This window comes from Odontesthes bonariensis, chromosome 19, assembly GCF_027942865.1.
Source record: "Odontesthes bonariensis isolate fOdoBon6 chromosome 19, fOdoBon6.hap1, whole genome shotgun sequence".
Lineage (NCBI taxonomy): Eukaryota > Metazoa > Chordata > Actinopteri > Atheriniformes > Atherinopsidae > Odontesthes > Odontesthes bonariensis.
This window is the reverse complement of record NC_134524.1, coordinates 20580966-20720788: the sequence shown is the minus strand read 5'-3', so window position 1 is coordinate 20720788 and position 139823 is coordinate 20580966. Positions and strand designations below refer to the sequence as shown.

Genomic DNA, 139823 nt, shown 5'->3' with positions numbered 1-139823 from the left:
ACTATATTGCCAAAAGTATTCGCTCATCTGCCTTTACGTATGAAATGAAGTGACATCCCGTTCGTAATCCAGAGGGTTTAATATGACGTCGGCCACCCTTTTCAGCTATAACAGCTTCAACTCTTCTGGGCAAGCTTTCCAAAATATTTAGGAGTGTGTTCATGGGAATCTTTGACCATTCTTACAGAAGCGCATTTGTGAGGTCAGATACCGACGTTGGACGAAACGGCCCGGCTCTCAGTCTCTGCTCTAATTCATCCCAAAGGTGTTCTATCGGATTGAGGTCAGTCTTTAGGGACCTTGCTTTGTGCACTGGTGCACAGTCATCTTGGAACAGGAAGGGGCCGTCCCCAAACTGTTTTTCCACAAATTTGGGAGCACGAAATTTAAAAAAAATCTCTTGGTATGCTGAAGCATTCAGAGTTCCTTTCACTGGAAATAAGGGGGAAAGCCCAGCTCCTGAAAAACAACCCCACACCATGATCCCCCCTCCACCAAACTTTACACTTGGCACAATGCATTCAGACAAGTAATTGTTCTCCTGGCAACCGCTAAACCCAGACCCAGACCCATCAGATTGCCAGATGGAGAAGCGTGATTCGTCACTCCAGAGAACGCGTCTCCACTGCTCTAGAGTTCAATGATGGCGTGCTTTACACCACTGCATCCGATGCTTTGCATTGCACTTGGTGATGTATGGGTGTGATGCAGCTGCTCGGCCATGGAAACTCATTCCATGAAGCTCTCTACGCACTGTTCTTGAGATAATAGCCGCTTTCGGACTGTAGGAACCTTTGGCAGTTCTAAAAACCTTTTAATCCGCGGGGCCGTTTTCTCCCGTGTTCGGACATACAGAAACTCAGGGCTATCTCCCTTAGTTCTTATAACCAGTTAGCTCCTTCTCCGAGGTCGGGTCTTTTCATGGTTCTATAGAACGCATCTGACGGAGGTGTGCGGTGGTCGGTAGCTACGCCCCATGTCATGCTATCAAGGCTGAAATGTTTCATCATACCACACAGACAGAAGCGGCGGGTGTTTAATAAGTTAAACTAACACGTTGTCTCCTTTGTCTGCAGCGCTCTGCTCTCCTTTCTTCCTTCATGAAATGAAAAAGTATCGTCTCCTGACTCTCTCTGTGAGCTCTTCCAGCCTGATGTGCTCGTCCATGATTAATATCACCATCATGCAGACCATGAACACGGTGGCCTCCCCGCTCTCCATATTAGCTTCTTTGTGGTGTTTTTTTTTACTTTTACCGGTTTTGTTTTGTTTTGTTTTGTTTTGAATGTGACGCTAAACGGCTAACGTAACACGTCACTGATGCAGACGCGCGCGGCGCAAAGTCCCGACTTGGTCCCAACTCATGTGCGAATGCAGACTGAAACAGTTCCGCTGGGGAAGGATAGTTATCAGAACGAAATTCGAGTAGGACAGTTCTGATAACTGCGTTCTTATAACTACTCTGTCCGAAAGCGGCTAATCTGAAGGAAACATGAAGTTTGGAGGTCTGTAGCAATTGAAGTTGGCGCACTGCGCCTCAGCTTCCGCTGACCCCGCTGTCATTTAACATGGCCTAACACTTTGTGGCTGAGTTGCTGTTATTTACAATCGCTTCCACTTTGTTATAACCACTGACAGTTGACTGTGGAATTTTTAGTAGTGAGGAAATTTCACGACTGGACTTGTTGCACAGGTGGCATCCTATCACGGTACCACGCTGGAATTCACTGCGACCCAATCTTTCAAAAATGTTAGTGGAAGCAATCTGCATGCCGAGGTGCTTGGATTTCTACACCTGTGGCCAAGGAAATGATTAGAACACCTGAATTTAAATATGTGGATGGGTGAGTGAATACTTTTGGCAATATACTGCATATGGACTAATCTTCCAACCAGTAAAGGTCAAATTTGAATCTCATGGAGCTTTTAATTTGTGCTGCTCAAACTGCAAAACAATGGCAAGTAAATCTAGGCTTTAACACTTTATATCAAATTAAAATGATCATTTTTATTTGGTCTACTGCTGTTCACAAAGTTATTTTCCTCTTCTTTTCTTCAAATAAAAAAACATTTACCTTCCACGTCAAATCCTTTCATATGAAAGAATTAACACTGTAGCGATATGTGATCAAATATAACAATTTATCAGAAGTTCTTACTGTCTAAATGAATCTTAATTAACCTCGTATTAACCTCGTATTTAACCTTCGAATGAAGGAAAAACACAAAATCTTATGATTCTGGGATGTTAAATTAATATTTCAATTAATGATATTAATAACAGTCTCATATCTCGCTACTTTCGTGAATTCTCGTTTGGTTAGACAGACATTACGTAAAGAAAGCATACGACACAACCTGTGATTATACATGTATATAGATATATGAACTATTTATTAAAACGATGACCAAAGACATGAACCTTAAGACAAACGTTGAATATGGGTGATTATATACAACACTTAGTGAATTGAAAATAAAATATGGGGAATGGAGAGATACTGGATTTTTTCAAATAGTTTAGGTTGGCTGACTATTTGAAGCTAAAGACTGACATCTTGGATTAACTTATCATTCTAATGCTGAAAGTCTCGAGACACCCCTTTTTGTAACCATCTGTGTGATGAAAGAGCTTACTTTAATGAAGTCCTTTTTAGTCAGCTCGGAACACAGCAGGTGGTAGCAACGCAGGGTCTGAGGGGATTTCTCTCGGTTCCGCTCTCAGGGCCTTCCTGGTTGTGGTTGACTTCAGCGGACTTTTGCAGTTGTCGCTTCTTTTCACAGGGGAACGGAAACGCGCTGGTATCGAGGACCTCATCGAGTCTCAAAATTCAGATGAATATCTGTAAAGTTGTTTCATATGAATAGCGAACCACACAATGTTAATTTTCTGTGTTAACAATGGAGTATAGAAAAGATATAGAACAGACATCGTTCACCAGTTGAATATAACTTGTCCAGTTTACTGACTCCGTGTGGATTTAACTATTCAACACTACAGACCACTAGGGGGCAATGTGGTTCCATAGGCGGGTTGGTCACTTTTCAACAAGATCATTTCTTCGTCACACTTTAAGCCAGAATCGTGCAAATAGTCTCTATATGCATCTTGTGACTTCGCTGGGAACCTGAACGAACTTGTACAAAGTTATCAAACACATTTTATACAGTTTTAAGATTTGGCTGAAAGTGAATCTAGGTGAAAGTCATTTCAGTTTTATTTAGGCATCTGGTTCTCTTATCTGGGGGGAATGAGGGTAAAATGTCAACTTCGATATATGGGTCCAGATAAGATGGGGAATGGGTTAGTCTCCAAATTTCACCAAGAAGGGTTCTTTGTTCAGTTGAAGCTGTCAATGCATTCTCTCAACTTTTTTGGCAAATGTCTGTTGCTAATTCCACTCCCCAGAGCTTTCATAGGTCGAAGGTTGTCGTAAATTAGGCGATTTCTGTCCCTGTCCTTTGTGTAGACTTTCCAGATCTGGTCCTTACCCAGAAAAACATTCCCCACAGGAATGCTTGTATCTTCCAAAGGTTGAAGGCCTCTTAATCCCACACTGGAGCATGCTACAACACTTAAGATTCACCCATGAAATAGGAATCTATGTAACGCATGTCCAACAAAAGACTGGAAAATTAAGTGGTACTAAAACTCCCAACATTTTATGACTAATAACGTAAATTGGCAATAGTCACTGTGATTAGTCACAACTGTAGAGTTAATAAGAGTCAGACCGTCTTAGCCTATACCGCCACCCGCTGATTTTTTTTTATGTACCATAGAGCAGACAGATTTTTTAGGAGGCAGCCTCCATGGCTTTTGTTTTTTTAAGAAAAAGGCAATAGTACTCCATTTGTTTCAGAAGAGCTTTAAAGGATAAGACCGGTTTTTTTTTACATTGGGCCCTTGATTTCAAATTATAACATGATGTTCTACTCACCCCTGCTTGTTGTTGGTCATTTGGAGCTGTTCCGAAGATATTCGAGAGGCGTCTGGCTTAAAAAAATCCGGGTTATTAATTTTGAATTTTAGCCGTATGAATAAATAGGCAGCAGGTCTGTGGGCTGTCTGTGGCAGTAGCACGACGAGGACGTCAGTAACACCCACTTTACGACAAAAAAAATCAAAATTACAATAACCCGGATTTTTTTAAGTAAGCGACGCACCTCCACGTTATCAGTGCTAGTGTAGAGTAATTAATAAATTATAAACAGCATAGTTTGTGCCTGTATAAACTTGCCCATAGGAAACCGTTTCATGGCCGAATATCTCAAGAGAGCAGCCAGACGCCTCTCGAATATCTTCGGAACAGCTCCAAATGACCAACAACAAGCAGGGGTGAGTAGAACATCATGTTATAATGTGAAATCAAGGGCCCAATGTCAAAAAACCGGTCTTATCCTTTAAGCATTATCCAACAAATAAATGTTCTCTATTGTGTATTAGTCTGAATGACCGCTGCCCAAATGTTAAATAATTCAGTGATCTTGCACGCTTTGGATAAGGTCATTTTCAACCAACTATAAACTGAACTTAACAACTAAAAATAACTATAAATCATTTGATATGCATCATTTGATCAAGAAAGTTTTTTCAGTGTATTTTTCAAAAGCCTTTTCCAGAGGGAATTGGGATTTTTCGCTGTTTAAACTTCTTTTAAAACCTGTTTTGGTTGTTTTCTGCAAGGATTGCACATTAAACGTACATACAAAAAGTCCCCAGTCACTTTCACTCTTTACTCCACGTAAATAGTGAGAGGGCTTTGCAGTCTTGTGACTACATAGGCAGAGTGAAATGCCTGGCAGGCTGCAAAGTCAGGATAACACTTTGTCCACTTTGGGAAAAAAGAAATTCAAATTGGAATAAATATGAAATAAGCATGCAATTCTCTGCATGTGTTCAAACGCTGCATCCTTACCGTCGTTCATTACTTTATAACTTGCCAAATCCAAAAGATTAATCAAAACAAAACACCTCTCAGACCTGGATTATCAGGATAATCCTCTTGGAACGCCTTTGCCTTAGTTTCCTCCTTTTTTGTTGAAAAGCTAGAGTTATCATAAGATTATTTCACTTGGAGGACAATAGGGGAGGAGGGAGGAATAGGTTAAGTTGATACAAGGGTGGACTCTGACTACGAGGCAAATGACTTCTACCAGTCAGATACAGTCATTCAATCAGCCTGACAGTTATGTTTTCATTTGAACGGGGTACAAATGCTCAAACTCTCCAATTTTTGAACATGTTGGCACCTGGAGCTAAGTGCCTTTGAGTGTTTTTGGCACCTGCCTTGAAAATCTCATTCATTCATATGAACTGCTGTACAGAAAGTTCCATCATAATTGCTATCCCCAATATGGCTGCGTGGCACACCCCGTGAATAAAACATTTCTGCATGTGTGTGTGTGTGTGGCTTTTACAGAAGCAGAGAGCAGCCTTGCCTGCAAACATTTTGATATCTGACACATTTAGCTTTTGGACAAAAGAAACAGAAATACATGCGAGCGAAAGCAGTTTTATTGGGTATTCAGCAGTATGAGTTCACAGTTACACTTTGCTGTTCTTACAAAAAGATGGAAGTTCAGAGCAGGTACAGAGCACCTGAGTCCATTTGAGGCCTGTTGAACTACATCGACTACTACAATATATTTGACAATATCCTGTATGAAGCAGAACAAATGGAATTGCTTTATTTGGATACAGTGTAATTGTTGAAAGTAATAGTTTCCCTATAAAAGAATCATAAAGCAGTCTGTTTTTTTGCATGGCTGCAAAGAAGCTTTTGCTATAATAAAAAAAATCTCTCTCACAGTGGTTAATACATCGATCGTACATCCAGCCTTAATGTAATAACTGGAATTTTCCCTGTTGTGCAGAGAACATGTTCATTTAACTGTGTTCATCAAACTAAATGCTGTTGGAACGTGTTAAGATATGTGAAAAAGAGAGATTAATGTTGCCAAAGTACAAAACCATTGGAGTATAACTGGAATTGAATTGAATTTTTGCAAGCAAAAAGGCATCACTTAGCCAAGCCTGAGAGAGGACTTAAATGTAAAGGCACATCTTCAACTCAAACTTTGCAGCGTTGACCATGGCCTGGTTTTTGGTTGGTACATCCTTGATAATGAACAGGAAAACATTGGTTTGCAACTTTGTCACAAGCTACAATCACAAATCTTATTCTTTTTGCTATACGTTTAACTTTGCAACGCCTGGTGTCAACTGTGACATCAAACACCAACATGCTTGAGGTACTGGTGCACAAGTTGAGATACTGGCGAATGCCTGAGCCATTACATATCTGCACAACAAGATTCCGATCCGAACTCCTGATGAAGGACTGATGAGGTCTGTCACAGAGTCTCCTGCTCCTAATGTACCTGTAGACGGAGAGATAAATGTCCAGTGTCATTACAAATGAAACAATTATTTAGAAAAGTAAAACAAAGACTTAAAAGAATTCATCCAAAGAGATCCTAATTATTTTCCTGTTCAGTTGAGAACTTTGGAGTTTAACTCACCATTCCCATTTACGCTTTGAATGAGGGTTGAAGGACGCCTGAAGGACGTGTCTGTGAACAAAGACGTTGTAAGCATTGTTGTTACGGTTCGGCTGACATGGAAGAGTATTGGTGGCTCCTACCCCATCCGGGATCAGAACAAGGGCAAGAGTGAACATGACAGTGATCGGGATAACCATGTTCATCTTGTCTGGAGTGAGAAGAAATATAATGTTGGTCAAAAACTCACAAACAATCAGCGAGGTAACAGTGAATAGGTTATTCTCACCTGCTCAGATCAGTCTGTCTCTGGAAGATCAACGCTGGCGTTTGTCTGGAGGAGATGAATATCAGCTGAAGGTGAAGTCTCTGACACAGCCTGGAAATACTGCGTCCTTTATAAAGCTCTGCGTTTGAAAGAAAAACTCAACCTATCACATCAACTCAGATATGACAGCCAATCAAACCACTGTAAACTTCCCTCTCACCATACATGTTCAAGATCATTATCAAGACAGTGGTGCAATAGGCAAGTGTTTGTTAAGAAACATTTCTTAATGTGATTAAGAAATTAAATAGTTTGTTAATATGATTAAGAAATGTCAGCTTCAATGGAGGTCAAGTTGAGGTCTGGAAGACCTAAAATGTCCGAGAACTGTGTGCGGGATTGCATGAAAGGCAAATCCAAACCTATGATTGACTGTGAAAGGTCTTCAGGGATGTCTAACTGACTCTGGAGAGGTGGTTCACAGTTTTCTTTGCAGTCACCCCTGCAGAAATATCATGCATGGAGGTCTCCTCTGAAGGAAAGTTTTCCTGCATCTTCAGCGTAGAATTCAGCCTCCCAAGGTTTCAAAGTAACATCTTAACATCCATCCATCCATTTTCTATACCCGTTAAATCCAATTCAGGGTTGCAGGGTCCTAATTTTATTGGGTATTCAGCAGTATGAATTAACAGTTACACTTTGCTGTTTTTTTTACAAAACGATGGAGGCCTTAGAGCATATACAGAGCACCTGAGTCCATTTGAGGACTGTTGAACTACAACTGCATTATCTGGGTGTGTTATTTCAGTTTTGGGAAACTCTTTTTTGGTTGGAGTAACGTGTTTAAATCCATTTTTAAACATTGGGTTTGGTTGGAGTAATGTGTTTAAATCCATTTTTAAACATTGGGTTTGGTTGGAGTAATGTGTTTAAATCCATTTTTAAACATTGGGTTTGGTTGGAGTAATGTGTTTAAATCCATTTTTAAACATCGGGTTTGGTTGGAGTAATGTGTTTAAATCCATTTTTAAACATCGGGTTTGGTTGGAGTAATGTGTTTAAATCCATTTTTAAACATCGGGTTTGGTTGGAGTAATGTGTTTAAATCCATTTTTAAACATCGGGTTTGGTTGGAGTAATGTGTTTAAATCCATTTTTAAACATCGGGTTTGGTTGGAGTAATGTGTTTAAATCCATTTTTAAACATCGGGTTTGGTTGGAGTAATGTGTTTTAATCCATTTTTAAACATTGGGTTTGGTCGGACTGACGAATATAAAGCATAACGCATATAAAAAAGGAAATATGGTGGTTTGTCCATCACAGACACACAGACACCAACAGCTCACACTCACTCCTACAGTCAATTTAGAATCACCAGCTAACCTCACATGCATGTTTCAGGACTGTTGAAATAAGCATACTCAAGCACACATACCCCACGTATGCACAGTGAAAAAAACATGCATACTCCACACAGAAAGGTCTGAACGGAAATTTAAACCAGGAACCTTCATGCTGTGAAGAGACAATGCTAACAATCACACACTCTCCAGGGTTATGCAATGTATTTGACAATGTCCTGTATAAAGCAGAACAAATGGAAATTCTGTATTTGGATACAGTGTAATGAAAGTAAAGTTGATGAAAGTAATACTTCCCCTATAAAAGAATCATTAAGCATTCTGTTTTTTCATGGCTGCAAAGAAGCTTTTGCTGTAATAAAAAAATCTCTCTCACAGTGGTTAATACATCGATCATACATCCAGGTTAATATCATAACTGGAGTTTTCCCTGTCATGTAGAGCACATGTTCATTTAATTGTGTTCATCAAACTAAATGCTGTTGGAATGTGTTGAGATATGGGAAGAAGAGAGATTAATGTCGCCAAAGTAGAAAAACTTTATTTATATGTGGAATCGAATAAAATGTCTTTTTATTGTTTTTCTTTAGAACATGCAAGGGGAAGGGGAGTGGGGGGAAACAAATAAAAAACAAAAAAAATGAAAACGAACATGTTGGATCACCATGTTTCTACAGTTTGATCAATTTTCGATGTCAATGTGATTGTCCTTGTCCTGTCGTTTTTATGTATTCAGACAATTTCTCCCACTTCCGGCAGTATTGATCTTCTTGAGTCCTTATTTTGTAAGTCAGATGTTCCATAATATGTATTTCGTCCATAACTTTCAACCAATCTTCCTGGGATGGTGGGTCTGTCTTGTACCATTTTCTTGTAATTTCCTTTTTACAGGCTACTAACATAATTTTCAATATGTATCTATCATCTTTCAACACAACATTTTCCGTAATAACACCAAGATATAATAATGTACAAGACTTGCATACAACATAACCCAAAATTCTGCACATAACCAAATGAAGATCTTCCCAGAATTTTGTGATTTTAGGACAGAGCCAGAACACATGTGAGTGGTTCACATTTACACCTCCACAGCTTCTCCAACATGGCTGTGATAATGAAGTATGTTTATTCCTAATTTTGGGTGTTATAAAAAATCTAATAAAATTTTTCCAACAATGTAGTCTCCAAACACGTGATGATGTTGTTGACTGCTGTGTTTTCCAAATATGTGACCATTCATCATCAGATATGTTCACACCTAGCTCTGTCTGCCACTTCTGTTTTACATATGTCGTTGTATTCCCCCTTGCCTCCATTATATGCCCATAAATTGTAGAGATTATTCTGAATTTCTTTGCATTATAGGCTTCAGTTATGGTTTTGATTATTGAATTTGTGTCCAAGATTACACTGTTTTTTATTTCTTTATTGAAAAAGTTCCTCATCTGCAAGTATCTAAAATGATCTTGGTTACTTAAATCATATTTTTGTTTAATCTCCTGGAAGCTCATGAAATTCCCATTTTTAATTGTTGTACATATCGCTGTTAATCCATTAGGAATCCATTGTTTAAATCTTTGATCAAGAGAACCAGGGATAAAACCCTTGTCATAAGCTATCCACCGAAGCAGTCTGAGCTTTTTCTCTAATTTATATTTTCGTACCAGATTAAACCACAATTTTAACGTAAACTGGAATAGAATTTTTTTCGGAAAAAAGGAATGATTAAGCTAATTCAAGTCATCTGACAGACTTGAATTTCAAGCCAATGGACCGCAGCTCTCATAGCTGATTGGTTGTTGATTGGTACTTTTTTCACAATGAACAGGACGACATTGGTTCGCAACATTGTCACAAGCCACGATCACATATTTTGTACCCGACATTACATTTCTGACAATGCAATCCAATTCAATTCAATTCAATTCATTTTTATTTATATAGCGCCAAATACAACAAATTTCATCTCAAGGCACTTAAATAATAGTCCAATTCAAGCCAATTGGAATTCAATTCATTGTAATCAAAATTATTTATAAAATAATCCAATTCATTCATATAAAGCCAATTCAAAAACAATTTCCTAGCTAAGGAAACCAACAGATTGCACCGAAACTTGTCTTCAGTCCAATCTCCCGTCTTGAGCGTGCCTGAGGCGACTGTGGAAAGGAACGACTCCCTTTGAACAGGAAGAAACCTCTGGCAGAACCAGACTCAGGAAGGGTGGCCATCCGCCTCGAAAAGCTGGGGATTGAGAAGACAGAAAAGAGGGGAAAAAACCACTGTAACACCATTCAAAGGATACCTGTTGGAACAGGGAAACACCAGTTAATGACCACAATAATGTCACATGTACATGTACATAATATCATTTGAGAATCAATCCCTTGTCAGGCCCACGGGACTCTGCCACGTATACCGGCCTTGTGACAGACTAACTGTCACGCCCATGGGATTTTCCCCATGTTTTATGTTTTATCATGTTTTAGGTTATGTTTTGGTTTTCAGTTCATGTCTTGATTTTGACTTCTTGTTTTTAGTCTTGCCATTGTTTTTTCCCCTCACTTCCCATGCTTGTTCATTAGCTTAACTCACTTCACCTGTGTTTTCCCCATCAGCTGCACTCATTCACTAATCACTCCCACTTCCCTATTTAGTTTCCACTCCATATACCTAAGCTTTTTCCTTTCATATGCTTCTGCTACTAATTCCTCCCAAGGAACAGTCAGCTCTATGAAATAGACTCTCATTTTGCTCCTAGACCACAAGACTATATCAGGCCTTAGATTTGTAGAGGCTATCTCCTGGGGAAAAACAAGTTTTCCTCCTAAATCTACCTGCATCTCCCAATCACAACATCCTCTAAGCTGCCTTGCCTCCTTATTGTCTTATTAACTTTCTATCCCTCTTAAACAAACTGAATTTCCACTCTCTTCGCCTTAGACCCTCCTAGGTTTACCAGCTAAGCTTCTTAATATTTGGTCATGTCGCCACGTATACCGGCCTCGTGACAGACTAACTGTCATGCCCATGGGAATTTCCCCATGTTTTTAGCTTTATGTTTTATCATGTTTTAGTTATGTTTTGGTTCTTGGGTTCATGTTTTGCCATTTTCTTTTCCCCTCACTTCACATACCAGCTCATTAGTTTCACTCACTTCACCTGTGTTTTCCCCATCAGCTGCACTCATTCACAATCACCCAGTTCCCTATTTAGTTTCCAGGCTCCCCTGTTTCTTCGTCAGATCTTTACCTCTTTACCCTGATTACCCGATTTTCACCCCTCATGCCACGACGTCACGATAAGCTAAGTGTTTTTCATGTATCATGCCACGTCTTTTGTTTAACTTTGTTTTTGTGAAATAAACCCAGTTTGCTTTTTTACATCTCTGAGTCCGCATCCGCGTCCTACCCACCACCCCAACCTGACACTAACCTTACAACCTGACAAAATATGCCTTAGAGTTGCAGTACCTGAACATAACGGGTCTCCATTTACCCGGAGTTTTAGGTTCTGGGGAGTTGGCAATACATCATATGTTGCCCCTATCAAAAATCTAATACTCCTTTCCTCCATACTCCACAGCTCTTTCCAACTAAGCTTTTTCTTCCCAATACAACCACCGTCCCTGCTTAGCCTGAATCGCGGCCTTTCTGCCCCTTAACATTTCCTCCTGTCAACAACTAGCTTTCTCTTCTCTGGGGACCTGCTCTACTCCACACCGGTTTTCCTGGGCCAAGCCCCAAGCCTCCTCGGCCTATTTGAACATTACCCACAATTATACATATCAGAGATTGGAATCGAGTTATCAACTGAAGTGATGTGATGCTGCAGTGCTGTGGTCTGTGTGATATTCTGATGCTTCTGTCACTTTCTCTGTGGGTGATTATTGTACATGCACAGACGTTGTCTTTAACTTACTGGACATTCAGCACATGCAGCTGCAGCAGCAAGAGTCTTTACATATTTAGCTAAATTTTTGTTAAATTTTGACTTTAGACAGCCAGCGCTGTCTAAACTTCTTTTAACACTTGTTTTGCTTTTTGTGATTGTTTGTTTCTGCTTTATTTCTGCAAGGATTGCACATTAAATGTACATATAAAAAGTCCCGGGTCACTTTGACTCTTTACTCCACATAAACAGTGCGAAGGCTTTCCAGCCTTGCTACAACATAGTCAGAGTGAAATGCCTGGCAGGCTTCAAAGTCAGGATAACACTTTGTCCACTTTGGGAAAAAGAAATTTCAAATGGGAATAAATATGAAATACACTCAATTCTCTGAATTTGTTCAAACTTTGCATCTTTACTGTCGTCCTTTACTTTATAACTTGTCAAATCCAAAAGATTAAACAAACCAAAACACCTCTCAGACCTGTGTTATCAGAATAATCCTCTTGGAACGCCTTTTATCTTTAGTTTCCTCCTTTTTTGTTGAAAAGCTAGAGTTATCGTAAGATTATTTCACTTGGAGGTTAACAGGGGGAGGAATAGGTTACGTTGATATAAGGGTGGCCTCTGGTGGACTACGAGGCAAATGACTTCTACCAGTCAGATACATTCATTCAATCAGCCTGACAGCTCTGTTTTCATTTCATTTCATTCATTCATATGAACTGCTGTACAGAAAGTTCCCTCATAATTACCAACCCCAATATGGCTGCGTGGCACACTGTGAATAAAACATTTCTGCATGTGTGTGTGTGGCTTTTACAGAAGCAGAGAGCAGCCTTGCCTGCAAACATTTTGATATGTGACACGTTTAGCTTTTGGACAAAAGGAACAGAAATACATGCGAGCGAAAGCAGTTTTATTGGGTATTCAGCAGTATGAGTTCACAGTTACACTTTGCTGTTCTTACAAAAAGATGGAAGTTCAGAGCAGGTACAGAGCACCTGAGTCCATTTGAGGCCTGTTGAACTACATCGACTACTACAATGTATTTGACAATATCCTGTATGAAGGAGAACAAATGGAAATTCTATATTTGGATACATTGTAATTGTTGAAAGTAATAGTTTCCCTATAAAAGCATTCTGTTCTTTTCATGGCTGCAAAGAAGCTTTTGCTATAATAAAAAAAATCTCTCTCACAGTGGTTAATACATCGATCGTACATCCAGCCTTAATGTAATAACTGGAATTTTCCCTGTCGTGCAGAGAACATGTTCATTTAACTGTGTTCATCAAACTAAATGCTGTTGGAACGTGTTTAGATATGTGAAGAAGTGAGATTAATGTTGCCAAAGTACAAAACCACTGGAGTATATCTGGAATTGAATTTATTTTTTGCAAGCAAAAAGTCATCACTTAGCTAAGCCTGAGAGAGGACTTAAATGTAAAGACACATGTTCACCTCAAACTTTGCAGCGTTTACCACGGCCTGGTGGTTGGCTGACACTTCCTTGATAATGAACAGGACGACATCGGTTTGCAACTTTGTCACAAGCCACAGTCACGTATTTTTTTGTAATTAATACTTTTGTAACTCTGCAAAACCTGGTGTCAACTGTGACATCATACACCAACATGCTTGAGGTACTGGTGCACAAGTTGAGATTCTGGCGAATGCCTGAGCCATTACAGATCCGCACAACACGATTCTGATCCGAACTCTTGATGAAGGACTGATTAGGTCTGCCACAGAGTCTCATGCTCCTAATGTAACTGTAGACAGAGAGATAAATGCCCAGTGTCATTACAAATGAAACAATTATTTAGAAAAGTAAAACAAAGACTTAAAAGAATTAATCCAAAGAGATAATGGCTACAAAAAAAATGTGCATGAATGTTTACTACAAAGTAATCAGAATTATTCTCTTTCAAATATAATCTGTGTCAATATGAAGCTGTATACAGCTAATATACTGTACAATAATATAGACAACAGGATATATCATCAGGTGCAGAGGTTTTAGTGGAAATTATATGATTAATTACAAACTGGATCCTATTGATTTTCCTGTGGTCTTCAGTGGAGAACTTTGGAGTTTAACTCACCTTTCCCATTCACTGTTTGATGCAGTGTTGAAGGACGCCTGAAGGATGTGTTTGTGAACAAAGTCGTTGTAAGCATTGTTGTTAGGGTTATACTGACATGGTTGAGGATTGATGGCTCCTATCCCTTCCGGGATCAGAACAAGGGCAGTAGTGAACATGACAGTGATCAGGATAACCATGTTCATCTTGTCTAGAGTAGGAAGAAATATATGTAGGTCACAAACTCACAAACAATCAGCGAGGTTACAGTTCGACTGGGCCGTTTAGTTTGACCACCCTCCATGTCCCATTATACATGTCAGAGAGTGGAATGGAGTGATAAACCATTAAAATATTAGAGCTTCCGTTGCTCATTAAATAGATAAAACACAGATTCCACCTTGTGATCAAACTGTTCATTTTTGTTAGCTGTGAATAGGTTATTCTCACCTGCTCAGATCAGTCTGTCTCTGGAAGATCAACGCTGGCGTTTGTCTGGAGGAGATGAATATCAGCTGAAGGTGAAGTCTCTGACAGCCTGGTAATACTACGTCCTTTATAAAGCTCTGCATTTTAAAGAAAAACTCAACCTATCACCTCAACCCAGAGCAAACAGCCAATCAAACCACTGTAAAGTCCCTACATGGACCATACATGTTCAAGATCATTATCAAGACAGTGGCGCAATAGGCAAGTGTTTGACAAAAAATTCTTTATATGATTAAGAAATCAAACTGTTTGTCATTATGATTAAGAAATGTCAGCTTCAATGGAGGTCAAGTTGAGGTCTGGAAGACCTAAAATGTCCGAGAACTGTGTGCGGGATTGCATGAAAGGCAAATCCAAACCTATGATTGACTGTGAAAGGTCTTCAGGGATGTCTAACTGACTCTGGAAAGGTGGTTCACAGTTTTCTTTGCAGTCACCCCTGCAGAAATATCATGCATGGAGGTCTCCTCTGAAGGAAAGTTTTCCTGCATCTTCAGCGTAGAATTCAGCCTCCCAAGGTTTCAAAGTAACATCTTAACATCCATCCATCCATTTTCTATACCCGCTTAATCCAGTTCAGGTTTGCTGAGTCTTACCCCAGCTGTCATTGGGCGGGAGGTAGTGGACACCCTGGACAGCTTGGCAGTCCATCACAGGGCCACACAGACACACTCACTCGCTTAGAGTCACCAATTAACCTAACATGCATGTTTTTGGGTGGTGGGAGGAAGGCGGAGTACCCACACATGAGGACAACAGGCAAACTTCACACAGAAAGTTGCTCACCACCACACCACCTCGCCGACCCAACATCTTAAAACAAATCTTTAAAATTTTGCAAACACGTCTGTGGATTAAGAAAGCTTGGATGGACGTTTTTGGCCGCAATGAAGAAGGCTATGTTTCCAGAAAGAAGTGATGCAGAATTTCAGGAGAAGAGCAGCTTTCAAACCGAGAATGCGGATTGATCGTGATTGGAGCTTGTGTTGCATCCAGTGGCGTAGAGAGCATTTCACTGTTAGAGGGATGAATCAAACACCGCCGAAATATGGGAGCAAATTTCAAACAATCAGTCAGGAAAAAAAGATGGAAACTCGTTCTTTAGATTCAAATGTACATTTCAAAGAAATGCAGGGTTTTAGCCATTCATAGCCTTTCATAGGGGTGTCCAAACTTTCTTCAAGGTTTGCTTCAAATGTAACACTTTCAATGATCAGTTGCAGAACCAAACACAATAAAAACTTTTCTTCACACCATTACAGGTATAATGTTAACAGTATATTTGTAGGAATGTCATAAACTGAAGTATATCCTGTTCCTCATCACATATTTGATAAACAGGAACACCTTCAAAATCAACACTGTGTCTCTCTGCATAATCAAAACTGCTTCATCAGTTCCTCTTCATGTGCGCTGTTGAGAAAGAAGAGAGAGAGATGTCAAGTTACAGTAAGAAGGCAGAACTACAGGAATGTGTGGAAATTCAGACCTCAAGAGATCTCAGCTGTAAGATAACTTTAAACAAGGTCTCACACTTGAGGTGAGGATGACTGCCCTTGAGTCCCCGGTCAGTTCCTGGTGGATGTGGTTCTTCACCCAGAGCCTCATTGTCTACATTCCCTCTGTGGTGGTTGTTTGGATCATACTGAAGGTTGAATGGGGCTGCACGGTGGTGTGGTGGTTAGCACCAGTGTTCGAACTATGCCGAGATTTTCGGGGGGTCCCATTTTTTTTCTCGGGGGGGGGGGGATCATACGCGGACAGCACAGCTTTAAATGCCAATTACGCACACAGGCTCCACACCTCCACACACGCATCGCGTCTGCAATCATAACATCATAACATGCATGTTAGGTTAATTGATGACTCTAAATCTTTCACAGGAGTGAGTGTGAGCGTGCATGGTTGTGTGTCTCGTTGGTCTCTGTGTGGCCCTGTGATTGACTGCCGACCTGTCCAGGGTGTACCCTGCCCCTGGCCCAATGACAGCTGGGATAGGCTGCAGTCCCCCCACGACTCTGAATTGGATTAAGCGGGTGTAGAAAATGGATGAATGGATGGTTGAAGAAAAAATAGACACAGCTGGACTGATGTTCATAAAGCTGCTCATCTGCATCATGTTTTAAGATGATGCAGCATCAGAAAAGCAAAAATGTTCTATTACAACGCCTGCTGCATTTACCTTGTCAATGGGATGTTTTGTTCGACAGTAACTGTTGGGCTTAAAGCTCAGTAACAGTTGAGAAAACAAACAGATGTTTGTTATTTATGATATTTTAATTCAGATTGTGTCACGGGTTCTTATCTCTGGCGCAAGCTGTCTGCTGACCTAAGGTCTGACACAACCATGTCAAGATCAAACTTAAAACTTCTCTTTTCTCAAAAGGCATTGGTTAATCACTGAGCGTGTCTTGGTTGGTACTCCATGTGTACTAATTTCGACATGTGCTGCTACTGGTTTGTGCTTTTGGGGTTGAGTTACTATGCAGTACTTTTGATGTACACTCGGGATATGATTAAGTAAATGAGATTCTATATATCTTCTGTTGACAGTGTTGCTTGTTTAACTTTTGTTTTCATAATTATTTTTTCTTTTACTGTAAAGTTCACTGAGTTTATATGCAATGAAATGTGCTATATAATAAAATGCCATATTTTGAGATTGTAAAACAAAAGCTACACCACTGCTGGGACCAACTCTGAGGTGAATCTTTTGTTCCACGCCACCCCACGTTGAAAGCAACTTAAAATTCCATGGAGCTACAAATGTGTTGTGCAAGTAATTTTTTCTGAAAAATCTTCAAACTTTGCATCACATCCCAGCAAATGAATTGGACTTTGTGGATATTAGATGTGTTTTTATTTAATCCCAGCTGAGTTTAACTGTTGGATGAACAGATTTTTTTTTACCTAATCTCTTTTTTTTTCTGGACTCAGAGTTACAGGCATCAGCTAAGCCAAAGTCCACAGTGCCAGTGTTCTCATCATAGTTTGTAGCACCATTGTTTTTCGAAAGGAGAGATTAAATAAAGAGGGGGGCTGAAGAGGGAGGAAAGGAGACAACTTAAAAAGATAGACAACAATAGCCAAAAAGTGGGTAACCAACTGCTGCATCTGTGGAGAGAAAAGAACGGCGGCCATACATGGGATCGTAAAGATCACCTGCAGAAAACATAAATGGGAAGAAACACACAACAAACAAACAGCAACAATATCACCAGCAGCAAGTATATGAGAAGGAAAATCAATTTAGTTAAAGGGATAGTTTGCCTCTTTTGACATGAAGCTGTATGACATCCCATATTAGCAATATCATTTATGAACATAGACTTACCCCCTGCTGCGTCCTGTTGCTATTTCTCTCTCCCTTCATATCACTACGGGCTGTGTAAACAGTGCAGACCGAAGTGCAGACCGGGCAGTCCCCTGCTTCCGAGCAGTAAACACCGTAACAGGTGCAGCTATCGTTCGGTGGCTAAATGCATTGATATGAAGGGAGGCAAAAATAGCGCCAAGCAATGTGAGGTCTGACTTTTTCTGGAGGGACGATTTCGTGATGCAAATGTATTACTCTTTTGAACGCATATTGTTTTGAGAAGCAAGACGCTGTATTTTCGGGACCGTAGCAAACTAGCCGGACTACCTCTCTTCTCTTCCTGCTTCTGAAGAGTGCAGACGTGTCTCTGCTTCCTCCTGCTGCTTATTGCTTTATTTGCTTTTAAATCATTTTATTTCTTTCCACAAATCTTGGATATAATTTTATTATTTTTCTTTTAAGTGAACCAAGACTTTTTTAATCATTTTTATCAAAAAGTCATCTGGAAACTGTCGTGTGGAAATTCCGTTGCAGCTTCCTGCTTTTGGAGGAGCTCAGCTAACTGAAGCTAATTAGCAGCAAGATGCCTCCCTTTTCCACTGACGATTACCACAAGCTACTCCAGAAGATAGCAATACTGGAAACAAAAATGTATCGGCTTGAAGTGAATGTGGAGATAAATGGACAATATGGGAATGAAACTACTCTGCCAGTATCCCAAAACACTGAAAGGGAGCAGGCTAACAGGAAGCTAACTGGCACCACCGAGACACGGCAGGAGCCTGGTGTAAATGGAAAATATTCAACCAGTCCTCCCTGGAACTCCCTTGGTGCTAAGCCAAAACACTACAAATCGCCTCCCTCAGATGTGGGAAGACGGTTATCAGGCAGAACCCAACACCTGGAGACCCACAATGACTCCGAGTGGCCTGCACTATCACACAGGAATGTCTCTACCCCGATACCAAAGAAAAAGCAACAATGGACCGAGACCACCACCAAAACCAGGAGTAATTTGCCACAAGACACAGGAATTCTGCTAGAGAACAGATTTGTTCCACTTTCTCAAAATCCTGGCTCTCCAAAAGAACGCTCATCTCCCAAGACCGGAGAAAGGTATGAGGCTAAATTATATGCTAAAAGGCCACAGAAGGAGCTAACCACTGGGCCTCAAACTCTGATAGTGGGTGACGGAGCTGTGAATGAGATAAAATGTTTTTGCAGCAACAAAAAGACCAAAATACTCTGTTTTAGTAACGACATGGTGTCTGATATCTCAAAAAAGATCCTGGACATTGTTGCTGAGCATCCGACACTGAAATCTCTCATCATACACACAGGAGCCCTTGATGTTGTGAAGCAACAATCGGAGGTATTAAAACAAGACTTTATGGACCTGGTAAACAAAGTTCGATGCACAAGTACAGAGGTGTTTTTCAGTGGACATCTACCAACAGTTTGGAAAGGAGATGAGAGATTCAGCAGACTGATGATGCTAAATAGATGGCTCAAAGACATGTGTGCTGCTCATTCAATGAATTTTATTGACAATTTCAACATCTTTTGGGGACGCAGGCACCTCTTTAAGGCAGATGGATTTCACCTTAACAAGTCAGGAGTACAGTTGCTAAGCTCCAACATTTTTTACTCTCTGCGTCACACACCAGCAGCCCCTATCAAGGACAAGACAGGACAAAACGATCCAAAACGACAGATAGGACAATGCTCTGGTGAGGGCGCTAAGACAAGGACTGACCATGGAGGACAGCAGATCCAGAAAGAACCTGCAACGTCATCATCCTCACCCCAAGATAAGGAGTCTTCACCAGCCCCAACAGCCCAACAAGTGGAGTCTTCACCAGCCCCGGCAGTCCAACAGGCGGAGTCTCCCCCAGCCCCAGTGGGAAACCCCCAGCCTTCGCCCCTCCGGACCCCACCCAGCCCCCAGCACTCTCCACTCAGTCTGGACTCCTCACTTCTGGATTTCCCGGACAGGATGAAGAGCTTTCTCAATATTGGAATACAATTGACACCACGCCAAAATCCCATATTCTTCCCCCCTAACATCCCACCTCATCCAGCCCCTCCCATTCCACCACGTCCATCACGTTGGAAACAACCCTCAAACAGAAGTGACCAAGCCCCCCCACCTCCTCTGAATCATCATATCTGTGAGTCTGACTGATATGTGCCGGGTCCAGGCTGTAATACTGATATCAAGAATGCTCTTCCCCAGATAAAGTCAGGGCCCTATGGAGTTCAGACAGCCTTTTCAATCCCTGTGATGACAGGTAACAGAAAAGTGGTCAAACTGGTGAGAAATAAAAAAGGTTCAGTTAAATCTACTAATCTATTGAATATAGTGTGTCAACCCCGAAACACACCAGTATCACCTGTTGTCTCCACGAGATTAGCCCTACTCAATATCAGATCACTAGCCAACAAATCCCTCTTAGTAAATGACATGATCATGACCTATAATCTAGACTTTTTATTTCTTTGTGAAACATGGCTCACTGAATGTAGCTGTGATACCATTCTCAATGAGGCCGCACCAACAAATTTCAGTTTTATCAATAAGTGTCGAAGTGGTAAGAAGGGCGGGGGAGTTGCCGCCATTTTTAAATCAGTCTTTCAGTGCAAAGAAATTTTACTTGGTGATTTTTGCTCGTTTGAGTATCTCTGTTTTTTAGTAAAGGGAGATCCAAAAGTTATCTTCCTAATCATTTATAGACCACCAAGATACCCAGGAACTTTCTTTAATGAGTTTGCTGAACTGCTGTCAGTTATCTGCACTGACTATAACCTTTTCATCATAACTGGGGATTTTAACATTCACATTGACAATAACATGGACACTAATGCCAAAGAACTCTGCTCTCTACTTGACACTTTTGGCCTCCTTCAACATGTGAATGGACCCACACATACTCGAGGCCACACACTGGATCTGGTTATCTCTAAAGGTGTTGACATTTCTTCCGTTGATATCAAGGACTTGGCGCTCTCTGATCATTTCTGTGTGTTCTCTGACTTACAGTTAACTCCAAACATTCAGTTAACCCGTGTGTCTGTTAGAAAAAGGTACATAAATGAGAATACCAGTGCTAAGTTTATGGAAGTTATAGCTACGTCATCAACTGCGAGTGCAGAGACAGTTGATGAACTCTTAGATAACTTTAACTTGAAAATCTCAAATGTCATGGATACTGTTGCACCTGTTAAAAATAAGATGATCTTGAGCAGAAAGCGAACACCATGGAGGAACACTATGATGATAAGGCTAAATATCAACATAAATCAGCAAAATAATAAAATGACGCAAACCTTAAAACCACCTAGGAATCAATTAACTATGATGTCAGAATTCAATACAGTTGACCAAAAAACCATAGAAGAAACAGTCCAGCATCTTAAACCATCGACATCCTGTCTTGACACAATGCCATCTGACTTCTTTAAAACTATTGTAAGCTCTGTCCAAACAGATTTGCAGCAAATAATAAACTGCTCACTTCAATCAGGCACGTTTCCTAAACCCTTAAAAGTAGCTGCCATCAAGCCACTCCTAAAAAAGACAACATTGGATGCTTCCATTTTAACCAACTACAGACCCATCTCAAATCTTCCTTTTATAGCCAAGATTGTTGAGAAAGTGGTTTTTAATCAACTCAGTAACTTCTTGAACTCCAGTGGACTCCTTGACAAATTTCAGTCAAGCTTCCGACCTCGCCACAGTACAGAAACGGCTCTTATTAAAGTGTTAAATGACATAAGGTTGAACACTGACTCAGGCAAGGTGTCAGTTCTGGTATTGTTGGATCTCAGTGCTGCATTTGACACTGTGGATCACAGTATACTGCTGAACAGGTTGGAAACCTGGGCAGGACTCAGCGGGACAGTCCTAGAATGGTTCAGGTCCTACTTGGAGGAGCGGAGTTATTTTGTGACTATTGGAAGTAATCAATCTGATCGAGTGGCTATGACGTGGAGTTCCTCAGGGGTCAGTTCTTGGACCCCTTCTGTTCACTCTATACATGCTGCCTCTGGGTCAAATTCAAGAACTCTAAAGTCAACTACCACAGCTATGCAGATGACACACAGATATGTCTCGCACTGTCTCCAGATGACTGCAGTCCTATAGAGTCATTGTGCGACTGCTTAGAGCAAGTCAAAAGGTGAATGAACCTAAATTTCCTTCAGTTAAATCAAGAAAAAACTGAGGTCATTGTGTTTGGCAACAAAGAGAAGAGGTGTGCTGTCAGTAAACATCTCGAGTCACTGTCTCTAGAAATTAAACACCAAGTCCGGAACCTCGGCGTGCTGATAGACTCAGACCTGACCTTCAACAATCATATCAAAACAGTCACCAAATCAGCCTTTTATCAACTTAAGAACATATCCAGATTTCATGTCCCAAACAGATCAGGAGAAGCTGATTCATGCTTTCATCTCCAACAGACTTGACTACTGTAACGGTCTTCTGACTGGACTCCCCCAAAAGAGTCTCAAACAGCTGCAGCTCATTCAGAACGCTGCAGCCCGAGTTTTAACCAGAACAAAGAGATCACATCACATCACCCCAGTTCTCAAGTCTTTACATTGGCTCCCGGTCAGATACAGAATAGATTTTAAAGTGCTGCTACTTGTCTACAAATCACAGAATGGTTTAGGTCCAGAATACATGAATGACATGCTAGCAGAGTATAAACCCAGCAGAGCTCTGAGATCTACTGACTCAGGTCAGATAGTGGAGCCCAGAGTTCAAACTAGACACGGTGAAGCAGCTTTTAGCTGTTATGCTGCACACAACTGGAACAAACTACCAGCAGAACTGAAATCAGACCCAACTGTAAGCACTTTTAAATCCAGGTTAAAAACATTTCTCTTTCGGTGTGCTTATGGTTGAGTTTATATTTTTCTTTTTCCCCTCTTCTTTGATTGCTTTAATTTTTATTCTATTTTTTTTTCTCTTTAAATTGCTTGTTTTTATGCTGCTTTATACTGTTCTTTTAAATGCCTTGTCTTTATGTAAGCACATTGAGTTGCCTGTGGTATGAAATGCGCTACATAAATAAAGATGCCTTGCCTTGCCTTGCCTTACCTTCGTCAACGCCAAAACGAGGCTGGAACTCGGCTCACAGGACGCAGCGGGGGGTAAGTCAGTGTTCATAAATGATATTGCTAATATGGGATGTCATACAGCTTCATGTCAGAAGAGGCGAACTATCCCTTTAATGATTATTATTAAAGGTACAAATCACATTGTAAGAGTGGGGTGAGCATGTGAGTGAGTGAATGAATGCTTGTGCATATGTGTGTGTCAATTATATGCCATAGGCTCCAAATGAATTTTGTATACTGATGGGGGCAGGGGGCCACAACCAGACCAACTCCAGAGATCAGCATTAAACAGGAAAGGATCCCGGGCCCGGCAACCAGTAAACCCCATGAGGTAAGGAAGAGAGAAACCAGACAGCCCATCACAAGATAGCCATGCTCAGGGCGGTCGGTGGCGTAGTGGGTTAAGCAGCCGCCCCATGTACAGAGGCTATAGTCCTCACTGCAGCAGGCCCCGGTTCGAGTCCTGCACCGATCGGCCCTTTGCTGCATGTCTTTTCTCTCTCCAACTGTCCTATCATTAAAGGTACAAAAATACTAAAAAAAAAAAGAAAGCCAAGCGGACAGCAGAGGAAGGCCCCAGGTGGAGCCCCCACAGCCATGTAGTGAAGGAGTCAGGGAACCAGGGGCGGCAGGCCATGGCCCTGCTGGGCGCTGTCCACCTCGCCAAGTGTGGGACTAAAAGGCCCACATGCCCAGGAATGGATGAACAGACTGACATAGGTCAGTCATAATTAACAGGTGGTGAGTAGACAACATAAAAGCAGGTCGAGGGATCTCACTTATCAAAAATTTGGAGAGTGACACCCAAAGAAGATGAAGTTCTCCATGGCTTATTTTGCTTTTTGGTGTCTTAAGTTGTTCTACGGTTGTAGTTGTAACTGGGCTGTTTAGTTTGATCACAGTCCTTGTCCCATTATACATGTCAGAGAGTGGAATCAAGTTATCAACTGAAGTGATGTGATGCTGCAGTGCTGTGGTCTGTGTGATATTCTGATGCTTCTATCACTTTCTCTGTGGGTGATTGTTATACATGCAGAGATGTTTGTCTTTAAGTTACTGGACATTCAACACACGCAGCTGCAGCAGCAAGAGTCTTTCCAGATTTTGCCAAATTTTTGTTCAACTTTGACTAGGGCTGGGCGAGTTAACTCGTTATTATCGCGTTAACTTGTTAATTATATAACGCTGATAAATATTTTATCGGGCATTAATGCAGGTTTTATTATTGTAAAAGTCTGTTGCTCACAGGCTTTTATTTTGTAAAAGTCTGTTGCTGTCTGCTGCGGAACCGGAAAAGAAAGTAATTGGCGGATCCACCAAACATAGAGAAGGGTACAGAACTTTTACTCGGACATTTTCATTTTAAAGTTCTTCCAGACGACAGAGTCGACAGAACCAAAGTCATCTTTAAACGCTGCCAATATGCCGCCCATTGATTGGATGCGAGACTCCGGTTCTTTTCACAGATGTTTATTAACGCCACATCAACACCGTAGAACTAAATGTTCAAGTAAACAAAGTAAAAGACAACATTAGTTACAGTAAAAAGAACATAAGAGCATAAGAGCACGTATTTCAAAATAAATATAAAAAAACTCCTGCATTTACAGCCAAGTTGAATTGTCTTCTCACCGTACTAGTTCCAGTCTAAAATATCACTTAAAGGCAAAACACACAACTGATAGCAGCAAGTCATTCAAGGAAACAGACAGTGAAGCGAGGCTTCTACATAAAAACTACATAAAGATGCTGATGCTAAAAGTGTGTTTGCACAACAAATGTTATGGCACTTTCATTCATATGGCGGCACATTTAAAATAAAACTAAATGCTAAAAGCTATACACTACCTTTGAATTAATTTTTGGATTTTTCGTACAAACGCGATTAATCATGATTTATCAGGGAAATCATGTGATTAATTACATTAAACATTTTAATCGTTGCCCAGCGCTGTCTAAACCTCTAGTGTGAAAAGAGGTTTAGACAGCGCTGGCTGTCTAAACCTCTTTTCACACTTGTTTTGTTTTTTTGTAATTGTTTATTTCTGATTTTTTTTCTTCTGCAAGGATTACACATTAAACGTACATACAAAAAGTCCCGGGTCACTTTGACTCTTTACTCCACATAAACACTGCGAAGGCTTTCCAGCCTTGTTCGTTTGGCCAGAGTGGCAGGCTGGCAGGCTGAAAAGTCAGGATAACACTTTGTCCACTTTGGGGAAAAAAGAAATTCAAATTGGAACAAATATGAAATAAACATGCAATTCTCTGAATGTGTTCAAACGCAGCGTCCTTACCGTCGTTCATTACTTTATAACTTGTCAAATCCAAAAGATTAAACAAAACAAAACACCTCTCAGACCTGTGTTATCAGAATAACCCTCTTGGAACGCCTTGTATTTTTAGTTTCCTCCTTTTTTGTTGAAACAAAGATAATGTTATCATAAGATTATTTCACTTGGAGGTTAACAGGGGGAGGAAAAGGTTAAGTTGATACAAGGGTGGCCTCTGGTGGACTACGAGGCAAATGACTTCTACCAGTCAGATACATTCATTCAATCAGCCTGACAGTTCTGTTTTCATTTGAACGGGGTACAAATGCTCAAAATCTCTCATGTTTGAACATGTTGGCACCTGGAGCAAAGTGCCTTTGAGCAGTGTTTAAATTGGCTTTTGTAAAGTGGGGGAGCCCTTCACTCACAGTGGTCAATGTCGCGAAACACTTCTACTATGTGAATACACTGCTACTAAAGCACCGTTAATTCACATTATGTGTTCTTTATTAGTTATTTATCTCATATGCACATATCACAACAATAACATAACTTTAAAGGTGCACCGTGTAATATTTTTAGCAGTTTCTTTCCAGAATTCATGCTGCACTTTCACAATTTTTACCTTTTTCACAAATACTTACCACCATCAGATTCTAAGTATTTATTATGACTGGGAAAATTGCACTTTTCATACATGAAAAAATTAATCTCCGCGGTGTCTACCATTTTGAAATTCTAGAAATAGACATTTTTAGCAGCTGGGCCTGCACTTACTCCTTTGCTGCTCCTGACAGTGGTACTGTTAAATGCATACAATATGATGGTTACCAATTCTAAACACAGGTTTTAGGAATTTATAATCCAATGTATTAAATATGGCTGTTTTTTTGTTTGTTTTTTTTGCCAAAATGACCTCAACATAAACACTGAAAAAGTCCCTGTGTCCGCTTCATTGTCAGAGTTACAGCGTCTGAACAGAAAAATCAAGTTAAATACCAATGTATGTGGGGGTGGTCCACTATGCACTGGCTGACAAACTTGAATGTAGTTAAAATCAACATGAGCTACAGTACAGAATGAAAAAGAATTGAGCTTCCTAAAGACATTGTGGCACTGATATGAATCCATCTGATGCAAAGCAAAGCAAAAAAAACAAAAAAGTATTTCAAAAGCCTGCCCTACCAACACTGCCATTTACCCCTTTACCAGGTGTGCTGAAGTAGGCTACCACTCATCCTTTCCATTAGAATAACTAATTTGTAACGAATAACGAAGTTTAGCGACCTCATAACTTTGGCCAAACTCATAGGATTGGGACTCGAGCACGCTATCCAGGCTGGTGGTTTTGTCACTAGCAAGAGAGAAGTTTGCTAGTTTCCGTACGCAAAGCTACGTTGCAGCAGGCATTCGTTCAATCAGTTAGCCAACCTTTTTTTTTTTTAAACATTCTGATGTGATATTTAACTAGCACGAAGATAGAACACAGTACGGAGCCCTTAAAATGACATATGAGAGTAAAATAAAACCCAAGGTTTTCTCGTGCGCACGCAAAACTTTCTCGTTCGCACCTGAAACTTTCTCGTGCGCACCTGAAACTTTCTCGTTTGCACCTGAAACTTTCTCGTGCGCACCTGAAACTTTCTCGTGCGCACCTGAAACTTTTCTGGTGGGAACGTGAAACTTTCTCGTGCGCACCCGAAACTTTCTGGTGGGAACGTGAAACTTAAAGAATTAGGCCCAGGATACTTAAGGCCCATTTATGCCCTACGGAACCGGACGAAATTCGTCTGTCCGGTCCATACGTTGCTCCCGGAGCTTCTGGTTATGCCTCCGTCCGTATTGCGCACGTCCGTAAGAAATCTTCTAGAGGGCGGTATATATTGAGTTATTGTCGGCCGCGGGTTTGAGAAACATGGCGTCAATTGAGGAAGTTGCAGTTCTCTATCTATTATGGCAGCACACAAAGAAACCGCGTCAAAGTCGGCGCACAAGAAGAAATCTAAATTAAATCTCCTACTCTTCGTTCTTCTTCTTCCTCCATAACTTCCGGAGCCAACACACTCCTGACTCTCTACTGCCCCCACGACTTCCTCTGGTATTGCTCCGTTTCGCCCGGAGCTCACCGGATTGCTAAGCTCTTGACCTGCGGACAAACTGACGGATGAAACGACCCCCGGAACCGGGTGAAAGCGTCCGTTTCCGTAGTTACCGTAGGGCATAAATGGGCCTTAACTCCAATCATCCCGACACAGCCCCTCATATTGACACGCCCAGGTCTAATTTACCCCCAGAGACGCCGGGCTGCCTGGGAAGCCTGGCTGCTTCATAACATGATTTCCTCAGTGAACGGTGGCGATTTCAGAACAAATCACTTCATTAAGCTACAGGACAACATGTTGTAGTTCTGAAAGTAAATGCAGTATTGGGCATATCTTGTGTTTTGTGAATAACTGTTTTATCGTCAATTTAACATTGTAGCAATTTCGCCAGAGAATGGGAGAGGCTGTCCGGCTTCCCGTGTTGTCTCTGAATAGCCGCGGCTATAATTCTCTGCCCGTCCTGCTGCCTAACCTACACTGTTTTACAATAAAGTGAAAGTTTCTCGTGCGCATGAGAAACTTTCCAGTGCCCACGCAAAACTTTTCTGGTGGGCACGAGAAACCCTTGGGTTTTATTTTACTCTGCCATGTCATTTTAAGGGCTCGGTAGCACAGACAGCTACCAACTGCAAACTCGTTTCACTCAGAATGACACGACTTGATGAGAAAATCTCGGACGCGCATGTTGCACTGCCTGCCTGGCTGGATTGAATAATGCTAACTGTGATGTCATAGCTTTGCGCATGTGCACAATGCTGTGATTCACCTAAACTTGCTTTTATTTTCAGCGTAATTATTGACAAACCTTCCTGACAATTGTAATATTTTTTAGAAGACTTGAAAAATTAATTTAATCACATTAAAAAAAAAAAAATAATAATATTGTAACGACCAAGGTAAAAGCAAACGGACTGGCTTGTTTCCTCCTCTCCCTGTCAATCACTGGACCGCAGGTCATGTCACTCAGGTGTGGGCTGGTGATTGGGGGAGAGGAGTGGGCGTGGGCCAGTCTGTGTGCAGGTTAGGTGCTCTCCTGGGGTTGGTTGCGGAGCAGGACTTAGAGTCACCAGGGCCGTATTACCAACCAGGCGAGTGGGGCTGGCGCCCCGGGGCCCATGGATCCAGGGGGCCCAGGGGGGGCCCAACAACAATCCAGATACCGTTGTCGATGCTGATTGCGATAGAGCCCTCTATTCTAGGATCTTCTTTAGTTGTACTTCTTTAGTCTATAAGGGTTAACTGAAATGGGCTGGGGGGAGTGACAGCAGTCAGAGGGCCCTCGGCCACAGGACATAGGAACCAGAGGGTCCCTGGGCCATGTCGTACAGCAACCAGAGGGCCCCTAGGCCACGGAGGACGGCAATCAGAGGGCCCCTGGGCCACGGGGGATGGCAAAGGGCCCCTGAACCACGGGATATGGCAACCAGAGGGCCCCTGGGCCACGGGGGACGGCAATCAGAGGGCCCCTGGGCTACAGGATATGGCAACCAGATGGTCCCTGGGCCATGCAGTACGAAAACCAGAGGGCCCCTGGGCCACAGAATATGGCAACCAGAGGGCCCCTGAGCCATGATGTATGGCAACCAGAGGGCCCCTGGGGCATGGGGGACGACAACCAGAGGATCCCTGGGCCATGAGGAACGGCAGCCATTGTAAGAGAAAAACCAATATGGATTTTCCAGTGGACTCAGTCCTGCTAAAAATCACAGAAAGTCGCAATTGGCTCTCTGAAAAGTCGCTTAAAGTCACCAGATGACATCATGACATTACGTATGATGTCACAGCACCATGCACGCAATGCCAATCTCTAGAAAACGTGTGGGGACGGTTATGTCTGTAGTAGAAGAAGACAGTGCTAGCGGATTTTTACAGATCAGAGCTAATCTGCAGCACTGATTCACCGTTAGAAATGCTTCTGACAGCGGCGCAAAACTACAGTTATGTTGAGAACAATGATTTTTGTCACTTTAAAGACGGGCAGCCAGATTCACCAAAAGGTTGCGAAAGTTGCTAAATGTTTTTTTGTCGCTAGGGACGCCCACAAGTGCGGACGTTTTTCCTTTCCAAAACCAAAAAGAATCATAGCGGGAGCAATTTGGCTGAGTGTGTTGTTGCAATGGTGGAGAACCTGGGCCTAGACATAAGTAACTGTCGTGGCCAGTCTTACGACAATGCAAGTAATATGTCAGGAAAGTACAATGGAGTTCAAGCTCATCTGAAACGCATAAACCTATTGATTTGTTATGTCCCCTGTGCTGCGCATTCATTGAATTTAGTTGGTGTCAATGCTGTTGACAGTAGCCCAGAAGCTGGGCGTTTCTTTGACTTCCTGCAATCTTTGTACACATTTTGTGCCTCTTCAACACACAGGTGGGGAAAGGTTTTCAGAAATACAAATGTGAAACTCACACTGAAGTCCTTGTCAGGCACTCGCTGGAGTGCAAGAGCTGAATCAACAAATGCTCTGTGGAAATATTATGCACAACTGAGAGATTCACTGAACAATATTTCCAAAGATCCACAGGAGAAACGTGACACTAGAAGTGAGGCCTCTGCACTTTGTGGCAAGCTGGACTCCCTAGAGATAGCTGTCATGGCATACTTTTGGGATACAATACTGCAGCGGTTCCAAGCCACAAGCCTGCAGTTACAGAAGCCTAACATCAACATAAATACGGCAACACAGCTTCTCAGTTCTCTTCGTGATTTTGTGGCAATTTTGCCCATTTTGAAAGATCAGCCTTAAGTGTTACTGATTCAGTCTCCCAAGACTACAGACATGATCTCCAGCGCACAAAGAAGCGCAAACATATGGCTGATGAAAGTGCAGAGCCAGATGTTAAATTAGGTGGAAAAGAAAAGTTTCGAATTGAAAAGTTCAATGTTCTAATTGACAAGCTTGTGTCCTGTCTTGACCATCGGTTAACTGCATACACACACTTGACCAATCTTTTTCATGTTCTTTTCATGCCTGATAATATGTCAATCAGTGAGCTCACTTCAAGGGCCGAAGCACTTGCTGCAGCATATCCCACTGATCTAACCACGAGCCTGGCAGATGAACTTGTTCAATTCAAATCATTCATTCCAAAAGAACAAAGATGCCCAAATACAATGCTAAAGACCGTGGTAAATTTGGATTTGCAGTCCACTTTTCCAAGTCTTTACATTGCACTTCGACTGTTCTTGACTCTGCCAATTACGAACTGTGAAGGGGAACGGTCATTCTCCAGAATGGCTCGAATAAAAAATGAGCTCAGGATGAAAATGACCCAAAATCGTCTGAACTCCCTCTCACTTCTTGCAATTGAATCACAGTTTGTGCAACAGCTGAACTTTGAGTTGGTAGATGATTTTGCATGAAGGAAGAGCAGAAAGAGACTTTTGTAGGGGAGTGTGTGTCGGGGGGGGGTTGGGTTGGGTTGGTATGGGCTCGGAGCGGGAGGGGGGGCCCTTGCAATCTCCTTGCCCCGGGGCCCAGACCCACCTTAATCCGGGCCTGAGAGTCACCCGTGTTCTGTGATTGTACTGCGAGCCGGTCTCAGAGCCTCCGTGGAGTCATTACAATATCACATACAATATGAACACTGGAGCAGGCGGAGCAGAGCTCCGTTTGCCGGTCCGTCTGAAGTGAGGAGACGGAGCTGCGCTCCGGAGCGCTCCGTCCCAATTTAAACCCTGCCTTTGAGTGTTTTAGGCCCCTGCCTTGAAAATCTCATTCATTCATATGAACTGCTGTACAAAAAGTTCCATCATAATTGCCATCCCCGATATGGCTGCGTGGCACACCGTGAATAAAACATTTCTGCATGTGTGTGTGTGGCTTTTACAGAAGCAGAGAGCAGCCTTGCCTGCAAACATTTTGATATGTGACACGTTTAGCTTTTGGACAAAAGAAACAAAAATACATGCGAGCGAAAGCAGTTTTATTGGGTATTCAGCAGTATGACTACACAGTTACACTTTGCTGTTCTTACAAAAAGATGGAAGTTCAGAGCAGGTAGCACCTGAGCCCATTTGAGGCCTGTTGAACTACATCGACTACTACAATGTATTTGACAATATCCTGTATGAAGCAGAACAAATGGAAATGTTTTATTTGGATACAGTGTAATTGATTAAAGTAATAGTTCCCCTATAAAAGAATCATAAAGCATTGTTATTTTCCATGGCTGCAAAGCTTTTGCTGTAATAAAACAATCTCTCACAGTGGTTAATACATCAATCGTACATCCAGCCTTAATGTAATAACTGATATTTTGTCGTTCAGAGCACATGTTCATTTAACTGTGTTCATCAAACTAAATGCTGTTGGAATGTGTTGAGATATGTGAAGAAGTGAGTGTATTGTCGTCAAAGTAGAAAAGCTTTATTTATATGTGGAATTTAATTTTTTAGGCAAAAAAGAAGCTTGTCAGACGACTTGAATTTCAAGCCAATGGACGGCAGATCTCATTGCTGGTTGGTGGTTGGTTGGTACTTTTTTCATAATGAACAGGACGACATTGGTTCGCAACAATGTCACAAGCCACATACACATATTTTGTACCCGACACTACATTACTGACAGTGCAATCCTGTTTTTTAACTGTGACATCATACACCAGCATGCTTGAGGTACTGAAGCACAAGTTTCCAGACCAGCGCTTTCCTGACCCATTACAGATCTGCTCAACACGGTTCTGATCCGAACTCCTGATGAAGGACTGAAAAGGTCTGTCACAGAGACCCTTGTTCCTAATGTACCTGCAGATTGAGATCAATGTCCAGAGTTATTGGAAATGAAATATTTGTTTATAAAACATTTGTGTTTTTCCAAAGAAATATTGGCTGTAAAAAATGTGCATGAATGTTTACTAAATGTTTACTACAAAGTAAACTGTCAGAATTATTCTCTTTCAAATGTAATCTGTGCCAATATGAAGCTGTATACAGCTAATATACTGCACAATAATATAGACAGTAGGATATATCATCGGGTGAGGAAGTTCTAGTGAAATCATCATAATAATCATAAAAAAGAGATCCCATTTATTTTCCTGTGATCTGCACTTGGGAACTTTAGAGTTTAACTCACGTTTGCCATTCACTCTTTGATGCAATGTTGAAGGACCCCTGAAGGATGTGTTTGTGAACAAAGTTGTCGTAAGCATTGTTGCCACGTTTGGTCGTACATGGAATATTGCCGTAGGCTCCTACCCCTTCCGGGATCAGAACAAGGGCAGTAGTGAACATGACAGTGATCAGGATAGCCATGTTCATCTTGTCTGGAGTGAGAAGAAATATATGTAGGTCACAAAATAGCAATCAGCAAGGCAACATACACAGTTGAGCTACGGTTTCAGTTGTAACTGGGCTGTTTAGTTTGAACATCTTCCTTGTCCCATTATACATGTCAGAGAGTTGAATGGAGTCATAAACCATTAAAATATTAGAGCTTCTGTTGCTCATTAAATAGATAAAACACAGATTCCACCTTGTGATCAAACTGTTCATTTTTGTTAGCTGTGAATAGGTTATTCTCACCTGCTCAGATCAGTCTGTCTTTGGAAGATCAACGCTGGCGTTTGTCTGGAGGAGATGAATATCAGCTGAAGGTGAAGTCTCTGACACAGCCTGGAAATACTGCGTCCTTTATAAAGCTCTGCGTGTGAAAGAGAATCTCAACCTATCACCTCAACTCAGAGATGACAGCCAATCAAACCACTGTAAACTTCCCTCTCACCATACATGTTCAAGATCATTATCAAGACAGTGGCGCAATAGGCAAGTGTTTGACAAAAAATTCTTTATATGATTAAGAAATCAAACTGTTTGTCATTATGATTAAGAAATGTCAGCTTCAATGGAGGTCAAGTTGAGGTCTGGAAGACCTAAAATGTCCGAGAACTGTGTGCGGGATTGCATGAAAGGCAAATCCAAACCTATGATTGACTGTGAAAGGTCTTCAGGGATGTCTAACTGACTCTGGAAAGGTGGTTCACAGTTTTCTTTGCAGTCACCCCTGCAGAAATATCATGCATGGAGGTCTCCTCTGAAGGAAAGTTTTCCTGCATCTTCAGCGTAGAATTCAGCCTCCCAAAGTTTCAAAGTAACATCTTAACATCCATCCATCCATTTTCTATACCCGCTTAATCCAGTTCAGGTTTGCTGAGTCCTACCCCAGCTGTCATTGGGCGAGAGGTAGTGGACACCCTGGACAGCTTGGCAGTCCATCACAGGGCCACACAGACACACTCACTCGCTTAGAGTCACCAATTAACCTAACATGCATGTTTTTGGGTGGTGGGAGGAAGGCGGAGTACCCACACATGAGGACAACAGGCAAACTTCACACAGAAAGTTGCTCACCACCACACCACCTCGCCGACCCAACATCTTAAAACAAATCTTTAAAATTTTGCAAACACGTCTGTGGATTAAGAAAGCTTGGATGGACGTTTTTGGCCGCAATGAAGAAGGCTATGTTTCCAGAAAGAAGTGATGCAGAATTTCAGGAGAAGAGCAGCTTTCAAACCGAGAATGCGGATTGATCGTGATTGGAGCTTGTGTTGCATCCAGTGGCGTAGAGAGCATTTCACTGTTAGAGGGATGAATCAAACACCGCAGAAATATGGGAGCAAATTTCAAACAATCAGTCAGGAAAAAAAGATGGAAACTCGTTCTTTAGATTCAAATGTACATTTCAAAGAAATGCAGGGTTTTAGCCATTCATAGCCTTTGATAGGGGTGTCCAAACTTTCTTCAAGGTTTGCTTCAAATGTAACACTTTCAATGATCAGTTGCAGAACCAAACACAATAAAAACTTTTCTTCACACCATTACAGGTATAATGTTAACAGTATATTTGCAGGAATGTCAAAAACGGCAGTATATCCAGTTCCTCATCACATCTTTGATAAACAGGAACACCTTCAAAATCAACACTGTGTCTCTCTGCATAATCAAAACTGCTTCATCAGTTCCTCTTCATGTGCGCTGTTGAGAAAGAAGAGAGAGAGATGTCAAGTTAAAGTGTCACACCGCGGTGAGGTCAAGCGGGTTTTTAGTCTCGTCTCCATGTCATGTCTCGTCATTTCCTGTTTTATTTTGAAAGATTAACTCTCCTCTCGTTTCAGGTCACTTGCCCTTCCTCTGGTGTTCCAGTCTGATTGTCGCATGAATGATTCCACCTGTTCCCTGTTAACCCTGTGTGTATAAGAGTCTGCGTCTCCCCTTGTCTTGTGCCAGTGTGTCGTATCTGTTGTTCCAAACGTGCTTCACTCTCGCCTTTGATAAACCATAGTCCATGTACCAAGCCTTTGTTCTGATCAATTCCTCGCTATGAGAGTTTTTGTTTTTTGATAACTTTAATAAGATAGCCTTGTTTAAGCATAGTTTTATAGCGTTCTTGCTTTTTCCTCCAAGTGGAGTGATCTTTTGTTTGGATAAGATTTCATATTATAGTGCCTCCTATTTTACAGGAGAGGTTTTTTGTTTTCCTCCGCAGCCGGAGTGACTTTAAGTTAAATATCAAGTTTGATAATCTTTTTGTTTTCCTCCTTAGTGGAGTGATTATTGTTTTGATAAATTTTCATAGATATTCTTCTCTCATTTTAGGAGACGTATATATATTACAGTATTGATAACTTATTTAGTCTGTTTCGTTCTCTCTTGGAGAGTTATTGGAAACACCTGCTCCTCCAAATAAAGCTTGTGGATTAAACATCACCTGCTCCTGCGTCCTGCATTCCCTGGGTGTGACAGTAAGAAAGCAGAACTACAGGAATGTGTGGATATTCAGACCTCAAGAGATTTCAGCTGTAAGATAACTTTAAACTAGGTGAGACTTGAGATGAGGACGACTGCGCTCGAGTCCCCGGTCAGTTCCTGGTGGATGTGGTTCTTCACCCAGAGCCTCATTGTCTACATCCCCTCTGTGTTGGTTCTTTGGATCATACTGAAGGTTGAATGGGGCTGCACGGTGGTGTGGTGGTTAGCACCGTCGCCTCACAGCAAGAGGGTTTGAAGTCCTGGCTGTGGCCTTTCTGTGTGGAGTTTGCATGTTTTCCCTGTGGATGCGTGGGTTCTCTCCGGGTACTCCGGCTTCCTCCCACCGTCCAAAAACATGCATGTTAGGTTAACTGATGACTCTAAATTGTTCACAGGAGTGAGTGTGAGTGTGCATGGTTGTGTGTCTCGTTGGTCTCTGTGTGGCCCTGTGATTGACTGCCGACCTGTTCAGGGTGTACCCTGCCTCTGGCCCAATGACAGCTGGGATAGGCTGCAGTCCCCCCACGACTCTGAATTGGATTAAGCGGGTGTAGAAAATGGATGAATGGATGGTTGAATGAAAAATAGACACAGCTGAACTGATGTTCATAAAGCTGCTCATCTGCATGTTTTAAGATGATGCAGCATCAGAAAAGCAAAAATGTTCTATTACAACGCCTGCTGCATTTACCTTGTCAATGGGATGTTTTGTTCGACAGTAACTGTTGGGCTTAAAGCTCAGTAACAGTTGAGAAAACAAACAGATGTTTGTTATTTATGATATTTTAATTCAGATTGTGTCACGGGTTCTTATCTCTGGCGCAAGCTGTCTGCTGACCTAAGGTCTGACACAACCATGTCAAGATCAAACTTAAAACTTCTCTTTTCTCAAAAGGCATTGGCTAATCACTGAGCGTGTCTTGGTTGGTAGTCCATGTGTACTAATTTTGACATGTGCTGCTACTGGTTTGTGCTTTTGGGGTTGAGTTACTATAAAGTACTTTTGATGTACACTCGGGATATGATTAAGTAAATGAGATTCTATATATCTTCTGTTGACAGTGTTGCTTGTTTAACTTTTGTTTTCATAATTATTTTTTCTTTTACTGTAAAGTTCACTGAGTTTATATGCAATGAAATGTGCTATTTAATAAAATGCCATATTTTGAGATCCGATTTTTTTTGGCCCTATGCGACCTGTATCTGATCTTTTCATGACAGTCTGAACAGCACAGATCGGATTTTTTCAAATCCGATCCAGGCCACTTGGATATGTGGTCCTAATTCCGATACGTATCTGATCTTTTGCCATGCGACTGCAGTCTGAACGGCCAGGGCGCATTTATCCGACCTACGCGTCTGAAAAGCCGCTCACATCACAGTCCCACCACTCCTGGCTACGACGACGCACCCAAACGTGTCTTTGGATAGACGAAGCCACTGCCCCACAAAAGACCAGGGCCAAAAGCCTAGCTCTTTTTCTTTTTAATATCCTCTTTAAAATTATGCCGTGATTAATGTGCTGGCTCCGGCTGGACAACAACTTTAAAATCGATTGTAGATGGCCAAGTCCTCCACCCAGCCACAGCAGAAAGTCTCGTAAGATTCTAAAGATTTGTGACTTTTAAACTCCTGCAAGTGTAGTAACTTACACCAAAGACAAGATCATTTACTATGTCCATATATGTGCACGGAGGTAACTGGTCCAGGTCTCTGTGCCATTCTGCTGCAGGGAGCTCATAAGGATCAATATTTTGGATGTTTGAGAGCTTCTCCAAATACCGCTGCTTTGCGCTTGTAATAAGCTTGTCCCTGTAAGGTCCCTTTTCTTTCGCCTTATCTTTCTGAATTGCTTTGCTTTATTTCTTTTTTTTTATTGTATTTGTCTCTGTCCTGCCAAAATGATAAATGCGGGAAATTTAAAGATATCTGGAATATATTGGCGCGCCTCCGTTAAGTTCTGATGGCGTTGCCCCTGGCAACCAATAGCGTCTCCTGCCAACATGGCCGACCGGCTCATGTGACTCCTCATTCTCAATATGCATTCCTACTCTTACCATCCATGTTCACTTCCGCAAACACTGGGCATGCTCATGACGTATGACGTCATCGTACGCTCTTCTGCGCATGCGGGATAGTATGGGGCGGTAAGCCGTTCACACAGCAGGCCACATACAGGTCGCATTTAATTGCAATGTGAACGACCTCACAAAAAAATTCGATTTCACAAAAAAATCGGAATTGAGCATCAAGGCCTGCAGTCTGAACGTAGCCTAAGATGTGTTTTTATTTCATCCCAGTTGAGTTTAACTGTTGGATGAACAGATTTTTTTCTCTTTTTTTTTCTGGACTCAGAGTTATAGGCATCAGCTAAGCCAAAGTCCACAGTGCCAGTGTTCTCATCATAGTTTGTAGCACCATTGTTTTTCGAATGGAGAGATTAAATAAAGAGGGGGACTGAAGATACAGGAAAGGAGAGAGCTTGAAAAGATAGACAACAACAGCCAAAAAGTGGGTAACCAACTGCTGCATCTGTGGAGAGAAAAGAACGGCGGCCATACATAGGATCGTAAAGATCACCTGCAGAAAACATAAATGGGAAGAAACACACAACAAACAAACAGCAACAATATCACCAGCAGCAAGTATATGAGAAGGAAAATCACTTTAGAAGGAAGAGAGAAATAGCGCCAAGCGATGTGAGGTCTGACCTTTTCTGGAGGGACGATTTTGTGATGCAAATGTATTACTCTTTTGAACGCATATTGTTTAAAGAAGCAAGACGCTTTATTTTCGGGACCCTAGCAAACTAGCCGGACTACCTTCGTCAACACCAAAACTCGAATGGAACTCGGCTCACAGGACACAGCAGGGGGTAAGTCTATGTTCATAAATGATATTGCTAATATGGGATGTCATACAGCTTCATGTCAAAAGAGGCAAACTATCCCTTTAATGATTATTATTAAAACTACAAATCACATTGTAAGAGTGGGGTGAGCATGTGAGTGAGTGAATGAATGCTTGTGCATATGTGTGTGTTAATTATATGCCATAGGCTCCAAATGAATTGTGTATACTGATGGGGGCAGGGGGCCACAACCACACCCACTCCAGAGATCAGCAGCAGACAGGCAAGGCCCCCGGGCCCGGGCAACCAGTAAACCCCATGAGGTAAGGAAGAGAGAAACCAGACAGCCCATCACAAGAAAGCCATGCTCCAGCCGAGCGGACAGCAGAGGAAGGCCCCAGGTGGAGCCCCCACAGCCATGTAGTGAAGGAGTCAGGAAACCAGGGGCGGCAGGCCATGGCCCTGCTGGGCGCTGTCCACCTCGCCAAGTGTGGGACTAAAAGCCCCACATGCCCAGAAATGGATGAACAGACTGACATAGGTCAGTCATAATTAACAGGTGGTGAGTAGACAACATAAAAGCAGGTCGAGGGATCTCACTTATCAAAAATTTGGAGAGTGACACCCAAAGAAGATGAAGTTCTCCATGGCTTATTGTGCTTTTTGGTGTCTTAAGTTGAGCTATGGTTGTAGTTGTAACTGGGCTGTTTAGTTTGATCACAGTCCTTGTCCCATTATACATGTCAGAGAGTGGAATCAAGTTATCAACTTAAGTGATGTGATGCTGCAGTGCTGTGGTCTGTGTGAGATTCTGATGCTTCTATCACTTTCTCTGTGGGTGATTATTGTACATGCAGAGATGTTTGTCTTTAAGTTACTGGACATTCAACACACGCAGCTGCAGCAGCAAGAGTCTTTCCAGATTTTGCCAAATTTTTGTTCAACTTTGACTAGGGCTGGGCGAGTTAACTCGTTATTATCGCGTTAACTTGTTAATTATTTAACGCCGATAAATATTTTATTGTGCATTAACGCAGGTTTTATTATTGTAAAAGTCTGTTGCTCACAGGCTTTTATTTTGTAAAAGTTTGTTGCTGTCTGCTGCGGAACCGGAAAAGGAAATAATTGGCGGATCCTTTGATAGGGGTGTCCAAACTTTTTTTTTTTTTTTTTTAAATCGTCTAATCAACCAAAGATTTCGCGACCCCCCTGCAGTACCTCCACGGACCCCCTGGGGGTCGCGGACCCCCTGTTGAAGACCTCTGTTCTAGAAAGAAGTGATGCAGAATTTCAGGAAAAGAGCAGCTTTCAAACCGAGAATGCGGATTGATCGTGATTGGAGCTTGTGTTGCATCCAGTGGCGTAGAGAACATTTCACTGTTAGAGGGATGAATCAAACACCGCCGAAATATGGGAGCAAATTTCAAACAATCAGTCAGGAAAAAAAGATGGAAACTTGTTCTTTAGATTCAAATGTACATTTCAAAGAAATGCAGGGTTTTAGCCATTCATAGCCTTTGATAGGGGTGTCCAAACTTTCTTCAAGGTTTGCTTCAAATGTAACACTTTCAATGATCAGTTGCAGAACCAAACACAATAAAAACTTTTCTTTAATGAATGAATGAATGAATGAATTTATTTGACTATTATTTTGTAAAACATGGTACAGCAACTGAACCATAAATTAAAAGAAATAAATAGTCAGGGATAACACAAAAAAGCCCTACGGCTTATTTCCATTGTGGTCGCTGGATGGTAGGAAAACAAGGGCAAGTAGGGCAGCATTCTTACATACCTACATACATACATATTCATACCAACATTCATTCAAAACACATAGAAAAAGAAATACATTGAAATGGTTCTGAATACACCTGACACATAATATTGGCACTCAGTCTAGTATTGTTGTTGAAACCATTTTTTCAAGTTTCGCTTGAAACTGTCTAAACTACTTATTGCTTTGAGTGGGCCAGGTAACCTATTCCACAGTACAGAACCAACATAAGAAAAACACTCTTTGCCCATGTTTGTCTTAACTATGGGAGGGACTAAATCTGTTGTGCTCTCCCTAGTGGAGTAGTGATGAACTTCATTTACTTTACTAAAATAGTATTTAAAATACTTTGGAACCTTCCCATACACAATCCTGTGAACAATGCACAACTGAATCAAAGCCACTCTATCCTCCACCTTCAGCCATCCCACCTTATCAAAATGGGATGACTCAAGGTGGGTTGGAGATCCAAAACCAGTCTAATTAGTTTATTTTGTGATGTCTGTAGCCTGTGTTTCAAATTCACTGTCAAACTATTATACCATGAGCCACATGCATAGTCGTAGTATGGCTGAAATAAGGCTCCTGCCAAAATAGCCAAAGTTTTGTATCTAAAAATGTAGAAATTCTAGCCATAAAACGCACTCTATGGTTTATTTTAGTGATTGCCTTCTGTGCCTGACTTATGCCACTAAGATTACTAAATCTATAACACAGCCAAGGTAACTGACTGATTCCTTGGCTGCAATTTCAGAATCCCCTATTAAAACCTTAAAGGTTGAGGCTTTCTTTAATCTAATCTTTGAACCAAAAAGAATGGATTCTATTTTTCCTATATGCAATGATAATCTATTGTCAGACATCCATCTGCTGACATTAAGAAGCTCAGCACTAAGTGATTGCTCAATGATATTTTTATCCTTATGGGAAACTACCAGTGCAGAATCATCAGCATATAAAAACAAACTTGATAAACAGACAACTTTTAAATAATTAATATATAAAAGAAAAAGAAGAGGTCCTAAAACACTCCCTTGCATTACAGCATTACAGGTATAATGTTAACAGCATATTTGCAGGAATGTCATAAACGGAAGTATATCCAGTTCCTCATCACATCTTTGATAAACAGGAACACCTTCAAAATCAACACTGTGTCTCTCTGCATAATCAAAACTGCTTCATCAGTTCCTCTTCATGTGCGCTGTTGAGAAAGAAGAGAGAGAGATGTCAAGTTACAGTGTCACACCGCGGTGAGGTCAAGCGGGTTTTTTGTCTCGTCTCCATGTCATGTCTCGTCATTTCCTGTTTTATTTTGAAAGATTAACTCTCCTCTCGTTTCAGGTCACTTGCCCTTCCTCTCGTGTTCCTGTCTGATTGTCGCATGAATGATTCCACCTGTTCCCTGTTAACCCTGTGTGTATAAGAGTCTGCGTCTCCCCTTGTCTTGTGCCAGTGTGTCGTATCTGTTGTTCCCAACGTGCTTCACTCTCGCCTTTGATAAACCATAGTCCATGTACCAAGCCTTTGTTCTGATCAATTCCTCGCTAAGAGAGTTTTTGTTTTTTGATAACTTTTATAAGATAGTCTTGATAAAGTATAATTTAAGTTTTATAGCGTTCTTGCTTTTTCCTCCAAGTGGAGTGATCTTTTGTTTGGATAAGATTTCATATTATAGTGCCTCCTATTTTACAGGAGAGGTTTTTTGTTTTCCTCAGCAGCAGGAATGACTTTAAGTTAAAGATCAAGTTTGATAATCTTTTTGTTTTCCTCCTTAGTGGAGTGATTATTGTTTTGATAAATTTTCATAGATATTCTTCTCTCATTTTGGGAGACGTGTATATATATTATTGAAAACTTATTTAGTCTGTTTTGTTCTCTCTTGGAGAGTTATTGGAAACACCTGCTCCTCCAAATAAAGCTTGTGGATTAAACATCACCTGCTCCTGCGTCCTGCATTCCCTGGGTGTGACAGTAAGAAAGCAGAACTACAGGAATGTGTGGAAATTCAGACCTCAAGAGATCTCAGCTGTAAGATAACTTTAAACAAGGTGAGACTTGAGAAGAGGACGACTGCGCTCGAGTCCCTGGTCAGTTCCTGGTGGATGTGGTTCTTCACCCAGAGCCTCACTGTCTACAGCCCCTCTGTGTTGGTTCTTTGGATCATACTGAAGGTTGAATGGGGCTGCACGGTGGTGTGGTGGTTAGCACCGTCGCCTCACAGCAAGAGGGTTTGAAGTCCCGGCTGGGGCCTTTCTGTGTGGAGTTTGCATGTTTTCCCCGTGTATGCGTGGGTTCTCTCCGGGTACTCCGGCTTCCTCCCACCGTCCAAAAACATGCATGTTAGGTTAATTGATGACTCTAAATTGTCCTTAGGAGTGAGTGTGCGTTGTGTGTCTCGTTGGTCTCTGTGTGGCCCTGTGATGGACTGCCGACCTGTTCAGGGTGTACCCTGCCTCTGGCCCAATGACAGCTGGGATAGGCTGCAGTCCCCCCACAACTCTGAATTGGATCAAGCGGGTGTAGAAAATGGATGAATGGAAATGAATGTTCTATTACAACGCCTGCTGCATTTACCTTGTCAATGGGATGTTTTGTTCGACAGTAACTGTTGGGCTTAAAGCTCAGTAACAGTTGAGAAAACAAACAGATGTTTGTTATCTATGATATTTTAATTCAGATTGTGTCACGGGTTCTTATCTCTGGCACAAGCTGCCTGCTGACCTAAGGTCTGACACAACCATGTCAAGATCAAACTTAAAACTTCTCTTTTCTCAAAAGGCATTGGTTAATCACTGAGCGTGTCTTGGTTGGTACTCCATGTGTACTAATTTCGACATGTGCTGCTACTGGTTTGTGCTTTTGGGGTTGAGTTACTATGCAGTGCTTTTGATGTACACTCGGGATATGATTAAGTAAATGAGATTCTATATATCTTCTGTTGACAGTGTTGCTTGTTTAACTTTTGTTTTCATAATTATTTTTTCTTTTACTGTAAAGTTCACTGAGTTTATATGCAATGAAATGTGCTATATAATAAAATGCCATATTTTGAGATTGTAAAACAAAAGCTACACCACTGCTGGGACCAACTCTGAGGTGAATCTTTTGTTCCACGCCACCCCACGTTGAAAGCAACTTAAAATTCCATGGAGCTAAAAATGTGTTGCGCAAGTAATATTTTCTGAAAAATCTTCAAACTTTGCATCACATCCCAGCAAATGAATTGGACTTTGTGGATATTAGATGTGTTTTTATTTCATCCCAGCTGAGTTTAACTGTTGGATGAACAGATTTTTTTCTTTTTTTTTTTTCCTCGACTCAGAGTTACAGGCCTCAGCTAAGCCAAAGTCCACAGTGCCAGTGTTCTCATCATAGTTTGTAGCACCATTGTTTTTCGAAAGGAGAGATTAAATAAAGAGGGGGGCTGAAGATGCAGGAAAGGAGAGAGCTTGAAAAGATAGACAACAATAGCCAAAAAGTGGGTAACCAACTGCTGCATCTGTGGAGAGAAAAAAAAAGGCAATACATGGGATCGTTAAGATCACCTGCAGAAAACATAAATGGGAAGAAATACACAACAAACAAACAGCAACAATATCACCAGCAGCAAGTATATGAGAAGGGAAATCACTTTAGTTAATCACCTTAGAATGGAGAGAGAAATAGCGCCAAGCGATGTGAGGTCTGACTTTTTCTGGAGGGACGATTTTGTGATGCAAATGTATTACTCTTTTGAACGCATATTGTTTAAAGAAGCAAGACGCTTTATTTTCGGGACCCTAGCAAACCAGCCGGACTACCTTCGTCAACACCAAAACTCGGCTGGAACTCGGCTCACAGGACACAGCAGGGGGTAAGTCTATGTTCATAAATGATATTGCTAATATGGGATCTCATACAGCTTCATGTCAAAAGAGGCGAACTATCCCTTTAATGATTATTATTAAAGCTACAAATCACATTGTAAGAGTGGGGTGAGCATGTGAGTGAGTGAATGAATGCTTGTGCATATGTGTGTGTCAATTATATGCCATAGGCTCCAAATGAATTGTGTATACTGATGGGGGCAGGGGGCCACAACCACACCCACTCCAGAGATCAGCAGCAGACAGGCAAGGCCCCCGGGCCCGGGCAACCAGTAACCCCCATGAGGTAAGGAAGAGAGAAACCAGACAGCCCATCACAAGAAAGCCATGCTCCAGCTGAGCGGACAGCAGAGGAAGGCCCCAGGTGAAGCCCCCACAGCAGGGCCGGCCCAAGCCTTTATAGGGCCCTAAGCAAAATTTCATTAGGGGGCCCCCCATATCATCATCTCAGCATCAGATGTGTCATCATCCTATAGGCTACACAATGCGTGTAACATATCCACTTTCATTACCATAATGCTTCATGCATAATGCCTTATGCTTCATTGCTTAAAACATACCACTGTCATTCTGACTGGTTTTAATCTTACTTGTGGATTGAACTAAAACAAAAATGTACACTGGAGTGAACATGCGTGGCATATTAATTTTACCATTTGAAAGTAAAAATCAGCAGACAAGACACTGTATTTAAAAGTTTACCCGTTTAATTTCTTTTAAATTCACAACAAATGTGCAATTTCTCACAACTTAAATAAACCAAATGACATTGACATTGTCTTGTTGCATAATAATAGTTCAAATAAAAATAAATAAATAAATAAAATGCTTAAAACAAATAGATAAGATAATGTCACAAAATCAATCGAGTTGTACAACAGAACAGCATTTTAACAAGTGCAATGAACAATGCTTTTCTGAAAACTATGTGTAGCATATACGCTAGTAAAATATGTATTGTATTAATAACGTATGGCTGATATGTATACACAGGCTAGTATCAGAAGGTTAGATTCTACTCTAGGAGAGAGGAGACGGAGACTGGAGATGGGTTGCAAAATAAAAAGGTACCATGTATTGAGACAAAACAACATTAAACATTTAGAATAATTGCATAAATGAATGAAATGGCCATTCGGGATAGATAATCAGTTCACTAGACAAAACAAGATCCAACATATAATTGCGAATGAAATAATGGTGTAAATGTTCAACAACATGTGGCTGTGGCGTGAAACCACATGCCAAAAAGTCCAGCCTTTGCACAGCTCTGAATGAGCAAAACTGTTCATACAAGCCCCAAAATCAAGGGAAGGGTTCGTGAGGGAAGTGTGTGTTTGTGTGTTGGGGCTATAGAACAGAGTATAAGGTGTGAGAGGGGACAAGTTTGCTGCAAGAGCCTCCTACCAGCCCATGGAGGTAGGTGCAAGTCGGTTGAGCTCAGAGGCTAGTTCAGGTTTCTTTTAGCTCGCCATCAGGGACCTGGTCTGTATAATAGAAACAGGACCACTCAATACAAATTGTCTGTCTATATATAAATTACAATAATAAATAACTTGTAATCTTGTAAAGTTAGTCAATATGCAAGTCATAATGTAATAAATAATTTGTATAAATTACTATTGCACATAAGATTCTGCATTAAATTAAGACATTGACTAAATGCTTAATAAAATAATTTACATTCAATTAGAAAGTGCAGAGTGCTAATACACATTCAATACATTTAAAAGTTTGATAGCAGACGGCATCTAAAGTGCTAATGCTTGGAAACAGTCAATATGACACAATGTAAGGCTAAAAATGCCACGATGTACCTAGAAATAGTTAAACAGTATTAAATCGATGTATTGTCCAAATCAACATGATCGGGATTAAGTTTAGATCATAATAAGTATAAAACAAGTGTAGAAAGTTGGCATAAGTGTTAACAATGCTAACCAGACCCATTAAAACACAGGGAGCGGCTAATGCTAAACTAAGATGCAAACAAATGCAAAGCTTACCAATTCCACGCGTTTTGTTAAACCAACACTCCTATATAGCACTTTGGGACATGGTAGCTCGGCTCCTACGATTAGGTAATGCATAGTATAAGACAGGGGTCTTCAACGTTTTTCAGGCCAGGGACCCCCAAACTGATGGAGAGTTGGAGCAGGGACCCCCCTACTATTTATATGGCATACAATTGTGTTTTATATTTAACGGGGCCTAGTGCCGTGTATAAATATAGCTACTCTGTTATTGTACATTCAATACTAAGCTATTCAAATAATACACAGGTTAATATATTCATGTTTTTATTTTAAACATGTGCAAGGTACAGGGTGGCCGTGCCACTGCCATTTATAAACAAACATCTTGCATACAACACTGAGCTATTCAAATAATCCACAGATTTTAACTTTAAACATACATGTAGATGGGACAATGAATCCTCAAACCATCTGTGGATGGCACACGTTTGCACACAATTTGTGAGAAAAAACAGTTTTAAAAAAAAAAAAAAATTTTATTTATTTTTTTTTTTTAAATGTTAAAAATCGTCTAATCAACCAAAGATTTCGCGACCCCCCTGCAGTACCTCCGTGGACCCCCTGGGGGTCGCGGACCCCCTGTTGAAGACCTCTGGTATAAGAGATCAGTGCTCAATAAAGGCAAAGAACAAAGTAAAACAAGTTAATAGCCGTACCTGCAGCAAACCAGAGCCCGTCTACGGAGAGCCTCGCCACTCTCCGTAAGCCCCATTGTATGCAGTCCCACCAGAATTCCACTGGGGGTGATCGCGGGCGAGTCCAGAATGAATGGGGGTCTATGGGGCTAAACGGCTAAATATATTTATTTCACCTGCTTGTCGTTGAAACATCGCATATTTTATTCTAGATTCGGCAAGTTCAATATAGATTATAGGTCGAAAGTCGAATTAATGAGTATTTATGTCCTTTCAATTTCTTTCAGTTTGGGTCGTTGTTGGCCATAAAACGCTAGCATTCTGCTAATGAATGCTGATTGGTCAGTGACGGACATGCAACTGATTACGACCAGAGACCCCGCTTGATGGCAGCTGAAGCCAAAGCAGTGGATGTCCAGAATGGAATATGAAACAGAATCTTAAGGAGGACCTTCCTGCTATTAATATTTAAGTTAATATTTGTGTATAGTAACTTATTTCTTCCTGCGGGCACTTTTGTTTTCAGATCGTTATATATGTATTGTGAAAGTACATGGGTATAAATGGAATTTGAGTCTCTTATTCGTGTGTTCAACGTGTCAATATACATGGTTTAGTATTACGACCTTAAAAAGTACAGTAAATGTCCCGCTCAATAATATTAAACAATCGTTTTTATTCCGCCATTCCTTCACGGCCTGAATTCTGCAGCTTGACTGTAAATTGCAGTGGCAGTAGGGGGGGTTTAGTAGATAGATTAGGGGGTTAGTTAGGTTTGTTAGATTAGGTTAGGTAAAATAGGTTATTTTAGGACATTGATAAATATATGTTTAACAACAAGGGCCTACTTTTGGAATCTTTACTTAAGTTTGTGTTATTATTTTGCATACTACATGCAACAACGACGAGAACTAACAGGAGAGATCATATTTCTCCAGTTTTAGCTTCTCTTCATTGGCTCCCTGTTAAATTCAGAATAGAATTTAAGATTCTTCTCCTTACATATAAAGCTCTTAACGACCGAGCTCCATCATATCTTAAAGGTCTCATTGTAAGATATTTTCCTAACAGAGCACTTTGTTCCCAAACTGCAGGTTTACTTGAGGTTCCCAGGGTTTCTAAAAGTAGAATGGGAGGCAGAGCCTTCAGTTATCAGGCCCCTCTATTGTGGAATAAGCTGCCAGTAAATGTCCGGGAAGCAGACACCCTTTCCACTTTTAAGACCATGCTTAAAACTTTCCTTTTTGATAAAGCTTATAGTTAGGGATGGCTTAGGTGACCCTGAAACATCCCATAGTTAAGCTGCTATAGGCCTAGACTGCTGGGGGGCCTCATCTGTCACACCTTTCCTCACTTTACTCTCTTTATGTATATGTGATATTATTATGGTCATTAACTCGTGTTTCCCTGTTCCAACAGATATCCTTTGAATGGTGTTACAGTGCCGCCGTCGCGGTGCCCCCCCCCCCCCCTTTTCTGTCTTCTCAAACCCCAGCTGGTCGAGGCGGATGGCCACCCTTCCTGAGTCTGGTTCTGCCAGAGGTTTCTTCCTGTTAAAAGGGAGTCGTTTCTCTCCAGTCGCCTCAGGCACGCCGCTCAGGCCGGGAGATTGGACCGAAAAACAAAAAGTTTTCAGTGCAATCTGTTGGTTTTCTTAGCTAGGAAATTGTTTTTGAATTGGCTCTATATGAACGAATTGGATTATTTTATGAATTATGATTATTATTAATTAATTGAATTCCAATTGGCTTGAATTGGACTTACTATCTAAGTGCCTTGAGATGACATTTGTTGTATTTGGTGCTATATAAATAAAAATGAATTGAATTGAATTGAACAAGTGTTACTTATTTAGTCAATTTATTCATTAGTCCTTTGTTTTATTAAGAAAACCAAACTCACTGAACGTGTCCATGCATTCAAACTGAGCTCTGTTGGTATAAACTTTGTCTAAACTTTGTTTTAATTTTCGCTATTGCCACCGTAAGTTGGCTAGGGCAGAGCTATGGAAAGAAGTATCTATATATAGCTCTGGGCTAGGGTACATAGCGACCGTGCTGAATGTGTGATATTCTGATGCTTCTATCACTTTCTCTGTGGGTGATTATTGTACATGCAGAGATGTTTGTCTTTAAGTTACTGGATATTCAACACACGCAGCTGCAGCAGCAAGAGTCTTTCCAGATTTTGCCAAATTTTTGTTCAACTTTGACTAGGGCTGGACGATTTAACTCGTTATTATCGCCTTAACTTGTTAATTATTTAACCCCGATAAATATTTTATTGTGCATTAACGCAGGTTTTATTATTGTAAAAGTCTGTTGCTCACAGGCTTTTATTTTGTAAAAGTCTGTTGCTGTCTGCTGCGGGACCGGAAAAGAAAATAATTAGCGGATCCATCAAACATGGAGAAGGGTACGGAACTTTTACTCGACATTTTCATTTTAAAGTTCTTCCAGACGACAGAGTCGACAGAACCAAAGTCATGTTTAAACGCTGCCAATATGCCGCCCATTGATTGGATGCGAGACTCCGGTTCTTTTCACAGATGTTTATTAATGCCACATCAACACCGTAGAATTAAATGTTCAAGTAAACAAAGTAAAAGACAACATTAGTTGTTGTAATCATTAAAGAAACAGCATTCTTATCATTGTCGCTGGTACCAATAAATAATCAAAGTAATACTGGCCACTTTAGCCTGCTTCTCAACCAACGGCAGAGTCATTCCCCAGAGGCAATCTTCACGATCAAAACTAGGATTCTTTAACTTCCACTTCTCCTGTGCATCAGATTCACACAGTTTCAGCAAACACCACGAAGCATAGAGTAATAAAATAAAAATAAACTAGCAGGTAACATCACCGCTACAGGTGCTCCTCGGTCTCTGTGTGAAGCTCACGGAGCTAACCGGCGCTACTTCCTGTTTTACTTGTTTTAACATAAAAGCACGTATTTCAAAATAAATATAAAAAAAACTCCTGCATTTACAGCCAAGTTGAATTGTCTTATCACCGTAGTAGTTCCAGTCTAAAATATCACTTAAAGGCAAAACACACAATTGATACCAGCAAGTCATTCAAGGAAACAGACAGTGGAGCGAGGCTTCTACATAAAAACTACATAAAAATGCTGATGTTAAAAGTGTGTTTGCACAACAAATGTTATGGCACTTTCATTGATATGGCAGCACATTTAAAATAAAACTAAATGCTAAAGGCTATACACTACTTTTGAATAAATTTTTGGATTTTGCGTACAAACGCGATTAATCGTGATTAGCTAATCAGGGAAATCGTGATTAATTAGATTAAACATTTTAATCGTTGCCCAGCCCTAATTTTGACTTTAGACAGCCAGCGCTGTCCAAACCTCTTTTAACACTTGTTTTTTTTTTTGTAATTGTTTATTTCTGATAATTTTTTCTGCAAGGATTACACACGTACATACAAAAAGTCCCGGGTCACTTTGACTCTTTACTCCACATAAACAGTGCAAAGGCTTTCCAGCCTTGTTCGTATGGCCAGAGTGGCAGGCTGGCAGGCTGAAAAGTCAGGATAACACTTTGTCCACTTTGGCAAAAATGAAATTCAAATAGGAACAAATATGAAATAAACATGCAATTCTCTGAATGCGTTCAAACGCAGCGTCCTTACCGTCGTTCATTACTTTATAACTTGTCAAATCCAAAAGATTAAACAAACCAAAACACCTCTCAGACCTGTGTTATCAGAATAACCCTCTTGGAACGCCTTGTATCTTTAGTTTCCTCCTTTTTTGTTGAAACAAAGACAATGTTATCATAAGATTATTTCACTTGGAGGTTAATAGGGGAGGAGGGAGGAATAGGTTAAGTTGATACAAGGGTGGCCTCTGGTGGACTACGAGGCAAATGACTTCTACCAGTCAGATACATTCATTCAAACAGCCTGACAGTTCTGTTTTCATTTGAACGGGGTACAAATGCTCAAAATCTCTCACGTTTGAACATGCTGGCACCTGGAGCAAAGTGCCTTTGAGTGTTTTAGGCCCCTGCCTTGAAAATCTCATTCATTCATATGAACTGCTGTACAGAAAGTTCCATCATAATTACCATCCCCAATATGGCTGCGTGGCACACCATGAATAAAACATTTCTGCATGTGTGTGTGTGTGGCTTTTACAGAAGCAGAGAGCAGCCTTGCCTGCAAACATTTTGATATGTGACACGTTTAGCTTTTGGACAAAAGAAACAAAAATACATGCGAGCGAAAGCAGTTTTATTGGGTATTCAGCAGTATGACTACACAGTTACACTTTGCTGTTCTTACAAAAAGATGGAAGTTCAGAGCAGGTACAGAGCACCCGAGCCCATTTGAGGCCTGTTGAACTACATCGACTACTACAATGTATTTGACAATATCCTGTATGAAGCAGAACAAATGGAAATGTTTTATTTGGATACAGTGGATTAAAGTAATAGTTCCCCTATAAAAGAATCATAAAGCATTGTTATTTTTCATGGCTGCAAAGCTTTTGCTGTAATAAAATCTCTCTCACAGTGGTTAATACATCAATCGTACATCCAGCCTTAATGTAATAACTGGAATTTTGTCGTTCAGAGCACATGTTCATTTAACTGTGTTCATCAAACTAAATGCTGTTGGAACGTGTTGAGATATGTGAAGAAGTGAGTGTATTGTCGTCAAAGTAGAAAAGCTTTATTTATATGTGGAATTTAATTTTTTAGGCAAAAAAGAAGCTTGTCAGACGACTTGAATTTCAAGCCAATGGACCGCAGATCTCATTGCTGGTTGGTGGTTGGTTGGTACTTTTTTCATAATGAACAGGACGACATTGGTTCGCAACATTGTCACAAGCCACATACACATATTTTGTACCCGACACTACTCTACTGACAGTGCAATCCCAGGTTCTAACTGTGACATCATACACCAGCATGCTTGAGGTACTGAAGCACAAGTTGCCAGACCAGCGCTTTCCTGACCCATTACAGATCTGCTCAACACGGTTCTGATCCGAACTCCTGATGAAGGACTGAAAAGGTCTGTCACAGAGTCTCATGTTGCTAATGTACCTGCAGATTGAGATCAATGGCCAGAGTTATTGGAAATGAAACATTTGTTTATAAAACATTTGTGTTTTTCCAAAGAAATATTGGCTGTAAAAAATGTGCATGAATGTTTACTAAATGTTTACTACAAAGTAAACTGTCAGAATTATTCTCTTTCAAATGTAATCTGTGCCAATATGAAGCTGTATACAGCTAATATACTGCACAATAATATAGACAGTAGGATATATCATCGGGTGAGGAAGTTCTAGTGAAATCATCATAATAATCATAAAAAAGAGATCCCATTTATTTTCCTGTGGTCTGCAGTGGGAACTTTAGAGTTTAACTCACGTTTGCCATTCACTCTTTGATGCAGTGTTGAAGGACCCCTGAAGGATATGTTTGTGAACAAAGTTGTTGTAAGCATTGTTGTTACGTCTGGTCGTACATGGAATATTGCCGTAGGCTCCTACCCCTTCCGGGATCAGAACAAGGGCAATAGTGAACATGACAGTGATCAGGATAGCCATGTTCATCTTGTCTGGAGTGAGAAGAAATATATTTAGTTCACAAAATAGCAATCAGCAAGGCTACATACACAGTTGAGCTACGGTTACAGTTGTAACTGGGCTATTTAGTTTGAACACCTTCCTTGTCCCATTTTACATGTCAGAGAGTGGAATCAAGTTATCAACCGAAGAAAACATAGACACCAATAGCCAAAAACCAGGTAACCAACTGCTGCATCTGTGGAAAGAAAAGTACTGCGGCCATACATTGGATCGTTAAGATCACCTGCAGAATCATTAATGGGAAGAAACACACAACAAACAAACAAACAGCAACAATATCACCAGCAGCAAGTATATGAAAAGGAAAATCACTGTAGTTAAAGCTGCGGTCGGCAACTTATTTTTAGTCATATTAGCTTGAACTGTCATGGGATTCTGGAAGTAGAATATTAAATAGGCTGTTTAGGAAAAATAACGAAATCTGTAGCTCCCTCTGAAGCCTGTAATCGTGCTTGCAAAAATCGAGCGCTCCCGGCTGTTTTTAACCAATCAAGTTAGGGTGGAGGAATCCTACCTGTCAATCACAGCTTGTGCACACGCTGCTGAGCGTGAGTCTGCCCCAGTTTGTGTGCGCTCACACTGGTGTGAACTCACGTGCACAACCTCGTCCACAGAGGGGGAGGGGTTTGGGGAGCGATTCGGAGCTCGTTAGAGTTTGGGGGAGGGACCTGAAAGTTGTGTCAGTTCGAATTTTCCGACTTTAGACTCGCAATTTTGAAAACCTGCCGACTGCAGCTTTAATGATTATTATTAAAACTAAAACTCACATTGTAATAGTGGGGTGAGCATGTGAGTGAATGAATGATAGAGCATATGTGTGTGTGTTAATTATACGCCAAAGGCTTTACATGAATTAAAGATGAGCGCGGGCCCAAGAGCCCCCACGTGCCCAAGAATCACACCTCCACCTGGCATGGAATTATTGAGCAGAATTTGTCAATAAGTTTAAAATTAAATCTGTGGAACATACTTTTTAAAAAAATGTATTCAAGAGTAAATAGAAAACAGAAAGGTAATATGAAAGTCAGCTATGGCGTGTGCGCTTCAGTGAAAATGTTAAAAGAGGAAGTGGGCATGCCATGTAAGAAGAAAGATTTTAAAGTTGAAATTCTGCTGTTGGACAGATTAAACGACATTCCCTTTTTTAATTTCACAGTTTTTGTTGCCATTTTATTCATTTTCATATTTTATTTGTTGTCAAATGTCAATTTAAAAACTGAATAATCCTGAGATATTAAGTATGTCATTATTTGTTGTTCACTGAATGTCCACTGTAAAAGAAAACTTTTAATGTTTGTTAGCTGTGAATAGGTTATTCTCACCTGCTCAGATCAGTCTGTCTCTGGAAGATCAACACTGGCGTCTGTCTGAAGGAGATGAATATCAGCTGAAGGTGAAGTCTCTGATAGAGCCTGGTAATACTGCGTCCTTTATAAAGCTCTGCGTGTGAAAAAACTCAACCTATCACCTCAACCCAGAGCAAACAGCCAATCAAACCACTGTAAACTTCCCCCTCACCACACATGTTCAAGATCATTATCAAGACAGTTTTCCTTCTTAACCACATTAAGAATGATCACTTAAACTCATGCCATTTACACTGCAATCAAATCACATTAGATATTATTATAAAATTATCTATTTTATCTCACAATGGTCTCTTGGGTTTGACTTTCAAAAAATAAATCAAAGTTTAGCGTGATATGTCTGCATTTCAGTGAGAAAACAGAACATACAGATGTGGAACAATCTAATGATCTATCCATCTAGTTCAGCATAGGAGAATAAAGGCAATTTTACTTATCTGTTCCATTCACTCTTTGGTGAATGATAAAAGATTTGCTTTAGTATGTGCCTCTGAACAAATTTTGTTGTATGCACTTTTGTCTTTGATTTTCGTGATTGAGGGGTGAGGATTGCAGTGTTCCACTCTTCCCATGACCAGAAAGAGGCCAAAGCGTGTGCATGACACGACTGGAAAAGTTGCATCACTGTTAATCATGCCAATATTTCAGTCAAGCCAAGAGTTGAAAAAATAAAACCAACAAATGGAAGAATTTCAGGAACCCAGAAGAAAAATATGTATATGTACAGAAATCTCGGCAACTTCCTAAAAACTGTGTAAGTGAGCTCACAATATGTGAACACTACAAAACACAGAGAACACAGAATAAAGTAAGGGTTCAGGGAAGGAAACCGTGTCAAAGAAAATAAAAGAAATAGAAATGACACAGTCCATCACTGTGACACAGTGGAAGACTGAGACATTTTTATGAGTAATTAGTGCAGAAATCTTAGTTATTCCAAAGAGTTTCTTGTTACTGTATTATGGGAAAAACCTATTATTTGTAGGTATGTACTTATACTATAGACTGAACTGTCTAAATCTACTGTGCTTAACTGTATGCATAGTCTGCATAAAAACACCTTATTCAATTAATCTTAGGCATGAAATGTTATATTATGTTTTTAGATCACTTCTTGAGCTAAACATTCAAAATTGGTGTCTTAGTCAAAACGTGATTATCTGTGTGTATGATTAATAGAAACAAAGGAAAGGGAAAAGGAAAGTCTCATGAGAAAACCACTAAAATATAGAAAGTATACTCTTGCTGTGCACCCAGTAGTGTGTACTGTGTATGCATTGGTGCATTCAGCACACCAGTGCCACACATTTCAGAGAACCACTACTGCTTTTGCAGCTTATACATGTGGGCTGAAATATGGGACAATCACTACAGAACGAACATGTAGGACTGAGTTTTTACATTACAGAAGGACACAAGGCCTTTCTCATAGTATACAAACACCCCCACTTTCTGAGGTTTAACTCTAAGAGACAGGCTGACTTGGTGGTTCAGTTATGGCTGCGTGCTTTTTGCCTTCACATAAAGAATCTCCTTACGGATTGCATCGCATCGCGCTGTTGACCCCCAGGACGCTGCCGAACACATATTCTCAGAAAAGGGAGGTGACTATTTTTGGGAAAAATATTGTGTCTCTGTGGACAGTTTTTTTTTTCTTGTTAAGCACTTTAACTTCCTTTTCTTCAGAAATGATCAAGAAGAAAAGGAAGTGAAAAATCTTGTGCAATCCTAATCTAGATGATTATCAAAACAAACAAAAAAAATCACTTCTCAAGCTACTCTCTGGTAAATCTTTTTATTCAAATCTTACCATAACTTTTTAGTAACCATTCTAAGTACAAACATTTATCAAATCTTTTTTTTTTACATAAAAAAAACATCCTTTGACAAATATAAGGACTCACAAAGTGAAGGGAGGTGTTCTAGTTTCTGCTGGATCTAACCTTCACCTCTAAATGAACACTATCTATCAAGCTTACATGGTTTGTTTGCCTCCATCATTGGGGTTTATGGGGTCGAACCAAAACTGCTTACAGTAAACTTCCATTTTCATCAGACTTCCTTCTCAAATAACGAAATGTTTACTTTACCTAAAAACTTTAACTAAAAACACCTCAAAAGACAGGCCTTCACAGAGTGCGTTTGTACCGGTACCACTTACGTCTATGACATTCATATCAAGTTTTCCATTGTATAAATACAATATGATACGCCTGAGGTTGTAACGACAGCTGTATTTGCACATATTCTTCTTCAGGTTCAGGTCGACTTATCTTTCATAGATTAGAGAAGTTCTTAACTGAGTGAAATGACTTGGAAATAACAGCCATGATCAGAGCTGGTTGAGTTTTCTAAATGCTAAGTAAAGGAAATTCAGTGCTTGATTTATCATCTCGACCTGTCCAGGGTGTAGCCCGCCTCTCGCCCGATGACTGCTGGGATAGGCTCTAGCACCCCCGCGACCCGACCGACGGATTCAGCGGGTATAGAAAATGGATGGATATATTATCTTTTTTAGCATATAAAACGCTGGACCATCCTTTATGAAAGAAAAAGAGATAATTCTTCTCCACAGTTCTTCGTGACTGTCATATTTAGAGATGCTCAATCATTTTCATACAGTCAAATGAAATATGAAAGAACGGGAGGTACCTAATGTGTTGTGACCGTTGTTCGTAAGACCAACATTTTGCAAGCAGCAAGTTTGATTAACTCAAAAAGATTTGATCAAGCCAATAAACATGCAGTTTTTGGCCTGTTGCAAATATGTCTGTGCATCATTGTAGTTCTCACAACAAGATTTTATGCCTAAATGTCACATCGCAGACAAATAGCGGAAGTTGGAGACAAATGGCCGGTTCAATCACTGTGTGTGAAAGCTTCAAAGATGTAACTTGTGAGGCTCATGGAGATGTCCCATTCTCTGTCTAAACATCTAGCATTTTGGATTTTTTTTTTCCCCAAGGGGTCAGAGAATGAGCAGCGTTAAGAGTGAGTGATAACTGAACTAAGGTCTTCTGCATGGAACTCTGAGGCTTTGTGGAAACTGGATCAGTTGTAACCACAGCACACCAAAAGTGAACACACCATCAGAAGAACCATACGTCAAGCTTTGTTCCCTGAGAGATTTAAAAAAATAAATAAATAAATAAAATGTACAGACACCAAATTACATAATTAACTGGAAAAAAAGGGTAAGACTCTGATAAACATGAGTGCTGCCCAAAAGTAAGCAGGAGTAGTGTCTCTAAACCACTTCTGAGCCAAGGATTATATGTTTATCTCAGAGGATGAGGGAAAATGTCCTTTGTACAGATTTCTGGTTGCAACAGAGTGTTGTGTAAGGAAGAATGAAACCACAAACCTATTGTGAAACATGGTGGTAGAAAGTGGTCAAGGCTGAATGTTGTAGTGCTGGGGGAATTCACACCAAAATCAAACTGACCCCACCGTGACCTCGGTTTCCATCTTTGCGGAGAACAGTTCGTGCTGCGGGTTATTTTGAAGAACACATTAAAAACCTTCAAAAATAACTACTTAAAAGAGCAAACAAAACTATGGAGAGCTAACTAAGTTAATATCACCCGGCACTCACATTTGTCAGCTAAAGGGAGAGGAAAGAGACGGAGTGACTTTGTTTTCTTTTATTTCTTACCAAAACTAGGAAATAGAAAATCAATAAAATACTAAATATTCCCCAAAAGCTGGTTCCATTAGTCCACTTGAATCACACAATAAAATATAATCTAAATCAGTAAATTTTGATATTTCATGTAGACGATATTTAAAACAGCCAGACTGAACATCAGTGGCCACGGAAACCAAATGATGGATGTGTTTGAGACAAATTTGTTAAAAAGAAATAGCTTTTGCGCACGAATGCTAAACATTGTATCTAAACAGAGTGTGAGGGCAAATCATATACAGTTGCTCAAAAAAGAAAGAAGTTAGTCAACCCCTGGAAAAAGAAAAACATTTTCTTTGATTATTCCTAAAATCTGGCCTGAATTTGGGCAAACACAGTTGCACTTTGTGAATGTGACTTTTTATTAAAGTGTATGATTTAAGTTTTGGGTCTAGGCCCCAAGGTATGCTCCATTTCTTAAGGTTTAATCTTCGATAAGACAAATATTCAACAAATGGAAGAAATTCAGGACTGTTGCTAATCTCCCTAGGTGAGGCATTTTTTGAAAGAGGTTTTATTTTATTTTTTTGCAAAAAATGGAACCAAGTGGTAACAATATGGAAAATACGAACAGAAATCTCTGCATCTTCCTTTAACCTATGCAAGTGAGCTCACAATATACAGACACTGAAAAAAATGGCAATAAAGAAGAGAAAAACCATGTGGGCAACAACTGAGAAAGAAGTAAAAAAATAATCAAATAAATAACATGGTGTTTCCCAAGATTCCTCTGCTGACAGAGACAACAAGTGCACCTTTTTGGCAAAACATAACAATGCTACATTTGGAGCAATAAGGCACTAAAAATCAGCACTAAAATCTCATCCGTAAGAAGAAGCACTATTGTGGAAGTTGCCTTTAGGCGAAAAGATGAGCCGAAAACTTCTCACATTAAGACTGTGTGAGTCGCGTTTATTAACTGACAAAAACTCACAGTTCCAACTGACAGCTCGCGCATCAACAGAACAGCTGTTATCATGAAACGTCACCGGATCTCTTAAAGAGACCGCAACTATTAAATGCATCATAACATTAAAGACGATGAACCAACAACATAACAGATAACAGAACACATATAAGAAAGTGAATTATGCCGTCAGTGTTGAGAGCACTACACATGCCCCCCCAGAATTCACTCTAACAGAAAACCTGATAAAAAAATATCAACGGCGTGGGGGGCGAATCAAACGTCCAGTGCGGCTCCGCCGAATTTGAGAGTGCGGAACCGCCCCCTCAGTGGCTGTCTGTGGGGCTCCCCTGCGGCATGGTCGAGGGGCAGGAGGAACGGAAAGGGGGGGCCTAGTCAGAGGCCGTCCCCGTTTTGGGGGCTGCGCCAACTCAACTGGCCTGGCCAGATCAAGGTGAGCTGGTTTAAGGCGGTCCACAGAAATACACTCCGGTTTGCCCCCAATGTCCACCACAAAGTGCTTGTCCCCAGTTTCCACAACACGGAAAGGGCCCTCGTAAGGCGGACGGAGAGGTCCGCGGTGCCCATCCACACGAATGAAAACATACCCAGCAGACTGTAGGCCACTGGGGACGTGAGAGTTTGGTAGACCATGGCAGGAGGTAGCAAGTGGAGCAAACAGCTTGGCATTGTCTAACAGGCTGGAGCGCTGGAGTGTGGCTGACCAAGGGGTCGTGGTGCTGGGGACGAAATCCCCGGGGACCCGCAGTGGCTGACCGTAGACCAGCTCTGCGGAGGAGGCCTGGAGGTCTTCCTTCGGTACTGTCCTGATGCCCAGCATGACCCATGGGAGCTTGTCAGCCCAGGAACTGTCCTTCAGGCTGGCACGCAGGGAGGCTTTCATGGACCTGTGAAATCGTTCACAGAGGCCATTGCTCTGGGGGTGGTAGGCCGTGGTGCGGTGGAGTTTAACTCCCAAGCTCCCTGCGACAGCGTTCCAAAGCTCGGAAGTAAACTGAGCGCCACGGTCTGAGGAGATGTCTGAAGGGGCGCCAAAACGGGACACCCAGGTGCCAATAAATGCCCGTGCCACGTCCGCTGATGTTATGGATGACAGTGGAACAGCCTCTGCCCACCGTGTGGTCCTGTCGACCATAGTGAGTACATGAGTGTAACCCTGCGAGGGTGGAAGTGGGCCAACCAGGTCGATGTTGACGTGGTCGAAACGTCGTTCAGGCACTTAAAATTGTTCCAGTGGCGCTTTGGTGTGGCGGTGTACTTTGGCACTCTACACAGGTGTTCGCCCAGTCCCTCACGTCCTTTTTAAGTCCGTGCCACACAAACTTTGCTGCCACCAGCCGTTGTGAGGCCTTGGTTCCGGGGTGTGAGAGGCTATGGATGGCGTCGAAAACAGGCCGCCTCCACTTCGCAGGCACAACAGGCCTAGGGGAGCCCATAGAGATGTCGCAAAGCAGAGTGGTGCCAGCGTTGTCGAATGCCACATCCTGAAGCTGCAGCCCAGTAGCGGATGAACGGCAAGCCTGCACGTCCGGGTCTGTGGCCTGCTCCGTTGCCATGCTGCCGTAGTCCAAACCGAGGTGGACCGCCCCCGCAACAGCACGGGAGAGGCAGTCTATATCACGTCGGGGTCACCAGTGTGGAAGTTGCCTTTAGGCGAAAAGATGAGCCGAAAACTTCTCACATTAAGACTCTGTGAGTCGCGTTTATTAACTGACAAAAACTGACAGTTCCAACTGACAAAAACTCACAGTTCCAACTGACAGCTCGCGCATCAACAGAACAGCTGTTATCATGAAACGTCACCGGATCTCTTAAAGAGACCGCAACTATTAAATGCATCATAACATTAAAGACGATGAACCAACAACATAACAGATAACAGAACACATATAAGAAAGTGAATTATGCCGTCAGTGTTGAGAGCACTACACAATTGTGATTTAGAGCTGCTTTGCTGCTATAGAACCTGGACACCTGATATTAACTGAGGGGATAACGAATTAAGTTTTATTAAGAATATTAGGGCTGCAGTACATTGATTTAAGCTGTTTAGAGAATGAGTGATGAAAAAAAAGCTTGACAAATATAACATAAAAAGGACGGCAAAACCTATAATTTGTAGGTATGTAATCACACTACAGACTGTATGTCTAACATATCACAAATTGTTATGGTGTTAAAGCTATAGTTCATATAGTGTTCATGAAAATATCTTATTCAATCAATCTTGGGCTTAAAAAGTCGCATGATGTTTCTAGATTATTTCTTGAGCTGAACATTCAAAGCTGGTATCTTAATCAAAACATGACCATCTGTGTACGATTAATAGAAACAAAGGAATGGGAAAAAGGATCTCTAATGCAAAAACTGCTAAGATATGAAAAAGTAAACTCTTCCTGTGCACCCAGTAGTGTGTTCTGTGCATTCAGCACACCAGTGCCACACATCTCAGAGAACCACTACTGCTTTCGCACGGCAGAGATAATCAGAGGATCGGCATTTCTACCATTTTCTTTAAGATGTGGGCTGAAGTACGGAACAATCTCACCACCGAATGAACACTCAGTAAATGAGTAAATGTGAGATTGAGTTTTCACATCATAGAAGGACACGAGGCCTTCGTCGTGGTCTACAAACACCCCCACTTTCTGAGGTTTCACTCTCAGAGGCAGGCTGACTGGTGGTACGGTCAGGGCTGCGTATTTTTTGCCTCCATAATGCACAGCCACCCAGTAACCGTTCTCTGTGTTAACGTCGAGAACCCCCTTGCGATTTGCACTGCGTCGTGCCACACCCAGATCCCACCCGGTTTTGTTGTTGACCTCGACCTCCCAGTATGACTTTCCAGAGGTGAGGCTGTTTAGCCCCAGGACGCTGCCGAACACATCAAAGCTCTCAGGGGCATCGGGAACTTTTGGTTTCTCTCCACCGTCTTGCACGGTCTTCAAGTCACCAGAAAGAACAAGGCACTGATGAGCGGTGGCCGAGTCCAGCTTGACGTCCACTGTGACCAGACAAAAAAACAACAACAAAAAAAACAGTTGAACAGTTAAAGGGTTGAGAATCGTGAGAGAGTACTCTCACATTAAGTGTAAGCATCGAAGAACGTATCAGAATATTGGGGAAAACACTTTCATGTTCCAAGACTGCACCTATAAAAATCAAATACCTGGTCAAAAGTTAGTTGTTACCATTTTTGAAACAGTCAACCTTGTGCCGTAATCAACTGCTCCCAGTGCACCTGCCACACTCCAAACACCTGGAAATGCATTGTGATCACTTGCAGGTGTGTATTTGTAAACTTCACATTCAGCGGTCTGATCCCGAGAAGCTAATTCAATGTGCTTGATTGAAAGAAGTCAAGTAATTGAAGTAATCAAGCATGGCTTTGGTGCGCTCTTGACTTGACACGTCTGTTTTTGGTCTCAGAGACTAAAGGTGATTCCACTGAACAGCGCCGCCTGGTCGGACGATTGTTATTCACATGAAGGAATAGTTAGATTAACAACTAAATCTGAGGTTAGCAAATGTGCACCTGCAAGTCGCTAGGAAAAGATTTCTAGGAAGACCGATAATCATGACAGGACCACTGGGAGCAGGGACTACTTTAAATGAAATCAGTGGAATTTAAATCAGGTAGAGTTTTGGCACATTAAGCAAAATAAGCCAACTTTTAACTTTTTTAAACTGAAAAAGGAGTAACCGCTAAAGGGAAAATAAATGAAAACTGTAAATTAAGAATATGTATTGAATTTGAAGTATTATTTCTCATGACAGTAGAACCAATGATTTTCAAGCAATGTCTTTTCAATGCTGTTGCCACTTCAGAGCCAGGTTATGTAGAATGTGATGTAGCCAACTTATGATTCACATGTTTTTATTCACCAAGAATAAACTGTATTTAACATTAACTTTATACGTATTATATTTTTGTGTCCGCAGGCGTATTGTGGAGATGCCATTGGCAACTGTTTTTATGTGTCAATAGAAAGATTTTTTAGCTCGTTCAACACTTTCATTTCTTCAGAAATTATCAAGAAGAAAAGGAAGTGAAACAGTATTATCTTGTGTAATCATAATCTAAATGAACATTAAAACAAAATGCCTTCCAGGTCTACTCCCCATGTCTGGGAAAGTTTTTCATTCAAATCTTACCATAACTTTTTTATTAACCATTCTAACAAACAGACATAAAATAAACAAATAAAAGGAACCAAATACAAAAGTCACCAAAGTCTCCCCAGCTTTTACATAAATGCCTATTGATTCACCGTCTTTTTTTCTGAGCATTGACACAATATACATACAATCGTATACGCACCTTCAAATGTTGGAATCCTCTTGATCTCTGTGAAAAGAGATATGCTTTTAAACTTAAGTGGCAACACACTGAAGACAGACTTCAATCGAAAAATTTAAAAAAAGACTAAAATATAAGAATAACAGATGAAAGGACTCACCAAGTGAAGAGAGGTTTTCTAGTTTCTGCTGGATCTCTTTCACCATGGTAGAAGTTGTAACTCTCAGGGTACCAAAGGACAATGACGTGTCAACACTTACATTTTTCCAATCTGAAGGTTCACCCAAGCCAGGGACCTGTGTATGGACAGGGAGGAGGTGTATTACTGACAGTATACAAGATCCATTGTAATGAATCACATGGAAGACACAAGTGGGCAAAATGCATGAAGCTGGAAAAGTGAACAAAACGTGTCAATGGCAGAACGGCTTGATGCTATAGGGCTGTCTCACCTTCAAGTCTGGCTTATTGTCCAACTCATTCATGCTTTCTTTCAGTCGGTCAATTTCTCTCTGCAGCTTTTGCTCCAGGTCTTGTGCTTCTCTCTTCATTTTCTGTTTCCTAGAAATAACAGAGCACATTTGACTTTTAGTTTCCATAAAACAATGCACTGTAATACCTGTCATGGAGCCGCATGGGACCGACCTCTTCTCCAAAGGCTCAAGGGCTTTCCTCCGAGCATCATCCACAACTCTCATCACCTCTGAGAACGCATTATATATCTCCAGCCACTCGGCTTCCAAAAAGCCCTGAGAAGAGCGATGGAGTCAAAAATATCTCAACACCAAAATCATTAAGTGGAAAAGACTCTACAGCTTACCTCGCAGGTTTTTACAGATGATCTGACTTCAACCTTTTTTTGCTCTCTGGTGTGAATTTTCTGCTGTAAATCGGCCCTCATCCTGTCCTTTCTTGCCTTGAGAGAAGGCATAATGTATAAGTGAAAGAAACAATAAAATGAATGCCAGCAGCTAAGTCGGTTTATACAAAGTGTAAGCATTGCTGTATTTAGGGCTTGAAGCCACCGCCAGCATTCTGATGTCACAACACACATAAACAATGCTTACTTTTGGATATTCAAAAAGGGAAAATAGCCCAATGACAATCCTAGATAAGCATTACAGCAGGTTAGTACTTGCTAATTAATACAGAAAACAAAACAGCCTTTTGAGAAAGTCATACATTGCGAGTCTTAGCCTGACTCATGCTGTAGCAAATTCCAAGGCGATGAATTTGCGAAAGGAACTGTGAATTAACAGCAGGCCACTTTGAGCACATTTAGCTTATCTTCTCAAAATTTTGAAAGGTAGTAGGTTTATCAGGACAATGTGGTGGGAAGTAGCAAAAAACTAAAAGCAGAACATCTGTTACATCTCATGACTTGCGAGTTATTCAGGGTCACACAACCAAATGTTGAACCATCCAATACACAAATAGCATGGAAAACTGCTTGCTATCGCTTTTGCTTAGCTGGTTTTGGCTAAAAACATACACTGTGCCATTAATCTTGTATTACCTGTAGCTGTTTTTCGGCCTCCCTTTCTTCTTCCTTTTTTTTCTCTTTTAGATAATTCACTGTTTCCTGAGCTGTGGTTGTTGAAGGCTCCCATAGTTGTTGTTCCTAAATCAAAAAGGCATGAGGTCAAACATATGATAAAAATAATGAGAAACCAACAGTAAGGCTTTTCATTTGGATCCATTAATGTCTAAACAGCTTTTTTGTTGCAGAAAAGCAGGAAAAAAAGAAAACAGAAACAAAAATAAAAGATAAGTGATTCACAGGAAGTTGTCGTCTCTGCTCGTTTTAATCTACCTTTTTTCCCCTTTCCAGCCTGTTTGTTTCTTAATGACTTCTGTTTCCCACTTTGGATTTTCTTTTGTTTTGGCCTTTTGCATTTCCTGTCTTTTTGGTGCACCAACTTTTGTGCATTCAGCAACTTGAATCAAATTGCACCATTTTTTCTGCCTCATGCAATCATAATGTCCTGCTTTTACTGTAGGTCCTCCCTTCTGCATTCTTCTGATAGCAGTGTGGTATGAATGACAAAATCAGCTCATGAATTTACTCTCACTTAATGTGAAAGCACATAAAAGTTAATGGCAGTTTGGCACAAGGGGGGACTACTGTTTCACTGGCTCTGATGTTGGACAATTTTGACCAGTGCGTGAAACAGAACCCTTTTCATGGGGCAAAACAATGCTATCTACTGGGGTAATTTTGTTTGAACCCCTTTTAAGTCGCAGCACCAGAGTCCTTTTGGTGAAGCGCCACCTGAAATGGAGCTCTGTGAGACCTAGTAGACTTCGTAGCAGAAGCTTTTGGCAGAAATATGATGTGTGGTTGAGCGGGCCCTGCATGTACAGGGGCTGAAGGTCTTCATCACAGTCGGCTTAGGGTCAGTCCTGGCCCATGGTCCTCTGCTGTCATGTCACTATATCTCTTTGCCCACTTTCCTATCCTCTCTCCTCTGTGAATAAAGGCTGCTAGAGCCCACAAAATCTTAAATGAATTGCCCACTTTGGATTATTTTGACATGAAGCTGTATGACATCCCATACTAGCAATATCGTGCATGAACATTGACTTACCCCCTACTGCTCGGAAGCAGGGGATTGCTTGGTCTGCACTTCGGTCTGCACGGTCTACACCATGAAACAGGCGCGGCTATCGGCAGGCGGCAGCACACAGTGATAAGAAGGGAGAGAAAATAGCGCCAAGCGATTGTGAGGTCTGATTTTTTCCTGGAGAACAATTTTGTGATGCAAATGTATTACTCTTTTGAACGCATTTTGTTTTGAGAAGCAAAACGCTTTGTTTTTGTGGCCCCTTCCAACTAGCCGGACTACTTTCGTCAACACCAAAACGAGGCTGGAATTCGGCTCACAGGACGCAGCGGGGGTTAAGTCAATGTTCATAAACGATATTGCTAGTATGGCATGTCATACAGCTTCATGTCAAAAGAGGCGAACTATCCCTTTAAGTCTATGGGTATAGTCGAAAAATGAAGTTTCCTCAGGTCTTTTCTTTGACCTGATTGGAAGATGTCATGAGGTCAAGGAACGTTGGTGAAAGAAATTGTTAAGAACTTACTTAAAAGACAACCGCATCGCAATGAGAGTCCATCCACACTAAGCTGTGACGTGGATCTGCAGCACCGAAACTAAAGCTGTTTCGTGATTGTTCTACAAAAAGTGCTTTAGATACGTCATCTTTTCCAATTTTACCACGTTGCTTCACACACATTACATACAACCGCTACGACTTTAGCTTTAACTTCTCTCATTTTCTTCAGTATGTGGGAAATATAGGACAATCTCTGCTTGCAGTCTTGTCGAGGCCTCATTATATATAGACTATGTTAGTATAGATGGTACATGCAAAAGATATAAATATTACTTTATGATAAAGGTTGGTAGTAAAAACTCATTTCAAAAGGGAGAAAAGTGAAAGATACAGTCACAGGCTGCAAAATAAATAATCAAGCATTTCTTTGTTGCAGCCACAAGGAACTATGGGACAAAATGATCTCCTTTTGTTTCGGAAAGGAGTTCAGGGAGTTAAAAAAGAAAGCGCTGAGCCTCATCGCCTTAGCATTTAGAGAATTCCACCAACTCTTTTCATGGCGGCTCCTTTGATACTTCGGGGTCATTTTATTCAGTCGGGAACCTTCAACCAGACCCTAAGTGTTTCTATCTCCTAAAAACAACTCAAATAGGCTAATTCAGATTTCAGCAAACACACTTATTTAAACAGTTTTAAGTCTACAAAAATCTACTGCACTTACACCTACTCCAGCGGAGAAGTCCAGCACTCGACGCGCTTTGTCGGAGGGCTTAGCGAGGGTTTGATGTGAGAAAATTGGAGACTCAAAAACTGTAGAAGAATAAGACGGTTTACAGGTCTTTACAGGTTACTCTTGTTTTAGTCCTGTTGTGAATCAAAAGCACGTATAAAGCTTACATGGTTTGTATGCATCCTTTACTGGGGTTTGCATGGCTACAGGATTCATTTGGGTAAAAAAGATCTGTGACGGCGGCATCACACTGGCCTGCAAGAGAAAAGTGGACGAATTAGATTTTAGAGCTCCGCAACAATTGAATTTGTTTTAAAACATGTTGCAAAAATACAACAACAAAAAAAAAAAGGATGGAAATTACAGCCCAAAAAAAGTCAAATTCTCTTGGGTGCAGTGTATTTGGGCAAACATGTCTTTCTCCACAACAAGAAATCTGTCGTACCTGCGCTCCCAAAGTAAAACCAAGTGCACGCTTGCTTCTGTCCAAGTCAACGTCTTGCTGCTCAGTTTTAACCGCTGTAGGGAAAGAGGAGGGTTCACTGTCAAATAAAGTGTTTTCATTTTCTTCGTCTTGGTTTCTGTCAGGAATAAGCTTAAATCCCGCTGCATACACGATTGGAATAAATCCATCGCTGAAGCTCGACTGGCTGCAAGACTCGCTTGGGTGATGAAGTTTGGAGGCATGAGCGCTTTCTGTCAGAGAGAGGTGGAAGATAGGTTAACATGTGGAAACAACTCTCACATTATTCAGTCAAACTGACGAGTCTCTTTGAATCTTATTGCTGTTTGTGATACCTCATCCTTGTCTTGTATGCTGACAAATGGTCCATTGTCCTTTTGATGATAGTCCTCCCACTTATTTCCCCAGCGGTACTGTTCACTCTCAGGGATCCTCATTCCTATTGGTGTGCATCCCATCTTACCCTGGTGAGTTCTCAGGCCATGGTAATTTGTAACTTTGGACCAGCCACAGTGGCAAACCTGCAGGCTCTTGTCTGCTGGCGAATAGTCTGTTTGAGACATAATGGAAGAATCCAATTTGATGTGGCTTTTTAAGTTGAAAAAAAATTAAAAATTAAAAATCAAACCCCATTCCAAAAAAAGGTTGGGATGCTGCGTAAAATGCAAATAAAAACAAAATGCAGTGTGCTGCAGAGCTAAAAAAAAAAACAATATTAGTTTACAATAGAAAATAGAAAGAGTCAAATATTGAAACTGAGGCATTTTAATATTTCATGAAAAATGTCAGCTCACTTTGAATTCGATGGCAGCAAAAGTCTCAAAAAAGTTACGATGGTAAAAATTCATCAATCTGTATCTATTATTATCTATATTGGATGAAAAAAAAGACTTTATTTATTCCAAAGGGAAATTATATGATTGTGGAGCAATTTCAGAATAATGTACCCCACCATAAAATTCAAAAACTTGAATATTACTGAATATTACATTGTCTTTGTTTTATAGCAACATATGCTCCCATCCAGACTAGTCAAGAAAGGCCTTGCACATTTCAGCAAGGCAATGCCAAACCACACACTGCATCTATTACAACAGCATGGCTTTGTAGTAGAAGAGTCCAGGTGTTGGACTGGCCCACCTGCAGCATAAAAAAAAACAGCAGAAAAGGTTGTGCAGCACTTACAAGACTTTCCTGGACTCTTGAAGATATCCACCAAAGGCTCTTCGAGTTTGATTGGAGCAGGCGAGTAAGTTATCCTAGGAAGATAACCGAATGTTTCACCCTCGGGGATCCTCATTCCCTTGGGTGTACATCCCATTTTTCCCTGGTGGGTTCTCAGGCCATGGTAGGTCGTCACTTTGGACCAGCCACAGTAGCAAACCTGGAGGCTCATGTTAAATATCTGGGGAGGATGTAAGTGTATATGATGTAGTTAAAAAAATGCACGAGGTGCCCCAACAGTCACAAGCTGTTTAACCAGTGTTTACCTTTTTTCTCGACTCCGCTTTCTTGACTCCTGTTGCTGAGGCTAGTCTAAAGGCTCCTGTTAAATAAAGTTTGAGAAGATGCTGAAATATGAAGAGGGTTGACAAATCTCCTGCTTATGTTGTTACATCTACACAGCGGTTACATCTGCAGTGGAATGTCACGATAAATGTATTTCCTATCCTGAGCAATTTCATTACTTTCAAATCAATGTTGATTGATGTGATGACAACCTGCATGTGTAGGGCAGTGATGAGTTGCCCTCTAGTGGCACAGTGTGTATTGTACAGTATGGGCTATCCGGCAGTTACCAAACGCAACCAGGAAGCATTTAAATGAAGCTACGGTGGGTGTCAGTGTTGATCACATCAAAGAAAAATAATAAAGAGTATCACTTAGATCAATAATATCAGCTGGCATAATGAGATGAGTTGAATGTACACAGGTTATCTCAATAAATTTCGCACAGTATACTGTACACTGTCTGGTATAGGTTTCTATCTGCTCAACAGTCTTTTTTGTCGTATTTTGTTTCATGAGTGTTTAGGCGAAAGGTCTGAACTTAAGGCAGGCCAGTCCAGCACCCGGACTCTTCTACTATGCAGCCATGCTGTTGTAATACATGCGGTGTGGGGTTTATCATGGTTTTGCTGATATATGAAAGGCCTTTCCTGGAAAAAAAAGTCCTAGATAAGAGCATCTGTTGTTTTAAAACAAATAAAACGATAAAAATATATCTCTCAAATGTTAAAAATGAAAATAATATTTTTGATAACATGTTGCTGACGTTTGAACTTCTGCTCATATTTACTTCTGAGAGACTCTGCCTCTCCAAAGTGCTCTTTTTAAATCCAATAATGAAAGGGAACTTTTGCCAATGAACCTAATTAGTTGCAACAGGCTCCTTCAGTTGTTTCCTCTTAGCACCACTTAGAGTTCCAGCACTTCACTGCACCCGTCCCAACTTCTTTGCATGCGTCTCTGCCATCAATTTAAAGATGAGCTGATGTTTTTCATTTCTCAGTTGAAACATTTGATACGTCTTGTCTCTTTGGTTGTGAAATACGATATTGGTTCATGAGATTTGAAACCACTGCACTGTTTTTATTAACATTTTACACAGTGTTCGACAAAATGGGGTTTTATGATTAGGTTGACATCTGTGCGTAATGAACTGAATTAGGCATCAGCATGAGAAGAAAAACTCCCAATACATGTGCATTAAAACTTCTGTTGGCTTAACGCAGACACTGTACCAGAGCCAAGGTAAGCTGGTTTTTCCTTCCTGCACTGACACACCTGAGAGCAGCTGAGGTGAACTTCTGTCAGCGACTGGCTGTGATCCATGTTTGGCGAGGGAGTATACCTGGACTAAGTGCCTAAGGCAAATAAGCATAGATGCAAGGGTATACACTCAAGCCGTCCAGCCAATAAAATGGTGTTTTTTTTTCGGTTCTCTAAGAACAGCTGCTTTCACAGCCTGACACAGTAAGCAGTCCCTCAGGAAAATAATTATTTTTTTTTTGAAAAAAGAAAAAAACAACAACTCTGATTCCACCTTTTTGCTTAAGTTTGCTAAAATCCTTGTTGGACATATGTTGTTTGATCTCATACACACTATTAGTATGTGTATTCTTAATGGTTTCTGACCGTTGGGGAAAAACAAAAACAAATTCTCCAAGAACTAATGTTGCTGAGCCTTTCAACCGCATGACAAACATGTTTTTTTTTATTCTTCTTCTACAATTTTAAAATACAATTCCAGTCACCTGTGTGTCTCTAGCAGGGGGCTGTGGCTGCCTTCCAGTCTAGATAGGTATACGATTCACATTTAAACCAAATATATACTCCGTTTACTTATCTGCTTTTGATTCTTATACTGACAAACCTAACCATAGTCAATTCAATTCATTTTTATTTATATAGCGCCAAATACAACAAACGTCATCTCAAGGCACTTAATGATAATAATAATAAAGTCCAATTCAAGCCAATTGGAATTGAATTAATTGTAATCATAATTATTTATAAAACAATCCAATTCGTTCATATAGAGCCAATTCAAAAACAATTGCCTAGCTAAGGAAACCAACAGATTGCATCGAAACTTGTCTTCAGTCCAATCTCCCGTCCTGAGCGTGCCTGAGGCGACTGTGGAGAGAAACGACTCCCTTTGAACAGGAAGAAACCTCTGGCAGAACCAGACTCAGGAAGGGTGGCCATCCGCCTCCACCAGCTGGGGTTTGTCTCCCTCACTTTGACCTTTAAGTGTATTTACGGCACATTTTGCTATTCATTTTAGTCAGATTTCTGCTGTGTGCAGGAGAGGATAAGTGTGAAACAAGCAATCTTGCATTTTTTCTTAACCGTGTGGATTGAGATGTCCACGTCTGCTGTGGCTTGGCAGATTAAATGTCACATCAGACAAGCCCCTTCACTGTCCATTTTTAAAACTCGTCTTAAAATCCATTTTTATTCCCCGGCTTTTAACCCCCATGAGACTGTTTCTGTTATTGTTTTATTGTCTTTATTCTTTTAATATTGTTATTGTTTTTACGTTGTTCTTATGTTTTATGCCTTTTACTTCGTGTTTTTATTTATGTAAATGTCAATGTACTTTATTTATACAGCCCTTTACAGACAATCCTTACGATGTACCAAAGTGCTTTACAGCAGGTAATTAATGAAGAGAAAAATAAGTAAAAACAAATAAAAACGATATAAGAACAGTGAAAGCAATAAAATACAACAAAATAAAATAAAATAAAATAAGACGGGGAGCTTATTCCAGAGCCTGGGGGCAGCGACAGAAAAGGCTCGGTCACCCCAGGGTTTGTATTCTGACCCGGGCAGTTCCAGCAGAAATTGATCTGTTGACCTCAGAGCTCTACCAGGATTGCGGACTGTTAAAAGCTCAGATAAATATGATGGGGCGAGGCCGTTAAGAGCTTTAAAAACAAACATTAAAAGTTTAAAATCAATTCTATAAAGGACGCCAATGCAGTGAGTTAAGAACAGGAGTGATGTGCACACGTCTGTTGGTGTTGGTTAAAAGACGGGCAGCAGCGTTCTGCACAAGTTGAAGGCGACTGAGAGAAGACTGGGAGACGCCGACATAAAGCGCATTGCAATAGTCTGACCTTGAACTTATTAGGGCATGGATGGCTTTCTCGAGGTCATGACGACTTAAAAACATTTTAACTTTGGCCAGGAGACGTAACTGGAAAAAACCAGTCCTGACGACATTGTTCATTTGTTTGTCCAATCTCAGATGACTGTCAAAGGTCAAAGGTCACTCCCAGATTTCTGACGGTTGAACTAAGCTTTGAAGACAAGGTATATGTTAAAAAAAAGGTTTATGTACAGCACTTTGTTTCAGCCACGGCTGTTTTAAAGGGCTTTATAAATAAAGCTGAGTTGAGTCACAGAACAGGTTATATTTCATCCAAACACATTTGCGTGTGGTGGTATTTGAATCTTAATTTACTTACTGTACTCATCTTTAGGGAATCTACTCTTTCGACACACACGTCTGCCCTTGCGCGTTTGTTTTCTGGCCTGATGGTTCATTCATGGTTTTTGTATTTTATGGGAACAAATGACTCCATCCTAATCTTAGGGGTCAGGGTCATGTACACACTGTCAATACATATATACACAAAATAGTATCACCATGTCCATATACAATCTATTTAGCAACGTGAATTTTTTTTTTTGGATCTCGAGATCCTCACCAATCAGAAATAAATGAGCTTTTACAGCATCAGCTTTGGGACAGGTTGCGTAATGACAACGTTTACTGGCATTTGCGCCGTCAGCTTTTATGTAGTTTAAAGCCGAGCCGGAGAAAAGGAAGAAGGAACAGAAAAAGGGCTTTCTAAAAGTTTTACACCCTCCACTGCGAACGCGACGTCACACAAACAGATGTTTACGCGCATCAATATTTAGCGCATTCCAGTGAAACAGATTACGACTATAGAAATCTAAGCCATACAATTTCAGATATATATACATTTTCCTATCCTCCAATGGCTGAAAACTCGTCCTTTACACACATAGAAGGCAGTGTAACCTATCGCGAATAAATAAGCGCAGCACCTACCTGTCGCTCCTGTGTCGATGTTCCGCTGTGAGCTCGACTTTTCTCTTCTTCCTTTGCCGAAGCCTGAACGGTTTCAGTTTCGTTTCCGCCAATACAGTATTGTGGCTTTTTTTTTTTTTTTGATATAACATGACTAACCATTGGGTTTCGGTTACCTTTGCATGTCTTTGCATGCAGGGGCGGTCCTAGGGGCGGGCAGACCGGGCATGCGCCCGGGGCGGCATCGCGTGGGGGGCGGCATCACGGGGGAGTGAAAAAAAAAATAAATTTTTTTTTTAAAAATGTAAAAAAAAAAATGTAAAAAAAAAAAAAAAGATCGAGAGGGGTTTGGGGGGGGGGGTTTTGGGGGGCGCAATCGTGGCGCCCCCATCTTCCCCTCCTCCCCTTGGCCATACTCAGACTCAGATCACACATCATCAATACACGTTTCGGCCACAGTTGTTTTCGGCGCCCCCTCCTGAGACTCTCACCTCTCGTGTTAGGTGAGCAACGCAGCACAGTGCAGAGTTTGTGCAGGGGGGAGGGGGGATGATTCAATATATATTTTTTTTAATTATTAATGAATAGTTTTGAATGAGAGTGCATTATTATTACTATTACTATTACTATTATTACTGTTATTATTATGTTTTTTTTTTCCTTTTGTTGATTGTATTTTTCCCCTTGGTCGGTCATTTGTGATTTCAAGCCTTTCATTCACTCACAGGGTGATAACAAAAAAAGTGTCAAGTGTAATCATTATCATTATGACACAATAAAGTATCATAACTGCCTTAACCCCTTAGCATTCCTGGTGATTTGCCTGAAGGAACGCCTGCAAACTGCACTTTTTCTTAAACGATCACTGTAGATTATTCTACAGGAAAAACTACATATGAGCCTTTTCCTCATGGCTTGAAGGAAGCCTCTCTTTGAGCTGGGCTCCGTTGACCAATAGGAAAGAAATGCGATGGAGCGAGGGGAAGCGCTTTACGCAGGGCCTGGCCATCATTGGCTGAAGCTGTTGTAGAAATCACCCAGCAACCTGACTGCTGAAACAGGACATGTTTAGCGAGGGGGATGAACGCGCGCGGCTTTCAAATAAACACAGAAAACAGGATGTTTGATGGCATTTCGTGTGGATGGAAATAATTAATTACGCAAATAAACGTCGTGTTATTTCGATGCGGCAACATTTACGCTGCATATTCATGCTTTTGGTGGACCTAAAGTGAGGATTTTGACCAAAACATTTGTACTGGGCTCGTTCTCCTGATGGATACGGACAGAAAGATATTGGAGGTGTTTCTGTGCCAGAGGGCGACGAACGTGGTATCAATAATAGTACTAATGGAAAAGTGAAGAAGACAGAATGAGCCAGCACAGTATTACAGGTGGTGATGGACCAAACGGGTGAAAACGGACGGAGAACGAAATAAAGACAGGTCAGTCTGCTAACCTAACACTACACTACACCGATGCTCCCACCACAACGCACAGTGAAGTGTCTTTCTGTGAGCAGTAGGGGGGTTGGGGGCGCCAGCCGTAAATCAGTGTCGGACCGGGACTGCGTTTCGGCCACAGAGGTGCAGGCGCCCGGGCCGGCATCGCGGGGGGGGGGGGTTAGGTACAAAAAAAAAATAAAAAATACAAAAAAAAAAAAAAAACGATCCCAAAAAAAAAAAAAAAAAGTGAGGGTGAGAGGGGGGAGGGGGAGGGGGAGGGGGGGAGGGGGGAGGGGGGCGGCACCAGCACCGGGTTTCGCCCGGGGCGTAAATCAGTGTCGGACCGCCACTGTTTGCATGTCAAACGAGCCTTGGGCTTATTTCCACTGCTGCGGATAGTTAAAGAAGGAGTAACCAGGAGCCCTGCAGCTCATAAAACCCTGTTTGTTTCTACATGATCTTTCAAACCTGAGGGAAGCTAAAAAATTTTTTTTTTTAAAAAGTCATGCGTTCAGCAATAATGGGTTTTACAGCATTACTTGTTGGTTACACATTTTATTTGTCTTTTGATTTTTTTTTCTTCTTCTGGATACTCAAAGGGTACATACACTATTTAAATACAGAAATTTCAGCGGAAGATTGTCTATTTTTTTTTCTTTTTGTCTGCTGTAACTTGTGCTTATTTGCACATACACTAAAGAATACAAAGCTACCAAGAAACAAAAGCAGAATATGGTTCATTAGACATAAAGAGAAATTTGAAGACTACGCAAAATTCACATAAAAAGGCAAAAGGTTAAAAATCTTGCGTAAAAAAGCACAAGTAGGATCCCAAAAGCCCCCCCTGGAGACCCAGATGGAAAACAGTAATGAGTGATGAGTGAGAATGAGAGCTTTGGTTCCAAGTGAAGACTTTATTGTGTGGCCGCTACTCTCACTGATTTCATCCCAGTATGAGCAAACTGAGAGGTGGCTGTGTTGCTGCTGCAATGAATGAGTCCGTCCTTAGATATGCCTATAAATGTGTATTTTTCTGGGTGGTGATCTGTGGTGTGATGAACAGACAACCTGGAATTATCTTTTTTGGGGGGGCCTTTCGCATCTTTGTTGCCATTTTGACGACTTTTATAAAAAAAATTTTAAAAACTCTTTTTTGTAGCCAGTGTGTCTTTTTCAGGCACATATAGCTGAAGGGGTCTATAAATCTTGTGCTTGTTATGGACTTTCAGTAATCCATGCATGATCCCATCTCGGTCTGTATGGCACATAATGGTATTCCATGGGGGTATGGACCAGAGTTGGCTAACAGCTCATTCTTGGATGTTTTGAGACAAATATTTTAATCAAACTGCGCCCTTTAGAAGTGAAATTGTGCGCTTTAACGATCCCACTGTGCTAAAATTCCACTTTCTCGAAACATGACTATTTCTTTATTTTACCATCCTTTCTTTTTTGTCTTCCCTGAAATGAAACGCTTCCATGAGAGTTCCAACATAAACAATAAGAATTCAGCAAGCCAGATGATTAAAATGTAAAATCCTAGTAATTTTGCCAAACAAGTGGGAAAGAGTGTAAAATGAGGATGCTCCACCGCACCGAGATGCTGAATTACTGAGGATTAACAGGTGAGAAGATCAGAGGGTTCCGCACTTAAACCCTTCCCTTTGAGGTGCACGCTGAAATAGGGGCATATCTCTCAGTTAAAAAAAAAAAGAAAAAGAAAAACCTTTACACAAGCGTGCCAAAAAAAACCCAAAAAAAAACAAGGCGAGTCTCGCCTGATATGCATGCATAGTTACTAAATAACCTGCAGCAATACCTACTTTCCTCTTTCAGGGGCAAACCTTTTAAAACGGCTGGATCTTTTTCATTTAGAACACATGAAAGGGATGCAAAGTTACAATCCACTCCAGGTTTTTTTTTTTCTTTTCTATTTCTAACATCTGTTAATAAATAAGCATTATAAAAAAGTCAAAGTACGACTGGTAAACTTACGGCCGCACCAATATGAGCAGCTTTTTCCAGTTTGTGCTCAGGTTGACATAACTTAAACAGAACGTGTTATAGTCTATGGTACGGAATTATTCTGGGCATTGATTTTTTTAAAGCCTGACCCACTTTTTCTCCTCACTTTAAGAGCGGTGAAAGGCAAGCTGTGAAAAAAAAAAAAAAATTCTGATCATTGTTTTCTAAGTCTGTCAAAACAACAACTCTTTAAGGCAGTGTTTCTCAATTCCGGTCCTCAGGACCCACTGCCCTGCATGTTTTAGATGTTTCCCTCCTCCAGCACACCCGATTCAAATGATCAACTCGTCATCAAGCTCTGCAGTGGCCTGATAAGGAGCCATTCATTTGAATCAGAAAACATGCATGGCAGTGGGTCCTGAGGACCGGAATTGAGAAACACTGCTTTAAAGGGATAGTTAGCCTCTTTTGACATGAAGTTGTAGGACATCCCATACTAGCAATATCGATTATGAACATTTTCTTACCCCCTACTGCGTACTGTGAGCCCAAATGATTACCAAGACCAGGAAAGAATGTTTCACATATGTTCAAAAGTTTCCTGAGAGCTTTCTTTTAAACTACAGCTTGGTTTTTGACATAGAAATGCACAGTCTTTGTCCTTTGTCCTGGGAGCAGCTGTATACATCAATGCAAGATAAGAAGTTGTGCTGTTACACTCTTCCACAAGTGCTTATCAAAAGACACAACCTGACCTCTTAACTTTCCATATCAGAGATAAGAAACCTGTAGCGAGACACTTATACGTCGGCAGTAAATTTATTTAAACAAGATTTGCACGTAGACAGTGTAACACAGTGAAGTCGGACGGTTTTGAAGTCAGTTTTTCCCCCATTCAGTGATACATTTTTTCCGTGTACATGTGCGTCATGTTTTCCCTTTCGTAAATCAGATTTACTTTGGGCCCACCACCCGTGCGGGCTTTCCTCCGTTTGCCTGCCTCTCCGTCGGCCCGACTGCTCCTCGCGCTGCTGTCGCTGAAAACATCCGAGCCAGATCCTTGACCTGCGAACATTTGGAATATTTCATGCAAACTGGACCCGGACAGGAAAGGGAGAGAACGTTGTGAGCTGCTGAGCAGCGCTGTGTGTACAAAGTGCGCCCGGGACGTCTGTGGGGGCGTCAGAATGGAACCGAAGCCATGTCCTACACTCTCAGAAAACAAAGTACAGAATTGTACCTTTAGGGGTACGATGGCTTGTCACTGGGGCAGTACCCTCAGAAGGTATAGTTTTGTGCCCTTGTGATTTGTACCTTACAGAGATCAATCTTGTACCTCTGGTGGCAATTTTGGACCCTTATACTGAAGTAGCCTAACACAGACTGTCTATTGTACCCCAGCATGTAAAAAAAAAAAATAAATAAATAAAAAAGTACATATAGGTACCTTTAGGTCCAATAATTAACCCTAGGGGGTATATTAGTATAGATTGTACCTCAGGGGACAAAAAAGGACTCGTACTGTACCCCTATTTCTGAGAGTGTACCTTCAGCCCCCTGGGGAAACCCGAGAGGAGAGTGGTGGAGTGGTCCTCAGCTGCGGTTTCTGCTGCGGCAGGCTTGGTTTTGGTGGCAGCCCTTGTTGAATCCATTGACTTCTGCCAGAAACAGGTGGATGATGGTTTATAGCGGTGAAAAAAAACAAAGCAAAACTCATTCCTGCCTTCTGCATTTGTCTTTTCACAGGTTACATTCGGTACTTGTCTTGTGTAAATCACACAAACGTTGATAGTGTCCTTTTAAGATGAAGTAAAGAATGAGTTCAGAAATGGAGCGGGAAATACAAAGATGGGAGAACACAGATTGTTTTCTGCGCTCCAACAACAGTCTGTCACCATGTCAGAGTGAGATCAAGGACTGAGGCGGGTCGACTACCTGCGAGAGTTTGCTTTTCGCTCCCTGTTTCTCTGTTGGTCGGGCTGCTGGCTCCAGGACTGAAAACATCCGGGCGAGTTCCTTCACCTGAAATAGGTCATATCTTCAGTGAAAGTGCGACTTGAAGAAACAGAGCAACAGCGAGATATTTCACTCGTTAATACGGAAGTCCACCATACCGTCCTGCTTGTGGGAAAATCGGCCTGCGCAGCCTCACCCGCTGCGGAGAACAGCAGGAATATCGTTATTCACGTGATAATCGAGAAGATTTCCTGTGCTGAATCAGAACAATACTTGCGTGATGTCAGACCGTCTTTCTGCGAGACTTCTGCTGCCGTTGTTGCTTTCTGGATGTCGGTACCTCTGACACCCTGTACGTCCGTTTCCTGTCCTGTTACAGCTGGGAATCTCTGAGCCAGAGGCTTTGCCTGAAAATGTTGAGTATCTAAGAATACAGTTTGCCAAACCCAGCAAAAAACAGGGTTATGAGCACAACACAATGTGTTATCAAACTACTTTATGTTTTTTTTGTCCGTGTTTTGATGACTAAACTGGAATATGCCTGCATAACACAAGTGTACTGAGTTTAGATTGGCTCAGTGAATCATTCCTGTTGGATGGATGAAAATCAAGCGCTTAAAACTTGGCTGTATTTCCAAGTAAATTACATGATCTTCTTCGAGCATTAAAGGCTGATTTATGGTCATCTACGGAGAGTTACGGAGACCCTCTCGGAGACGCTCTCCGTCGCTTGCGTGCGTCGGCCAAAATTCCTTTCTATCCGTCAAGGTGACGGAGACCGCAAGGGTTGTGATTGGTCGGCTAACAACATCGTTTCCGGAATCACTTTTCCGGTTTAGCTCCTTGCTCTCAGAACAACAACACCGCCATTTTTGAAAGAGTTTACCGTGTGCCGGTCAACATTTGGTGAAAATTATGTGCATTTCAAAATCAATAAACTCCAACAACAGTCTTTCTCTCTCGGTCGCCATCGTTCACTGTGAGGAGTGGAACAGAGCCGGAAGGTAAACAATCAATCAACGACTTTCACGATAGACGTTGTGAGATTGGGTCGTTTAACGTAGCGACGCCTACTGATCGGGAGGTGAATTGCCTTGTGTATCCGACGTCCCTACGGAGAACTTAGAAAGGTTTTTTTGACCACGGAGTCAGATTGACGGATGGCGACGGTGAAGCATACCGAGGCCTTAAGTCATCCTGCGCTACCAAATGAATTCACGTGGGTTGATCAGCATCATTCATTCAGGTTGACTGAACTTAGTCACCAGGGCTGTGTGTCAAATGATCCGTTGGGCTGAACTTATTTAACATTGTCGAATTAACTATTACAGATTTTATTGGGTGTGCTCTATATCCGCCTTGTTGTTTCGGTTCGATCCGTTTTCATCCATTCAACATGACTGACACCAACAGCACACAAAATTGTGCGTTCACACAACGAGATTCAGTTCTGTTTCAGTGAAAAAGACGTTGACCAAATTCCATTTGTATCAGACGGACACAACAGAATGGCCTGATGCCGAAAGAAAAAGCACCTAACTGCGTTGAAATTTTGCTTCGTGCTTTTCATATCCGACTGACGCTGCCTATTGGAGCTGACGCGCGGCCGCCATCTTGGATGGGTCTCCAATGCCTCCACATTGCCTTTATTTCAACTGAGGAAGGTGTATATCCCCAACTACAATAATCATAACTCCCCGAATTTTTATGTCTAGGCTATGGTCTGACAAAAACGTTGCGATTGGAAACTTGGGATTTCAAGAGGTGGCAAAGACTTCGCTAACATCCTTAATGAGAAAAGGAACAGGCTCAAACCTGACATAGTAGAGATGTTGGTTTTCATCAAGAAAAACTTACATTTCCTTCTGTGAAGCCAGAGGAGGAGAGTAAGAATTAGGAGTGCAGTTCCGAAAAGCACATTACTGGCCTTACTTTAAAACACTGTGCCACTTTTATTTGCTTATTTGTTTACATGCCTGACAGGTATTTCAAGTAGAGCTGCTGCTCGTTTTTATTTATAGACATTGTTGCACTAAACTCCAATGTGAAGAATTTGTTTATTACTTGATTACTTTTTTTGTTCAATCTACCTCACAGACGTGCTCTGTTTATAAGTGTTAAATGATAATTCAACCTGGAGAGACTCAGACAGAGAGATAGGAGACAATTGCAAGGTTTATTGTCAATATTTCTTTGGCGCTCGGGCCCCGGCGGAGGACATGCAAGCTGAACCGCTGTGAGCTTGCAAGTCCGGCATAGGGAGATAGATGCTGAATATCTTCCCCCTTGGGACCCGAACCTGGTGGCGGAGTCATACAAAGGAAGGAGATCTCAAGACTTGAGACAGCGGGTGGAGATGGGGAGGTGGTGGGATGCAGCTTGCCGATGAACCGGTAAAGCCCCATGCAGGAGCGCCTTATATGTGGATCTGAATGGTTGATGAGCGATTGCCAACACCTGGAGGTTGATGAGCGATTGCCAACACCTGGTGAGTCTGCCATGTTGAATTTGCGGCTAGCCTTCATAATAAGGTGAATAAAAAAAATTTAAAAAAATAATTCAGGGACATCCTAGATCTGTTTCTTTGCCGTTCTTCATTTTTTTTTTTTTATATGAACTGTAGAAGTATCAGATCGGGACTTGGTTAAAGGATAAGACCGGTTTTTTGACATTGGGCCCTTGATTTCACATTATAACATGATGTTCTACTCACCCCTGCTTGTTGTTTGTCATTTGGAGCTGTTCCGAAGATATTCGCGAGGCGTCCGGCTGCTCTCTTGAGATATTCGGCCATGAAACGGTTTCCTATGGGCAAGCTCATACAGGCACAAACTATGCTGTTTATAATTTATTAATTACTCTACACCAGCACTGATAACGTGGAGGTGCGTCGCTTACTTAAAAAAATCCGGGTTACTAATTTTGAATTTTAGCCGAATGAATAAATAGGCAGCAGGTCTGTGGGCTGCCTGTGGCAGTAGCACGACGATGACGTCAGTAACACCCACTTTACGACAAAAAAATCAAAATTACAATAACCCGGATTTTTTTAAGTAAGCGACGCACCTCCACGTTATCAGTGCTAGTGTAGAGTAATTAATAAATTATAAACAGCATAGTTTGTGCCTGTATGAGCTTGCCCATAGGAAACCGTTTCATGGCCGAATATCTCAAGAGAGCAGCCAGACGCCTCGCGAATATCTTCGGAACAGCTCCAAATGACAAACAACAAGCAGGGGTGAGTAGAACATCATGCTATAATGTGAAATCAAGGGCCCAATGTCAAAAAACCGGTCTTATCCTTTAATGGCAGATACTCAAAATCAAATGACCTGATCGGGACATCCCTAGAATGCATTCCTCGGTGCTTGAATATATTCACCTGTGGCCATGAACGTGATTGGAACACCTGAATTGAATTATTTGGATGGGTGAGTGAATGCCTTCGGCAATACAGTGTAACCCAAATATCAAATATTGGCAAGCAAACATTTCAGTAGCAAGCTACAGTCCAATATATTCCTAAAATGTTTACCGTTTATATTTTACATTTGAACAACTTGATTTTTAAAAATGATGTCTGTACATATTTTCGACTAACAATCGTTCTGAGCTTGCATCGCAGGCAGAAAAAGACAAGCCCCCACGAGTAGTGGTGGTCGCTCGTGTCAGTATGTTCCGTCAGCTTCTGGCTCCAGGACCCAATGCATGATGGTTAGTTTCGTCTGATACATTAAACAACTTTTTTTTACACTACCGTTGGTGTGCCACGGGTTAGTAGCACACTATGTAGTGACAGAAAAGTTTTGGTTGGTTAAAAATGTAGCCTTTTTAATGTAGTTTAGGATCTACTAAACGCTTAATATGTGCGTTTCTGTGTCTTGTTTCACAACACTTCAACACCCTGGCACAGTGGGGATCAAACCTAGCCACTGTACTCACTCAGCCGCACCCCCGTGGACAAGTAGGCCATTTGAACGCACCCGTGATTTCACAAGGGCCTGCTTCAATACCTGTGAGAGTCTGTGCCCTCCTCCGAGTTTCTCCTCTGGTCCGGCTGGGTCTGTTTGGGCTGTGGTAGCCGAGAACATCCGTGCCAGTTCCCTCACCTGAAGTTTGTGTAACACACAGTGAAAGCCACATTCAAATGATGACGTTCCTGTTCTGTCCAAGATTGATTTCATTTGTTTTTTTTTTCCAAGAGTCTACTGTACCTTCAGGCCAGTGCAGAAATCTGGCTGTGCAGCTTCATCCACTGTAGGGAACAACAACGGCTCCGTCCTCATTTTTCTTGAACGTTGTGAAAATATCTCGTACTTCACTCACACGCATACTGTACTTACATGATGTTGGATCCTCTTTCTGGGAGAGTTCTGCATCTGCTGGTGCTATTTGGGCGCTTGATGCATCTCTGACAATCTATCGAAAAAAGGGGGTACAGCTGGCTGATCCCATCTCAATCATTCTAAAACACCATTAAGTCAACTTTATTTGCTTGAAAAGGCATTGAAACTAAATTTGTGTCAACCCAAGATGAAAAAGGCCAAATGTTGCCACAGTGAATCACCTTGCAAGCCGTCTCCGCTGGTCTGATGACATCCAGTTTTTCTCGTCTCATCTTAGTTTTCTCCCCCAAAGAACTCTGAACTTCTCGCTCCAGCCCTGATTCAGACTTCTTTAGCCTTGCCTTGAATAAAGACGAGTCCTCCTTCTTTGGTGGCACCTTGGGCGGAGCTTTTGGACGCTCCCTGACCGATCTGTTTACCTGAAATGACGCCAGTTAAACTCACGAAGCACAACTAAACTGAGGTAACGCGCAACAAGAAGTTTTTGTGCTTCACCTGCTCAGCAGCACAAAGATCCGGCAGCTGATGGCCTGCTGTTCTGAGAGATCGCTGTGCTGATGGAAAAGCTGTACGGAGAGAAAAACAATCCCTCTCAGCACTGGCTTCTTCATTTTTTCTGGATGTTTATGGTTATCATCTTGTACATACGTGACTTCTTCTCCTCCGTAACTGCAGTTGTTGCTGACACTTCAGCGCTCGCGTTCTGATGCAAAAAGAGCGTGGACAGTTCAAATGAGTCGAATGCAGAATTCATGTTTCCAACTCCAAAGTAGGTTTCCATTCATTCTCAAACCAAACTGACCGACTTCTGCTTCACAGATTATCACTGATTACTGTCTGACACAGTATGTATTACACTGTTTATCTCCCGCACCGATCCTTTCCTGTGATGTTCCTCACTGGAACTGTGCTGTTAGTGACCTCAGCATTACTTCCCACGCGCATTTTCAAACTACAAATACAAAATGCTGGCTTATCAAATAATAATTTGAGTAAGGACAGAGGTCTGGCCAAATGTAAATAGCGGACGTGGTACGTATAACTTTTTTTTAATGGTTTTCTCGAGATAACGAGGTAATTTACCGATGGTTTTTGAGATCACGAGATGACCATCTTTTCTTGAATGCTCATGATCAGTTTCTCAGTGTTTTTAAAGGGATAGTTCGCCTCTTTTGACATGAAGCTGTATGACATCCCATATTAGCAATATCATTTATGAACAGTGACTTACCCCCTGCTGCGTCCTGTGAGCCGAGTTCCAGCCTCGTTTTGGCGTTGACGAAGGTAGTCCGGCTAGTTTGCCAGGGTCCCGAAAATAAAGCGTCTTGCTTCTCAAAACAATATGCGTTCAAAAGAGTAATACATTTGCATCACAAAATCGTTAGCCAGAAAAACTCAGACCTCACATCGCTTGGCGCTATTTTTGCCTCCCTTTATCACTGTGTCCAATGTAAAGTGAGCAGACAGAAGAGCAGACCGAGCAGCAAACACCGTAACAGGTGCGGCTATCGCTAGGTGGCTTGACGCATTGATATCAAGGGAGGCAAAAATAGCGCCAAGCGATGTGAGGTCTGACTTTTTTCCTGGAGAACGATTTTGTGGTGCAAATGTATTACTCTTTTGAACGCATATTGTTTTGAGAAGCAAGACGCTTTATTTTTCTAGCCCCAGCCAACTAGCCGGACTACCTTTGTGGACGCCAAAACGAGGCCGGAACTCGGCTCACAGGACGCAGTAGGGGGTAAGTCAATGTTCATAAATGATATTACTAATATGGGATGTCATACAGCTTCATGTCAAAAGAGGCGAACTATCCCTTTAACTCGTTATCTCGAGAAAACGATCATTGTTTTGAGAAAACCCATCAGAAAAAAGTTTATACGACCCACGTCCGCTCTCGGCTTCCGTACTGAGCAGAGTCATCAGCTCAGGTTAAATGGGCTGGAAAAAGACATTTTTCTTCAAGTGAAAAAATTATCAAATTCATTAAAGACGGATGCCAAAAAATTGCACCTTAGTTACTTTATAACAGAATGTAAATCAATCTTGTTGAGTTGCCTATCACGACTGTTTTGGTCGATGCTGACAGCGGTTCCTGGGTTCAACGGGTGTTTCCTGACAGTTGAACGTCTAACCTTTAAGTTGGTCAAAAACGCATGATTCGATATTGGTCATTCTTACGGAACGTCACATTCGATGTGAATTTGTGTGGAATGAAAAGAAAAGAAAAAAAATCATAAAGCTGCCGTGCACCTCGCGGGCCGGCTCCACTGGTCTGATGTCCTTCGGTTTTTCTTCTCCCATCTTATTTTCTTTTTGCGAAAAACTCGCTTTAATGTCTCGCCCCACCTCTGATTCAGCTTTCTCTTTCAGCTTTGCCTTAAATAGAGGCGAGGAGCTCTTCTTAGGTGGAACCACGGGTGGAGTTGACAGCCGCTCCTTGATGACCTGAAAAGATGCCAATTAAATTCGCGTTGACCAAAAATACAGAAAGTGAACAAAGGGAATGAAAACAAACTCCAAGCGTATGTATGAGAGACATTTGTGTTTCAAAGGCGATGCTTTACCTGCTCAGCAGGAGAGCTTGACTGACGGCCCGCTTCTATGTTTGTGGGTTTTTTGCGCGAGCGCTGTGCTGGTGTAGAAGCTGTACGGAGAGAAAAACAAACACTCGGTCATTCTCTGTCTTGGCCGTTTTATTTTTCTGACTCTTGCCTTGAACGAATTTACTATCTTAGACTCACGCGACTTGTTCTCGGCCATCGTCGCTGCCGTTTTCGGTGAGCTGACGCTCGGCGGGATCAACGCATTCTGACACGAAAAGACGGACCGTTAAAAGCACATTACTTATTTTAAAGTAAAATCTTATTTGTTTTCACACCAGATAACTGCATGTTGATGCAATGTTGATGCTCACCTCAGAGGCTGGCTCTGCCGGTCTTTTGCCGCCAATTTCATCCCCTCTCATCTTGTTTTTACGCTGCAAAAAATTCTGAATTTCTTGCAGTAGCTGGCTCTCTCCGGATCTCTCCCGCGTCGCCTTGCACAAAGGTGAGTCCTTCTTCTCAGGCGGGAGCACCAGTGGAGCTAAAAGCTGATTCCTGACTGATCCGTTGCCCTAAAAAAGACGTAATTTGCTTTTATGTCTACGTGGTTGTGATCTTATTGTCAGACCAAAAAAAAACAAAACACATTGTCTAACAATTCTTATTGGCATGGTGAATATGGCAGACTTCCAGCATTCAAAGGTTTGATACCTGAGACCAAGTTGGTTCAAGCCTGTGTTTCTGCTTTGGTTGCGCAGCTGGTTCTCGGTATGTGACTGGCAAATGCTCTTTGACGAAACCCATCACCTAAAAGATATGTAGGATTTAACTGATAAAGTAAAGTTGTTATGTAAGACTTAAAAACATGAAAAAGTGGAAGAATTTCTGATGCATTAATGACCTGCGGCGGTGTCCGATCCCTCCCGTCTCTCACCTTAGGTCGGACTGCTGGGGCAGCTGGAGGCTCCGTGAATCTTTTCACCTAAAAGGAAAAAAAGAAGCAGGAAAAACGTTGGTCACCGTGCACACAGGTGCAAATTCCAAGTCACTGAATTTCAACTCATCTGCTCCACCTGCACGTCACAGGAGTAGCCCTGCAGCTGCTGGCCTGACGTGGTCTTTGTGGCTCTTTGGACGGAGAGTTCTGGAACTGCAAAGGCTGCAATGAAAGGAGACAAACCTTTTACTGATCACAGCTCAAGTGCAAAATCCACTCCAATCCATTTAAAGGGACACTATGTAATATATCAAGTCATTTATTAGCTCAAATCAACATATTCATTCATAAATTAGTCCTCATTGGTGTAAAATGATCTCTGTCAAAAATCTCAATTATCCTCCTGAGAGAAGAATAACTTGTCTGTATCTACATAGAGCGGGTAAGCTCTATGGAGGCTGCCATGTCCTTCCGGTCTATGAAAAACGACGAAGTGCCGAGAGGGACATAAAGCACTTCGAATCGCGTTTTCCCCAACGCCAGGCCTGTGAGCGGAAATGACGTCATTTTGACGTCACGTCCGCCGAATGGCTAATTACTGGAGCTAATGGTAAATAGATTTTATCTCGTAAATGATCCCACTAATAATGCATTGATTGTTACCAAACTTCTGCCGTAGTACACATAGGCTCTTAACTCACAAAACGAGGCATTAGAAAGTTTGTAAGTTTACCGGGAGTTTATTTAAAAGAACACTTTCCAGATAGCAACTACACACTGCTGCTAACGCTACCGCTGCGTCGACGTCACTTCCGGTAACTCCCGGAATATGACTAATTGCATTGCTTGCACACCAAAGGCTATGTCAACTTATGTTATCTGACATGTTATCTGTCATCTGTATTTATAGTGTTATTGTATGTGTGTTATGTAATCCTTTGTACTGTTTGTCTTGATGTCTTTTTGTTTGTATGGACCTTGAGTCTGAAGCTATAGCTTCTTGAATCTTGACACATACCGCCTGCCGTAGTTCAAGAAGATGCAGCGCACATTTGAAAACGCGAGGCGCTAGAGAGCAAATTCATTCGACTTTGCAAAATAAAATTGCCCCACTAGATGGGGGAAGAAATGACATAGTGTCCCTTTAAACATACGTGACTTGGGCTCCTCCTTGACTCTGGCTGCTGCTCCTGCATAGTCGTTGAGCCTGTCAGTGCTCCAGTAGCCCTCCGCAGCTCCAATGTACGCTTTCTAAAAACGGCAAAAGTAAACTTTTTTTAAGAATGCAACAGGAAAAAATGTTGAATTGCGAACAGGTTACCTGTGGTAACGTCTGACGCTTTGGATTATTCTTCTTAGCTCGAACCACATCTGCAGGGTTTGCTGGTGTTGAATGCTCGTAGACCGTTCTGTTGACCTGGGGGACATTTATTCAATCTTAAGGATGAATTTTCAGAATCACGCTGAAGTCAGAGAGTCACAAAGGTTTGTGCCTGCGCTTCACCTGCGGACGTGCGGAGAACGCCTCCGGCTGGTGGCCTGAATTTGACTTCGCCGATCGGCGGGTGGAGCGTCGAGGAACTGCAGAACAGGACAACACAATCAGACTGATGTACAAAATCGTGTTCAGACTGAATTTCCACCTAAACACATACGTGACTTGTATTCCTCCTCCGTCTTGGCTGCTTTTGCCACTGAGCTTCTGCAGCTGCTCTGCCTCGGAGGCTCTGGAAAATTCTGTGAGGGTTAAAAAGAAAAGTTCAATGTGGACTTTCCACCGCTTGACCCACATATCCCTCTTGGATTGTATACCTCCTTCTTGACAACCATTCTTTTTGCTCGAGGACGTTTGCTGTGATCCACTTCTTCTTCTTCTTCCCAGTGACATTTCCAGTAGTTCTGCTCGTTCTTTGGGATTCTTATTCCTTTTGGAGTACAACCCATCTTCCCCTGGTGGATCCTCAAGCCCTGGTAAGTGCTCATTTTAGTCCAGCCGCAGTGACAAACCTGGAGACTCAGGTCAGAGTTGTAGCCTGTGGTTTCTGTACCAAGACATAATTCAAGAGCCAATTCACATCTTTTAATGGATCCAATGTTGTGAATTGGTATGCATTATTGCTCGTCTCAGTGAGGGAAAGTTTTAAACGAGCACGACATTATTCATATTCATTTAGAAAATAATACCCGTTTTGATAGAGGTGCGAATGTCCAACTTGAGGTCCAACTTGAGGTCCATTTGAGCGTTTGTGAGCCCCGCATAGCCCAGCATGCACTGCTGTTCAGGCTCTGCAAACCTCATACCCTTCGGCGTGCATCCCATCCTCCCCTGGTGGACCCTCAAGCCATGGTAGGTGGTCACTTTGGACCAGCCGCAGCAGTGGCAAACCTGCAGGCTCATCTCCGCCGTCTGCTCATAGAAAACAGATCACGAAAAGATATTCACGAAGCTCAAGTGGGGGCAGGGCCGGATTAAAAGAATGGGTTGAAAGGGCTGCAGTCCCGGGCCTCGCCACTAGGGGGCGTCCGGTCGCTGAATGTGAAATGACAAAAAATAATAGAAGAAAAAAATAAATAAAACGAAAACGAGCGAAAATGTCAGGCCAAAGGAAACACGAGAGCGGAGCAAAAAAACGATAATTACAAGCAATCAAAAAGGAAAGAGCGACAGAATTATTACAGAAAACACCCAAATTAACCAAGATGTGGAGTAGTCAGCCTGCTGTAGCAGCTACCACCGCTAGCCAACTAACCAGCCCAACTAGCCAGTCTGCTAGCAATAGTGCTACAATCTCTGAGGAAACAAGTGATGGAGAGGAACCAGTAGCAGATGAGCCTGTTGGTTCTGAGGCAGGGGCGAAAATAGATATATCAACAGATATTGCATGCTGGGGAGAAGTTAATGAGGAGATGCGAAGCTATTGGGTCAGAAAGGGAATTGAAGCACCCACACAATGTCAACATAAAGATGCCGATTTTTCGGCTTCTGAAAGGAGCTATAAAAATCAGAAGCGATGTCTGAGCAAAACATTGTTCAGTCGCTCGCTCAGAAATGGAGAGAAGGTGGCAAGAGAATGGTTGTCTTACTCCCAATCTACTGGAAATGTGTTTTGTTTTTTTTGCAAACTATTCAGTAACGATTCGTCTGCTTTCACGCACGGATTCTCTGATTGGAAACATTCAGTTGACCGAGTTGAGATGCACGAAGCGGGCCAGCCCCACAGAAAGGCTGTGCTTACTTGGCTTGCGCGCACGCAGGTGCGGGGGATCGACGCGGGGCTGCAGGATCAACTGAAAGATGAGGCGAATTACTGGAAAGAGGTATTGAGGAGAGTTGTGGCCGTAATAAAATTTCTGTCAGAGCGTGGGCTCGCATTCCAGGGAGAAAATGAAACACTGGGCTCAGTGCACAACAGGAATTATTTGGGCATCTTAGAGTTGCTGGCCAAGTTTGACCCTTTTTTGGATGAACACTTAAAACGTTTTGGAAATAAGGGGCGGGGGACACCCTCCTATTTGTCATCGACTATATGCGAGGAGTTTATTGCACTCATGGGCCAGCGAGTTCAATCAGAGATAATAATGCACCTACACAGGGTATGAAATTAAGAAAATATTTTGGGGGCAATTTTGGCCCCCAGTCCCAAAAGTGGGGGAATTTTCAAAATGTTTGGGGGCCATCAAAAAAAAACAAAAAAAACTTAGATCTTCAAGTTATTTTTAGATTTAAATGCACAATGTCATCATTACTTTGCTGTCTGCCAACCCAAATAAATGTAAAGCTTGCCATTTCTTTTACAGAGAGAAATGTGGAAGTAGTAGGTACAGACAGAAAACAGGAGACAGCCGTAAGCAAACTGACATCAGTATTGGTTTGATTTAAACAATTTTAGCCTTCTATGAGAATGAGAACAATACTGGTAGGCTGCCTGGCCCCTCATTCAGTAAGCTGAAAACCTATAGGGCTGAGCACCCCCTCCGACTCTAAATCGACTCTATAGATTACACGTTCTTTACTTAAATAATGAAGAACTGCTTTTAATTACGACTTGGCAGAGACCTTAACGTGGTATTCATTCGTTTCCCATGAATAGCCTACTACTAAAACCAGAGCTAAAACTCGGGAGCAGGGCAGGATATAATGCGCATGCACGACGTTGCTAGGCAACATCGTGTATACAAAGCGAGAGTACGGGTCGTTTTTTTTGCACATTCTGCACGAGGAACACGAGAAGTGACACAGTCCAAACTACACAACTCAACTATGGTGTCGAGTTGATGCTAGCCTAACGCTAAGGTCACCGAGAGCCGTATGTTGCTGCAGGATGTAGACGGTGACCATAGCTATCAACTCGACACCTTAGCTAACGAGCCACACAAAAGATGTGATGAAGTCTTAAAAGTTAGCGTCTGTTGTCACTTACCATAAGCGAATCGGTGGTGTTTCGTAGTCTGGTGACAGTGTGCATTGTATTTTTTGACCTGGTCGCTTCCATTGATTAAGTCATTTCCCGAGTTCCCAAGTCCAAAACCGTGTTTAGGTGGATGAGCTCTGCAGGCTTTACAGAAGATTACCGTGTTCTTGTCAACCACTTCCACACCAAGCCAGTCGATTTTCCATTTCTCAATAGTGGATGGCAAGGTGCACCTTTTCGTCACCTTTGCGGGGACTTCCGGGGAATCTGGTGGGGCTGGAGGATCTGGCACCGTTACCAAATGCAATTCGCAAACAAGTTTTTACGCTTGGAGAGGGTAGATTTGTCAGTGTATCGATAAAAGGAAAATGCGCATTTTTGTTATGGAAGCAGGTTTTGCGATTAAATAAAAACACATAAATTCGCTTTGCTTTTTGCGCATTTTCACAAAATACGCTCTTAAATTCGATACAACTTGGATGGAAACCCAACTACTCCCGCCGCTCGCTTAATAATCGTTTATTTACATTCCACCAGGAGAATAAAGAGACTGTAAATTAATGAAAATAAAAATTGTAGTTTAATGTCACATTATAATAATGTACAAATATTTGTTTCAAAAACTTGGGGGCAATTTTGGCCCCTCGAGCATGATCTTTGGGGGCATTTTAGGCTAAATTGGGGGCCAAATGGCCCATGGCCCTCGCTAATTTCCGACGCTGCACCTACAACACGCAAAGTATTTTTCACTTATTGTGGATTCTACACCGGATTTGAGTCACATTGACCAACTAACATTTGTGGTGCGTTATGTGTCTCAGGAGGGCAAGATCTTTGAGAGATTTTTGAAATTTCTGGCCATTTTTAGCCATACAGGCGAGTCCCTTTTTGACTCCGTCACAGGTGTGCTGCAGGACATGCACATAGACATTAAAAATTGCAGGGGACAGTGCTTTGACAATGCGTCTAACATGGCAGGTGCGTACAAGGGATTGCGTGCCCGAATTCAGAAAATAAACCCCCTTGCTTATTGGATTCCATGCGCGGCCCATTCCCTGAACCTTGTTGGGGTCTGTAGTGTGGATTGTTGCCGTGACACCAGCTCTTTTTTTAGGCTAGTTCAATCCATCTTCACTTTTTTCTCAGCTTCGCCCAGCCGCTGGAAAATATTAATGGATGGACTGGAGTCTAACGAGAACAAGCACATGGAGATGGTGAAGGGACTTTCATCGACGTGATGGGCGGCACACGCACAGGCTACAAAAGCTCTCTGTTTAACTTTCAGAAATGTCCACGACACTTTAAATGAGATAGCAGAAGATGACCATCAGAAATCAACCGCATGAGAGGAGGCGAAGTCTCTGGCAAAAAAAATGAATAGATTCGAGACAGCATTCCTCACCATCATATGGGATACCGTGCTGCAAAGATTTGATATCACAAGCAGGGCCCTGCAGACAGTGGATTTGGACCTAGTTACTGCTGTGGAATTACTCCAGTCCCTCATAGACTTTGTGTCCAATTTACGCTCCCAGTTCACACACTTGGAATCCCAGGCCAAATCGCTATCAGTCACAGCAGTACACTGTGACTCGACAAGTGAAGCGCACCACCCCGGCCGATGACACCGACGAACCTACCCTTGTGACCAATGCGGGAGAAGACCGCTTTCGGGAGACATTCTTTGTCATAATAGACAAACTGATCAGTGCATTACAGCAGAGACACGCAGTGTAAAAAGAAACGTGCACATACTTCGGATTTCTAACGCAACTGGACAAATTGTCCCTCAGTGAAATACGCGAGAAAAGCGTCAACCTGCAGGTAAAATACCACAAAGACCTGGCTGATGATTTCCCTGATAAACTAGGGCAGTTTGTGCATTTCGCAAAAGTTTCCACTGAAAACAGGCAGCCGATGAACTTACTGTCATTCATTCGAGAAAGGAATCTACAACATGTTTTTCCAAATGTCGACATAGCACTGCGGATTTACCTTACATTGCCTGTCAGCAATGCCAGCGGGGAGAGGTAACAGAAAACGGGCCTTTTGAAGTCACTTGGTGAGTCATGTTTTTTCTCTGACGGGCCGCGGCTGCCTCCTCAATATGCCCCATTAATGTGTAAAATAGTTTTAGCGTGTTTGTGTGCGCATTTCAAACAGTTTACCCCAAATATGTCATACATTCCTGCCTGTCTTCTTGCTTGGGGTTTGTTGTGAGTTACCGGACATGTACCAGGGCCTTACTCCCGGAGTAAGTTAACCATTCAATGCCCAAACCGTTTGAGCCATAGCCGGGGCCTTCATTGAGCTTTGTTTAATACAATAGGCCCTACATTGTTTTATAATTTTTGATGAGTTTACAAAAACAGGATGCATTTCTATAAATTAAGTTACTTTCAAAAAACAGTTAATTTAATGTTGTTTGGGTCTAACTTGCTGTACTTGATAGCAAAAGCATTTTATTACATTTTCAGTAATGATTTGCCACCAAATCACCAATTTCATACTTTCTTTTTCCCTACATTTTCAAATCGGCCAATAGGTTTATTCAGATACATTTTGTTTTCCCATCCTCATTCTGTCAGCTTTGTCAACACTACTGCAATGATAATAAAGCTAACCTTGAATTGAAATGAATTGAAATCCAGTGATGGGCAGTAGCGTCACTACTTGTAGCGAAGCTACTAGTTTAACTACATTTCCCAGTAGCTTGGCCGTAGCGTCACTACTTTATGTATCGAGTAACGTCCCCGTAGTTAAGCTATTTTTTTTGTCAAGTAGTGACGTAGCGTCCACAAAAGCTACAAAATTTCAGGTAATGCCTGAGGAAAACAGCAGTTACCAGCATCACAACATGGTTTTGAACACAATAAAGTGAATGTCTGTTGAACGTCATGCGCAAGCTGCTCTCACTCGTCAGCTAGTGCCGCCTGCATACATACCGGTACTAACATAGGACCTATGCATTGCATAGCTACCCTGCGTGCATACAGTTGCGAGTGTAACCGGCATGATTCGACTCTGGCTAAAAGTGTTCCTCTCTGCGTTGTGTTGAGAACAAAGTAACAGGACAACCTCTGTAATGGAACAAATATATTAAAATTAAAGCCACTTCGCCGCCTCTCACACACACAGCTACTCAGCGATCTCAGAGACCAACTGACAGCGCAATTGACAGGATGTGACATCACCAATAAGTTCCGGTAACGCAATAAAACAAAATAAAAATAAAAGCTCCCAATAAAAAAATATTACAAAACAATTGAAATTAACAACAAAATGAGAACAAGAGAAAAATGTATTTATGGTGAAATTAACAAAAAAAACTACATCATTACAATATCTTGGGTTACACGAGCATCAGCAACATTCAGGGGTGATAGTGAAAAAAAATTCCTGAGCCTGAACTTTTTTTTCTCTTTTTTTTTTCTTTTTTTTTCCTGTTCCAACGGGGTTGGGGGCGCACAACATGCTGCATATGTGACGTAACGTAGGCCTAATTTTGACACATTATTCAAACATTTAATAGTCTGTGTATGACCATTATTGTCAAGTGACACATTTTAGATAATGTTTTCATTTTTGCCTTATGTCTAGGCCTATAGTGTTATTCACGAAAACACAGATCATTTCCATCTTGGTATAGCACTTAAGATTAGACTGAGCTCAATAAAATTTTATTTAATGAAGATATCTGTTATTTTAAATCAATCTGATATTATGTCGGTACAATGTAGCTTCTGATGTAGTGAACTACTTTCCCCCACATTTTTGTAGCTTAGCTCACTACATTTCTAGTGGTGGTAGCTTTAGTGTAGTGAAGCTTAATTTATGGTTGAGTAGCTGATAGCTTAGCTCACTACATTTTACAAGTAGCTTGCCCAACAGTGTTGAAATCATATTACCAGTTCACTTTAAACGGTAGTCTGTCATAGATTGGTACTGTGTACGCTGATGTGTCAGTGGGTTTGTGTGAGGTCATGCGTCAGAACATGATATGAAGGGCCTCATCCTGGTAATTAGCCCCGGTCCTCAAAGTATTAATCTGGCTCTGAGTGGGGGTGTGCGATATGAAAGATCGGTTCTCTCGTGTTTCCTCTCCGTATCTCTGTGCTCTCTTGCACCGTCAAAATAACCCCACCTTTAAATTTCACATCAGCGCCAGCATCCAATCTTCTGTTTTAGATAAAAAAAATTTTTTTTAAAAATGTCACTGTCCCAATCAGCCCATCATCTATTTGGGTTCCTACAGGCACCTCAACTGCCTCAGCTCAAGACCACTTTAAAAGAACTGCTGGCAGCTTGAAAGGTAAAATATGAAGTAAAGAGTTACGGCTGCAGTCTGTGACAAAATGATTTGCCGTGTTTCATCTGTCCTTTCTTGAACCCCTGAAACCGAGGATGCCACGCCTTTTCCTTTGGGGCAGAAAAGGACTGCAGTGGACCGGCTATGAGAAAAATCCAAGGAGCACCGTCAAGACCAGGCTGAGTGGCATTTAATTAAGAGTTATTTCAACCTGGGACACTAACTCCAATCGTAAACAAACTATTCAACCATGCAGACAAGACAAAACCAACACCACACACACACACCTCCAATACCTCTCCAGGATGCAAGAACAGACAAGCTTGTGTTGTTTTAAATGAAGCATCTTTGAATTTTGAACTGTAGTTCAAACTAAAAAGACATCAAGTGCCTTTTTTTTTTTTTTTTTTTTTAATTTCCTCAACACAACAATAGACGCCTGGACAACAGAGACCAGTCACTCAAACAAACTTCAGCTTTTATCAGCTGCAGTGTGCCAAACATCCCTTTTGTCACACCAGCCACTGTGGGTCTTTGTTCTCAGTCGCCTCATTATCCGGCTGCTGTTGCACAGGCAACCATAAAGACGTCCAAAGAATGATTAAATTAGGAAAAGTGGATTTCAACAAGCAAGTTTTGGTCCTCTCAGCAAGGCTGACATCTCACTAAATATCCGTTAGCTTTTGCTTTTTACTAGTTAATAGGTCGCAGCACCTGTAGTCAATAGAGCAACTTTAAGATGTATAAGACGCTAATCAATTAACTCAATGATATTGATTAACTTAATACTGCCCTGTTATTTAGGTTGGACCACTGGAGCTGCTCTTAGACAAACCAAACTCCGTACAATCTTGCCCCGTTATCACAGTGTTACACATTAAACTGATGGACTTTCCTCACGGACGCAGCTTATCAGATTTGAAAAAAAAAAAAAAAAAAAAAAAAGACGAACTTGCTCACCTTAATGTTTTTTCTTCTTTTCTTTCTCTCCAGCTCTATAAAGATTCTTCTTCCACGGCCATTGTGATGTTGTCTAACCTTCTCCGTTAAGCTTTCAGTTTCGTTTATAGGAAAAAAAGAAAGAAAAAAAAAAGAAAATAGCCCGCCAACCGTTTTTTCTTTTCTCATCATGCCCGGACATGAAGACGCAGTGAAACAATTATTCTCAACAGCCAAATGCATTTGTTAAAGACAGGGTTTATTCACATGTTGAAGGCGGCTCAGGATATTCACGGAGTAATAGGCAGCATTATGCATTTACAGATGATATTTCATGCTGCGTACAGACGCATTTCCCCCCAACACGTAACGTGAACGCTGTTCTTCTATACTTTATACACTTTGCAGTAATTACTACCTGTTACAAATCTCAGTCCTTGTGCGGCTGTTCTGTGCCAAATAAGTTGCACATGTAATATTCTGGCTATTGGATAGAAATATTAATGTGGCGAGGAGCGGAGTAAAGGATGAAATTGTTAGAGCCAAAAACGCCACCTGAGGACTTGCACCCCAGGATAGGACAGCTGAAACCCAATTGCTGGAAGGACACAGGGTCATGACTGAGGCAGAGACAAGAAAGCAAATATATTTATTGACAATAATATTTATGAATAAAACTTAAGTAAAGCTGCTGCGAAGAAAAAGGTTAAACACAAGAGGAATATTTAATAATAACAATACTAAAAGCCAAATGACTAACAGAATTAAAATCAATGGGCTGGGGCCTCACTGGAAGGCATACTGCTGGATGTGTGTCCCTCCTTAAGCTGGAGTGCAACACTACAAATGAAAAGCCACCACAAACACACCAAAAGTGCCCCAGTGTACTCGCATGCCAAAACAGGAAGTGAGGTCCTCACCTCAGTGCCTAGCCTCCCACCTGATGACACCCAGGCCACACTCAGTGGGGTTATATGACACTGAAAGGATCAAATAATTGGCTAAATTACAATAAGAATGAGTTGAGAAAGGGTAATTATCCTTGGATATATGGCGGTGAATGAATCAGAGGCACAAAGCATGTCATACTCCGATACGATAGGTGGCGCTGTACCCATTTCAACGATTGATAATAGAGCCACTTAGTTGACCGCTTCACCACCAACTACTACAACAAACTCAGGCATTCGAGAAAATGGCAAATGAAAAGCAAGATGAAGGTACATCCTTCTACATTTGGTTTGTGGTGAGCTGCTTATTGCACAAACGCGATGCCCAACGACGCATTCTCCATCAAGTTTTTTTTCTCCAACGGCGACAACAGTAATATCATCTCTTCCGACTCCCGGTAACCGACCCCGGGAAAAAATCTCGAGCATGCACAGAACGCAAAGTTTAATTCACCACGTGCTTCACCGCCTACAAACACGTTTATTTTGACTTTCAACCGAGTTATCTCGATTTGATCCAATTTCTTGTCAAATTAAGGTGTCTACATGCACTTAATAACTCTTTCTTATTGTAATATAGCTAATTATCTGATCCTTTGAGTGCCATGTAACCCCACTGACTGAAACTCAAAAAAAGGAATGACATAAGGAAAGGTTAAAACAAACCTAACACTTAATCAATAATCAAACTAAAATAGACAAAGAACTACACAAGCAAAACAAAAGTAGAGCGAACCAAACAAAACTGCATAACAGAACTGTACAAACAAACTAACAAAACAGCACAGCAGCAAGTAAACCTAAAAAAGACAAAAACACATGTTAGTAGGAACCAAAGATTGCATCACACATGCAGAATTAAACGGGGACCCTACTCACCACCTGAATTAGGTAACCGCACCAGCTCAGCTAGAGGCTAAATGGAGCCATTTTGAGGCTTTATGTACACAGCATGGGGAGGAGCTAAGGGAGGTGCTTAAGGGTTGACTACCTGGGTTGCGTTCAAGACCCATTTTTTGATCAACTCAATTAATTATAAAGCAAATCATTAGTATGGAGAGATTTTAAACCAGGATCAAATCTCTGAGCCCATTGAGAGCATTGATTTCACGCTCTGGAAATATGAAATAATGAGCTGGGAGGAACAAAAACGGTAAAAAAATGTCACCGACTATGCAACTTAGTCAAATTAAAAAGGATGTTAATTATTTCTTCTCACGACCTGTAAAACACTGTTGTTGGGTTTTTATTTTATTTTACAGTAGAGTTATTTCAACTTGTTATGGTGCTGGAGACCTTCATTTTGATTTCTGGCAAGCTTCAAATAACTGAGAAATTTCCCTCCTCTTCTCCTAAACATAATCAGTACTTGGAGCGATCAAGTTCAGCACTCTCGCAAACAGAACCCAAATCCATCTTCTCTTCGTCCATTTCCCTTTGACAGTGTTTCCCAGGTAAAATTACCAAGGGCTCAGAGTTTTTCTCGCCCTCCTTCACATGGGGACTGAAATATGGGTAAAGCTCATCTTGGAATGAACACTCACTGAAGGAGTAGATATGAGAATGAGCTGTCACGTCATAGAAGGACACGAGACCTTCCTCGTAGTCCACAAACACCCCAACCTTCTTAGGTTTTTCTTTTGGGGAAAGACGTAAGGCGGGGGCTGTCATGGCTGCGTAGTTCGTCTCCTCATAATGTACCAAAACCCAGTAGCCATGATCTGGGCTCAGCGTGAGTTTCCCCCTTCGGTTGGCGCCGCCTCTTGCCACACCCAGATCCCACCCAGTCTTGTCGCTGACCTCCACCTCCCAGTATGATTTCCCAGAAGTGATGCTATCGGACCCCAGGACACTGCCAAACAGATTGAACCTCTCAGGAGAATCCGCTACTTCCTGGTCCTCCCCTCCGTCTTTCACTTTTTTGCCATCATCAGAAAGAACGAGGCGCTGGTGGGCAGTCTCCGGATCCAGTTTCACATCCACTGTTCGATCCAATTAGAAATGATTCAATGAGAAATGGGAATTAGTTTTATATTCAAAAGATGATGATGAGAAAAGGGTTGAGTGTGTCACCTACCTGTGAACTTTGAGAGTCTCTTCAGTTCTGTGAAGTGAAGAAGAGTTGAAGATAAATGATGTCATCTTTTGAGCCTTTAACTTTAACTGCTGTAAAATGAACTCTTACCAATGACAGCCAGCCCATTCACTTTCTGTTGGATTTGTTCCATCATTTTTGTTGTAGTTGTCATCATGGTGCCAAATGACAGCGATGTGTCCAGCTCCACCTCTGTCCAGTCCCTGATGTCATCAGGGACCGCAAGAGATGGGTACCTCTGAGAAAACAGAAAGAAAGTCAATGAGATCATTTTAACAGTCTTACGACAGAATGGAACAAAACAGAAGGGGGGTTGTAGCCGAAACCGTGGTCTGTCCTGGGACCATGGTCTCTGGCACGGACCAGTGGTTACTGCCATTAGGGGCACTAAAGACACTAGTCCTAATGCTGATCCGCTCCTCAGTGGTTTGTCTTGTGGTCCTTGTCTTCTGCCTGTTCTCTTAACCAGAGTGGTCTTTGGAGTATTTATTAATATATTTATATATTTTGTTTTTTTTATATATAATTAATCAAATTATTAATATATTAGTAGCCTATATTTAATACACCTCCCTTTTCTCATAATAGTAGTTCCACTGGTCCGTGCCAGAGACCAGCTGGTCGTGACCACTAGGAGGTGGTCAAGACCACGTGGACCTGCATAAATAATAGAAGATTGTATTTTATAGACAAAAGATTGTGATCGCTGACATTTATTCATCCAACAGTGCTACCACCATGACCAGAAAAGGGAGAAGATGTATCAAAATGACAAAAGCCGCTTCACAGACCACTCGCTAACTGATTCACACCACAAGGACCACGGGACAGACCACTGAGGAGCTGCAGGACCAGTATCTTTAGCGCTCCTAGTGTTGGGGACCACTGTTCCGTGCCCGAGACCAGCTGGTCGCAACCACTGAGGAGCTGATCGCGACCAGTGTCTCTAGCGCCCCTAGTGGCAGTAACCACTGGTCCGTGCCAGAGACCATGGTCCCAGGGCAGACCACGGTTTCGGCTACAACCCCTGCTGACAAAACATCTGCAGATATTCCAGATGCAAAATATCTCATGATATACAACATTAACTGATAAGCGGGGAAGAAATTTGAAGGTGAGCATCAAAGATGTTTAGCATTTCCTCTCACTTGTAAGAATAAGATGTGATCCTCTAGCGAAGCTATGTCGTCCATTTCGGAGATCGTCTTCTCAAGTTTGTTGATTTCACCTTCCAAAGTGTCTTTGAAGGCTTTAGCTTCTTTTTCCAGCAACTGCCTCTTCTCTTCCAACGGCTTCAGTCCTGCCTTCTGGGCCAGCTCCACAATGGCAATCACAGCTGTGAACACATTGTCAACATCCCACCACTCTTCTTGCAGCTGCTCCTGAACACGGGTAAGAGCAATGACATTCTTTATTCCATAAATACTGTAATGCGATTTCATTTTCAGCAACCTCCTGAAAATCCAATTTGGAACCTTGTGAACGTGTCCAAATCATGTTTCTTTCATGATGGAGGACATGTCAAGATTGTGAAATCAGCAGTCACTTAAACAAATTAATGTTTCCACTTTTAAACTGACATTTAAACTGATCTTTAAAAGTTACAGCCAATTACAGCCTGTAAAAAAAAGTGTTCGAAACCGCATACTACATACTTGCATACGGCATACTGATCGATCAGACAGTATGCAGAGCGTTTACCCACAATGCATTTCGCTCCTACCCGAGCCGAAATCAGCCGGCCTGAAGCTGATTTTGCTTAAGCTCTAAACTCTGTAAACTTTAGCAACATTTGAAACATTTTCAGGCGAGAAAGTAGTTGTTTAGATCCCCAGCGTGTTGAAAATCTGACAAAATACCGGCTATTTACAATTTTGTTCCCACGAATTCGGCGCTACTAAAGCTAGCCGCAGTGAGCAACGCACTTCTGGTTATTTTCACAAAATAAAATACCCGTTGCCTTTTATCATAGGGAAAGCCATTACGATACAATTGGTGCTTTTGTTTTGAAAACAGGAAGTGCACCTACCCTCGTTGTAGCTAGCTGGAAACTGCCGTTTTGACAGGAAATGACGATCGGCGACGTCAAGTTACGTTGCATGTTGGGTAGTTTGAGTATGAATAGTAACCTCATGATGCATACCCAACATTTCGGCGAATCTAGTATGCATCCGGGAAAAAAGTCAGTATGAGTAGTAGGAGAAGTATGCGGTTTCGATCACAGCCGGACTCAGAGACCACTAAGTGTTTTGTGTACATGCGTGTTTGAGTGTGTAAATGAACTAGATCTGCTCTTTACTGTGTACCGACTGGTCTGACTGGCTTTTCCATCCGGGACAGGGCAAACTTCCCTCTTTTGCAGCTTACCTTGCAGCTCTTCAGAGCTGTACCGAACTCGTCCACTTTTGCTTTTCTGTCCTCGATTTTCTGATCCAACTCTTTCTTGTCGTTTTGAAGTTGAAGCTGTAGAAGACAGAGAGCATGTCTGACTGAGAAACTTCAAAACATTCTCCTTTGGATTTGCTGCGATTTTATGTAAAGTGCACACAGACGCCAGGATGTGAACGTCATTTATACGATGATGCACCTTCTTCTTCTGCCACTCGTCTTCAGCCGAGACGACTTCCCCTTGATCTTCTTCCATACATCGAACGCAAATACACCTCTGCTGCCTCCTGCTGAACAGCTCAAAGGGGCGTCCGTGTGTCAGACAGGCCCTCGCGTCCAAGTTCTCCACGGGTTTCACCAACCTGTGGCCCCTCAGCCTTTTAGCCGAATGGTGCTTCTGGATGTGAGTTGAACAATATGAGGCCTGACACACAAGGCAGGACTTCTCAGCCTTCAGCTTTGGCTCTGTGCAGACATCACAAGCCACTTCTCCAGGAGCCCCGGTGTACTGATTGGGAAGTGGGCTTTTCAGCTTGTTGCTGTTGCTTATTTGGATGATATCTCTGAGCACAATACTCACAACAGGGGCTTTGTGAACATGTGCTTTGCAAAGGGGACACTGGCTGGACACACAGTTTAATTGTAAGTTAAGGCATTTCGAACAGAAGGAGTGGCCACAAGGTGTAGTGACAGGGTCTGTAAATGTCTCCATGCAGATGGAGCAGTTCAAATGATTCTCAAGTGGACAAGGCGCGCTGGGTGATTGAGAACTGGAGGCCATATCTGCTAAAAGACAGCAGAAAATATTACAATTAAGTCACAGTCTTTTCATTTCCAACAGAAAAAAAAGAGCCACTTTTTTCAGAATTTGCTGTGTTTTTGTTACATTTACTCTTCCCACTGTGAGATAAATCTTAATCTTAACATGCGACAGGCTGCAACACCAGCCCACACTCAGGGTTAACGGCTTAAAAGGGGTTCTTGTCAGTTGGGAAAATTTACATTAACCGGCAGGAAAAGAAAATCTGAAGCAATCTTTTCAAGAGAAAAAGAGAATGAGATGCGTTTCAATGACACGTTTGAAGCAAATAAATTAGTGTGGCCAGAGGGTGTTAGTACAGGTCAGGTTTCTGTGGCTGTAACCGAGTAAAAGAAGTAGTTGTCCCAAACAGGAAAGAACAACAACTGTGGTGGACATCCTTGAGAGGGAAGTTAGTGAGTTTATTGTCGTTTCCAGTTCCCCTGATAAGTGTCAAGTTGTCTTTAAAACAGGCGAGGACCATCTCATGTGTGCATCGAAGAAGTTTTTTCTTATTTTTTACATTTTTCCATCAACATTTTCTTATTTTTAAGTGTGAATAAAACAAAAACCCGGCCAATTTCACTAGTCAATGGTAAAGTGTTTGACGGTTACAGACGAAGTTAGTTCATTTACAGCCGACGACTTTATCTCTTTCCTCCAAAAATTACATAACCGTGCTTCAAAGCATCAGTAATTAAATGATCCACTTACCGTTGTGTCTGTTTCTTTAAGCTGTCTGCAGTTTGGGATCTGCCAAGTCAGTAAACTGAGAATAAGAGCAAACAAGTGTGACACACAGATTGTTGACCAAGGGCAGCATGTGCAATGCTTCCTTATACTCTACTTGTTAAATGGTGTTTGTGATATAGCTTTCTGTTGTCTGCTGAAAAAAAAGAGAGAACAAAAACTTGCACGGTCGCAGGCGTTTAAAACCCAAAGAAGCGATTATTTCTTCTCCTTTTTGTTTTTTCTGAATTCCCATCCAACTGGGATTGTGTTTTTTGAGCTAGACAACATATAAAAATGTGTAAATCTTCAACAAACAACTACGGAAAGCTCAAAACTAATAGAAAACAGTGAATACTAGTACCCACATCAATAACTGCATAGATCAGGGCTTGGGTGTGACTGTTAGACAACAACACCAGAAGATTACAAAAAGCATCAGGGTCAATTACATGACAAGCTGTGAAATCAATGAGTTGAACAAACAAAGAAAAAGCTGTGATCACGTGTTTTATAACTCAGTGCCTTTCATTACAGAGTAAATGATCACCTGCAGCCAAGTGTGGAGCGAAGCGATAAAACATGTTACGGCTGACATTTCTCGTCAATCTCTTTTCAATAAGACTAAAATGACTTCTATGATTAAAAGAAAACAAATACATACGGTATGTAGTGTATAACTTTACCTTCTGGCTTCGGAAGTGCTCGATTCTCACAGGCGTAAGGCTGCTCTCTCTCTCCTTCCACCTAGTGTGTGTGTGTGTGTGTGTGTGTGTCCTTCCTTTTCTATTTTTTTCCCTGTGTTAAGTTTCATTTCTGTTCAAGGCCTTTATTCCTTCCTGTATTCAAATAGGGAGGCTGGCACACAAATGAGCAACCATATCATCTGTTTGCTCGCTGCAGGGCAGAATGAATGTTGAGCAACATATTAAATACTCTACTTGCTGAGAGGTTCTGATGGGACACGCAAAGCGATTCTTCGTCAACAGACTTGTTTATTGTTCGAAGGGAAGCCTGTTTGATTGGTAAACTCATAGGGCCGTACTACCTGTGGCGCTTATTTTCCACTTCTGAGCTAAAAGCATCATTAAAAACAACCACGAGAATGTTACTTTAAATAGTTTTTACTCACACTTCTTGCATCAACCTGCATAAATACAACATTTGGCTTTGACACCTTATTAACTCATCTGCAAAGATGAAAAAAAAAGGAAACACTGAAATATCAAACTGAACCAAATCATCCACCCAGACACAAGCTACGTCCACACAAGCTCAACATTGTCATGTTTCTTATTCATACAATTACTCTAGCTCTTGAATCATCTGTATTTTTATCTATTTTACATGATTGTCAAAAACATCAAATAAATCTGTTTACATTAAAAAAATACAAAACATGGGGATTTTGATATATAAAGTTGTGACAATTTCTAGGCTTTATGTAATAGAAAGTCTAAAGAAACAGTTTACTTGGTATAGCCTAAATGTAGAGGAGATCTTCTCATATGTGCTCACTTGCCACTAAACAGAAGACTGTTCTCCACCCAAATACATTCCGATATTTGTTCATACTGGCTGAATCGCCCCACAATCAGATTTTTTGTAAAATATGCTACCTCTAGTGGTTGGGAGACCAACTGCAGGTGAACTGTAAAAATGGCTTGTGGAATGGAATGTCTTGTGATGATTTCTCACTCTAACCAGGTAGTGTTATGGCTCAAACCTAACCAGGAGATGAAAAAAGTGTTTCTGGTGTTAGCCAGAAGTGTAAAACCTTCTGTCATGTGTTGATGGAGAACTTTGCGTCCTGGCGATCTGTCTGTTTCAAAGTGCACCGTGAGAGTGACCTTTACTTTGGCGAGTTGTATATCTCTGCTGCTGCTTGTTAGTGCTGTACTTCACAAGGTTGTATTATGGGTCATATTGAGGTGTGTGACGAATGTTAGGGGACTTGTTGCGCAATCCAACTTGATGTCTTCTTTGAATTGCTTATAGGGACATCACGGTACAAACTGCAGACTCAGTAACCCCACACATAACAAAAAAATACAATTCTACTGCAGTAAAGACATGATGATGAATGTTATATTACATTTCTGCAAATATCTTGCCAACATGTCACACATTGGAACTTCAGAAGACAGGAAAAAGTTGGTGCCAGAGCTCTGTCTTGAAGGCCAATCATTGTCATGTTCTTCCAGTCAGGAGACACGGTACAGGAATCTCTGCAGAGACAAGACAATTGAGTGGTGAGTTCACCAGTAATTATTTCCACTGATTTAATTTGCTGACTTTGGATGGCGTTGCAAACCTGTAAGAAGTGCAGGTTGTCTTCAGTCTGCGAGAGCTGCTCCAGCTCAGCGTTTCTCCCCCGCAGCTCAGTGATTTCTTCCTCCAGCTGTTTGACGAGCTCTTTATTTTTTGTCCGGGCCGCTTTTGGATTTTCTCCACTGAGGTCTGCCGGAAGCTTGATTTTCTCAACCTCGCTCAGTCTCTCTTGAATCTCTTGCTGGAGTTTCATCCGTCTGCGTTTTAGTTTAACCTAAGGACAAACAGTATGTCAGCTGGGCAGAAGACTTTATGACTTTTACGGCTGACATAAAAACAGCCCTGATTTTGAGACCTTTGATCCATTATGACAAAAGTTTTTTTTCCTCTTCATGTTTGTTCTGTGATCGTGTTCACTGTTGAATCCACTGTGGCAGTTTGCATAAAAGTGTGGTGCAACAAGAACATTCTTTAAAATCTTCGCGTCCTGTCTTTTGTTTTCCAGTTTATTGAGACCAGATGTTCTTTGAAAGGTTGTAGCTTAGTCATATAAATAATAGGGCCGGGCAACGATTAAAATTTTTAATCTTATTAATCACATGATTTCCCTGATTAATCACGGTTAATCGCATTTGTACGCAAAATCCATAAATTAATTCAAAAGTAGTGTATGGCTTTTAGCATTTAGTTTTATTTTAAATGTGCTGCCATATGAATGAAAGTGCCATAACATTTGTTGTGCAAACACACTTTTAACATCAGCATCTTTATGTAGTTTTTATGTAGAAGCCTCGGTCCACTGTCTGTTTCCTTGAATGACTTGCTGCTATCAGTTGTGAGTTTTGCCTTTAAGAGATATTTTAGACTGGAACTACTACGCTGAGAAGACAATTCAACTTGGCAGTGTTTACAGATGACTTTGGTTCTCTCGACTCCGCCGTCTGGAAGAAATTTAAAATGAAAATGGCAGAGTAAAAGTTCTCTACCCTTCTCCATGTTTGGTGGATCCGCCAATTACTTTCTTTTCCGGTTCCGCAGCAGACAGCAACAGACTTTTACTAAATAAAAGCCTGTGAGCAACAGACTTTTACAAAAATAAAATAAATAATAAAACAAGGGTGGTCTGTGGCGTAGTGGGTACAGCAGGCGCCCCATGTACAAGAGGCTACAGTCCTCGCTGCAGCTGGCCCCGGTTCGAGTTCCGCATCGGACGGCCCTGTGCTGCGTGTCGTTCGCCCTCTCTATGCCTCCTGCTTCCCGTCTCTCTGAACTTTCCTATCCATTAAAGGCACAAAAAAATAATTAAAAAAAAAACAAATCTGCGTTAATGCACGATAAAATATTTATCGGAGTTAAATAATTAACGGAATAACACGATAATAACGAGTTAACTCACTCGGCACTAATAAATAACACTCGTTTAGTTCCCTTCCACATCCATCTTTTATCTTAAACTCCTCCTCCGAAGGTCTAATGCAATGCGCAAATAGGGGAAAATGTTGCCAAAGTGCTCAACGACGATGGACAAATACCAAAGAATATTATGCGATAACACTTAAGCAGAACCTTTTTCATTTCTTATTTCTTACAGCTCTTGAAAAATTACAATTATGATCAAATCACTGTTCACTGATGAAGATTAAGGAATTTTCAATACAGGAACCGTTGCCCTCGTGTTGTGCTTTTATTACACTTTACCTTCTTCTTTGCGGCTTCATTGCTGATAGAAATGATGTGGTGTCCCCTGTGCTCTGTCTGAGCACACTTGGTGCAAATGCATGTTTGGTCACTCTTGCAGAAACGTTCTAACTTCCTCCCATGCAGCCTGCACACAGAGTCCTCCAGGTTTTTTGTCACGCTGATGAGAAGATGGCGCCCGAGATCTTCACTCTGGTAATGCGGCTCCAGGTGAGCAGCGCAGTACGAGGCCAGACACGCCAGGCAGGACTTGACTGCGGGGCGTTTTGCTTGGCAGAAATCACACAGAACCTCACCTTTTAGAGGCACGATGGCATCCTGAGTCTGTAGTGTCTGGCCTGTTTTCAGCTGTGGCCTTTTGGGGTACACTGCCTTGCAGAGGGGGCATTGGCAGGCTTCATGGATCCTCCAGTATTCTCCTATGCATCCCAGGCAGAAGCAGTGTCCACAAGGGAGGGAAGCAGGGTTGCTGAACTCATCCAGACAGATGCAGCACCCGGGAGGTTCCGACATCAAGTCGACGCTTAATGTCTCTTTTTTTCTTGCAGCTTGAGCACAGATGACGCCTGTTTAATAAAGTGCGCAAGAAGTCTCAGATTAGGATTCGCACAGCAATATTCTTCAGCGATTTGGCATCGTTAACTGACTTCAAACCACAAAAAAATAAACACTTTTTCTGTCACCGCAACCCAATTAATGTCTTCATTTACAGGACACACAAAAGCAATCGGGGCCTTTGCTGCTCTGAGTTGTCATATCGCTATTCTGAGGCTGTTTAGTTATGGACTGCTGAACTGGAGCTCAAGTGTACAAGCGTACACCACAATCAGAGGTCAGATCTCCTTGTCAGGGTATAAAACATTACACCAAGAACTGACGGAGCCTTATTAGCTCATTGTTTTCTTCAGTTCGGTGAACTGTACAACAAATGGTGGGATTTTGTAATAGCAAAGCAAAAAAAAAAACAAGAGAAAAGAGTTTCGAATGCCCACCTCCGAGGTACAGCAAGCACAGCATCATGTGAGGTTGAAACGAGGCGGGATAATGAGAAAATGGGCTGGATTTGTAAAGTGATGAAAGTTTCCCCAGTAAATCTGAACAGCCTCACTAAGCAATACATCTACAGATGTATATGTGAGCTGAACTAGAATGTAGAGGTTTTTTTATTTTTATTTTTTTTTATTTTTTCGAGTTTTTGAGTTGGTATTGACTTCAGAGACCCAAATTAATGCTCTCAAGCTCATAAAAATACAGGGTTTTATTCCAACATGACATCTTAAAAATGAGTAAATATACAGCTGGTATGGCTCAGAGTAGCAGTTACTGATTTTAGACCTATGAGAACAGTACATCAGAACTGAGGCCTCTGTGGTTTGGGTAAAAAATTCCTTCAAGATAATCTGTCTTCTGCTATGTTTGGCACAATCTGACACGGTTTTAAAAGTTAAAACATGTTTCTTGTTGACGCGTAACAGTGAAACACTGGCTCAGAAGTCACATGAACCACAAACAGGTTTGTATGTCAACACACAGTTTGGCACTTCATTTTGACAAGATTCTCCCGTAATCATCGCAGTTGTCTAAAAAAAAAAGTCAGATAATTAAGCTGTCAACATAAAACTCACATACCTTTCAGGAACAGCTACCAACTGGTGTTTCTTAAGACTCAAACACTGTTGTCATTCTTTATTAGTTTTTCCTTACACCTAGATAAGTACAGACACACCTATCACTGCAGGGAAAAGGGGGGGTGGCCCCATTGGACTTGGAATTTCCTGGATGCTCATAAACTCATAAGCCTGCCATGTAGATAGCTGGTAAGCTGATGTGATGTTTCCTAACAAGGACTAAAAAATAAATAAAAAATGGCAAGGAGAGCCTTAGGAGTTTTATTCATAAAGTTTATTGCAATGAGAACGGACATATGCACCTTCAACACCAAAGAAGAAAGCTTGTGGAAACAATCCTCAACCTTGTTTTCTCATGACAACACTGTAAAATACACACAGTGGATCAGCGTGCCATCGCCAAGTTCTTGGCAATCATGTGAATTCTACAAATCATAAATAGAAAATGAGTTATCCATTAAGCAATTTGATTCAATTTCCAGGCCATTAAAAACTAGTTTATGGTTTGAAGTGGCACAGCTCTGAATCACTTACTTTTAAAATTGTGACATTAGGCCAGAGGATGTGCCCTCCAAGTGCCGCGAGTTCTAAAGTTAGTCATATCAGAGTAAGCTGACAACGTGCCAGGTTTTATTGATCTTCATATCACTCGACAGCGCATCTGGGCTTTGAAAGTCCAATTCAATTCGACTTTGACCCAACAGTAATCTTGTGCTGTTCGGTTATTTTTTTCCGCCCGTATAAGGGAATGAGAGAAAGGAGAGATTCTTAATGTGGCATCTAACTGATAACCAAAGCCTCAGATTTCCTTGCTTTACTGTACAGATAAAAGTATGGAAAAAGTGTCCCTGAGAAACTCTCCCCAGTGAAAGAGTGAATGCGTAACTTTTCAGCCATGTCATAGAATGACACTCGGCCTTCTTCGTAGTCCACATACACCCCCACTTGTGTTGGTCTGGGACAGAGGTGGAGAACTGTGTAGGGTGTACAATGAACTTGATAGTCAAACCCCCTCTTTCCTATGGCAAAGAATCCATTCTCTCTTTTGAGAGTTACCCGTCCCGTTTTATCAACAGTCTCCTTAGCAACACCAACGTCCCAGTTGTTTCTCAGGCCCACTTGGACCTCCCAGAAGTGCCGACCGGAGGCGAAGCCCTTTGTCCCAAAAATCATGGGGCAGTCGAAACAGTCATCAGAAGACGAGGAGTCTGCTGGTATTTTGCGATATTTCAGACGAGTTCCAAATTCCATCACCACAAGGCCGGCACCAGCAGTGGATGGGTTAAAGGTGAACGACTCTAAAAAAGAATGCAAGTTTAGTTCGAGTTAACATCTGTAGAAAAAAAGTTATTAAAAGTGAATTCAACAGATTCGTGAGCTCACCTTTATATTGTCTCAATCTGGTCAGTTCTATATGCGGTGAAGACAAGACAATCATTGCAAAACTCTCGATTGAAACAGACATTTAAGAATGAAACAAATGCTGCTCGTATTTTACCCGTATTTGTCAGAGTTCTCAGTTCTGCTTGAAAAGCGTGCACAAGATGGGACATGGCTCTCCCCACCGTCTGCACGCACAGGTTTGAGTGAACCTTGATCTCGGACCAGTCCTTGGTGTCTGAGACGGTGTTCAGAGCCGGCAAAGTCTGGAGTGATTCACCAAGCACATGATAGTGAGTAGAGGCAATTCTTCATTCTTTTAAACCCAACCATGATGCACATGAGTGAGGGATGTGGGGGAGTGAGGCAAGGCTACAAAGGGAATGGCGTCAACACTGAGAATATCAAGAGAAATGTATTGTTTTTGTTGTAAATGTATCATAAATTGAGAATTGCATCCCCAAACAATGAAAGTTTATGGGGCGATTTTGGTAAGATTTGATCGACCTATACTCCCACCAGATCCTTGCACAAACATGCATTATGATGGCCACCCATTCACCTGAGGTATCCATGACCTCTGCTGTGGTAACATTTGTGCCAAAAGCTAACAGTTAACAGCTGAGCTAGCTAAACTAACATCAGCTTAGCTTGGCTAATAGGACAAATTTGATGCTGACAATGGTTTGTTTTCTTCAATGTAGGCATGTGATGTTTTTTTTTTCTAGTTTTAACTATGATTTTGTTTCCTGGATTCGAGTCACATCAAAGCTGATGTATGTAACTGTATTTATATTTCACTCTGCTAATGTTAACACCTGATGACTACTTTGTGAAGTGCTTTCATAAGATAGGCCACTGCCGTGCTTTTTAGGTCCTGACAAAATTTTATGCCACTGCAGTTAATGTAATCACATATTATCATATGAATTCATATTGATGTACTGAAATGTCAAAACTGATGACTAGTCACAAAAAAAGATTATTTGTTTATGACCAGGAAATTATAAATTGATGCACTTTATCATCATGAATGAAAAAGCATTACTTCATGAAAGGATTTTTCTGACGAACCTGCAGAAGTTGAAGATGGTCTTCGTTTTGTGACAGCTCCTCCAGCTGCGAGCGTTTCCTCTGCAGATCTGCGATTTCCTCGTGCAGCTGTCCGATCATTGCCTGGTTCCTCTCCTGGGACTTTCTGAGCTTTTCTTCAATGTTCGACTTCAGTTTACCATGAATCTCTTTCACTTTATCCATCAGAGTATTGAAAAGCTTCCCGCCGTCTTCAATCTCTTTGTCTGTCTTCACCTGTTTTAAAGAGCATCATGTTACAGGGGAAAATGTAAAGTGTCCAATTTTGTATGTGTGAAGTTTGCCTAAATACTCACTTTGCTCATTTCAGAGCAATCACTAAATTCCTTTATCTTCTCTTTTCTTTCATCAATCATCAGTTTGATCTTTGCTTGTTTAGACTTCATTTTTTCCTGAAACATGAATAAAATGTCAATAAATGGGATTAAGGGAGTTATTTCTTCATTTCATGCTCAGTAGTCTCAGGAGAGTTAAAACTAGATTTTTGCATAAGAAATAGTCTCTCACTTTCTGTTGAGCCCCCTCCTCCTCAACAGGCACCGTCTCATGGTCTTTGTGCTCCGTCTCACAGCACAGCAGACAGATGCACACTTGTTCATCCCTGCAGAAGAACTCCAGGATCCTCGCATGCTTCTGACAAACCTTCTCTTCCAGATTCTCCACCGGGTCCATCAGCTTGTGTCTCATCAGGGAGGGGACTCTTTGGTGAGCTTCGAGGTGGGCCTCGCAATACGACGTCAGACACACCAGACACGATTTCAAGGCCTTGAACTTGAATTCCGGGCACACATCACACTTTACCTTCCCCGCTGCATCGCTGCTTTCAAGTGCCTCCATTTTTCTCCTTTTTATTTGGGCTGAAATTTCTGAGATGACTGCATTTGTTGAGAACTCGGGCCTCATGTAGAATCTTTTATTGCACATCGGGCAGTGGCATAACTCACTTTTGTCCCAGTGCTTGTTGAGGCAGGTCCGGCAGAAATTGTGACCACAAGGTGTGCCGACAGGGTCGGTGAAGACGTCCATACAGATGGAGCACCGGAAATGATCCTCCGGCAATGAAGTGAGGACGCTGAAAGCCGACATCCTTTCTCTGTGGAAATAATGTGATATTATGTTTGTACGTCTGATCTGTTGCTCTTCATGCATAATGTGTAATGCTACCTGAAATCATGCTTTTGTCACAGCCTCATTGTACAAAAAAAACGGGAAGAAGGATCCCAAAAGTTAGACAGGTTCTTAGTCAGATCTATTTTCAGGATGTAAACACACCAACCAGCCCCACCCAATGAGTCATGTTCACATGAGAACTGGTTGCACATCAAAATCCTGTATCACGCTCCCACAGATGTTTATTTCAAAAAAGCTAAAACAGCAGAAAAAAAAGCTACATTTGTAAAAGAATGACTCACCAGGCGCTCTGTATTTCTAGCAGAATGCAGAGTCTTCGACTCGTCTCCTGTGCAGGATGATACGTCGCATTAGGACGCTGTGAACCCGGCAGTGTGAGTCTCTTAAGTGGATATTGATATAAATGAATGCTGAGAGGCCGGACCAGCTGCTGCTATTTAGTGGGTGTGGTCAAAGCCACTTGATTTTACTGAAATGAAACTTAAAAATGTTTCAGTGCCAAAGCAAGAAAGACAAAATATTTTGGCATTTTATAAATAGGATTTATTGTGATGTGATGTAAACTTTTCCCTTTTAACATTCAAACACTTGCTTTCTGTGCTAGAAAGTGTATTCTTTTGAATTGGATAATGGATAAAGCCCCATCTAAGGCTCAATGGCATGAGCCTTAGATGGGGTGATACTCGAATATGTTGCTTTGGACTATCCGACGTGTAAATTACACAGCAAAGATTATGTTTTTTGTAAAACATGGGAACCCTTTTTGTCATATATTGGTTTGAATATCTCTACCATTCTTGCAAGAGGGTTTGTATCGTAGCATTGAATGCACACTACTATTTAATTGATCTTTTTTGTCTTTTGAAAATTTGATAAACATATATATATATATATATATATATATATATATATATATATATATATAAAAATAAAAAAAACATTCAAATAACTTTTGTAGGATTACTCATGCAAATATGATATCAGACAAGTAAAAATGTAAAAAATCCTTTGATGTCATGCATGTAAATGTCTTGATCAACACTGCTCTTACGTCTGGGCCCTACAATGTGAATTAAAGTCCAGCAACCTGTTAGCTTTGCATAACGTGTGGATGCATGCTCATTAATCAAAAGAAGCAAACCCTGTTTGACGTGGTGCATTTTTGTTCATATATTTTTATTTATGGACAGATTAAACAATTGCAACAGCTTTTAGGTACGGTCCTAACAGGGAGTTTCCAAAGCCACTCAGGTTTCACATTTTTTTATGTTCCAGGCTCATCTTAAAAATCCTTCTTATTTCATCAGTTTACTCACAATTCTCCACAATGGCAAAGCAATTTTATACATTTATCTTGAAAAAAAAAAAGATGGAAATAGACCTGTCACGTGGTAATTTGACTGAAGCACCTTTTTGTGGTGATGTCAGCCTCACGTCTTCCTGGGAACGACAGCTGAGCGCATCTCTCCTTTGGTAGCTTTGGCGGATCATCTCGGAAGAATCTTTCAAGCTTAACCAGAGCCGCTCTGAATCCCACATCCTTAATCCCATTCAGAGATCCTGAGCATTCTAAAGAAGCGTTTCACCTAGGATCGCTTTCTATTTTACAGAATCCAACTTTTCCTGAGTTTTCACTCCTGTTGCACAAAATCATCCCCACAGAATGATGCTGCCTCTGCCGTGTTTGACTGTAGGGATGGATGTTTCAATGGTTGTCCTTCTATAATGTTTTCTCAACTTGAAAAAGAATTTTCAAAGTCTTTCACCTCTGATTACTCGGTTTGGCTGGACCAGAGAGATATTGTTGTTATCTCTCTGGGGTTCTAAAGATTTTCCATTTAAAATGATGGAAGCTGCTGTGCTAATCAACAGTTTAAATGGAGAATGGTATTTATTATGAAAGGGCCTTTTTCAGACTCAAACAGTCCCGTTTTGGCGGTGGAGACGAAGGAGGACCCAGATGGAGACACGGGACAGGAGCCAGGAGGAAACTTAAATCCGTTTATTTCGAAACAAAAAGCGCAGCAAAGCCGGAACACCGTAAAACTAAGAAAATAACAAAACCAGATTGTACATTACCAGGAACTAGACTGACGGGGGAAAAACATGACAGAGGATCTGACTAACAATGAAGACAACTGGGAGACTAAATACTGTGGGGAGAGTGATTAGTGAGAAGGTACAGCTGAGGATAATTAACACAGGTGAAGGGAGTGGAGCTGACGACCGGCAGGAGGGAACTGATGAAAGATGAGGAAATGGCAAGGCTGAACTAACTGGAGACTAAACAGGCTAACCGGAAAAACACACAAAAAAAATACATGGATCGTGACACTGACGGCTGTCTAGCTCTTTTATTTTTTTGTTGTACACTGACATGAGAGTGCAAACTCTTACAAAGAAAGCAAGTAAATACATGTAAACTGTTTATCTGTACCTTTAGAGTTGCTGGTAAGATTTTGTTACGTTGTTATAGAACCAGGCGAGGTTGTAACACCTGCATTATCTGAGGTGGCGAGAGTAGGTCTTTGGTCTTTGTTTTATTCATCAACAACCAGAATGACATCCAAAGAATGACGGCATTTAAATTAGGAAAATAGCATTTCAACACTCCAATTTTGGTATTTTCCACTAGACAAATTTCTCATAAATCACATTTTACAGGCTGCATTATGTACTCGCACATGCCATTTAATACCCATGATGCACCCATTTCCCCCTAACATGCCTGAACTCAGTCATACTGATTTTCCATTCTTTTGCCATCATTGCTTGCAGTGCACTACTCATTACTTAAGTATAAACACAACTACCTGCTGATTGTCTCATTGATTAAAAGACTGATGTACATCAACAAAAATCTGAAAATACCAGGTCCAAAATCATACACTCACAGTAGCCTACAGACAAACTGAAACTTAAGAACATTGGAAAAAAAATTAAATAAAAGGGTGAAAAGATCATTATTTCTGAGTAGTCAGTGTAAACAGGAGAATCAAGATGGCCTTTTGACACGGGGAAGCAAGCTATAAGCTACTCAGAAGGAGGCCATGTTTGTATGTGCTGTAGATTTTTACACCGTACCATTTAAAATGTCCACGTGGCAACACTGTGTCAAAACACAGTTAGCTGTGTTAGCCGTGTTAGCCGGGCCCAGTAGCTGTCTGATACCAAAGGGACTGGGTTTCTAAACTGGCCGTTTTGCATTTGCTTGAACTGCAAGGACACTTTACAAAGATTTAGTTGTTTCAGATGCTGAAAAATGTTTTATCTATGGGTCCATTCCTACAAACTGTGTTAGCTGTTAGCTTAGCTCCCCCGTCAGAATTCCTTACTACTTTTACAAACACCACTTTGAAAATAGATAAAAAGCAACACAGACTGTCCCCATTGAAAACACAGTCCAACACAATAAGTTCAACAGCAGGAAATGTTTGTTTTTCTTGATTGCAAAAACTTCTCTTTCTTTACATTCATGAATCGAACTACACTTCCAGACTGTCTCAAAAAAGGATTAATATAACATAAGCGATAATTAAAACTAGTGTAAGTGTAAAAAAATGAAGTTAGGCAAACCTGAAAATGCAATGTTCCATAAGCTTGGAACTTCTAATTACCCAAAGATTTCAGACCATTGATCATGTCAGGCCCTTGGAGTTGATTTTCGATACAAATGATGGTAAAATTGTAATTTAGCCAAATTGAAAACGATTTTTATCATTTCTCTTAACTTCGGGAAAACCTGGTTGACGTTTGGTACAGTGTCGGAGACCTTAACGCTTAACGTTCTGTCAAGTCTCCAACAATTATCAGATTTCCTCTCTCATCTTCTGATCATGATTAGGTCCAGGAGCACCAAAATTCAATACTCTGGCTAAACAGAAATGGAGCAGAAACGCCTCCATTCTTTATTCATCTCCCTTTCACCACGTTGCCCAGGTAAAATTACCAAGGGCTCAGAGTTTTTCTCGCCCTCCTTCACATGCGGACCGAAATATGGGTAAAGCTCATCGTGGAATGAACACTCACTGAAGGAGTAGATATGAGACTGAGCTGTCACGTCATAGAAGGACACGAGACCTTCCTCGTAGTCCACAAACACCCCGACCTTCTTAGGTTTTTCTTTTGGGGAAAGCCGAATGGGTGGGGCTGTCATGGCTGCGTAGTTCTTCTCTTTATAATGTATCAAAACCCAGTAGCCATTATCTGGCCTCACCCTGAGTTTCCCTTTGCGTTTGGCGCCGCCTCTTGCCACACCCAGATCCCACCCAGTCTTGTCGCTGACCTCCACCTCCCAGTACAATTTCCCAGAAGTGAAGCCGTCGGACCCCAGGACACTGCCAAACAGATCGAACCTCTGAAGAGAATCCGCTACTTCCTGGTCCTCCCCTCCGTCTTTCACTTTTTTGCCATCATCAGAAAGAACGAGGCGCTGGTGGGCAGTCTCCGGATCCAGTTTTAGATCCACTGTTAGATCCAATTAGAAATGATTCAATGAGAAACGGGAATTCGTTTTATATTCAAAAGATGATAATGAGAAAAGGGTTAAGTGTGTCACCTACCTGTGAACTTTGAGAGTCTCTTCAGTTCTGTGAAGTGAAGAAGAGTCAAAGATTAATCATGTCATCTTTTTAGCCTTTAACTTTAACTGCCGTAAAATGAACTCTTACCAAGGGGAGCCAGCTTGTCCAGTTCCTGTTGGATTTGTTCCATCATTTTTGTTGTAGTTGTCATCATGGTGCCAAATAACAGCGATGTGTCCAGCTCCACCTCTGTCCAGTCCCTGATGTCATCAGGGATGGCAAGAGATGCAAACCTCTGAGAAACAGAAAGAAGGTCAAAGGGATCGTCAAAAAAGAAGATCTTATTTCTATAAAACATTCTTTGATTAGGGGGGAGAAGAAACTTGCCAGTGAGCTCCAGAGTTGTTTAACATTTCCTCTCACCTGTAGGAAAACGATGTGATCCTCAAGTGCAGATATGTCATCCAGTTCGGAGATCGTCCTCTCAAGTTTGCTGATTTCATCTTCCAAAGCGCCTTTGAGATCTGTAGCTTCTTTTTCCAGCAACTGCCTCCTGTGTGCCAACGGCTGAAGTGCTGTTGCCTTGGCCGCCTCCACAATAGAAAACACAGCTGTGAACACAGCCTCAATTTCCCTCGACTCGTTATCCAGCTGGTCCTGAAAATGAGTAGAAATGATGGCACGGTCAATGTGACAATTTAACAAATTTCTCTCCGTCTTACATATTTCTCTGTGATCTTATTGTACAGCAGCCCTCTGACAGTCAAGTTTGGAACCGTGTCAGTTTGTTCAAATGAGCAGTCAACTAAATGGTCGAGTATTACCATTGACGCGTACAAATGACAGCCTCAAAAAAAAAAAAAAGAACTCCTGAGAGGTAGTTCCACATAGGCTCCCCAATGTTAGGATCAGATTTTTCTGTGATCAACCTCAACACAAAACCAGATATCTGCACACGCACATGGAGAATCTCAGGGTAAGACTTGGATACAGGAGAAGGTTTCAGGTTTATGTTTGTCGTCCTTTTGTGGTCAGAGCTTTATGGACCAATATGGAGCAGGGTCTTAGCGTCATCTAAAATGTGACATGGGGAGCAACAGAATCAGAAATATAATCTTGAAGCTCTCATCTGATTCACTGGCACAAACTTGCACAAACTTGCACTGCGATGCAATAGTTTTCCATTTGGTTTTTGTAGACCACAGGGTGCTTTGAGGTGTGTGTGTGTTTGTCTACGCTTGCTCTGATCTTCACAACCTGATCTGACTGAAACTTCCCTGTTTCGGCAGCTTACATTACAGTTCCTCAGAGCCGTGTTGACGTCATCCACTTTGATTTCTCTCTCCCAAATGTTCGATTTTAACTGTGTCTTGGTGTTCTCAAGTTGAACCTGTAGAGGACAAAAAACACGCACGTTGAGACGGAAATAATCATTCTTTACATTTGCTGCGAGTTTTCAGAAGAAGAACCAGACATAGACACCTCCCGAAGTATTTTTCTTTTGCACACTTGTGTTACTCTGATGTGCTTTTGTTGAACATTTTGACAACATGAGGTCTTAAAATAAATAGGTAATATGAACCGTTTGGGTTTGTCTACTTCCTGGAAAAAGCATCATACTCATTCGAGGTGCTCTCTGGGTGGGGAAGAATAAACTTGAAGGTCAAAATACCTTTAAGGCACTCTCTTAAAAAATAGTTTAAACTAATTGTTTTTTTTTAGACATAGTCATAGAGACCTCTAAAACACCAATCTGTTTTGGCTTATTTGTCTTCTTCAGAAAGAATGAGTTAACTGGCTTTTGGTGCTTTTTAAAAAAAATATTATTGAACCATAAATCGAGCCGACTCTGGATTACAGAAAGAAGAGCATCAATTTTTTTTTTTTAGATCTTGCTGTCTACATGGGCAGTCAGAGATGTCATACATCCTACATGAAAAACCAACTAGTATTAACTAGCCCACAGTCATCTTCAGCAAAACAGGTAACTGAAATACATGGTTGGGTCCAAAACCTAAAGGTTCCTAAAAATGTAACCACTCCAATTACAGCATAAATGTAGCACAAAACAAAACATTATGGATTTCGCCTCTTAGAAAAAGGTCAACCATCAATTAAGTTGCAAAACAACATTTGTCATCTAAGGCTACAGTGTCCTAGATGCCAAGTTTTTACATTGGTAGGACTTAAAGATGTCTACAGGATAGATTAGCAGAACATAAATATACCCTGTGGCCGTACACTCCTTCTATTACTGTAATAGTGATACACTTGTAGTGTGATAACACCTGTGGAATTGCTCACGTCACCCTTTTTTGTTAAAAAGGTGATGCAAAGGAAACTCAAACAAAGGGAGGCTTTTTCGGGATTTAAATTGAAACACACAAATAATCCAGGCCTGTATAAAAAGTTTGATTTTACTGTTATTTTGTAAAAAAAAAAAAATTCTTGTAATTAGAGTGATAATTCATAACGATGTTGTATTTTGATTACTGCCATTGACCAAACGACGCCACCCCCTCTTGTATCCTATTGGCGGAATTCCACTAGAAAAGGGCCTTGACTTGGACTCCATTAAACCTGTCTGGTTTCCTGAAGAAGGTTCGTCAGATTAAACACGTTGGTGCTTTAGAAGTCAATGGCTGTGTTCGAAATCGCATAATACATACTTGCAAACTGCATACTTCCATACTGCATACTCATCGATCAGACAGTATGCAGAGCGTTTACCCACAATGCATTTCGCTCCTGCCCGAGCCGAAATCAGCCGGCCTGAAGCTGATTTCGCTTAAGTTCTAAACTCTGTAAACTTTAGCAACATTTGAAACATTTTCAGGCGAGAAAGTTGTCGTTTAGATCCCCATGGTGTTGAAAATCTGACAAAATACCGGCTATTTACAATTTTGTTCCGACGAATTCGGCGCTACTAAAGCTAGCCATAGTGAGCAACACACTTCCGGTTATTTTCACAAAAATAAAATACCCGTTGCCTTTTATCATAGGGAAAGCCATTACGATACAATTGGTGCTTTGGTTTTGAAAACAGGAAGTGAACCTACCATCGTTGTAGCTAGCTTGAAACTGCCATTTTGACAGGAAATGACGATCCGCGACGTCACGTTACGTTGCATCTTGGGTAGTTTGAGTATGAGTAGTAACCTCATGATGCATACCCAACATTTCGGTGAATCTAGTATGCATCCGGGAACTTCTCGCTTACTCAAACTCGCAAACTAATTAGTTAGTATGAGTAGTAGGAGTAGTAGGGGAAGTATGCGATTTTCGAACACAGCCAATATGACAATGCTGTGAAAATGCCATCCAAGTGTGCCATTCAAATACACTCTACAGTTCAGATTGAAATGGAATGAATATAAAAATGCACCTTTTTCTTGTGCCATTCCCCTTCAGCCGAGACGACTGCTTCTTCACCTTCTTCGATACATTGAGCGCAAATACACCTCTGCTGCCTCCTGCTGAACAGCTCAAAGGGGCGTCCGTGTGTCAGACAGGCCCTCGCGTCCAAGTTCTCCACAGGCTGCACCAACCTGTGGCCCTTCAACCTTACAGCTGAATGATGATTCTCGATGTGAGTCGAACAATATGAGGCCAGACACACAAGGCAGGACTTCTCGGCCTTCAGCTTTGATTGTGTGCAGACATCACAAGCCACTTCTCCAGGAGCCCCGGTGTACTCATTAGGATGTGGAGTTATCAGCTTTTGGGTAATCTGTCGAAGCGCAATATTCACACCAGGGATTTTGCTCATAAGCATTTTGCAAAGGGGACACATGCCGGACACAAACTTCAACTGGTCGTTTAGGCATTTTGAGCAGAAGGAGTGACCGCAAGATGCAGTGACAGGGTCTGTGAATATCTTCATGCAGATGGAGCAGGTTACATCCTTCTCAAGAGAACAAGACTCACTGGGTAAGGCCATGTCTGCTAAAAGACAGCAGAAAAGACAACACTCAAAGCGATACAATGTAACTTCTCAAAAAGCCCACTCTGGAGCTCCCCCTACAGGCTTGGAGGTAATGTACGGTTACACTGTCGTAAATACAACACACTTTCGCTTTCACGTTTCACGTTTGTTGACGAACCGGCGAGGAGTCAGAAGGTGCAAGCTATGTCAACCGAGAAGGTAAGAGTAATCAAATGTACCTGGGAGCGTGAGAGGGGTCTATTTGTTTTTGCGGTAGGTGTGCCAGAAAGCAAGTCGAAGTACTTCCGCTCAGCTCCCGGGACGCTCCCGGGCCGGTCCAGCAAAGTCACATAGCGCACTTTTTCCAACTCAGATCCCCGAAGGGCATAGGAGACAGGCCAATCGTAATATTAAAACTCATTCTAGCCGCACAAATTTTTTCAAGCTGTTATTTTAAGGTAGAAATGTTACATAGTATTACTTTAAGTTTTCTAAATGTGAATTGGAAAAAAAAAAAGAAAAAAAGGGCAATGGAAACCCAGACAATTCCATTTCTGCTGAAAAACAGCCTGGAGCAACACAGCCCACACAGATCCTCTCTGGTGATACAGCACTGCCTGTGTCTGACATTTCTTATTTTTTTACGATGTGAATGTAGTTAATTTGTAACTGTATTTCTAAATCATCAATAATTAAATGAACTGTTGTGATCCGTTTCTTTAAGCCGTCTGCAGTTTGTGATCTGCCAAGTCAGCAAACTGAGAATAAGAGCAAACGAGTGACACACAGTTTGTCGACCGAAGGTGGCATGTACTGTAATTACTGATGCTTTTCAACTCTTCTTTCTACTTGTTAAATGGCGTTTTGGGATATAGGTTTCTGTTGTCTGCTGAAGCATAGAGAAAACAAGGTCTTTGTACGGTTGCAGGCATTTAAAACCCAGAAAAGCGATTATTTCTGCTCCAAAAAATCTCCTTTTGTTGTTTTTGTTTTTTTGTCTGAAATTACTTCCGACTGGGATTGTGTTCTTCTTATTCAGAAGTAGAAAAACAGTGAATACGAGTACCCACATCAACGACTGAATAGACCAGGGCTTGGGTGTGACCGTTGGGTAACCACACCAGAAAATTACAAAAAGCATCAGGGTCAATTACATGAAAAGCTGCTAAATCAGTGAGTCGAACAAACAACAAAAAGAAAAAGCTGTGATTAAAATACGTTCAGGCTGTTTTTTTCGTCGTCTGTCTTTTTGAAAAGAAGCGAAAGTCATACAAAAATAACATGAGTGAATGAATACTGTATCCAGTGTGTATCTTTACCTTCTGGCTTTTGAAGTGCTTGATTCTCACAGACGTCCGTCTCTCTGCTATCACCTCTTGTGTGTGCGCGTATCCCTCCTTTATGACTCTACCTGTGGTAAGTTTCATTTCTGTTCAAGTCCAGTCCTTTATTTCTACTTTTATTCAAATAGGGAGGCTGGCACACAAATGGGTAAAACAAATGACCTGTTAGCTCGCCGCAGGGCGTGATGAGCAACAAATCAAATGCTCAGCTGACTGAGAAGTCCTGATGGGACCTGTTTATTGTTTAAAGGGAAGCCTGTTTTGACTGGTAAACTGGCATACTACCTCTAACCGCATCTGAGCTAAAGGAATCATTGTAAATCAACCATGAGAATATTGATTTAAATACGTTTTACTCCCACTTCTTGCACCAACCTGCATGGACACAACATTTGGCTTTGACAATTGACTCATCACCAAAGATTAAGAGACTCCAGATGGCCAGAAGCCAGTACTACACCCACTGCACTCAAACACAAACTAACACAGGCATAAAGGCTGGATGGATACTGTTTTTTTCAGACTGTTTGAATCATTTGTGTCTTCTTTTTTTTTTACCTGGAAATTAGAAACAGAAACCAAATCTATTTGTATTAAAACACATGTTGTAAAATACTAAACCAAAGCAAAGTTTTCTTCTTTTTTTTTTACCTGGAAATTAGAAACAGAAACCAAATCTATTTGTATTAAAACACATGTTGTAAAATACTAAACCAAAGCAAAGTTTTCTTCTTTTTTTTTTACCTGGAAATTAGAAACAGAAACCAAATCTATTTGTATTAAAACACATGTTGTAAAATACTAAACCAAAGCAAAGTTTTGACAATTGGGAAAATTTATAAAGTGGAGAGTTAAGTAAAATGAATAATTAACCGATATTATCAATGTGAGTATGGACTTAAAGATGGTTAACCTAGCCCATGTTCAGTGATTAAATACACTGGAACACAGCTGGCTGCCTCTGCCCAGTAATAAAGATATAACTTAGGATGTGTTATTACTTAAGACACTCTGGTGAAAGCCAGCCATAATTTCTTTCTTTTCTACATCAGCTGTTTTTTGCAACATCAGCCAACGCTCCATCTCTCTCCCTTTGTTTTTAATGTTATGGTTGGTGTCTAGAGATGCAGCATTGTAACCATTCATTAGTTCAAAGTTGCAAGCCGTTAACCCATATTTACTGAACCTAGTGTCGAGAAAGAGGACCACAATTTTAACTCAGCTACAGGATCGTTTCCCATTGTCTTGGTCTTTTGAAGCAACTCCATAACCCAAATGCATGTGGTTAAATACTGTAACTCATCTCTCCACACATAGTCATAAGTTGTTTCCTACCTCAAGTCAAATTCCATGTGTAATTAAGTTCCCACAACACAAGGACACATTTACAAGCAGGTGTAGATGACTCTGGTTTTATGATCAAATGTGAAAGGGTAACGATGAAAAGCAAGAACATTCAACTTTTGGTCAACAGTTTCCACTACAAATACCAAAGAATATTATGTGCTAACACTTAGGTTATGGGTATGTATTCAAACTTAAGCAGAACCTCGTTCATTTCTTACAACTCCTGAAAGATTACAGTCATGATCAAATCGCTGTCGAAGAAAATTTCATACAGGAACCGTTGCCCTCGTGTGGTGCTTTTATCACACTTTGCCTTCTTCTTTGCAGCTTCATTGCTGATAGAAATGATGTGGTGTCCCCTGTGCTCTGTCCGAGCACACTTGGGGCAAATGCATGTTTGGTCACTCTCGCAGAGCTGTTCGGACTTCCTCCCATGCAGCCTGCACACAGAGTCCTCCAGGTCTTTTGTGTCACAACGCGGTGAGGTCAAGTGTTTTTTTTTTGCCTCGTCTCCATGTCATGTTTTGTCACTTCCTGTTTTATTTTGAAAGATTAACTCTCCTCTCGTTTCAGGTCACTTGCCCTTCTTCTCGTGTTCCAGTCTGATTGTCCCATGAATGATTCCACCTGTTCCCTGTTAAACCTGTGTGTATAAGAGTTTGCGTCTCCCCTTGTCTTGTGCCAGTGTGTCGTATCTGTTGTTCCCAACGTGCTTCACTCTTGCCTTTCCAAAGCCATAGTCCAAGTTCTAAGTAACCATTTTTGGTCGTTTCCTTGCTAAGAGTTTTTTGTTCTGATTAACTTTTATAATATAGTCTTGCTAAAGCCAAGTTTAAGTTTCATAGCTTTCTTGTTTTTTCCTCCAAGTGGAGTGATTTTTTTTTTGATTTTTTTTATTTATTTTTCATTTTTTTCTCCTATTTTTCAGGAGAGGTTTTTTTTTTTTTCCCTCCGTAGCAGGAGTGACTTTAAGTTAAAACTAAATTTTGATAATCCTTTTTGTTTTTCCTCCTTATAGCAAAGTGATTCTTATTTTGATAATTTTTCATAGATATACTTCTCTCACTTTGGGAGAAGTGTATATATTGATAGATAACTTCTATAGCCTGCTTTGTTCTCTCTTGGAGAGCTTTGTGAACTCCTGCTCCTTCATTAAAAGCTTGTGGATAAAACATCTCCTGCACCTGTCCTCCATTCTCTGGGCCTGACATTTTGTCTTGCTGATCAGAAGATGGCGCCCAAGATCTTCACTCTGGTAATGCGGCTCCAGGTGAGCAGCGCAGGACAAGGCCAGACACGCCAGGCAGGACTTGACTGCGGGGCGTTTTGTTTTGCAGAAATCACACGGGACCTCCCCGCCTTTCAGAGGCACGGTGGCATCCTGAGTCTGTAGTGTCTGGCCTGTTTTCAGCTGTGGCCTTTTGGGGAAGACTGCCTTGCAGAGAGTTCACTGGCAGGCTTCATGGATCCTGCATTGGGACCTTGGTTATTTTGCTGCTCTGAGTTGTCATATCTCTATTCTGAACACCTGAGCATGTGAGGCTGTTCAGTTAGGAAGCACCTCTGGATGCACCCTGAACTGGAGCTCAAGTGTAACCGAAGAGCACCCGTCAATTAGAAGTCAAATTTACTTGTGACGGGATAAAACTTTAAACCACGTACCGGTGGAGCATTGTCAGCTTTTTTTTTTCAAATGACTAATGATGAGATTTGGTGTTAACAGCTAAGCAAAAAGCAAGAAAAGAATTGCTTCAACCCATGAGGTACAGCAAAAGCAGCATGATGTGAAGTTTAAGCTAGATGGGAATGATAAGAAAATGATCACTGAATAAATCCCTAAATATGACATATTCAGATGTATATGTGGTTTAAAATAGAATGACAGTTTTTTTTTTGTGTTAAAATCCATCAAGCTCATAGGCTTGAACATTATTGGTTCATTTTTCCTTCCAGCTATATGGATACAGATGCACCTATCACTGTAGGGAACGTGAGGATGGACCTATTGTAATTTCCTGGATGCTCATAAACTCATAAGCCAGCCATGCAGAGCTAAAATAATCATGTGCTGTTTCTTCCCTAGAATCAAATAATAGTGGTACTGTAGTAGTGTAATTTCATTCATCAAGTTTATTGCAATCAAGATGGACATACACACCTTTAACACCAGAGAAGAAAGTAAAAAAAAAAGCTTGTGGAAACAATGCTCATCCTTGTTCTCTCGTAACACCGTTGTAAAATATTCACAGTTGCTCAATGTACGATACAGTGTATCATACAAATCATAAACGGAAAATTAAATGCCCATGAAACAATTGATCCTATTTGCAGGGATGCTTCAGGCAGGGATGGATTCTGAGACTGAGCAATTGAATAAACAGATTATCTTTGATCATGATTTCCAGACAAAAGGGAATACAGGCAATCCAGGTCCGACAGGCAAGGGAAAGGTCCAGGCAATCCCGGGTGCTACCCAGGAACAAGAAGCGGTTGGAGGCTGCAGGAGAGAGGACAAACAGGTTTTGATGCTGGGTCAAACAGATAAGGGAACTGACTAAACTGGCCTGTGCGCGTTACCACAGTTGGCTACACAACCATCTTGTGCTGTGCAGGAGGAAGCCGGGTCCTTAAGTAGCAGCAGCTGGGAATCAAGGTGATGAGGATCAGGTGGGCAGGTAGTCTAACACCTATGTGTGAGACCTATAACCTGCCAACTTTTTAGCTTTAATTCAACAAGGTCGATAATGAAGCAGAAACACATCATCTCAATGTGTTGAAATTATATGTCAATTATGTGTCATTCAATCTGATGGTGTTGGTTGCACCAAAGGCTTCCCTCTGCATTATTTTTAGTGTTTGTTCATTTTTTTTTTTTATACCAAGGGGTTGCAGTATGTGAGGCTGCTCGATTAAAAGCAGGCTGATAAAATTCTTCCTTCAAAGGTAAGACTCACACATATCAGAGGACTTAAGATTTGATGGTGGGCATGGGGGATTTTTCTCTTAATTTCATTGGCTGGCCATTGCTGCTGTTTGTAAATGACAGACCCTTCTCTCTCTCTATACATATATATATATATATATATATATATATTTATATTTATGTATATATATATGTGTGTGTGTGTGTGTGTGTGCGTGTATGCGTGCGTGCACTGACAAAAATCTAAAGTACATCATGTTATCATCAACAGATTCAGAGAATCTGGAGACAACTCTAAAAGCGACAGCCAAAATCAATATTGGATGGCTGCGAGCTTTGGTGGCAGAGCCTCAGGCGCCGCTGAGCACATAGAAAAGCACCATTAACACTGAAGGGTAAATATGGGTTTTAGAGCAACAAATGCTTCCATCCAGACAAAACGCCTCACATATCTCAGCAAGACCATGCTGAACCACACTCTGCGTCTATTACAACAGCATGGCTTTGTGGTATTATAGTCTGGGTGCTGGTTTATCATGAAACAGGGGTTAAAGTGAAGGTGTGTTGTTGAGATGTTGTCATAGAAAAAAAAAAGGGCTACACCAGAGTACTTTTTTAAGATTAAAGACTGGCGGAGAACGCTCCCGAGCGGCCGTGCCAATTCTTTTCTACCAGAGAAAAGTACCATGTGGACATGGACCCTGAAGCAGCTGCTCTCGTTCATTGCCGAACGGTACAGTCCAGCCTTATGAAGAAGTCACATTTCTGGGCAGTTGACTGAAAACAAACCCTTTGGAAGACCCTTAAAGGATAAAACCAGTAACCCTTGGCTTGAGACATCAGAGTTACCACTGTTATGTCCAGTGTTTACAAGAGGCTGCTTGTCTGGTATGGTAGACGTTAGTATGTACTGTAGATGGTATTGCAATAATACCAGCGAAAGAAAAAAGTGGACAGCACGTCTTGGTTTTACATACCTTTACGTTCAAAACTAACTTAACCCTTAGAGCTACATTAACCACATTCCTGGGTATTAAACCACTTCAGAATAAATCTGAATCCCCTTAAGATTAATCAAAAAGTTGAATGCAGCAGTCTTTCAACATCATCAGCTTCCTTAATGGTTAGGGGGTATTGAAGCAGAAAAGTGAAAGGACTGTGGAAAACTTTGGGCAGGATGGAGTTTGAACCAGGGTTTAAGGAGCACCTACGACCTTTCTTTCATCCCAATGTAGCATTTTTGTCCTTGTCAGGAGAGGCAACTGCTGACATTGTGTCGCAACAGGAGCTTTATCAAAGTAGACAGAAAATTTAGCTTTTGCAAAAATGTTCAGTGTATTATGAACTTGCTGCATATTCTTCTGTGGACATATTTTATGACCTATATGAGATCACATTTTCCCATCAATTAAAATATTTCTTGAAGACCTTATTCCACTTTCCTTTCATATTGTGTCCTCTTCCTCCAAGTTTAACTTAGAGTTCACGTCTCTCTCTATATAAAATTTTTTTTACACCAATGTATTAGCCTATATCTCTTCCAGACTTGTTCATTTGTCCCACACCAATGAATGGAAATGCACCACCTTGCTCTTCTTAGGCTTATGAAAGTTGTGAAGCTCGATGTGTGCAGTGACAAATGCTTGCTGGTTTGTGGCTAGAGCAAGGCATTGCTTCTTAACAGCATGTTGCAGCCCTCTGCACCCTCAGCTGTCTTGCAGTGGCAGTGCACGAGTCTCTGGGAGGTGCGTGGTCTTAATTGTTCTCATTGGCTTCATTAGCTGCACCTGAAGAGGTGTGCATAAAGCATACCTGGAAGCAGGAGTTCACCACTCTGCTGGTAGTGTCTGTTGAAAGTTGATTTTTGGCTGGATTTTAGTAATAAATAAGGAACTACTCTTCTTATGTTCAGTCTCCCTTTGATGTTGCGGTCCAACACCTGCTGAAGTCCAAAAGATGTTTGGTATCATCGAGGACCAGATAAACTACAAATTGTAGTACCACAAAATAGTTGTTCCTACCCACCTAAGTAGGTGCTGGGTTGTCCCACATCTAATGAGTTTGGTTTTTTGTGGACTATTTGTGTTGCTAATCTAGTTAATTTTGGCTGGTGACACCTGGAACACTCAAGCAGAACTGTGCTGCAATTAATTGTGAGAGTATAAAAATCTATTAACATAGAAATGAGATTCAAGCGTGATTTCAAAAAGCTTATAAGTGATCCATTTGTCTGACCTTTGTTTGAATACATTTGTTTTAGGAACAATACAAGGACAGATCAACTGAAAGAATGGGGAAAACGTACAAAGAACAAATTTACTTTTTTGTTTGGTGTGAAAATTAAACTTTGAAGATCTTGAAGTGACATGAACATGCGATGGGGATGGATAGAATCCCCTGGAATCTTGAATCTGGTGATGGATGAGCATTTAGGAGTTGACAGAGACTTTAGAGAAGGTTCCTCTGGCATCTGGAAGAGGTGGAAATGGGGAGGAGAGGGTTGCACGAAAGTTGATCTGGAGAGAAAATGTATTTATAGTTTTCCAGGCTTTCTGAAGGCCTTGTATAGCTTTTCTTTGGACATTGGCAGCTTTGTATTTAGTCTTTAGTTGTATGAAGGAAAAATACCAAAAATAACACTGTTTGACAGACGTGAAATAGTAACAAGTTGCGTCCCAAAGAGCTATTGCCAGAAAACATGGCATATCTCAGCATGGTGTGCAGTGTGTTCATAAGATACACTGGAAAAAATGCCCCTCCAAAAATAAGTAAGAAAAACAACAAATACAAGACATTTTTGCTTGAAATAAGCAAAAAAATCTGCCAATGGAACTAGTGAAAATCGGCTTGTCAAGATTTTTTTAAATAAGATGTGATATTTAGGACTTTTGAGATAAAATTGATGTTGAAATTAGCTTAAAAACCTCTTCAAATGTAAAAAAAAAAAGATTGTTTCATATGATGTGTGACTCAAAACAATTTGTTTTCAAGACTTTTTAATTTAAAAAGATATTCAAGATGTATTGTCTTCAAACAGGTCCCTATATCTGGCTGAAATAGTACTTTTTAGGCAGTTGTGTCTTATATTAAGTGTAATGAGATATTTTGACTAGAAATGAGACAGATTTTTTCCAGTGTATTTGTGGAAATTGGACGAGTGGAGGACAAATCATGAAGTCTGAAAATCACTGGTAATAGGTCTTATGGTGATGAATCACTGATGAAAATCTTTCAAATTTTCCACATGTACAGAGAAGTTCAGGAAACTGGGACAACAGTGAGTCTTTACAGCCATCTGTAAAATACAGTGGAGGTCTTGTCATGGTTTGGGGCAACATTTTATCCAGTGGTCTTTGGGATCTTCTCATTTCTGATAGAATTATGATTAAAAATAATAAATAATCGACCTAATCTATTATTTTGCTCTAACACGAAATGTGTTCAGGAATTTAAATCTAATTCCTGTTTTCCTGGAAATACATAAGCACAGGTCAACCTAACAATGGAACTGCACTCCTAAAAGCTACCAACACTGTTAATTCACTTAGAAGAGCTACATGTACTGAACTTCTCTGGGGTTCAAAACCTCAAAGCGTCACATTTAGCACATTCAAACTCACATCACTACTCTGTATTGAACACTTTCCTCTTGCAGGGTGACATCTGCGCAGCCTCATATCAAAGCATTCGCTCTGCTGAAGGCTGTATATTTTCAGACGTTATATTTTCAAAACCACAGCAGTTGAAAGTTCCATCCATCTACACCGTGACATTCATGCGAACTACAAGCATGTAGTTATTCAGTACTTACCATTCGCCAGGTGAGATTTAAATTTTTCATGATCATTTTAATTCTTTGAAATCAAGATAGGATCCTGTCAGTGTTGACTTTTCAGTTATTGGAGCATTTATCATTACCATTAGCATGACCACACAGGCAGCAGCTGATCAACATCTTTAACTGCAGTTCTGCTGTTGCCAAGTCTATGAATGACTTAACTTTAGCACGATTACAGCTAATTTTCAAGGGTATGAATATTTTCTTTGAGCTATTCACTGCTGGACTTTAAGAGACCTGAGTGTAAGGTCGACTCACGTGTGTTTGAAAGTAACCAAAGAAGATTTCTTAATAGTTTAATTTCACAATGACGAAATTAAAACTCAATACTCATCAATAATGTTGTTACCAGTTAAGAATAATCGGCATTCAAGATCAAGCATTAAATGTCCAACTGAAGTACTTTCTGTACAGTTTTATAAATCTTTTCTAGTGTTTAAACCTTTAGCTCAACATTATGTGGATTAACCAAAGCATTATTATACAAGGAAATTATTATGTTTTCTTACAAGTTTTAGTTTGTAACTGTTTTCTTAAAATCATTCTCAGTGTCAGCGTGAGCGGTTGGATAACAGAAAGAACAGCTCACCTCCTTACAGTGACTACAGTAACTGGAGCACAGTTCACTTTCTAACATCACACTGACAGAGTCCTGTCGTGTGCACAATGATGAGCTTCACCTTGATGCTGGCTTTACTCTGCACCTTCAGTTAGTACACCTTCATATTTTTATTTGTACGATTTATGTTTTCTGTTCCGGGATCCCCCAGAAATTCACTAATAACATCAGTTACAGCCATTGCTTTTTTCTTGTTGAATTTGAACCATCTAACCGTTTAACCTGTTTGTTTTAGGTTGGATCTCTGCGTCAGTGTCGGAGTTTCACACTGTGGAGGTCCAGCCTGGTGAAGAAGTCACACTGCTGTGCTCCAACTTTAGCAGCCTTCCTGCTCACATCATTTGGTTCAAACTGGCCAACGGACCCAACGCCAGCCGCATCTCATATATGTTGACTTCTGACTCCAATGCTTCACTTTGTGATGGATTTCCAAAGAGTAAATTTAAGATGACATCCAACACCACAAACCTTTTTATGAATATCAAACAAGTGGATTTCTCCGACTCTGGACTGTATTTCTGTGGATGTTACAAAGATGGATTCTCAGTCATTTTCAGTGCAACATATTTACAGGTTGAAGGTAAGATTGATGTAATTAATATTTCAGTCGTTGTCAAATGATTCTAAACCAATGCTGCTGTGTACAAATTGTAGCTGTCTCAACAAAGCAGCTGATCATAATCCTGGGCGGTGGAACCATTTTCCTTGTAATACTCATCATCTGCCTGGTTGTCAGAATCAGGACATTTCATACAAGTAAGTTTTCATTTTAGTTGGAGATTTAGAACATTTACAAACGCTGAGCTGTGAAACGAATAACCGACCAGATTAACTGTTGTTGTCATTCAGCTCAAAGTGACAAACAGAATCCACAACACAGTGAGGTAATCACCCCCTGATTTAATTATATATCGTTTTTTTAATAATCATATATTAGGTGGTTTACTTAGTGACTGTAACTACTTTCATTTACAGATGCCCTCTGAGGCTCTGAACTATGCAGCAGTGGGTTTCCGTCCCAAAGCAGAAAGGAGCAGAAGGCCGGTGCAAGACAGAGAGCTGGAGCCACATGTGGTGTACGCTGCCACAAGATAGACTAACACACCCATACTGACAGAAGCTCAGAGAGAAAATAATCCTTTGTTATACTCATCTGATTGTTGGGTTTTGTGTGTTTGGTTGAATTACAAGGAGAATAAAAAGACAATGTAGTTGAATCATAAATTCTGTGTTCATTGAAATTCTTCCTTTATCTGTGAACATAACAACATGGCTGGTGTTTCATGAAGGCGGAGCCTCTGATGGCAGCACAGACAAAGTTGAGGTCTTCTGCAGCGGACTAAAAAGAGAGATGCACGTGTTGATTAAGAGGAAGAGACAGCACAGTATGGCCTGACCACAGCCGAATACCATCAAGCTTTCCTCTTCACCAACAAACATTACTTTTTTCCACTGTGGTAGCAGCAGACAATGAAAACAACATTCGAACAACAGGAAGATTTCCTCTCACCTCTCTTCAACATAACCGCTCAAAAACATCTTTTATATATGTAGCACTCGTGTTAGCCTTTGCGTTAGAAATACAGTTTATGCTACTAAGACCTAGGTTCTGAGGAGTAATAAAGAGTATGGTTTGTAGTAAACAACTGACAGATTTATTGCAGCAACACACATAAACCAAATATATATATAGAATATCACAATTAGAGTGACTGGAAAAATAACCCAAATAAAATAGAGCTCTTTTCTTACAAATAAAATAAAATAAAAGTACCAAAAAAACAGGGAATAAATAGTTTCCAAACCCTGGTTCCATTGTTCAGTTCTTGTTCTAGTAAATGTTCTTTGTGTTTCTTGTGTTATTTCAAGTCTCTTTTGTACACTACCCGGGTAGGTATAAGTGCAAGTGTATTTCCTTAGCTGGGAAATCCTGAGAGTTCCAAGATGGATTCAAGATGAATCCCTGTAGCAGCTGGCCAGTCTACTAACAGGAATCTTCAGAGTATCGTCCATGGGTCTGGCTCGCCATCGAAGACTCACTCAATCACGGGGTCTCAAAAAAAACAGTCTACACATTTTGTGCAGAACAACAAATAAAATTACTTAATAACTTCAACACATATCAAATCACCATAAATGACATGATGTCACGTTCAATCGCTGCATCAAGTTTACATTTTTTTTTCTAAACTTGTTAATGGAGATAATCTCCCAAAGAAATTAGTTTTAACAATCTTTAGACATGAATTTTCTCAAATCTCCACTTGTAAAATTAGAGCATTCTCTAGGTAACAGAGTAACATCTTTTAACATGTAATCAATTTTAACAACACTTTCAATATGAATTAATGAACACATTTTACTAAATAACATCATGAATTCAACATCGAAATACTCCAACTGGTTTTAACCGACGTTCTACTATGCTATATAATGCTAATATGAGCAATTTGCTAGCCGACAATCTTGCTAGCCGACGATCTTGCTAGCCATTAGCTTCACATATCATTGATATCACTCACCGGAGTTTCCACAGTAAGTTACAATTATCCAGCCCCGTCAATGTCAGCGATATACACCATGCAGCACTCCCTCTCGCACACTTTATCCTCGATTCTTTTTTTCTTTAGAATTTCCTCTGTGCTTTGTATCTCACCGCTCACATGGCTGGGCTCTCTCGTTATGCTCGGTTTTTTTTCTTCCTCGTGCTTGTCCCTCACATACACACAAGCGGAGGATAGGGCCTGCAGTCTCTACAAGTGCCGCCAAGGATAAAAAATTAACTCGCGCAGCATTAATCTATTCGTGACCATGCACTTTTAGTGTGTGGGTTACACCCTCCCCCCTTTACTTAGCATGAGTCCCATCATGTGGCCTAATATTCAGATTTAACATCTTAAATTTGTCCATCAGGACAGTTACCAAACAACTCAAGTGCCTGATTAAAACTGTCTAAAAATCCCTGAGCAAAGGAAATCAGGGGTTTACCTAACTGCGGGTAATGAAAACGACCTGGTGTTCGTTTTATCCTGTTTGATTTCCTTATCTCTGTGTCCTCACTGCTTGTCGTAACGGTTTCAGTCTTCTCCACAGTCTGTTGGTCAGGTAAGTCAGTGTTGGAATAATCATCGTGCACGTCTTCCACACCCAACATGGGCATATCATCTACATCAACCTCCTCACTAGGTGGCTCTACTGTGTTATCAGAATCATGTCTAGCCTCAACCCTGTCAGTGTCAGGACCAGCCTCTATTACCTCATCTGGCATTATCTGAGGGTCATCAACAGTATGAGGTAATGGAGTGTTAGAGGTTTCTAGCTCAATTTGCTCATCAGATACCATGAGGGGTTCCAAGCAGAGGTGGAATGTAACGAAGTATTTTTACTTCGTTACTGTACTTAAGTAGTTTTTTCTGGAATTTGTACTTACTTAAGTAAAAATAAAAATGCAGACTTTTACTTTTACTCCGTTACATTTTGGGACAACTATCTGTACTTTCTACTTCTTACATTTCTGGAACTGACGTCGTTACTCGTTACATTTAGTCAGTGCTTAATTTGTAAATCATAAGGTGCCGGAACGCAAAGTACATATGACAGCTCAGGGATGACGAGACGCGTACAGGTCCCGGAACGTATACAGAAAAGGTGCTGAAAACAACATGAAAATGTCCACTTGAAACGCTGTGGGACTTACAAGCCTCAATTTCAAATAATATCCATGGTATAAATGTTATGACGATAATTTATAATTATTTTAGGCTAGTACGCAAAACATAGGCAAATGCCCACATCACCACAGGTGGGACTTCAGTATACAGCCAGCAATTAATTTCTCAACATGTCTAACGTGTAAAAAAAAAAATATATTGTTCAAAGCTTGGCACGGCGGCCTATTAATAGACAATATGTTTGCTCACCATTTTTAGTTGTTTAAAACACCCAACATCACGAGCATGTCCGGATTGTCCTCTACCTCTTTTTTTCTGCTTTTACTGCGTGTGTCTGTGGCAGTTCTGTGTCCTTTGGCCACCCAGGACCTCACGTACGGGACTGGATTGAATTTAGCCAGGGGGATCCAACAAGATTTAAGAAGAGTAAAGATGACATGGTGGATGTGAGCAAAGAGCTACGGTTGGGAGTGCAAATCAAGTTCATTTGAGAACTAGCGACCGCAAATTGAATTTGCTCCGGGGCTAGTCTAGTCACTTGTGGTCGTTTTGCTAGGCTGCAAATCGAAACTTAATCAGGCCAATCAAATCGTGAGGAGCGGGGTCGGAGGCCGGGCTACCTAGTGACGACAGAGGTGCTACGTTTCAGTGTGTAGTTCCAGAGAGAGGTAAACAATGGCTGCGCCCAGCAAACAGTCTTTCGAGTTGGCTTTGGCAGCGACTCTAGAAAATTTAGATATACAGTTTTCTTTGCGAGACGAACAGATAACTGCACTTAAGTTTTTTTAAAAGGACGTTTTCGGAGTTTTGCCCACCGGGTACGGTAAAAGTTTAATTTACCAGCTTGCTCCGTTGGTCCGTCGCACTGACTACGTAATCCTTCTTCATCGCTCTGATTGGTTGTTGCGCCATCCTATTGCGTGGCGTTGAGTGCAGACGCAACTTGACAGACAACCGTTTATCCCGCCCACACTGCTATCCAGCGTCACGGGTCTGGCTTGCTAGGCTAACGTTGCTTCACTCCTAGGTCAGAGACATTTTTTTAACTCTTTTCAGATGGTTTTCATGTTGGTTTTGTGAATGGTGTTCCTTTCCAATACAGATTTTGATAATTCAGCATGTGTCTTTTTTTAATCTTATTTACTTCTCTTACTCTTGCACCACGTAAGACACCAACATAGACAGAGATAGTTTCTCTACTTCAACATGTTTGTTGTACATGCTGTTGGATGTGGTAACAGAATGTTGTTGATAAAAAAAAATTAAGTCCTAGCACCTTTTATAAGTTGTTGTTTTCCTTTTACTGCTCTCAACAGAGCAGTGTTGGAGAATATGTTGGCAAGGAAATTACTTAATCCGTTAGTGGTAAACTAGTAAATGTGTTGTCATTCACAGAATTAGAAGTAGAACTAAGCACTGTATTGCCAATCACACACAATATCGACACCAATCTTTCAGTACACATACTGTTTATTGCTGTGAGCATTTAGAAGTGACATTGGCAGGTCTGCGGTTATGTAATTAAGAACTATAATGGCACAGCCATGACATGGAGAAAGACAGCCCATTGCTGCTCAATACCCAGTACTTTTACTTTTGTACTCAAAAGTACATTTAAAAGTTAGTACTTATTACTTTTACTTAAGTACATTTTTGGTGTACTACTTTTACTTTTACTTGAGTAAATATTTCGCAGGGTACTTCTACTTTTACTTAAGTACAAGACTTCAGTACTTCTTCCACCTCTGGTTCCAAGTACCTGTTTGTGTCATACATCCTGATGAATGTTTCTCTATTCACAGGTGGGTCTATCTGAAAACCAACATACTCCTCCTCAGAGTCAGAACATTCAGACTGCTGTAACTGAGGAGAGTTTTGCCTTGTTCTCGGTCGTTGGGAAGGTTTTAGCCTTTCTGATGCATTTTCATCATCAGTTTCAGACAAATGACCACATGGGAGCAAAAGGTCTCGATGAAGAGTGCGGTCTGGGCCATCTCCACCGTCTGGTGGAGTGACCTGTAACTGTGTATACAGGTAAGTTTCCCATTTGTTTCACAACACGGTACACAGTGGACTCCCACTTGTCTGCCAGTTTGTGCTTATTTCGTAAACGGAGATTCCTAACCAGGACCAGATCACCAATTTGGAGAGTAGCTTCTCTAACCCTCTTATCAAACTGCTTTTTGTTTCGCTCAGCTACTTTTGCTGAGTTCTCCAGGGCAAGACGATAGCTCTCCTCCAGACGAGCTTTGAGATGGCGGACATACTGGGAATGAGGCACTGGCTCACTATCTTTCACTGGAAGTCCAAAGGCTAAGTCAACTGGTAGCCGCGGCTGTCGCCCAAACATCAATTCATAAGGGCTGAAGCCAGTGACCTCATTTTTGGTGCAGTTGTATGCGTGAGCAAGCGGTTTAACAAAGTCACGCCAATGAACCTTCTGCTCATCCTTTAATGTGCCAAGTGTGTTGAGGAGGGTACGATTGAACCGCTCAACTGTGTTTCCCCTTGGATGATAAGGGCTAGTTCTCACCTTCCTGATACCTGTCATAGCACAGAGCTCCTTGATGACGCGAGATTCAAAATCTCTGCCCTGATCACTATGAAGGCGCTCTGGGTACCCATAATGTACCAAGAAGTTATCCCAGAGACATTTTGCAACCGTTGTAGCTTTCTGGTCTCGTGTAGGTAAAGCAACAGCATATTTCGTGAAATGATCTGTCATGACTAAAATATCCTTAGTATTCTTGCTATCTGGCTCCAGAGACAAGAAATCCATACAGACCAATTCCAATGGTCGCGATGTTCTGATATTCACCAAAGGTGCTGCCCTTTCAGGTTGGGATTTTCTTCTCACACAACGCCCGCAGTTCTTGATCTGGGTCTCAATGTCTGCGGCCATTCTTGGCCAATAAAACCTGGATCTTATTAGGTCATGAGTACGCTCCCATCCCATGTGCCCCATGTCATCATGGAGGAGCTTGAAAACTGTTGGTCTTAAGACAACTGGAAGAACCAGCTGATAAACTGTTTGGCCATGACATTGCCGTGCCCTGGTTAGAAGACCATTCCTCATCTCAAAGCGTTTCCACTGTTTTACCATCAACTTAACATCCTTGTCATCCTTGATGCTACGTGGACCATCAACACCTGATTTCAGCAACTGAATCACATGACTTATGACTGGATCAGCTTCCTGCTGCTCCCTGAGGTCAGATTCAGAGAACAGTGGCACTGTCACTTGACCAAATGTCTCTTCATAAGCATCAGGTATAGCATCAGCATGAATAGCCAGAGACTCAACCAATGTGATGGAAGGTAACTGGTTGTCTGTCTCATCAAGAAAATGCTTATGGTACACTGCTGCGACTGCATGTGAATCCAAACTGAGATCAGATGAGGATGTCTGAAGGCGCGAGGTGAGCTGTTGGATGCGTTCCGCCTCCTCAAGAGAGGCATGGTCTGCAGCCAACTCTTGATGGGGTCGTCGTGACAAACCATCAGCATCCTGGTTTGCTTTTCCAGCCCTGTACTTGATATGGAAGTCAAAAGTGGATAGGCCTGCTAACCACCGATGGCTTGCTGCATCCAGTTTGGCTGAGGTGAGTACGTAGGTCAATGGATTGTTATCCGTCACCACCGTAAAGGAATTACCATGAAGGTAGTCGTGAAAGTTTTCAACAATCGACTATTTGAGAGCCAGAAATTCCAACTTGTGAGCTGGATATCTGCTCTCACTGGGTGTCAATCCCCGACTGGCGTAAGCAATTACCCGCATTTTACCTTCCTGCTCCTGGTACAAGGCGGCGCCTAGTCCAGTTGAGCTGGCGTCTGTATGGAGAACATACGGAATCTTTGGGTTGGCAAACCCCAGTATGGGCGAAGAAGTCAGTTTCTCTTTAATACACTCAAAAGCTGCTTGGCAAGCAGGTGTCCACCTCTCTGCAAAAGGCATCCTGGGGTTGAAATACTTGCCAGCACAAGCAACTGTTTTTTGACCTTTCCTCAACGGTGGATAACCTCCTGTGAGGTCATTCAAAGGCTTCACAATCTTAGAATAGTATTCAATAAAGCAGCGGTAGTAGCCAGCAAATCCTAAGAATGATCGTAGCTGTTTCAGAGTCTGTGGTACTGGCCAGGTTTTAATGGCAGCGATTTTTTCAGGATCGGTCTCAACTCCATCCCTTGAGACAATATGTCCCAAATAACGCACCGATGTCTGGAAAAATCTGCATTTCGATGGGGAGAGCTTTAAGCCATTTTCCCTTAACCGCTGGAGAACATGTTGCAGCCTTTCCTCATGCTCCTCTAGGGAATCTGAGAACACGATCAAGTCATCAAGGAACACCAAAACCTCCCTGAGGTTAATGTCCCCCATGCACCTCTCCATCAACCTTTGGAAGGTGCTGGGTGCGTTGGTCATTCCTTGTGGCATTCGGTTAAACTCACCCCTGCTTCCAAAAGCATCTGAAGATGCTTCTTCACTGCCTCGTAGTCATTAGGATGGATGGGCCTCGATCGCTGTTTAAAGGGCACCTCATCCTTGAGCTTTATTTTGTGCTTGACCCTTGTAGCATGACCAAATGAGTTGACATTCGCCAAAATCGAATGTCAACTCAGCCTCTTTTAGCTGACCAGAGGGTTGGGCAGATGCACTGCAACATGCTGCAGTAACAGAGCCCGACTCAGAAGAGCTTTGAGGGTTAATAACTTGGTCGGCTCCATGCAGATCAGCAAGAACACAGTTGGTTGGAAGTGTTATATCATGCTCTGTCTCATTCCTGACCCACACAGGAAATGTATGAGAGCCATGATCAGGCAACGTGATAAGACAGCAGTCAACAAAGATTCCCCCAGGTAAGGCAGATGAACAAGGTTGCTCCATTACTGCCCATTTCTCACCCATGGGATTTCTGGCTTTAAGTGAGCCTTCAAGACAGACCCTGTCACGTGCTGGAATGACATGTTGTTTGTTATTCTTTAATGTCACCAGGCCAATCTTTCCTGTGGTTTTTGCTGTATGTCTGAGTTTGAGAGTTCTCAATATCTGTCTAAAACTATAGACAGAGGAAATGTCAGATGTAGCTCTGTCCTGACAATGCTCACTATACAGCACAACAAGCACATTTGTGCCTATCAATACTGGCAAATCAGTGTTGGAGCGCAAATCAGGCGCAACCAACGCCAATGTGGAGACCTCAAGCAGTGGGTCAATGAATTTCTTCAAATCTCCACTTGTAAAATTAGAGCATTCTCTAGGTAACAGAGTAACATCTTTTAACATGTAATCAATTTTAACAACACTTTCAATATGAATTAATGAACACATTTTACTAAATAACATGAATTCAACATCTAAATACTCCAACTGGTTTTAACCGACGTTCTACTATGCTAAATAATGCTAATATGAGAAATTTGCTAGCCGACGATCTTGCTAGCCATTAGCTTCACATATCATTGATATCACTCACCGGAGTTTCCACAGTAAGTTACAATTATCCAGCCCCGTCAATGTCAGCGATATACACCATGCAGCACTCCCTCTCGCACACTTCATCCTCGATTCTTTTTTTCTTTAGAATTTCCTCTGTGCTTTGTATCTCACCGCTCACATGGCTGGGCTCTCTCGTTATGCTCGTTTTTTTTTCTTCCTCGTGCTTGTCCCTCACATACACAAAAGCAGAGGATAGGGCCTGCAGTCTCTACAAGTGCCGCCAAGGATAAAAAATTAACTCGCGCAGCATTAATCTATTCGTGACCATACACTTTTAGTGTGTGGGTTACATATATTTTTGCTATTATCTGTAAAGTATTTGAGTTTCAATTTATCAGTGACCATCATCATGAATTGATTCTGTTTCAAGCCCCATGTCTAATATGGGGGGCCATTAATGGTATTGCTATTGGTATTGAAAAATGTGTTAAAAAAAATTTACTTTTCAGTGAGGTCAGTAAACTTTTGAGTAAATAGTGCAGTTTTTGAGCCAGTCTGATGTTTATTCTTCTGAATAGGTGATGGAGAGGGAAGGAAGGAGGGCCGAATATTAATCTCTCGACCCTTTTTCGTGGTTGAAATTCAGGAAGGTTTCACATGTAAACTGATCCCAAGTTCTGGTCACCACATTATGTGCTAAATGGCCATTACATGAAAGAAACTGCATCCTGAAAGCAGCAATGTTCTCCTCACCGAACTCAAGCATGTATGTAAAGAAGTTGGTCACAATTCACCTCTGTCATGTTGACCAGCTTGTTTGGGGGCCAGGGTAGGGGTCCTGTCCGAGATGGTGGTAACACCAGCATGGGGTATATTACTGTCTTTTCACAGGTTTAAGAGCAGGATTCCTTGTACAGTTTCCCCTCAACAGTTTTCTACCATCTCATCTAAGCGGGTGAGGGGAAATTGATCTTTTTCTGTCACCTTGTCAAGTGGCCTAAAGTGTACACAGAACCTCTAGTCATCTTTCACCTTTTTTGGGACCATGAAAACTTCTTAAGCCCAGAGGATAGAGGAAGGCTCAATAATTCCAACCTGTTGCATTTCTTGCA

General features: G+C 41.3%; 7 protein-coding genes and 2 long non-coding RNA genes across 11 annotated transcripts; 1 reads left to right on the top strand and 8 right to left on the bottom strand.

Moving 5' to 3' along the window:
* Nucleotides 1–31331: 31331 nt before the first annotated feature.
* On the bottom strand, nt 31332–33026 carry LOC142368926 (uncharacterized). The gene is made up of 3 exons (XR_012767458.1): nt 32943–33026; nt 32494–32683; nt 31332–32162 (listed from the first exon to the last, which is right to left on the bottom strand). It is a non-coding gene; the product is annotated as an uncharacterized LOC142368926 (long non-coding RNA).
* Nucleotides 33027–50578: 17552 nt separating this feature from the next.
* On the bottom strand, nt 50579–53382 carry LOC142368563 (uncharacterized). Its single transcript, XR_012767379.1, has 3 exons — nt 53287–53382; nt 51744–51933; nt 50579–51413 (listed from the first exon to the last, which is right to left on the bottom strand). It is a non-coding gene; the product is annotated as an uncharacterized LOC142368563 (long non-coding RNA).
* Nucleotides 53383–58167: 4785 nt separating this feature from the next.
* Nucleotides 58168–72270, bottom strand: LOC142369378 (uncharacterized). Of its 2 annotated transcripts, XM_075451738.1 has the most exons (15): nt 72091–72270; nt 67991–68046; nt 67686–67905; nt 66836–67050; nt 66652–66733; nt 66483–66556; nt 66205–66292; nt 66029–66117; nt 63761–63865; nt 63065–63160; nt 62890–62993; nt 62697–62805; nt 62405–62540; nt 62266–62292; nt 58168–60948 (listed from the first exon to the last, which is right to left on the bottom strand). In XM_075451738.1, the coding sequence occupies exons 3-15, from the start codon at nt 67894–67896 to the stop codon at nt 60404–60406; spliced, it is 1881 nt and encodes a 626-aa protein (XP_075307853.1). In that variant the 5' UTR covers nt 67897–67905; nt 67991–68046; nt 72091–72270; the 3' UTR covers nt 58168–60403. The 2 variants fall into 2 exon arrangements, with proteins under 2 accessions (XP_075307853.1, XP_075307854.1); XM_075451739.1 differs by lacking the exons at nt 67686–67905; nt 67991–68046.
* A 4009-nt stretch (nt 72271–76279) lies between these two features.
* Nucleotides 76280–95024, bottom strand: LOC142369375 (uncharacterized). The gene is made up of 25 exons (XM_075451735.1): nt 94946–95024; nt 87449–87671; nt 87077–87306; nt 86920–87001; nt 86769–86845; nt 86586–86681; nt 86419–86515; nt 85401–85486; nt 85262–85309; nt 85039–85134; nt 84699–84899; nt 84526–84592; nt 84349–84428; nt 84035–84229; nt 82430–82484; nt 82277–82347; nt 82003–82200; nt 81779–81854; nt 81650–81690; nt 81449–81544; nt 77725–77842; nt 77594–77634; nt 77415–77501; nt 77027–77137; nt 76280–76544 (listed from the first exon to the last, which is right to left on the bottom strand). The coding sequence occupies exons 2-25, from the start codon at nt 87660–87662 to the stop codon at nt 76434–76436; spliced, it is 2574 nt and encodes an 857-aa protein (XP_075307850.1). The 5' UTR covers nt 87663–87671; nt 94946–95024; the 3' UTR covers nt 76280–76433.
* A 147-nt stretch (nt 95025–95171) lies between these two features.
* LOC142369379 (E3 ubiquitin-protein ligase TRIM39-like) lies at nt 95172–102675 on the bottom strand. Of its 2 annotated transcripts, none has more exons than XM_075451741.1 (8): nt 102572–102675; nt 101871–101925; nt 100557–101143; nt 100337–100432; nt 99118–99351; nt 98060–98207; nt 97952–97978; nt 95172–97856 (listed from the first exon to the last, which is right to left on the bottom strand). In XM_075451741.1, the coding sequence occupies exons 3-8, from the start codon at nt 101136–101138 to the stop codon at nt 97237–97239; spliced, it is 1707 nt and encodes a 568-aa protein (XP_075307856.1). In that variant the 5' UTR covers nt 101139–101143; nt 101871–101925; nt 102572–102675; the 3' UTR covers nt 95172–97236. The 2 variants fall into 2 exon arrangements, with proteins under 2 accessions (XP_075307856.1, XP_075307855.1); XM_075451740.1 differs by having other exon boundaries at nt 100557–101140.
* Nucleotides 102676–103065: 390 nt separating this feature from the next.
* LOC142368708 (E3 ubiquitin-protein ligase TRIM47-like) lies at nt 103066–106610 on the bottom strand. Its single transcript, XM_075450899.1, has 4 exons — nt 106565–106610; nt 105855–106420; nt 104200–104430; nt 103066–104113 (listed from the first exon to the last, which is right to left on the bottom strand). The coding sequence occupies exons 1-4, from the start codon at nt 106608–106610 to the stop codon at nt 104090–104092; spliced, it is 867 nt and encodes a 288-aa protein (XP_075307014.1). The 3' UTR covers nt 103066–104089.
* A 1146-nt stretch (nt 106611–107756) lies between these two features.
* LOC142369380 (E3 ubiquitin-protein ligase TRIM17-like) lies at nt 107757–111451 on the bottom strand. The gene is made up of 7 exons (XM_075451742.1): nt 111367–111451; nt 110462–111047; nt 110251–110346; nt 109937–110170; nt 108981–109128; nt 108866–108892; nt 107757–108780 (listed from the first exon to the last, which is right to left on the bottom strand). Exons 2-7 carry the CDS (start codon nt 111038–111040, stop codon nt 108263–108265), a joined length of 1602 nt encoding a protein of 533 aa, XP_075307857.1. The 5' UTR covers nt 111041–111047; nt 111367–111451; the 3' UTR covers nt 107757–108262.
* A 3462-nt stretch (nt 111452–114913) lies between these two features.
* On the bottom strand, nt 114914–119548 carry LOC142368707 (E3 ubiquitin-protein ligase TRIM21-like). The gene is made up of 6 exons (XM_075450898.1): nt 118994–119548; nt 116903–116998; nt 116032–116265; nt 115756–115903; nt 115648–115674; nt 114914–115552 (listed from the first exon to the last, which is right to left on the bottom strand). The coding sequence occupies exons 1-6, from the start codon at nt 119546–119548 to the stop codon at nt 114960–114962; spliced, it is 1653 nt and encodes a 550-aa protein (XP_075307013.1). The 3' UTR covers nt 114914–114959.
* A 9307-nt stretch (nt 119549–128855) lies between these two features.
* On the top strand, nt 128856–130800 carry LOC142369391 (uncharacterized). The gene is made up of 6 exons (XM_075451752.1): nt 128856–128967; nt 129534–129693; nt 129839–130183; nt 130258–130359; nt 130453–130487; nt 130579–130800. The coding sequence occupies exons 2-6, from the start codon at nt 129651–129653 to the stop codon at nt 130696–130698; spliced, it is 645 nt and encodes a 214-aa protein (XP_075307867.1). The 5' UTR covers nt 128856–128967; nt 129534–129650; the 3' UTR covers nt 130699–130800.
* Nucleotides 130801–139823: the final 9023 nt, after the last annotated feature.

Coding starts and splice junctions, on each gene's coding strand:
- LOC142369378 (XM_075451738.1), bottom strand. CDS start 67,896: ATGAGCCTCCAGGTTTGCTACTGTGGCTGGTCCAAAGTGACGACCTAC. Junction 66,734..66,835: donor GCATACAAGACAAGGATGAG/GTATCACAAACA, acceptor TCTCTCTGACAG/AAAGCGCTCATGCCTCCAAA. Junction 63,161..63,760: donor AGGCCGAAAAACAGCTACAG/GTAATACAAGAT, acceptor CCTTCTCTCAAG/GCAAGAAAGGACAGGATGAG.
- LOC142369375 (XM_075451735.1), bottom strand. CDS start 87,662: ATGAGCCTGCAGGTTTGCCACTGCTGCGGCTGGTCCAAAGTGACCACC. Junction 85,310..85,400: donor GCTACTCCTGTGACGTGCAG/GTGGAGCAGATG, acceptor TTTTCCTTTTAG/GTGAAAAGATTCACGGAGCC. Junction 77,502..77,593: donor ATTTTCCCACAAGCAGGACG/GTATGGTGGACT, acceptor GACCTATTTCAG/GTGAAGGAACTCGCCCGGAT.
- LOC142369379 (XM_075451741.1), bottom strand. CDS start 101,138: ATGGCCTCCAGTTCTCAATCACCCAGCGCGCCTTGTCCACTTGAGAAT. Junction 100,433..100,556: donor ACGAGTGGCAGAAGAAGAAG/GTGCATCATCGT, acceptor TGTCTTCTACAG/CTTCAACTTCAAAACGACAA. Junction 98,208..99,117: donor ATCACATCTTATTCTTACAA/GTGAGAGGAAAT, acceptor CTGTTTTCTCAG/AGGTACCCATCTCTTGCGGT.
- LOC142368708 (XM_075450899.1), bottom strand. CDS start 106,610: ATGACAACTCAGAGCAGCAAAGGCCCCGATTGCTTTTGTGTGTCCT. Junction 106,421..106,564: donor CGATTGCTTTTGTGTGTCCT/GTAAATGAAGAC, acceptor TTTATTAAACAG/GCGTCATCTGTGCTCAAGCT. Junction 104,114..104,199: donor ACAACCTGCACTTCTTACAG/GTTTGCAACGCC, acceptor TTGTCTCTGCAG/AGATTCCTGTACCGTGTCTC.
- LOC142369380 (XM_075451742.1), bottom strand. CDS start 111,040: ATGTCGGCTTTCAGCGTCCTCACTTCATTGCCGGAGGATCATTTCCGG. Junction 110,347..110,461: donor AGGAGGGGGCTCAACAGAAA/GTGAGAGACTAT, acceptor TTCATGTTTCAG/GAAAAAATGAAGTCTAAACA. Junction 108,781..108,865: donor CAGATTGAGACAATATAAAG/GTGAGCTCACGA, acceptor ATTCTTTTTTAG/AGTCGTTCACCTTTAACCCA.
- LOC142368707 (XM_075450898.1), bottom strand. CDS start 119,548: ATGGCCTTACCCAGTGAGTCTTGTTCTCTTGAGAAGGATGTAACCTGC. Junction 116,266..116,902: donor CGGCTCTGAGGAACTGTAAT/GTAAGCTGCCGA, acceptor ACTCATTTTCAG/GACCAGCTGGATAACGAGTC. Junction 115,553..115,647: donor GAGACTCTCAAAGTTCACAG/GTAGGTGACACA, acceptor TGGATCTAACAG/TGGATCTAAAACTGGATCCG.
- LOC142369391 (XM_075451752.1), top strand. CDS start 129,651: ATGATGAGCTTCACCTTGATGCTGGCTTTACTCTGCACCTTCA. Junction 130,360..130,452: donor AATCAGGACATTTCATACAA/GTAAGTTTTCAT, acceptor GTTGTCATTCAG/CTCAAAGTGACAAACAGAAT. Junction 130,488..130,578: donor AGAATCCACAACACAGTGAG/GTAATCACCCCC, acceptor TTTCATTTACAG/ATGCCCTCTGAGGCTCTGAA.